This window comes from Phlebotomus papatasi, chromosome 3 (genome assembly GCF_024763615.1).
Source record: "Phlebotomus papatasi isolate M1 chromosome 3, Ppap_2.1, whole genome shotgun sequence".
Taxonomy (NCBI): domain Eukaryota; kingdom Metazoa; phylum Arthropoda; class Insecta; order Diptera; family Psychodidae; genus Phlebotomus; species Phlebotomus papatasi.
In genome coordinates, this window is record NC_077224.1 from 54701482 (window position 1) to 54845660 (window position 144179).

A 144179-nucleotide genomic window follows, 5' to 3' on the forward strand; every position below is an offset into this window, starting at 1 on the left:
TTCCTTCTTTTGGGGAGCATTGGGCATGGGAATGTAGAAGGTGACAGATTGTAAAAGCCAATATTGTATAAGCCTATGGTTTCCTTCCATTAGAGGTGTAATGCGGTGTACAAAGCTGGTAAAATGTCAACCTCCCTGTCGTTATAAATCCTATCAAAAGAGATCTCTCTCCTACACATTTTCATACTTTCACTATGGAAACATCCAGTCCCCAGAACCACTCCCTGGGTATATGTCTTCCAAACACCGTCGTATCTCCTAGGCCTGGCACATTGGAGTGTAGGCAAGTTCAAGGTTTCATTATTTACGCCCGCATGTGAAGTGATTGCGATTATTTTGGCGGAAAGATGGAAGTGAGAGGTAGCTGGTGACGGCGGAAGTGAAAAAGAGCCACAAACCATTAAAAACGTGAGACGGATGGGATGGAGTACGTGGAGCAAGTGATAGAAATACAAATGCTACCTACTTTATCATTTCACCTGATAACCCCCTTACCCTTAGCGTGTTAACCTGCCATCAGAAGAATATGAAGACAACACACTTGATTTATGGTTCCTTCACATTTTCCCATCTACCGGGTACCTTACTACTCGTGTGCCTGAAATTCCCACAGGATTCGCGATATTGATGCACCACAATTCACACATGGCTCTCTATGTATTTATTATAGTCTCGCTCCGAAAAGCCCTCCAATCTACCTTGTCAATATTTTTTCCATCTTGCCTGACAACATTTTCCAGGATGGATTAGGTGGGGTTGCCAAGTACTTCCTTTCACTTCCCTTCTGTTAATTATTAAAAATAGCAAATGGGGTTGCTGTAGACGGCTGCCAACTTGAGAATCAATGGTTCTATGGGTGTCGGTTCCTTGCATTTTCCCATTAATAATGTTGCAGGATTTTGAGACTGTATATTAACTTGTTCAGAAAATACGCCTGAAAATTTCTTTACTTTAGTGAGGAAAGCCCATATGGGACCAAGATGTAAACCAGTGTTTGGTTCTGTTACATTTATGGTTACTTTAGATTCTTTAAATGAAATTGAAATCGTAATCGATCAAATTCAAATTCAAATTTTCAAGCACACCAGAATTGTCTGAAAAGGGTCCCAACTACCGTTATTCTTTTTCTTTAATATTAAGATCACTTACGGATATCATAGAAGGTTTTAAAAAGCTTCACTTCTTTACAAACTCTTCATTTGATGGTCGCATTCTGATAGCAATAATTGGATATTTACATAGTTTAATCATGACTTAAGTTCAGAATGTTTACAAATTGGGATTGGTGGTTGCAAAAGCAATTTCTTTTTGTTTATCGAAGGGCCAGTGTCATGCAATAACAGCTGAAATATTGAAAAAACAAAATTTATTTAATCTTAAAATAGTAAAAGAAAGGATCTTGGCTTTAAGTATCTGATCGATAGGTTAGTTCATCTTGTAATGTATAACATTAAGAATCATCAGTATCCAATAAGCGAGTAGTTCAGACTCACCCTAATCGTTGCTTTTGATGCAACATTTACGAAATGAGCAATGTTTAGGTCCCTGATCTTATACTTTTGCCAAAAGCGGTAACAGATGAAAAAACGGTAAGGTCTATCGCCATTCAAATACAATTCAATATAGAGAGACAATGCTTCAAAGCACATGTACACAAAATTTCATTTTATTTTGACAAAAAGTATAAGAATTATAAGGGTGTCAACTCTTAAGGTGGCGAAAAGTACTTACTCTACCCTATGCATAGTTTAGGTACTTTTTTTTACAGTTCTATCTCTGATGCACAACTTTTTTTTTTTAAATTCCTAACGGTTTTCTTCTTTCTTTCAATAAATTAATTTTTTTTTTAATTTTTTAGAATTTGCCGTGTTACCAGAGATAAAGGCCAAGTTTTTAAAGATAGTTACGTAGGGTCTTTTGAGACCCGTCTCCGTAAAACCGACAGTAGTGTCATTACTACGATCTTTCTCTCACCCTTTATTAAATTTTTTTTACAAATTTCTCAAATTTATTTTACGAAATAATTCTTTCACTGTTAAATAAACTTTGATTTATTTATGAATTTTCAACCACTTGTCCCTAATCCTTACAATCAGTAATAACCTTGCCGATTTGAGAGCTCTCTCCAGTCAAGGTTTACTGTACCGATTCGAACACTGAGAAAAAAAGAGGGTGCGATTAACTTTTTTCCTCATAACTTTAACACTTTTTAGGTGTAAAAATATATCAACATTTTCTAATGTTAATTATACACCTTTTTAAGGGCAAAATTAACATGAAAAGGGCAACTTTAACCCCTAATACGCCAAAAAGGGTAATATTTACACCGATTTTGGATGAATATTGCAAGGTAAAATTAACATTTCCGTAATGTTGTTTTAACTTTTCCGGATTTCTCTCAGTGAAAGTATATCACAGAGAACTCTTACTCATAAACCTGTTAGAAATTCGGAAATTTAAACCGACGCGTTCGTACAAAATTAAATAAATTCGTGAAAAGGGACAATTATTTGAATGAAATTAAAATTCAAACGTTCTGTAATCCTCAAATTCTACAAAAATCACTTTCTGCAGCAATAGTTTGCAAAAAAAATGGACGAAAACACTAGATCTCTCTTAATTTTCCCAATTTTATTCTCTACGACGCGACGTTTGTACTTTAAAGTACGAGCTTTAAAGTACATCCTCGAAACATCATGAAGAATAAAATTGCAAAAATCAAGAGAGATTTAGTGTTTCTGGTCCATTTTCTGCTACACTCCATCGGACCGAAATTCTTCACAGCAATCCTTACACATTTTTCTCGCATTTATTGACGATTGAAGTATCAAAAATATCGAAAATTCAAATGGAATGGCTGCCAATGCTAATGCGGAGATTATATGAACTTGTACATTATGCCTTAGACACACTTACGACTTAAGCCGAGAGACGACTTTGTGGAAAATGATGGAAATGAAGTCTAACCATTTTATCGACTATAATTACGCAAAGCCGTCTCTCGACTAATCCTCATGTCTGTCAAGGCCCTTAGAGTTCCGTCCGATTTTCGAAAAAGCTTGGCATTAGAGTGGCTGTGTCTCTTCTAAAGGATTATTACTGAATTGAGTCAATAAGTTCACAGATACAGGACAAATAGGTTAACTTTTTGCACACCATTTTCATCTTTGCTACTTAAGGAGGGTATTCCAAGTCGCATCCGAGACGATCCTAAGCAAGATTATGAATCTAATCTACACCAAAAACAACGTCTGCTCTTGTTGAGATTTCTCCTTATCTTAGAACTAACCTTATCTTAAATAAACTCTCATTTTCTAAGTATTTTTTTTTAGCTTTTCTAAAATTGTTTTGTATTCTTTTTGATCTTTCAAAATTTTAAAAACTCTAAAAACGGATGATTTTATCTTACGGGGTTGACTTTGCTCCCTTCTTATTCGTGAGCTTTGCTTTAATTGTAGCACTTAAGCATGGTCTTCACTGATCCGATCTACCATATTCGATCGGGGAAGATCATTGTGGGGAATATTCCAGAAAAGACAACTCCAACAATACCTATCCACGGGAAAAAGACCAATTTCTTTCCAATCCTTGCTGTCCTGTCACCAACGGAGCCCCCCAGGTGCTGTTTCAAGAACAATTGAGGGCACAAAAGATTTAATTATTTAACAAAACTTCTTTAATTCATAAATGACGCTCTAAAGCTTTTCATTTTCACAGAGAGAGGAAGGTTACACAGTAAAACAAATTCACAAGGATAATCGTTGGTTTGCTTTCTTACCACGATTATTCTTGTAAAGTTACACAATTGATGTATTTCAACAAAACGTGTAATCTGAAAATGTGTAATTCAAATTTTATGTAATTGTAAACCGTGTAATCAACTGGGAATGATTACAGAGTTTTGTATATTTTTTTACATATTTTGTGTAAAATTACTCAGTTTTCAGACAAAATATGTACAAATTACACAAATCTGTATTAGTACACACGATTACATGTTTAATGTAAAATTTACAATGAAAATCATGGTAAAGCAGCCAAAATTTTTTTACTGTGTATATAATTCCGAAAGTGCAATTATATTCAAAATTTATTCCGTTGTTTTCCGAACAATCATCTTTAGGTGCTGCAGGAGGCAAAGTCACCTGCATCTACGGTACTTGTTTTGCAATAAACTTAAAGTTTCTGTAAAATATGTATATTTCAAAAAGTTTTTTTTTTAAATTTTAAATATTAAATATTTATTGTTTAATTCTATAAGCTCACTTTATCTTAGAATTGGGTAGAATGGAAGACAAGAGGAGATATTTTAAATTTTTAATATGTCAGGTTTAAAATTCTGCTTAGTTTGTCACACTATAAGCATTCTAGCATTGCATTGAATCATTAAGAATTTCCAGACGTTTTAGCAAGTTCGGTTAAATGTCTACTTAAATAACTTATGTGTTGTAATTGCTTCGAAACCTACAGACACTTCAAGGGGCGGGGAGGCTTAAGAGGAGAAGACTGAGTCTGGTATAATATCATGAAAGAACTTTAGTTTTCTGAGTTTTTTTTTGACGTGTAACTTTTATATTGAAAGCTTTTTTCATTGAAATTATTCTCCAAAATCTTTATTTTAATGGTAGATGGATAGAGTTAATTTCGAGAATGGCAGATTCGCAAGTTGAATATACTTTAAATAATTTTCTATGTATTAGAGGTGGAGTTTTTCGGTTACTTGGAAAATCCATGTTGTTCTGGATTTGTGCCAACAATTGAATTTTCTCACAGGGACTGACATAAAAGTGAAAATCCCCAATTTGGATGGTATTTTCGTGGGAAATGGTGTGCTTATTCGACCCAAAAGTACTCGGACGGACAAATGGGATGGTGAAAAATCGACTAATCCCTTTCCTTTCTTTTTTTTCTCTCATTTTTTTTCTAACGAATTCTTGTTACTGGGATAGCAAATAATAGTGGATAGATTTTGGCTTTTCGAATTTTGGGATTGGTGGTATTCGAAGTGGGTATAGTGAATCAGTTTATATGCTTTTGTGGGGGGAAATTATCCAGAATAACGATGAGAAAGTGTGCTTGAAGCTAATTTGCATTCTCGTAACGTCTTTTCTTCTCCTTTAGTCACTTGTGGTTGAGACGTATGGGCTGTGGTATGAAAGTTTTCGTTGATTGAATGTATGTATTTTGTGTTAAGTTAAATACTTGGATAGTTTCTCTTGTGTGATTTTGCAATTGGAGGAAGGGATAAAGAGAAACTTGTCACATATGGATGGTTAGAGAATTGTGGAAACCATCTCGCTGATCCAACAAACGATGTATGTGGAACCTATGCGCAGACTCGGTTCTACATCGTTAGATGTTCGCGAAGAGGATTCGACACCGCCGCTGCGTCGTCGTGGGCAGAAACATCACAAATTCATCGTCATCCGCACAAATAGCAGGGCTGCTGCAAATATCTATTGCAGACTACCACTCTCAGTCACATCAAATCGTCAGTGATCCACCCAGTTTTGTAGCGTGCGACTCCTTGTGTTGTGTCTATCAGTTGTGTGTAGTCCTCTATACAGTGTGTCTCTCACCCTTGTGTCAAGTGTCAGTGGGGAACAATTAATTGTCACCAGAGTAATTTCTAGCCACCTTCTACCCTTACCCGAAGCCTACCACCCCCACATAACTGCTCAATTGAGAAGCATAGAAAAAAAAGTTCGTTTAGAAGATACTAAGTTTAAGAGCTACAATAGGGCTGCAACTACCTTGAAGTGACCTGAGTGATATTCCTCGCCCAAAGTCATTGGGGACTTTTTCATGGCGTGACCATGAAAGCCTCAATACCGGGCCTGATTTTTCACCCCTCACGAATCCCTTATATCACCATCCTGGGGAAGATGGATTTTGCTGGGTAACTGAAGCCCTAACAATGTGCGTGTGTGTGTGTACATGGATTTTGATGGAAAATTTTCCTAAGAAGCAACTTCGGTAAACTTCCTTCCCTCTTAACTCAAACACGGAATGGGTTTTGATTTACACAACAAATCCCCGGAGGTGATTTGTTTTTTCATCTTTGAGCAAAATTTTCATTTGAACCTTGCCGTTTGTTCTGCCGACTTATCCCATCCAATCTCTCGTAGTGCGAACCCTTGGCAGAAATCCCAGTCAATTGCTAGTCTATTGATGTGAAAATTCACAGTGAAATTTTGGGCAGAAAATATGTGATGAGAATTGAAATTTTCTTCTATAGACCACACCCGCTCTCTGTGCTATATTCAGCCTTTGGATAGTATATGTATCTGTGTAGAGGTTGACTAATACAGGGGCAAAAACAACCCCTACGGAAGTCACACACAAGCGCATGATTCGACGTCACGGGCAGAAATAGCCAGGGATGTGCGGTGGAAAACGGCATAATCGCGATACTTGCCGGGATATTTCACACACTTTCACGCGCGGTGCCTACACACATCCTCAGCATGGCCACATTTTTGGCGTCTGTAGCACCAAAAAATTTTCACCCCTCTGGTAGTATTTGTGTCCTGAAAATTATATGGCACTCTCTTTTGCTGTTGTTATAGTTTGTGCGACAACGAAATGATGCAATAAAAGCCATTTCCACCGTTCTTTCTACCCTACCCTATCCCCGCCTAACCTCCAAAAAAAAGACACCGTAATCACTGGTGAATACTGCAGGAACTCCGTCTTGTAACTTGAGTGTGTGATAAGTTGTAGGATAATAGAAGACACTGAACCTATTCAATGTGAAACGGTGCCTTTGGTGTGTTATTTCGTGGTGAATTGAAGGACTCTTAAGAAAAAGTGTAAGATACTGTCGCGTGTGTATAACCAAGAAAAAGACGGAACGCAAGCATCACCATTCTCGATAGCACCTCCATAGACGGAGATGTCATATCAGCACAGGTACTACCTTAATACCTCTGTACCCCAAACGTACATTTAATGCGGATAAGTGAAACAATTGTCTCATGGGCTTTTAACGTACAAAAATAGGGCAATTACATAAACGGTTCATTTTATTACCAACCCTCTGATTATCATATTTCTACAAAAATTTAGTGATTTCGAAGTTTCAAATCCTGGAACCCTAACGGAATTCATAGATTTTTCGGCCTTATTATTTAAGGATTTATAGACAATAAAAGTTACGATTTATTGACTTGTGTTTTTTGGAGCCTTGATTCATATAAGTGCACTTCCTTCAGAAAAGGGTTATGTCTTCGTTAACTTGAAGGCTAATTTAAAGACGTTTTAGACGATTAACTTCTTAACCTCTATAATCCATATCAATTAATTGAAAGAAACAATCTGTAATGAATATGAAAAAGGGTTCGTGATAGGTTTCACGTAGAATTCTTTGCTGTTGTTTCAATTCCACAAAGTAGGGGAAAGTACTCTCCCTTTGAACGTTTATGCCTTCGAATAATGTGAATTTTCCTTTACTTTTCCTGAGAGACTTACATAAATTATCACACAATTAGCAATAATTGATAATAAAAGCTAACTAATATTTAATAAAAATGTGTAAGTCTCTCAGGAAAAATAAGAGAAATTTCACATTATTGGAAGGCATGAACGTTCGAAGGTAGAATACTTTCCCCTACGCGATATACACCCTTGATTTTGAGTTATATAGGGGAAAGTCCTCTCCCTGCGAACGTTCACGCCTTCGAATAATCTGAATTTCTTTTACTTTTACTGAGAGATTTCCCCAAGATTGTCACATAATTATCAATAATTGATAATAAGCTAGCTAATATTTAATAGAAATATGTAAGTCTCTTAGAAAAACTTAAAGAAAATTTACATTATTTGAAGGCATGAACGTACGAAGGGAGAGTACTTTTCCCTATGCGTATATTTCAATTCCTCAGCACTTAATGCCATGTCAAAGCGGTTTTCGGACTAAGGGTCTATCTTATTTGCAAAAGCTAGATTTCCTAAAAACCAGCAATAGCAGTGAGTTTTCAAGATAAATATTGAGGTAAAGTACCCTCGCTCGACCGGTTCCTCGACTCGATCGGTGGAATTATTTATTTATTTTATTTATATTTGCTATTAATATTTATATTGCTATAATATTTAGCGTATGATCTAACATTAATAGGTCAATTATTCCAAAAATAATACGAATCAGTGACAATTTCATAGAAATTAACCATCAAACACTCAAAATTTGACCCACCGATCGAGTCGAGGACACTAGTCGAGTGAGCGTACTTTACCTTATTTAATCTAATGCTATAAATATACAAAACTAAATAAAAATTTTCTAACACAAATATTTATTTTTGAAAAATTAGAGTAGTTAAGCCATATGGGTAAACCTCTTAGGTCTGCTAAAGCTCGTATAAAGGCTTAAGAGACGGAAAACTTGTAGAATTTTTGAAATTTTGAGTTTGTAGTTCAAGTTTCAAATAGGTTCCTCTATTCCCTGTGCATTTTTTTTGGATTTCTTATGGATTTTTCGAGTTTTTCGTGGATTTTCCGGCCATATTAGCTCAAGTACGGCCTCTACTGGACTTAGAGAAGATCTACTGTCCCTGAAGGAGATCCCATTCAGGATCGAAACGTTGGCAGAGGAAAATAAATTGAAAAACAGAAAAATATACCGAACTTCCACCCTGACTTGCCTTAAATATCCATACTGTCGATAACCAGAAGTGAATTTATCATATTAATTTCTCCTCGTTTTTATACTAGATTTATCTTAAAAGCGCTGTTGAACTTTTACTGATTACGGGGGGATATAGAAGATCCAGAAGAGCATAGTGTGGTCCGTAAAGGTCTGCTAGCATTATACTATAGTAGATTTTACTCAAGTTCCTTAAAATTTTTATTTTTTTCGTATTAGGTGAGATTCTTAACAATCTCACCTACTATAATCCTAACAAAATTTCATGTCGTCCGATCGACCTCAAACTTGGCCAAAATGTGTTTCAGCACTTCCTGATCACGAATATATATGTGGCTATTTTACGTTCCCGGCCGCTCTTTGGTGCTTAATAGCTCCTAAACTAAAAAAGATATCGACTTGCGGTTTTCGGTAAAGGTTATATATCGGGTGAAAATTGCAACATGGTGCATTGACCCCCCACCCCCCACCCCTCCTTCCGCCATTTTGAAGACCCTCCTTTTATTGTTTTCTCAATAGCTCCGCCCCTATGGCATCGAGCGGGCTCAAATTTTAGTATGTTATAGCTGGGCCTTAGAGCTTTCCATCAATACCAAACTTAAGGTCCCCCGACCCCCCTGACCCGAGCTATAAGGGTCCAAAAAAATTTTCTTAAAATGGCCATAACTCCGGTTCTAATTGTCAGAATTTAAAAAGTGAGGGCTTTTTGGAAAGCTCTCGTGAAATGCCACTTCCCCTTCTAACATCGCAAGTTCATAAAACCACCGCTAGGGGCGCTATTATTAAAAAGAAATTTTTTAAATCTTATAAGTTAAATAACTCAAAAATTCCATTGTGCATCGGGCTGAAATTTTAGTATGTTGTAGCCGTTGATTATACCTATCAAACAAAAAAAACCTTAAGTCGATCCATTACCCCTGACCCGAGCTATAAGGGGTCAAAGTTCGAACATTGACCGGCCTCTATCTCCGGTTCTAATTAACATAGCGACATAAATTTTACCTTTTTGGTTTCATCTCGATGAGCACTTTCAGATGGAAGTTCAAAAAGTCACCACAGGTGGCGCTGTGATAGCATCAAAATTCATCGAAATTCAAAGTCACTTTTCTCAAAAACGGCATTGTGCAAGTTAATGAAATTTTAGTATGTTGTAGTCCAGTCTAGGACGTTTCCAAAATGGTGCGTATGCGCGCTGTGGTTTCAATAGAACCGGAGATATGAGGGGTCAAAGTTCACGAAATTCAAAAAATCATATCTCCGGTTCTATGTGACCGATTTTGATGAATGAGGGCTTAAACGAAAGATCTCACCAAATACTACAACTTTCTAAAATATTTGAACTTCGTGGGACCAACACCAGGGGCGCCACAGTCGAAAAACCAATTTCAATATCACATAACCTCAATTATCTCGACTGTCGCTGAACCGATTTTGATGATTACTTGAACATAATTGTAGAGCACATTTGTCTCTACATTTCATCCATACATCATTTTCCACTCAGACTACGCTATCACTCCGATTTTGCCGTTTAAGTGTGAAAAAATTGATTTTTCCCATAATAACGCTTTGAAATCACTCAGATGCCAATTTGACTGCCTCTACTCCACCAAGACACTTAAAATAGGGTTTTAAATGGAAAGTCCCACAAAATACAACAATTCTTTGATTTAGTTGAAGTTCAACAAATGACTACTTGGGGCACTCTGGATGAAACAACGAGTTCAGAAACAAAAAACCTCGCTTATCTTGGCTTCTGAGTAATCGATGAGTTCAAGTTCTACGGCAAAATTATAGAGAACATTCTGGTCTACATTTCACCCATTTGTCACTTTTCTGTCAGTTCATCCAAATCCTTGATATTTTGGTTTAAATACAAAATTTGTATAATTTCACGAATTTGATTCAAGATAACTGAATGGCGTCTCCCAACTTCAGCATCAAATCGAATTTGCATGCACTCCGAGTTAGCTCACGTTAAGAATCTCACCTACATAAGCCGGTTAGGATTATCTGTCCCTTTTTTTTTTAAATTAAATTTTGCCGCTCACATAACTTTCATATATTGCTGTACGGGGTCCGGTTAAAATCCCGAAAGGGGTAAAATCCTAAAATCCAGAATATTCTTAAAAGGCTTAAAAGTATCATAACCAGGGTAAATTAAGCTAATTCAAAACCTGTTCTTAATGGAAATTTTTCGCTACTCCAAATGGAAACGTCATTGTTTGCACGATAAATACAGTACTAAATTATTATATTTATATATTTTCTATACCGCAGTTTCATTATTTAGTTAATTTTGCTCCAAATAAAGCGAAAATCCATTCATATTAATAAATTTTAATTTATTAATTTCTCAGAAAAATTAAAAGTGTACCTTTTCACCATCGAATTTTTCATCGACCATGTTTTCCAATGAAAAACACAATGAGGTGACTGTTGTTTATTCGTTTTGTTTAACATTCAAGTCAAATTTCTGACTAATTTTAGTTAAATTAAGTGCTATTCAATCATTATTGTTAACAGTATGTGAAGTTTTCAAATGAAATAATTACCTATTTACCTATAATTACTTGCAAATGCTTCAATAGGAAACCCCGGAAATATATTTTTTTTAGAAAGATTTTCCTATTGTTTTAGATGGGAAATGAGAAAAGACCAGGAGTAAGAACAAATCCTGTATTCAAGAGCAACTCAACAAGGTTTCAGAAGCCTTTCGTCGCGGTTTCACTTACACCGTTTGTCTCCAATTAGAAACTTTCCCTTGTCTCCATTTGAATTAATATGTTTTCAATAGAAGCACTTTACGCTCGCGTATTTTTCTTGTATTTAAGAAGTTTTCAAATTATATCTAAAGAATTTTCACTAATCAGTAACATTCTAGAAGAGTCAAGGAGCAAATTTATGTAATTCTCTTCAGAAGAAAAATATGAACCTAATTTGTTGAATATTCTGTCAAAGTTAAAGCGTCTGGAAATGGTTTTGAATTAGGACATTTACCCTAGTCCTACAATTGTACCGGCGCTTGTTGAAGGTAAAGGAAAATTTTCCATGTTTTGGAAAATTATTCCACAGATTATCCTCCGTATGATTTATTGCAAAGTTGTTTATTGAATAGTTATTATAGTTATATTTTCTAACCTGGCCATCAATCAATAAATTATTATTATTAATTTCGTCCCTTTGATGATTTTAACCATTCGGCATTTTGGATTTCAGGATTTTCGTTGCCATATGATCATATGTCATTAATTATTTTTATTTTGAGAGTGAAGAAGGTAGCCTAATTAGAAATTTATGAATTTTGTAAATTACGAACAAATGCTGGGTTGAAAGAAAAACTAGCGAGAATGTACTAATTCACCTTTACTAGTTCATTCAGAGTCAATGTTGTGAGTCAAAATTGAGTGAGATGGGTGGAAAATTGCATTTAGTGAACTTATAACACGTCTTTCTTCAGGATAAATTCCCGTTTCTTCTGAAACACTAATCCACTTTTTGTTTTCCTATACTTCAACCAAGTTAAGACGATCAGATAGGTTGAATGGAGAGTGGTATATAATGGCTGAATGGGCCAAGGGAAAATTTCATCGTTTCTAGCAAATGGAAGCTCCATAAGGAGATGTTATTGTGTATAGTATGGAAGACTAGCAAAATAGGGATAGAATGTAATTGTGACAGTGTGGTTTCTATATTGCCGAAATTATGCTTTATCGTGTGGAAAAATAAACTTAAACACGGTATGTAAAAGTTGAAGGTTCTCGAATATGTTTCATGTAAACAACGACTAATGCAAATAATTCCAACGATCCCTATGAGGTATATACCTCTTTTACCAATAACTTTTCCAAGAAATTTTGCCGAAGGCTTGCTTATGGTGTGATTTATATTTGTGGGTAGCAAAAGGGAGTTTGTGATGTTTTCGAAATTAATTTTAGGATTATTAATTTGTATCAATTTTGCTTTCAATCACAATTTATACCCTGTTCATTGCTAAAAATGTACAGCGATTAAAAGGCACAAATAAATGAATATATAGCTTTTATGAATTTGTTATTTTCCGGTCTTTAATGGCTTCTCTTAAAAATATATTAAGAGGAGGCGAGGTAGTTTCACGCATGCATTACTTTCGAAAATGAAAATTTTTAGAGGGACTTTCCGGTGTTCGCCAGTGAGAAACATCACCCTAAGATGAAAACACTTTTTTCGTCTTGCCCAGGGCTTTCGGTGCCGATGTGGACCTTCTTCAGTGATCGACTAAACTGAAGAAGGTCCACATCGGGACCGAAAGCTCTGGACAAGACGAAAAAAGTGTTTTCATCTTAGGGCGACCTTCTTCACTGGCGAACACCGGAAAGTCCCTCTCAAACTAATTGCGCCAGTTCATCATCATAGAAGATTTTTAGGAAGAAAAATAATTATTTAGAAATTGTACAGATAGTCAATACCCAAGATAATTTAACGCAATATAGTCAGTTTAAATATGGTTTATATATGTTTAACAAATGAGTCCTGAAAAAACTTCAGCTGAGTGAAACTGCCCTACTCTTCCCTATCTCGCGACGTTTTTCTATTATTTTTTGTACATCTTTACGTAATTTGTACTAATCTGAATCATTTTAATATAATCAATTCACCAGATTTCTTTTTATGAAATTTTTGTTAAATTAAATTTCTTACTGATATTGAATAAGATACCTTGGAAGATACTAATCTGTTCCTTTTCATCTCATTCTCTTTCAGTGTTGTAATTATAATAAATGGTATGTCCCATTGGTTTCAATTTACATTATCTCTCAAAGTACTACCATCGATATTGTTTAGTACTGCGAAATACAATCCCCAATTATTCATTGCATTTATTTTTAGTCTCTGGCGTCCAAGGATATTGTTATATTGTTGGTACTGTATTGTGGATTGCAAGACAATTTTGTTGTACTCTGTTTCACATTTTCCTGGGGAGAAAATAGTTTCTTCGATTTTCCGAAGCAGACTTAAATGCTTTCGATATGCTTGATATCTTTGGGTATTTTCCTCTCCGACATCCGCCCTTCTATCTTTCCATCGTAAAAACGGAAAGGATTTGCAACGCCATTTAAGAATCTTTCACTGGAATGGAAATTCTGGAGGTCTGGAGGATGGGATTTGGCTTTACATAATTTTCTCAAACACTACACCTTAGTTGTATATGGTATTCTGTACAAAGGTGTATCTCACTTTGATATTTGCATTGTCGCCATCGTTATATCTGTAAGTGGAAGGTAAACGGGAAGTTGGTCTTTATTCCGATTTGTCGGATTCTCCTTTGTTTTCCACCCACTGTACAGTGTGACAAAGACAGGAAAAGTGGAAATATCTCAACCCGTTGCAGTTGCTTGCGGAAGATAAAGGATGCCGTTTAATGCACTTTTGACACGCATATTCACTTTGAAAGCATTTCTGCAAATACCTTCCTTCCGCCCTTTTCTAGCATGGTGATGGTAAAGTTTGTGTTTTGCAACATTTTTCTACAAATCACTTTAAAATTCTATTGATTTGTCCCTAGCACTATGTTATGTAGTTTCAATAAATTAATTATTATGGAAGAATTTCTATCAAATTGTATTTTGTCATATAACTACCAACTACAGGGATGCTGAAAAGCTATAGCGCTGCGGCATTCAGTTAATTAAATTTTCCATCGCATGAAACAAATTTCAATTTGTACTAGGCATCTCTATTTCTCTTTTAGAACTTGCACAATCTTGCACAAAATAGCAAAAGTCTGAAAATTGTATTGAAATAGTAGAAATAGTTTCTTTCATGAGATATAATTCAATACTGTTCTTTTGATTCACTTCAATTAAAATATCTACAGTATTCTGTAGATAAAATTCTAAGAAATTCTTCTGTAGTAATTTAGTAAATTGAATTACATTCATTTTTTAAAAGAAAAGAAAATGTGGTTTCATGAAACGCTCAAAATCGTGACTTAGATACTACTAAACAAATAGTTTTGCAATGTTTTTAAATTTTAACGATACTAACTCATTCAGTCAATGTTCTAAAAATACTGAAGAAAGTATTTTAAAAGTATTAAGAAAAGAAGTCTAGTCAAAGGGTAAGTGCGGTAACGGTATACGGTATAGAACGAGCGTCATAATGGTTACTAAATTTAAATTCTTTACATTAAATTTCAAGCACAATTTTATTTACAGAGTGTAGGTGTTTTAATAAAGAATTCGTTACCTAGAATTCAAATCAAGTAAAAGAATAACGAAAAATATTACCAAAATCGACGCAATGCTACATTTTTCGTACTCACTTGTTGCAAAAAATCGTTAAACTTTCCGCAAAGCGAGAAAAGAGTAACAAAGTGTATTTTTCTATGTTCTTAAGATTGAATTCTCCACGTCATTGAAGAACTAAAAATCTAAATTGAATAGAAAATTTGTGAAACATATCCAAACACAAAAAGAGAAAAAAAACACACTACAAGTTTTCGAACATATCCCAAAATAAATATAGTTTTGGGAGAGGGAGGAAAGGGGTGGAAGAAATTGAAGAGGATGCTAATGACTCTTGAGTCGATTTAATGGAGGCGGGGAGTGGGTCCCTGAAGGTCTTGAGGTGCTATCTTCAACCGTTTGGTCTCTAGATCTGATGACGGTTGGATAGACAGATGAATCAAATGGGAAGTCGGACAAACAGTGTGATACGTCTTCTCAAAAATCGTTTGATTCATTTGATTCGTTTCGATTAAATATAGGTGGAAGTGGAGCACCTTTGAATTGGGGCAGCTTTGAAATTGGGATTTTTCTCCTATTTTTAAAAGAAATTAAGGCTTATCATAATGTAATTTAGCTGTACTCTTTTGGTTTATGAAGCTACATTATATGAGATGCTCAGAGCAGAAGTGGACTGTTTTAATAGAAAAATGCATACTAAGGATACCACTTCTGCTCTGAGGGTATCATATCACGGTAAGGTCTAGTTCTATTTCAAAATGGGAGAAGAAAGGTTACTCCATTTCAAAGGAGCCCCACATCCCCTTACTGCTTTCTTTTGGAAGTTCGAGTAGTAAAACGTGGAGCCTAGGTATGAAAGCTGAATATCTGGTGGGAGGTTGGGTCAAAAATGCGAGGGATAATATATACCGATAATCAAGTTATTTTATTGAAAATTACTTTGTTATTTGCGAAAAAGTTAAGTTACTATTTAAGTATTAAATAACATCAAAAAGTTAAATTATTTTCAAGTGTTCTGCAAATGGTTTATTCAGATTTCCGATTTTTTTCTACAATTTTTTTACACTGCTCTGTCATCGTAAAATCAGCTCGATAAATATGTTGTTATTTACAAGCCATTGTCGTGTGCACCATTATACTTTGTATTTTGGAGTATTTGTTAAGGATCATAAGAATTTTATTTACTACACTTCATTGATAAAAAAAGTCTTTTAAATGTGAAAAAACTAGGAACTAAAAGAATTTTTAAACTAAATTTACGGGATTTACGTTGATTAGTAAAAAGTGTCCTTCAAAATTCCCAAATTACTATTTCATACTTAGGGGAAACTGGGGCACCACCAAACACGGGGTATCACCAAACATTAATTTTTATTTTTAAACTACTTGGACTATCTCGACTATTTCTTCAGTAGACAAATGTCCCTATAGTGCCTATAAAATCCTATAAATCCTGTCCTCTGAATTTGAATATCTGATTGAAAATCGCAGTGTTTGGTACTACCCCGTGTTTGGTGGTGCCCCAGTTTCCCCTATTTAGCGTTAAATTCCATAACATTCCTTTTTTTAATTCTTCTTCCTCATATTTTTCAACCATGTTATTGTATGTTTTTTTTTTGGGTTAAAGCAATAAAGTTAATTTTATCTTTTATTATATTTTCATAGAAAAGTAATAAATTGAGAATTGTGAGTAATTTTAATTGCACTCTCTCGTAGCGTTGTTTATATTGATAAAAATTCACAAAGGGAAGCTTTTCAAAGAGTACCTGTCCCTTTTGTCGTCTTTATAAGAATGCCAGGCAATAAATGACTGAAATATTTCAAGTTTTTCAAGCATTTCCAATTTCTATTTTCTCTGTACATGGGAAAAGTCTATGATTGCGTACCTGTTGGATCTCTGGGCATATGAGTAAATATTAAATATTGCGCATTTTTCTATCCACATTGAATTTATTATAAATGAAAGAATAGTATGGAGTGATGAAAGAAGAAAACTTTTAACGATATGCTATTGAAAATCGTAAAAAAGGGCGATAGGGGGAGAATTTGAAAACTGTTTGATATTTTTGCTGAAAAGACAAATGCCATTTTGTAAATTTAAGAGACATGGAGCTTCTTGGAACTTTTCATCATATTGACATAGTACGGAGTGTATGGGTTGTGGATGGTATAGAATATATGGATTGAAGTGAGTTGCTCAAGTTAGAAAAATATCTTCAACACCCCTCTCTTGTGTCATTGTGAGGGGTATTGCAAGAAACGTAACGGATCATTGTTTATTTCCCAAAAGGATTGAGTAAACTTTCTTATACCAACTAACGTTATATGCTTATACCATCAGCGTCCAAATATTTTGATAAATATTTCAAACTCAATTTATCTCCATTGGATGGGTGTCTTGTTGGTTGGTGGGATGAAAGCAAAATGGATGCGCGAGAAAAAGACTTTTCCTGGGCACGATGAAAATTTATCTTATACAATGGGATGCCCTTCAAGATGATATCTTATTAGGTGGTTGGGGTTATGTTGAAAATTTCAGGAAGTTCATTGGATTATAGTGTAAAATTTTGGATAAAGGGAAAAGTTGTTAATTTTCTTTTGAAACTGGTACCATATTGAAAATCTTCGTTCATTGGTAAAATTCTGAATACATTCATCCTTCGCCTTTGCTCTGGACAATTTAGTAAATTACGTGGCAAGGGAAAGTTTAATAAAGACGTCCACTTCGACCGCTATATGTCATGTTGAATGGAACCGATGGGAAAATTTAAGTTTATTAAGTGTTCTTACATTGAAATCTACCATATATAGTAAGTTATTGCATCGTTTCTCTACGCTTCAGTTATCGTTTAGATAGATAACTGAATTATATTCCTCCCTCAAATTCTCTATCTTTCTTGATTTTCCCATTGGAAACAGAAAGAGTGAGACATTGGTGTTGAAGCTCCCAAGGCGTTGAAACTTCACTGGGAACTTTTTGTTCACCAATTTAACTTTTATTGGACATTTAATAAAGTTTTTCATGCGTGATTTGATTAACTTAATTCCAAAATGACTAAAGATTTGTGTCTTTTGTTTGGATTATTCTTGCAGGTGACGCCGCTGCAATGAGGACGATGCGTTAGCAGTGACTATGGGATCAGAGGCATGGGCGTGCGTGCAGACCCTGGGTCTTTCCGGTGGTGTCAGGCATTAAGCCGGTCGCGATCAATCGCCACTACTCGATCATCTCCCGAGTGGACACTCCTCTGCCTCATTATACTAGTTCTAGTCGGAGGAATTGCATCAAATACGAATTTAGGTAAGCCAATTTTAATTTTGATTGTGCTCTTGCTACACATTTTGACCAAGAAAATTTCACCAAATCAAAAATTCCATCCCTTTCCTAAGGGAATTTATTAATTTTTAAATTCTAATTCAACTTATCACAATAAGTTAAATTCAGTTAAATTCAGATTTAAGTGCGGAAGAGTGTGAGATCTCTACAATTCGCTCGAGAAAGAAGTGGATCGAAATTTAAATTTCAATTTTGATTTGGGAAAAAGAGAGAAATTTGATTTTATTTTGAATGAATAAGACGTACAATTTCGAACGATTAAATTTCACTAAATTGAAAGGATGTGCCAGCGTTACAAATTTACAAAATAGTCAGCAAAACTTAAAAACAAAATAAAAAAAAGAAAATTGATTTTTGATATGTATTTTCTTGATATTTAGATGTCGATCAGTCAAAATTATGACTAACCAAAAAAAATTATTAGAAGACGTTTAAATTTGAGTAATAGAATTTTTAAATTTCAGGCAGTTAGATTAAATCCAATTTAATAAGTCCAAATCTAAAATTATGTCATTGGAATAACGAATACGATTCCTATGAAATAGACTACAGTTAGTAAAATATAATTTTTTAGGGAAAAATTAATAGTGAACAGCAATAAAAAAAGAAATATTTTAGTAGTGAAAAGTTAGGAAATAAAATGTTGGTTTCTGAAAAATTGGATATGATTTTTGACTGCTCGAATTTAAATTTACGGCTCTGACACACATTTTAGATCAGTAAAATATCATATAATCGACATTCCGTCTTTCTTTCTCAAACCTTTTGCATATGTCTGTCTCACTTTTTCAGACTCTTCTTCTTTTAAACATCAGACCAAATTAAGTTTAGTTCAGTTCAATTTTGAGTCCAAAAAAGTGGGATAGGCTTAGGAACCTACCTAACAGGGACGCGAATTTTGATTTCATTAAATTTTACCGATCTAAAAGGTGTGGCGCGGGGGCTTACCAACAAATTTTTTTCACTTAGTCTAGAATTGCAATTTTCATTAATAGGCGGAAGTGGAGCAGCTTTGAATTGTGGTATTTTTGAAATTGAATGTTTTCTCCTATTTTTAAGTCGAATTGAACTTTACCATGATATCATTTTGCTTCACGAAACCGATTTTGAAATTTTGCACGTAAATTACATTACTATGAGATTTTTTTCCATATAAAAATAGGATAAAAAATTTCAAAAGTGCCTCAATTCAGAGACTCTCAACTTCTCCCTATCATTATTCTGAGCTAAATTCTTCGATTTTCGGATTTATATTCAATTTTTGGGGATGATTTGCATTCGCTGTATCTTTAATATTAAAATATTAAATTTCCTCAATCCATCACCTTATCCAATACAAAAAATTTCACAGAAATTGAGTTTACAGAAAATTTGAGAATTTTTAAGTTAAATTGTATTCTCAGTCTCTTTGGATAATTTATAGTAAAAAAAACACGGTATAGGCCTTTTATAAACTTCAATAAGTTTAAAAAAAAGTTTTTACCGTGCTTTTTGACTCTAAACTATTAAGTTTTTCTGAATTTTAAAACTAACCAAACGATCTCTTAAATCTTTAATACTGAAAATTTTATAAAGCATTTGGAATGTATAATGCATCAGCTTAACACACAATATGAATTGATTAATTTTAGCACTAAATTATTTGATTATAAATAGACTCTACACAGTAAAAAAAATTACAAAGATAATCATTGGTTCGCTTTTTTACCACGATTATTCTTGTAAAGGTACACAAATTATGTATTTCAAAAAAACGTGTAATCCGAAAATGTGTAATTTAAATTTTATGTAATTGTAAACCGTGTAATCAACTGGGATTGAATACACAGTATTGTATATTTTCTTACATATTTCGTGTACAATTACACAATTTTCAAGAAAAATTGTACAAATTACACAGTTTTCAGACAAAATGTGTACAAATTACACAAATGTGTATTAGTACACACGATTACATGTTTAATGTAAAACTTTCAATGAAAATCATGGTAAAGCAACCAAAATTTTTTTTACTGTGTATCACAGAATTATTGAGGGTCTAACTTGACTATTCACTGTCAAAATATAAATTTTGTGTTAATCAAAATTTATTTTTCTCCGACCATAAATTAAAGTTGTGTTGTTCAATCTGAATATTTAATAGCCAAAAGCGATGTTACTGTTAATATAGAAATATTTATTTCTTTCCACATTGCTATTGTGATGCATGGTAATTTTATTTGTTGATGTACGGTCCAATGGGGTATAACAAGTGGTGAACGGAAAAGAACTGTCTTGTCACTTACAATTTTTATTTTACACTACGTTTCGGGAATCTATGTTCCTTTCATCCTAGATTCCCGAAATGTCGTGTTAAATAAAAATTGCAAGAGACAAGATAGGTCTTTCCCGGTAATTTTATTTTTTCATCAAATTTTTTATTGGCCTTTTTTTACCTATTTACTGACTAATTTTGATTTTTATTTTACTGCTCAAACTCCACAACGAGAAGAGGATACACTATCCATCGATTTTTTTTCACCCTTAAAACTTTCGTTTTCCAGTCTTAGGGACCTCTTTTTTCAATATTTATGAGGGTTTCAGACAATGTTTTAGAAATGTTGTCACTAGAAATGCTGTCCGTCTAATCTGTTTGTCTGTTTCACTTTTCCAGCTCTTTAGATCAAACGGATAGAGATAGGGATACGGGATTTTCGAGGAACCCTTTAAAAGTCAATCTTTCATTTTGACAGCTCAAAATATAAAACAAGTCCCGATTGGCCAAATTTACAGGAGAGCGATTTCAAAATGAGATTTCACATGCTGAGTATATAGGATTTTTTAGTTTTGAAACCCGTATAATTTTGGGAATAATTAACTTTCCGGTATAATATTCACAGGGAAGGTAGGGGAATGGTAATGAACCGATAATTTATTTTTATCCAAAAATCAATTTTATAACTCCTAAGCTATTTTGGTCTATGCTATGAGTGAATTGTGAGTCAGATCAAATAGGTTGTGGACAGATAAACAATAAAAGATGCTACAGTACTCTTGAGGTACAGTATCCAAGTTACGAGTTTAAGCTTTACGCAAAGAAGTTTTGTCACTCCTCTTTACTGATAATTTTTTTTTACCCAAATATCTATTTTTTAAGCTCTGGCCATTTGAGCATTTTATTGAAAATTGCTTGCAAATATGCGTGTAAATAGCCTTAACCTTTCTGTGAACATTAAAAACTTTCTTCTCATTAATTGTTTTTATGACGATACTCAGATAAGTTCCATAAGTTTGCCAATGATTCTGCTAATTTTAGATAATGCTGTATACAATGTCTTTACCAGATAACATGACCTCTGGTACAATAAATAGAAAATAATGAAGTCAAAGCCCTAAGTGGTCATCATGATTACACATTCTAAGCTTGAAAAGTAGAAATCTAATGACTTACAACAATCTATTTTTGTAAAAACTTATCGCTGTGCTGGCAGCAAAAGAATGGGGGTTAACCTTTCCAGTTGTAGAAATGTCTTGTGAAATAAATAAAAGAAGTACGAGAGACAGTGATAATGATGTGAAAGAAGATTATTTATATGGAAAGCAATGAAAAAGATAGTAGGGTGGAATGCTGAGAAAGATTGTGAGCATCATAAAATTGTCACAATCAAACCATCCCCTACGGGTGGTTTGTTCACGACCCATCCAGTTACAATTGAAGTGTATGCACTTCCTCTAAGCGTGATCTCCACAAGCGACAAACACTCGTTGGAGAGTCATCCCATCATTCTCCTTCATCGCACTGTCTGGCATAGTCAATGACCAAATGTCATCCACCCACTTTTCCACTCTTCGTGTGGCATTTTGCTGTGGGGAACAGCCCCAGAGCTACAGCTAGTGAGAGGAATCCCATGGACCGGGAATAGTGGTGGATACTTGAATAAAATTCCTCCGGAGAATCAGTAGAAGAGTTGAGTGTGGTGTGATTCTGTGGGGTGTCACCAAAGTGCATTTTCAAAATCTACACCCCCGCCATTCAAGTACCACACACTGCATCCCGTATTAACTCTCTTTTGGCACTGCCACAACAGTAAAGTGTCACGTATGAATATATTTATAGAATTACGATTTTCCATAATGCACACAAAAGCACAAGTGAAATTTTCTATCTCTCTATGCCACTGTCTACCCCTGTCAATAATAATATTCTTCGTCGACCCCCATCCCGTCAAATACATATATTTAGCATGATGGAAAATGCACAAATGCATTGGCAACCGCAACCCTAAACCTGAAGATGAACGTTGAAGAATTACTCACAGAGGTATGGGTAACTTCAAGAGAGAGCGAATGAGAAAATATACAGCAAAGCGCATTACTAAACTTCTGCATAAGTTATCGAAATAATATTACATTAATTTATAAGGAAAGCTCTTAGCTTTTTGATGCAAAAAAATTCTCATTAAATACTTCACAAGATCTTTTTTATGCTGTTCAATCTTCTCTCGATAGTTCTTTAAAACACATTATTAAGGATTAACTAATTTGTCAGGATTTAGTGAACAAAGAAGATATTTAATTTAAAAGCTAACTTTTTCTTACCCCGTTCAAAAACTTATTTGGAAAGCATTTATCTTGCATTCAGAAAAAGAGATGGCAAAGCGTCCCATGCATGTTACGGAATCAAATAAAAAAGCGGATGCTCCTCGGACGACCCTGACCCGAGCTACAATGATTCCAAATTCAAAAAAAAAACATTTTCAATTTGATTTTTTTTACTAATTCTTTTCTCAACAACAAATAGGGTAAGGGCTCATAATTTTGGACAAGGTGCTTATAAGCGTCAAAATACTGAGTTTGAAGTGCAATATTTTCAATACTAATTGACTTTTTTTGTTACACTCTTTTCAGAAGAGTTGTTTAGAAACTAGGCAAAGGTTTATTGTCTTTGTTTTTACTAAAATTAGTCTTAATACTATATTAATATTTTTTTTTTAAAATAACTAAGAAAATCTTGCACATAATTATGTATATTTTTTCCGTTAAATATTTAGTGTACCCTCATTAGGAGTAGTGGAGATATTTTTAAGACAATTTTCAGAGACAATATCACAGTTTGAGTGAGTTTAAAACCAACAAAGAAATGTATTCATGACAGTCTCCAATAAAAATTACCCTACTTTTTATTCACTGGGGAAGGCGCACTGCAGCGTCGAAAGCTTTGGCAAAGAATCCTGTGTGTTTTTCGTGTTCCTGAAAAGAGAAACACCACAGACGCGCCCGGAAGGAGGTTATTCTTCCCGACTCTTTAAAATTCTACATAACGTCAGTTACCACTCGAATTAGTCTTAATACGTTTAAAAATGAATTGATATGTAGAGGTGAATTTGACTCGAATTTTGGACAACTTGGTTATAAATTTGGACACTTTGGCTCTATATTTGGACAGCTAATCCGCCTTAATAGGATGCCCATTGTTCTCTATGTCAAGAACCAATCTCACCAAGTCCTTTTCCTGTTCATGTAAGGGAACCGTATAATGTCACAAGAAGCCCGGAAAATTTCCATATCATTCATTAAAGTGAGTAGACTTTGGTACTCCAAGTACGCTGGGATTTGTGCATTCCCTGGCGTTTCCGGGAGCCTTTCAAGGCTTTTCTCACTACGTCTCGGTTGTAGACGTGATGCTCGTTTCTTTCTCCAGGCATTGATACAACTTAGTATTCTCAAAAGCGAAAACTTCACGAAATTTCTAAAGAAAAATACCTGTCCAAAATAAGGATTATCACCTCACTGGTGAATCTCACTGGTGGTTAGGGAAAAAATTACACTAAAACCGGTCGCATTTTTCAGAGCTAATGTCACCCCCCTGTATTCTATGGAAATTAATAAAAATTATTTTCTCCTTGAATGAGACATTACATCAGTTAAAAATTTTTATTTAAAGAAGGTGTGTCTCAAATGGAATTAATTCTAAATGACGTTATATAGATAAGTTTTGTAGTATCACAAAATATCATTGCAAATCGTATCTATTAACCACAAATCATTTCAAAATTACCTATAAAATTCATATCCCATAAGGAAAAGATCTCATAAAATTTTACCACCTATCTGCGGGAGATAGTGGTTGAAAACCATCAAAGAATGATTTTTGAAAATTGAGAATTTTCTCCAATTCAGCATTTCTATGTGATTTTTCCTCAATATGCTGGATAACTTTCAAGTCAGAAGAGGGATTACATGATGTTTTCCTCAGAGTCACACTCTTTTTTTATTGCTCATCTTTAGGGATTATTCAATTCACAAACAAGAGAATTGAACTGGATACCATTTTCTACATAAATTCCCATACGAGTGTTCGTCAAGTCACCTTAAGATTAAAGTTTATCAAAAGCTCTAGCTTTGGAACTTTAATATAATTCTAGTTTGAAAATCTTGAAAGTCAATTGAAGTAGTACGCTTATTGGCAACTTTAGGGACATTAAATTTTGTTATGGACTATGAGCAGGAAAACTTGCTATAATCGTTTTTATTTCAGGAAGATCATTATAGGATTTTTATAGCTCGAAGTCAGAGAAGAAAACCACATAAGCTATTTATTGATTAGTTCCATACGGTAAATTTCGTATTTTCCCAACTTTTAATTTTATAATATTACTATTTTAGTTGGCTGAACTTTTGAATACTTCGAATATGATTTCAAGCTTTAGCTAATCAGAAAACATAATGAAGTTGAAATACTTTATTTGTGTATCTGACAGAAGAATTGAAGATAAACGAAATGTAACCTGATAAAATTCTGTATAAAAAGAATTTGCAGATCCAATGTTATTGATTTTGAAGAATTGTCGGTATTTTAAAGACCTTTAATTGGTTCCTTATAATGAATTAATTCGGTTCTGTGGAATTTGTCCTAAGGTCAATAATCTCAAAGAAACAGAAAAAATCGTTTTGCCTAGATTACGGGGCTTAAATGCAAAATAAACTTAAATTTATTACAATAGTAACAGTATATTCCTTAGATATTTATAATAGGATTATTAACATTTCTTTTCAGCAGCCCAACAGGATGCCGTACATATTACTGCCATTCTTGGAGAAAGTGTTGTCTTCAATTGTCACGTCGAATTTCCTGGTGATCATCCCGTTCCCTACGTCCTCCAGTGGGAGAAGAAGGTGAGCGAAACGGTACGATATCAAAATCTTCTCTGCTCTCTTAATCAAATTTTATTATTAAAACAGCTGGCACTAGATTTTTGCACTTTGTATATGTAATTATTCGAAACAAACCAAAAAAACAAAGAAAAGAAACGAAAAATAACCCTCGAAAGCTAAATCAACCTAAGTAAATAAATGTCATGAACTCATTTCTGCGCAAAGAAATAAAAATTAAATGTTCTAACAAAATAAACACCATCAGACTTCTCAGACATAGACACATTCAATGAAAAGTGAAAAATTGGATAATAAATTAATTAACGGAAATGGTAAAAATAGTCAAAGACTGAAGTGATCTGCAATTTGAGGTGAATGAGGCTGAAGAGATGATATAGCGTGTTGAGATACATTTTCACACAATGTAACATTACAAATAGTAACTGACTGATATTGTAAATAATTGGAGATAATTTATTGGCCATTGCACACATGATAATCAAGTAAACTGCCATTTGCAATATAATTTGCTTTCATAAGACATGTAATACAGAGAGTTATGTGAGAAAATCGAGGGATGGGCCTAATTATCTATTTGATTTATTGATTTGCTTTTCTTGTCACCATGTAAATAATTTTCTTTGACTGTATCCACCCTATTTGTTTTATGATCTTGCAATATGTTACTATCCTTTCAGAAGTAAAAACTTATATCCTCTCACACTGCAAAATCTTTCAATTTAAAAATCAGTAAAAAAGATTTTAAACAAAGAGAGAGAGAAGAATTTCTACTTTAAGTAATTTTTCTTGTGAAAATATTCTTAGGATGCACCAATTTTGAGTAATATGACAAAAGAAGCAGAATAATTTTATCTTCACTGCAATTGCTAATTGTCTGTTGCCGTAAATTAAATGCTACAGATTTATCAATTGATTTATAAAGAGATTTGTATTCTTTGTTTTTCTTATGTTCCGGAGCACACAATCAACAAATTTTTGTTCGTTAGTTTGTTGTGTCTTTCAACAAGCTTTTTTCCCACACAGAAAGCTTTTTCGAACGTAGGACATTCATGATTGTTTGACGAGAAAATTAATAACAACAATCCCTGCCTGAATCTCATTTAATATTCATAAATTCTGCAATGCAACAGCAAAGAAGAAAAAAGCATCTGTTCCAAGGAGGAATTTTCTCTGTAACGAGAAAAGCTCAATTAATGTTTATAGCATTGTTGACGTATTCATGGTTGAAATTCACTCATCGTAAAATTTGACATTCATAAAATTTTCCCCTAGCAGATGCATTTTAAAACTATTCCAATATTTTCTCCATACTTTGTTTATTCATTTTCAACTTGGACTTTTTATTTGTTGATGGTACTTTTTCCATCCCACTCTACTTGTCACAAGAGTAGGGGTGCTTTTTTGTCACCGGGAAACGTAAATGAATAGCATTTTCTCATGGTTTTCCTCTCAAGGGGGCTTTTCATTGTTTCTGTTGGGAAATTTTGTAGCTCAGTTTAAAAACAAAATAACTATATAGACTTTTAGTATAAAAATTCTTACCGGGAGAGTAAACTTTGTCAATTACTCGTTTGTGCTTTTCTTCTAAATCACCTTATTCAAGATTTTGACAATACATTTGCCCTAATGCCGATAAGCTGGGATTTTTCTTAATAACCTTAACTTCTGTTTTAAAATTATTAGTACGAGGTGTACAACTTATTTAACAATTTTTAACTCAATTAACAGACGCTTGATCGTACAAAGATATATATTTATTTATTCACTTTTGATGTACCGGGCTTTTATTGCTATTTTGTACAATGTTTCAGAACCGGAAGCTCGAGCCATTCTAACTGATTATGAATGAACCCTGTGTCAAAGTTAAGCTTTAATTTAACTACAATTATTTTAATTTGAATAATAAACATTTACTCAATTTTAGTCTAAAAAAATTCGGCTACTCAAAATTGCTCTGTCAAATCCTTTCTATTGTAATGTCTATAGCCAAAAGATACAAATTAATAAAAAAATAAATAAAAAAAGAATATAAACAATCAGAATAAAATCAATGCACACAATTAATAAATAAACCTTAGAAAACTTTGCAGTCGAAAATACAATATGTATTTAAATTATGCAATATAAATATACATGATCAGTAGGGTGTTTCAAAAAGAAAAAAAATGCCAATATTCTCAGGGTGCTCTACAAGATGACACAAGAAAGTTTTTCTTCGGCGACCATATGATCGAACGTTGTTTAGAGGTAACTGAACGTCCCGTTACGAACATGAAAGAAAATATTTGAAAAATTATTGGGGCTTTCTTAGACTTACTTTTATAAACTTCATCCAAATCTAGAGCGTACGGCCTATTTCACGCATGTCAACCCTGTCGACGGCTGTATCCCACTAATCCAAAGCCTTTATTCCTTTCACGCTCAACCCCTACCATCCAAAGGCGAATGCTGAAGGATGTTATATGATGTTCTTGTTGCTTATGAACATTAAAATCAGTACTTCAGAGTGAGCATCAGTCGCCGTGGACAGTTCACTCTCAGGAACTTGATTAAAGGGTGACAACCTCAGTTCCCAATTTCCCTCTACAAGTTTGTAATTCTATTTAGGTGAGCCCCATCTGGGCTTACACAAAATACTTCTAAAATTCACGCCTCTTAGAAGACTTAGCGCAGGATTAGGAAATATTCTTGCATGTCATAGGCAATTCAGTTCTACATATCCAATAATCTAACTATATGAATTTCATAAAATTTTCATGTGCTATATTTTTTAGTGTTTAAATTTTAATTTTTTCCTCTTTTCTGAAAAATTTGTTGAGTACCCTACTGTAGTACCCTAATGTGTTGTGTACCCTACTGTGGTCCGTTATTTGATCGAGTGCGCTAGGAAAAACGACCAAAAACGGTCGGAGGGTTTAGTGTTAAACGCTACTATAATCTTTAAATATTTCATGAGAAAGTTTCGTCAAAATAGAGCATTTTGATACAAATTATTTGCACATCTGTACGTAACACGCGTCAAAATGCTTAATTTGGACGAAGATTTCTTACAATATCGTCCGTCGGTCGATTGGATCAGCAACTGTGCTAATTTTGATAATTGTACAGTATTTTTATTTTTTTGTCATTAGTTTTCATAAGGGGTGTGCTCAATTTTGAGATAGGCGGGACTTTTCCAGTTTTACCATTTGGTGTCAGTGAAAAGCTGAGAAAGTATTAAGGAGCATGGGACCTTGAAAGTTTAAGAACTTTAATTTTATTTTTCGGCAATACAAAATAAGGCGTGGTCTAAAATTATTTTTTGTGGACTTTAGACGACGGTGGTACAAACGTTTTACAAAATCTAATTTTACAGGCATTCTTACCCATTTGTCTATACTGAGAGAAATTCGAAAAAGTTAAAATAACATTCCGGAAATGTTTATTTTACCTTGCAGTATTGATCCGAAATCAGTGTAAATATTATGCTTTTTAGGTGTATTAGGGGTTAAAGTTACCCTTTTTCATGTTAATTTTACCCTTAGAAAGGTGTAAAAGTAACATTAAAAAATGTTGATATATTTTTACACCTAAAAATGTTAATGTTATGAGGAAAAAAGTTAATCGCATCCCCATTTTTTCTCAGTGTAGGTTACAAATTTTTGATTAATAGTTTTTTAATTAACAGCATAAGTTAACATTTGTGATTTTTATTAACCTATTCAAAACTTTAATGAAATTATTAAAAAAATAAATAAATTTTAGCCAACACTGAAAAAAGCAAGGACAACTTTAAACTCGAATTTGTAGTATATTCAAATTTATTTTTAAATTGGGTTGCTTGGGATATAGCTGGGTTTTTAATTTGCAAGGAATTCCATTAAATAAAGAGAAAGAGATTATTTTCAGAATTTTTTTTTTGGTGAGAAAAGAGAAGTTTGTTTTCGTCGTTTAGTAAAAATTTTGCCAAATTGGAATATTGTCTGTAGATGATTTTCTCCAAGGGTTGTGCAAGCAAAAGCTCTCTGCACAATCGCCTGATCTCTTCTCTGGTGAGGCACATTTTGAATCACAATGACGAAATTTACTTTTCCATGATAGTTCCGTGTCGAATTCAGGTGATATCCGGTGAGAACGGTAATCTTTTAGTTGTACATGGCTTTGAGTACGTGACTTCAAAAATTCAGGGAGAGGATGTGGTGCTATATGTGAAAGTTTTTACATGAATTTTATTTCTATGTGAAAGTCTCTGTAGATGCTCCCCTTCTGGGAATTTGCGTTGAAGCGAGAAAGGCTGATTTTTTTTTGAAGTCCAATGGGGAGGTGAAAAATCACAAGAAAAGTCTAAATGCTATGGATGAAGCTAGAATAGGGAAGCATTTGATGCAGGAAGCAAGGCTTGGTGTAAGGAGAGTAAGGTGAAAAGTATAGGGAAGAGAAGAAACACACCAATGGGAAGTTTTTAATGCAGTTTCATAGAAAATGGAAACTTTTGTCAGTCATAATGATGCTCTTTCCGTTTCAAATTTCCCAATAAAAAGTTTCCACATTCTGAAAGAGGATTCCTTGCCTTCGATTTTTAGTCATTTCTCACCTTAAAAAGATACTTTCGTCAAACAGAATTGGATATTAAACTTTTAGGATGTTTTTTCTAAGGTTTGAGTGATGCTGTGTACTTAAGAAAATTCCACGAAAATTTTTCCATGAAAATTGGGTTAAGAATATTTTCAAAAATATTCTATTAAGTTACTTTTAAAATAATTTACCTTTAATTTAATTATTGTTTATTATAATCTTTTGTTAATTATCGTTTGCTAAAGAAGAGATTTTAAGATTTTTATTCTATAGTCCATTTAAATCCATTTTGTAGGAAGGTATATGACTAAGGTCCTCCAAATTTTAGGTCACACTCTTTTCTGAAATATGTTTTTTCTTTCTGATATTTCTATGTTTAATAAAACAATAGATACTCTGGCACAATAATTATAAGCCGCTATCAAAAGAAGAGCTGCAAGTTAATTTTTGTATTAAAAATCAAATTTTATTGCATTTAATTTTAATATAAATTAAATGTAAGCCCAGATGGGGCTCACCTAAATAGAATTACAAACTTATAGAGGGAAATTGGGAACTGAGGTTGCCACCCTTTTTTCAACTTCCTGAAAGTGAACTGTCCACGGCGACTGATATTCACTCACTGAAGTACTGATGTTAATTGCCATAAGCAACAAGAGCACCATATAACATCTTTCAGCACCCGCCTTGGGATGGTGGAGGTTGGGCATGTGAAAGGAATAAAGGATCTGGATTGATGGGATACAACCGTCGACAGGGTTGACATGCGTCGAATAGGTCGTACACTCTATATAAATAAGAACATTCAGTAAATTAAGCATTAATTGCTACGGAAAATTTTGACACATGTAAAGACAAGTCACGCTACCTCATAAAGAATGTTTTTATCTAGTTTTTAGCTAGATTGGTGATATAATTTAGCATTGAGGGCGGGGTTTAATTTAGTTAGCAGAAGAGGAATAGGGGAAAGTACCCAGGCTCCGTACGATCCTAAAGTGGTCTTCAGACTAGAGGTTTAGCCCAATTCCCAAAGGTCTCAAAATGCTAGCAACCAATTTTACTGGTTTTTTGAAACTGGTAGAACATTTGCCTGTGATAATTCAATCCTGAATAAAAATTTTCCAAGTAATCTTGACTGATAAGAAATTATAACAGTTAAGCCATATGACTAAGACTTAGGTTTAAAACTCATATAAGCTTCGTAGTGACAACAGTTTTCCTAAGTTCCTTAATAAGTGTGACTGATAGCACCAAAATTTTGAAAATTAGGGAAACGTGCATAGTTTTTAAAATATAGGGGAAAGTGCTCTCCCTTCGAACGTTCATACTTTCGAATAATGTGAATTTCTTTTGTTTTTCGTAAGAGATTTACATTAAATTATCACGAAATTATCAACAATCGATCATAAGCCAAAATAGAAATGTGCAAGTTATTTATGAAAACTAAAAGAAAATTCACATTATTCGAAGGCATGAACGTTCGAAGGGAGATTACTTTCTCCTATTGCTGAGTTACATTTATTCAGAAACATAGGAAAAATTGTTGTCCTGAGCCTTGATATAACCAATTTATCCACTACTCAAGGCCCAGAACACAGAGCTACATGCTCCCGTTCGCTCGATCCAACCAAGACCGATTCCTCCTCTGTATACGAACAACTGGTTACGATTCCTTTCTCAAGAAGGAAAATGACTCACAAATTTAGTGATTACAACTAGACTACAAAATTTAGTCATTAAAAAGCTTAGGATCGTTCGAAGTATTGGTACTTTCTCCGACTTTTAGTCATTTAAATGAAAATTTTGAGAAAGTGTTAACTTCAAAATATGGTTTAAACTCCTCAAATGGAAGTGGACTAAAATTAATTTGAAGTTACACTTCTGTATTCCAACAAAATATGAAACTTTTGAACTTTTATTTTTATTAATTTTTTACATCTATACCCTCGATTTTTCTCCATTCTCTGAAAAGCAATATCAGCTAATTTTGGATTTTTTATGTAACAATTTTTGCCGGTTTTACTATGTAAGAATTTCATCAGTTTTGCCAAAATGAAATATATAAAACACGATATAACCGAGCAATTTTGTGTGTGTTATGGCGGAAGGAAAACGTGACTATTTGCCAAATTGATTGTACGCTAATGTAGATTATCTCAATGTTCTTAAGAAATATTTAAAACTGTATTGAACATTTGGTATGTGCTTCCATTTCTTGTATTCTTTTTAACTATTTTTTTGCTCCTTTCCACTGAAAATTTTATCATTTGAATGCACTTAAAACACTTTTTGAAGTATTTTCACATATTTAAAGAATGGATAAAAATACTATTAGTATTTTTGTGTGCTTGTTTTTTTTGTATTTTCTAAAACACAAATAATGCAATGTAATTTTGAAATTCATTGTTCTGATACAATATTTTCATTTTAGAATACAACTTCCGTAGTGTGAAAATTGAGTGAGAACGTTTAAATGGGGCGGGGTTTTGAGAAACTGGCTTCCAATGGAGCTCTGTAATTATAATTAGATTTGAGATTCTTATTAATGTGAGATTATGCTATGTATTATTAAATTACACCATGGCAAGGCAATTTTAATTTTAAATTGAATCATAACATGTGTGGGAGAGAGATAGTAAACGCATGTGTGCATTGTGACAGAGTTGACGGGGTTCTAGATTAACGATAAGAACCTGCAATATGAAATTTGTATAATTATTGCATTATTCTAATGTGAAATTGGTGTACATATTAATTATGATTGTAGTGCTGCAGAATTATTGAAGGAAAACCCATAAACTAATTAGAATTAAATCTTTATCATGTTCTACACAGATATATGGGAAGGCATTCAGGTTTCGTTCATACACTGGCTTCGAACACTTTGTATTTATCCCATATTAAGTTACACATTTCGTGAACAAGGCCAGGTTCATTAAAGGATTACAGAATTATAATGAAGTGTGCGAAGCCAGAGTGTGAGGAAAGCTTGAAAGTCTTCCTCTATGAACAGCTTTTAAGAGTATTTTTTAAAAATTATTAGTACTGCGTAGGAAATGTAAATTGGGAAAAACAACCCCACCTTTGTTTGTTTTTCAAAATTTATACTAAAATTTTGTAGTATTTTTCAAGTTGAACATTATTTATAAAAGGATTAGGATATTTTGAATACATTACAATCTACTGTTACGGATATAACTAAACTTTTTAATTTTTCCCAAAGATTTCGACTTACTTAATTGATGTTTCGAAAATCCAAACTCGATATTGTTAAACCTTTGGCTTATAATTTCTAGGGTTCCACATGAAGATATGCCAAATAGTGGTACCTTATTTTATAGTCCAAAAGCCAAGGCTGAAGCGTTTTACTTCTTAATAAGTTCCACAATCTGGTACTTAATAATTGGCCCTAGTATAAGTTTTAGGGTAAGGGATCACCTCAGTTCCCGAACGTCTCCAATTGCTAAACCATTCTACACGGTAACTAAAAATTTCGAATTTAAAAATTCTACATTAGAATAGTTTAATCGCAGTTTAAATTTCCTCAAGAAATTCGGCATTTTTTTTTTAATTATTTAGATTAAATTATGTAGCTAAACCAAAAGTTTGAGAACTTTACTACTCCATAGATTAAAATATGTAGCCAAACCTAAAGTTTGAAAACTTTACTGCTCCATACGTTAGTTTCGAAATATACTTTGAAACTACTTTACTCTTTTCAAACTTCAGCAGCTTCAGGAAGATACGCTTAATTTGAAGCACACATATGAATCTGGTTCAATATGTCTTTCAAGAGTAGCTCTTAAAGTCGATAATGTAAACATTATTGGACCTTAACGGATTTCTAGACGGTCTCTCAAGAAAGCGGTAAATCGGTCTTCAGACCAAAGGTTTAGCCCAGTTCTTTAATACGGGCTTCAGACCTAAGGCTTAGCTAACTGGCTTAAATTTTCTAATTCCTTATCGGGCACTATTTTTTAGGAAATTTTTGTTTGGGATTGGATATTAAGGGCAAATGATCCATTAGATTTTGAAAAATCAATAAAATTGTTTATTATTTAGATATTAGAGACTTTTGGGAATTGGGTTAAACCTCAAGTCTGAAGCCGACATAAGGGTCTCGAAATTTTAACAACCGATTTTATTGGTTTTAGCTGAGAATTTTCAGAATAGCTCATTTGCCTTGAATAATCCAGTTCTAAGTAGACATTTTCTAAAGAAAACTTGACTATCAAGAAATTAGAGAATTTAAGCCAAATGACTAAGCTTTAATTCCGAAGTCCGTATAACGTTCCACACTCCATTTATATAGCATAGGCAGATTTACGTCTTTAGCCGACAGACGGCTTAGTGGGAAACTGATCCGAATGTAGATGTAGTCTAATGAAAAAGAGTCTAATGAAAGTCTAATGAAATGCTAAATTTTAGCATAAGGCACAATCTATTACGAGTTATCCAAGTTCTCTCTAGAGAACCATTCAACTCTGATTAAGTGCAGCGTGAGATATGAGAAACTTGCGATACATTAACTAATGTTTGATGCTTTGTACATAGTAGCGAGATTTTGGGTGGGTTATATTGAGAGGTGGATGAATGATATTTAGGGTAGTTTGGGTTTCTGCAACAAGGTAATGGAAAATTCAAGAGCTGAGTGAACGAGAGATATTCATATGCAATGGTTGACCAATGGTAATGTATGGTGTATATTGCCATGGAATACCCATATTCGCTTAATTATGCATTGTCTTAATTCAGGTGTAATCCCATAAACGTAATTAAGGGCCTCTGAATTGGATGTGGCTGGAACGCAGTTGCGGTTTCGGAACTTCTCGAATTATCAACGGCAATTTTGTGTATGTGTGGGTGGCTTTTAGCAATTTTCAGCTGGGGTTGAAAATTGGCATTGAGAGATGCCATACGACGAAGAAGCGACAATATGCCATAATAAACAATGGAAATTAGCCAAATTGTATCATTTCCAACGTACCAGTATTGATTGCGTGAGTGTTTGCCATATTGTGCTCGTTGGGAACCACAATTGGATTAGTCGAAGGGTATACATACCGAGACGGGGGGCGGCAGGTGATAGATAACAATTAGCTATTTTGGGTGTTAACAAATCACAAGAGTGAGAAATTGCATCCAATTGCTATAGACAGTAACGTTGCGGGGGTGTTTCGTATCCTAACAAAATTCGAGATACCAAAGGATGGATCACCCCATGTATTTTCGTTCATGACTAACGAATGTGGTTTACCATTTTGTGTCACAAACATGCACCATACCCTTGGTTGTAATTGGGCGATACGCCGACACTAGGTCTCCCGTCAATTAGTGACATGCTACACTGTTGTAAGGTGTGTGCTATGCGTTCTAAATTACTATATCAACCACCTCCCCCCCTTGAAAATGGTGGAGAGCACACCAAAGAGAAAAAGAAGTGCGAGGACCCTAAACAACATGGTAGGATGTCCAAGCTTAAGTGCGATAAAAACTTTGACTCTATGTATGGGTGTGTCAGTCCCTTGCGAAAGTCCAATAATCCACTGAAATGGATCTCTTAATTAAGCTCAGACGTGGTAAATTGGAAAATTAATTGTTTAATTGACATTTAATGAATTTACCGTGGGAATCCATTACATACCAAAATGGACTTTGACGGTTAATTTGAATACATATATACAAACCTAAATATATCGTATTTCATGTTTCCCAAGTTAAACTAAAATTTATTTTGCAAATTAGTCTCAGATTCTATTTAAAATACAACTATCTTATCTTATTCAGATATCCATTGCACTTGGTTTTGGCTAAAATAGATATAACTTTGCAGTATCCTCGAAATTTAATAAAAAAAATCACTTGCATAATTTTTATGGAAAAATTGTTTAATGATTCTCAGTAAGTGAGATCCTAAATAATTTGGGGTTTACAACTGCACAACCGATTTTATCCGATCCATAAATCACACGGACACTTGCTCAAAATAGCATAGAAGTTTAACTAGTTCATGATATTTTGTGAATTTTTTGGGTTGCAAAGGTTTTTCGAAAGATTTTAAAATTATTTCATAGGGTTAATATGTTGAAAGGAACACCTATTGAAAATGATGATGGACTGGCGCAATGTACTTTGAGAGGACTGTCCGGTGTTTGCCAGTGAAAAAAGGTCACCCTAAAATGAAAACACTTTTTTTCGTCTTGCCCAGAGCTTTCGATCCCGATGTGGACCTTCTTCAGTGGTCGACTAAACTGAAGAAGGTCCACATAGGGACCGAAAGCTCTGGACAAGACGAAAAAAGTGTTTTCATCTTAGGGTGACCTTTTTCACTGGCGAACACCGGAAAGTCCCTCTCACCTATTGACACTTTAAGAACTCCTGTCTGGACTTATTGACACCTTACTCTGTAATACATATCCTTATCGAAAAACGTAGATTAATGACAAACGATATACTACTTATATTTTGTTAGATGCATAAATAAATTTCAACATCTTAACAAAAGTCTCAATAAAGGTTCCCTGTTGAAGAGGTGTTCCTTCGACCCTAATTACGTTTTATAAACCCATTATGGGGGGAATCTTTTTACGATACCCATTTAGAATCTTTGACCGATATCTAGCTCAGGACTCAGGACTTATTGATAGTCAAGCTTGTTATACACGATACTGTTCTCAAGCCCCATATGCGTAAATTAGTCGAAATCCTACTCACTCCGTCGGTACATTCGGTGTCATTCTGACACATAGAGCCTATCATTTACGACTTTGCAAGCTCATTCTCATACTTGTAAACGAGATGACCAGATCAGCCTACCGGAGCCTCCGAAGGTCATTCTTCTCATAGTTGTACAGAGTTCGAAATGGACCTCACTTGCATATGAAGCTAAACATTACCATTGGCCTCTCAAATGCAGAAAGAGTTCGTAATTTTGTTTATTAACAGCCTAGTTAAGGTCTTATTCTTCTTCCCTCCGAATCTTCGGACTGTTTACCAAAAAGATCTAGTTTACTATCTGGAATTAAGCTACAGCTTTTAATCAAACTTTTCCCACATCTAGCTTATTGTAGGTAGAACTTGCTCCAAGCAAGGCCTGTTACTAGAGCTATTGTTCAGTTGCCCGTCGTGTGGGGGATTGGCTGGCAGGACTCACTGTCAGTAAATCAGTTACATGGCCTGGAAGAGTTCAGATGGGGGCAAGAAGTTTTGTCGCTGCCGAGAAATTGGTCACGAATAAACCTTCTTCTCCCTAAGGAATCTTTCAGGACAGAAGCCTGGTTATATCTAGAGCGGCCTTTTTCACTCTCGGAGTGTTCTATTAACTTAACTTCTTAGTAACTTACTGTTACATCATTTGCTTTATTGCTACAGGCTTCCGTAGCCGAAGATAATATAATAAGATTCCATAATAACAAGGTGTTAACAATGGTTGAATTAAAACATCCACGTTTCCGATGGATACGAAAGTATTCGTATTCGTATTATCATAGTTTTGTACTGTTCTATGCTGTAGAAGCCTACCTCCTAGCAAAGTGTCTATTTTAGATGAAGCTATCTGAAACCAACTCTCAAATTGATCTTAAACTCAGCTTACGTTTCGCAGAACGAAGAACGAAGAACGCATTTAGACAGAAATATAGTATATTTATCTCTCTTTACAAGGACCAGACCCTTGTACACAAGGTACACCTCAATTTTGACATATATCGTGTGACGGTCACTAGTGCAGAAAAATTTCCATACGCATCTGTATGTGAAAGTAAGAAATTGACTTCAACTTTGAACGTCATTCGCCGGAGACTAGGTAGGAGCTTAGTCTTCATGCTTAATTTTCTGTACTGGAATACCGTTCTGAAACCTTTGTTGATTTTCAGCATTCTGGTGAAGACTTCTATTGAGAACTAGTTAACGGCTTTGTACGTTGAGATGGCTTACTGTACCATATATTGTCGATCGGATCGGTAAACCGTTTATCTGCATTTCCTTTGAATTTGCATTTAGACGGTCTGCTGATCCAACAAAAGATATTCTTAGTGGGATCAATGATTGGGCAAGTTGACGTTGCTCTTAATGATACCACGCGGATAGTAACAGGTTGCCTAAAGGGCACGCCAGTGGACAAACTCTATCCCTTAGCAGAAATTGCTCCACCACGGGTAAGGAGACAAATCATCTCTAGTAGAGAGATGTCCAAGGTTCTTTCTGAACTGAAGCATCTTCTCTATGGTCACAAAAAACCCAGAGCAAGACTGAAGTCTCTCAGGAGGTTTTGCCACTCTATAAAACCACTTGACCAATCTCCGGAGGAGGCCAGACTTAATCTGTGGAAGGAAGTCTTTCCACCAGATTTTGTCGAATTAAGGGAAGACCTTCCTCCTGGTGGTGACCAAGACTGGAAGACATGGAAGTCTCTCAATCGTTTGACGGCGATGTGGTATCTCCGAATATGACATCCTTTGTAACTGTGGGGTGATCCAAACTATCCCCCACTTCTGTGTTTGTCCGTTGTCCCCTGCTTCATGCGGAATGTCGCAAGTCGGCATTCGGTAAATAAATTCAGTCGGTTTTTGATGTCGGCAAGTCCGCTTGCCATTGACATGGCCCGTTTTTGGGCAAGGCAAACTTGATTTTAGACCTCGACACAATTAATAACAATAATAATTGGATGTTGCACTTTGCACTTAATTCTATACTTCGGTAGAGCAACCTTTATACCTTTCCGCCCTTTCCCTATAGAGTACCCGGTGTAGTGTTGGACCGGGAACAAAGGAAGAGAAGCTACATTTGTCTCTTTACTTCATTTTAACTATCTCGAATTAAGGAGATTTTAACTCTTGACATTTTGCCCCTTGATCCACTGTTGTTACATCCTTTTGAAGGATTTATTAAACATGGTTAGGAAATTGAAATAGGATCACAAAGAAGCCTTTATTCCCATGAGAACTAAATTCTTCATGCGAATAGAAAGCTCGTAAATAACAATTTAGACCAAAAGCAGTATGAAACAGCGATTTGATGACTTTGACGAAAAAAAAACAGGCTATACTTGCCACAAAAAAGTGGAAAATGTGTCCTGCATTCTCTGGCAGTCTTTCCGGTCATTTGGCAAGTGTGGGGCGTTTTTCACTATGTGAAAACTTTTTTTTTTAATTTTTCTGGCCCAGCACGCTACAGTCAAGTTCATCATTATTCATGCTGGGAGGCTGTACCAGACAAAAGGGTTAGAGCATGGCCGGTAAAATATGATGCGGGTGCCATAATTTCATTTCATTGTAGCACACACAGTGGGTGACATATAGAGAAAGTGCACAGGCTTTTTGCACACTCACCCACCCACTGACTTAATAAATCTGAGGCTTCTGCCTCATTATTCTAAAGTGGATTTATGTATGCAGCTCATTTCCATACATGCTGAATCGTCGTAGGTCCAGTTGATGCCTTTTCACCATGGCAAACATCACATTTTGGGGGCGATAGATGACGATGTACTTGTCGTAGTCGGATTAAGTGGTTTGCAAATAATCCAATGGGGTCTGCTTCAATAGAACATATAACCTATATATATGCTCATCTTCACGCCAGGCTTCCAAATACCACCAAAATTCTCTGGGATCCTTCAAACAAAAACTAATGCTTGGAGGGGATGAATGTTAACGTTATTGACTGGAGGAAATTCCAATTGAATTAAATGTGCACACATTTCGATAGATTGCAATTAGAGAAATTTTCATGCTGTGAATTTCACATATTTGAAATACTCAAAGTGCATTGATGACTTTTGAGCAATTGCTTCCTTATATCAATTTTGCCACTTTCATTTTCCAGAGTTTTTCATTTCTTTGAACTTTATCTAGTATATTATATACGATTGCAATAGGTTTTTTTTTTAATAAATTAAGTACTGAATGCAATCATATTAAAGCCATCTTTGATAACGAGTTAGAGGATATCGGGGCCAAATTAGTTAGGAGTACAATCAGACTGTGTAGTATTATACTCTTCCTTAGAAAGAATATTTAGGAAACCGTTCCATTTTTTCCATTCGGAGTAATTAGGGGAAGTGTGCCAAATTTCGGCCAGCTTCTAATTTCGGCCACTTTGAATGTAATTTCGGCCATGCAAATAAATTAATTAAAACAATGTATGTTATCTTCGAATAGTCAATGAATTCATTTTGCTTTTAAATATTTATTCATTTTAGGATGTATTAACACAAAGACAGTTAAATTTTAGGTACAATTTGAATTTAAATTTCGTTGTAAAAGCTCAGTGTAGAAAGAGTCTTACAAAAAATGTGACAGATCGATTGTGTTTCTAGCAGTCTTACAATTTGTGGTGAAGTGCAAGAGGTTTTCCTTCGGTGTTTTTCGTGAAAATTTATTAGTTTTCATTAGAGATTGTTTCTGTTTATGTTAATAGTGAATCAATCTCTAAATTTCGGATGAAATTTCCCAGCTGGATCCTGTATTTCGCGTAAAAAAGTATATACTTTGTGAGCGTCTCTTCGGTGAGGTAGTGTTGCCTATTCCGGTAACATCTTTTGCTTTCCTAAATTCCTTATTCATTTTGTGTTTTTTTTTCAATTTCTGAGTTCTATAATGTCCAGAGAGAAAAAAACATCGCTTCTATGAAAAAAAAGATGTGGAAAAGGCTTTGGAAGAGTTCAGGAAGGGCAAATTGCTACGGGAATCTGCGCGTAAATTGAGGTGCTACTCTTCAGGTCTTCAGGACAAATTATACGGAAGATCTTTGGGCTTTTGGGTCATATAAACGTATTAAACTAAATATTAAACTCGTTCCGATTGACGTTTTGAAATTTTCTATCCGTTGCGTCACAAAAGGTGGTCAGAAAAAGGTGTCCGGTATTTCACACAAAGTGGCCGGAATACTACCCAAAGCAATGCCCATATTATTATTAATTTTTCAATATTTTAGGAAGGGATTTAAAAACAACAAAGATGATAAACTAGTTTTCAAGTTTCCTCACAACCCTCCCGAAAAGGAAGTAACAAAAAATATCAATATCAATTATGAATATTGCATTTCAAACTTAGGACTTCGGTGTTTATATGCAACTATGCCGAAATTTGGCACACTTACCCTAACTATATATCTCCCTATTCGTTGAAATATCAGTCCAATTCAAACATGTTTTTTTCTCAAATTAAGCAAATAAAAATTTCATTTGGTAGCTAATAGTGCTATTCCAACGGAGCATGTTCTTATATGCTTCTACATATTATAATTTTCTTTGTGTTGGATCCTGTCACGACTGTTTGGTCGTTTTAGAACGTAGGGAAAAAATAAGGAAAACAATCGAAACAGGAATCAACACAAAGAAAAGTCGATAATGTAGAGGCATTTGAGAACCGAAAAGTGACAAGCGAAAATCTGCCTTCTGAACATTTTTCTTAGAACTTTACTGTTCTCAAGTGCTTCTAAATAATTGACTTGTCTTTATGTTGGTTCTTGTCACGACTGTTTGGTGGTTTTTTGAGCACAGTTAGGACTGGGGAAAACAGTTGAGACAGGAACCAACACAAAGGAAAGTCGATAATGCAGAAACACTTGAGAACAGTAAAATGATTGAAAATAATATTAAGAAGAAAGACTTTCCGTTTTATTTTTCATTGGAATAGTAGCATATTTCAGCTTCGTTCTTCCCAAGAATGGGTAGTATTGGTTTCCTTGAGTAAACTCCATCCTGAAAACTTTAGATCACGCTTCTGTTAGGTGTCAAGACTGATGAAGTTGATGTTTTTGATTTATTCTGCCTCCTCCTATATAATTCTTATGTCAAATTTCGCATGGACTGAGCTGAGAATCACCAGAAATTGTATTGAAATGCTCAGAAAACACTTTTATAGTCTGTTTAAATTTATTTGATGTACAAATTCGTCGCAGAATAATAACTTTAATTTACGTCTTTATACCAAGTTTTATCTGAAAGAAAAAAAAACCCTATTGTGTCAAAGCAAATGATTGTAAGTTACAAGAACTTTCCCAAGAGTGTGTTTTGCTTCATGAAAAATAAATTACAATTCAATAAATGTGATACAGAAGAAGCATTCGTCGTGTCTAATCCGAAATTACCTCCATAAATTGAAATTAATCTAAGGAAGAAGAAGCCCAAGTGAATATCATAAATATACATACAACAAATATTAAAACATTGTGCACCTTGCTCACAAAGTCACGAAAATAAATTATACATGGGACTTGGAGTTGCCCTCCATCTATGAACATCCCTAGCACTGGGCGATGGGCTGTGAGTTATATAGTGATATTGTTCATTTTATCAGAGCACAACAGGACGCCCAGGCCTGGCATATAGAGTCATGATGTGAATATTTGATGGAGCTCTGACGCGCGGGAATTTCTATAAAGCAACTTGAGCCATCCACTTGAATTCCCATGCCAAAAACCAATATATATATATACATATATATGTATGTATTTTCACTTCTCACACCTCCCCTTTGGATCATCTTAGTGGTGGATCAAACTTATACATATAGTGTGTCAAAGACGAGAAACCAAAGACGATATGCTCAAATTATTTATCCCTTGGAATTAAGGGAAGGGAAAGAAATGAATAGGAGCCTTTTGAGCCCTAAAATTGGTCGTTAGGCGCACGCATTAAGAGTTTAGTGCCATCAGGGATACTGGCAACAACATCTCAACTTGTTCGAGAAGGTTATAAAATTTTGCCAGTCCGGGAGTTGTTTTAGATTACCATGCACTCCTCCTGGAATTGCCGATGGGATTTTATTGTTGGTTAAATTTTAATAGGCGGCAACATGATAAATTAGAGCTTGATTTTTTTTTCAAAAGTTTTCTGACTTAAATTTGAATTATTTTTCTATTTTTAATTTAACAATGAATATAGAAAAAAATATTTTTTTATAATTTGTGGTAATACTTTTCAAAGTTTTATTCTTATCTCGGAAAGAGTAAAATTTATGTAGGGGAAAGTGCCCATGCTTCGTACGTTCCCAAGATTCATAATGACTAATTTTTTCCCATGTTTCTGAATAAATGCGATTCATCGCATCCATATTTTAAAAAGTGGGCATTTTTTATGATTTTTTTTAAATATGGGTGCGATGAGTCACATTTATTAAGAAACATAGGAAAAATTTAATCATTAAGAAGCTATGTGAACACAAAGAAACACAAAAGGCTGTGTTTCTGTGCGTTCGCGAGCCTATTGCCACTTGAAAAGACAAAATAATATACGGATGCCAGGATGATAGAAGTTAATTCAAATTCTCGAAGGTCTCAAAATCCAGGCTTTAGTATTTAATCTCTTAGTCAAAATTTTCCCTAAAATATTGCCTAATAAGGGATTAGAGAAGTTAAAACCTATAACCAATTCCTAGGTCTTATGACTCTATAAAGGATAGCAACTTAGTAAAACTTTTACAAGTAAAGGAAGTAACACTTTTACAAGGTTTTACTTCCTTACACTTCTTTAGAACGATAAATATTGATTTAAACTAGGTTTTTTTTTGTTACGAGCTATCAACGACAAAATTTTCTCGGAAATGAAATTTTTGGTACACAACCCAGCTGACACGAGTTTGAAAAATATTTGTTTCACCCACTTATTAAACCGATAAAAATATAATTTTTGGTTTTTCTGAAAGCAAAATAGTTATATTATATTATTGCAGTGATTAATTATGGAAATAAAAATATAAATTATATTTGAAATGGATTTATCGGAGTTGAATCGGTCGCGGCATCCGAGTTTTGTAATCGTCGCAGTTATATGGCCTGACTATAAGGAAAGGCTTACGAACAAGAGGAGGTCAAAGTCACCCGCATCTACGGTACCATTATAAAGCAGTCTGAAACGATATTCATGGACCTATATACGTCCTTCATCACCAATTGATTTATTTTAGAACAGAATGTCCTTTCGATGAGCGACCGTTTTTTAATTAAATCCAAAAATTAAACACACAATGCACCAGAGCTTTTTATACCTATCGTGCCTTCTAAGGATATTTATTTTAAATTTTAAACATAATATTTTGTTTGATTCAAATTTACAAGGTTGTGCTACTACTTTTTGGTTACTCTTTCTTTGGATTTAAATCAGGTTTTTATCCCTATCTTTGCACATCAGTTTGGAAATTCGTGATCCCAAAATTGCTTATAATAATGATTAATTAATAAAATTATCAGTAACAGTTCTTGTCTTTCTTCTGTTCAGCGATCATCATCAATAAATAGTTTGAATTCTAGATATTAAGGGGTTACGTTGATCGCGCATTCTAAGAAAAAACAGCATATTTCCTTGACATCTTTTTTCAACATAATAAACAAAAATTTAATTCGAGCTCTTAAGCATATAGAAATATAACATTTTAACAATATTTTCTGAAAATTTCATATAAAATTTTTAAAAATTCAACCGTTGCTACATGATTTTTGGACAAGATTTCTCAGAATGTATTCATCTGATATCAAAAAACTAGATATTACCTGTTGTCTGATGAGTTAAACTCGTATTTGAACGATAGAATTTTTTAATTTTGATCACAACTTATTCTACAAGGTAGAACGACGTGTAAAATACGCCGAAAAATGTATTTCTTTGTTTAAATCTCTGTCAAAAATCTAAATTTCATTAGAAAAAAATCTACTGTTTAAGTACGAGTTTAACTCATCAGCTAACAGGAAATATTTAGTTTTTTGATAGGAGATGAATACACTCTTAGAAATCTTGTTCACGGAAATGCATGTTTTTTTTTCAATAAGTCTCCGTAAATCGGGTCCCATTGGCAGAATTTTAAAGATTTTTAAACGAAAATTTCAGAAAATATAGTTTAAGTGTTGTTCTTTTATATGCTTAAGAAGTTACATTAAAACAAAAAAAATGTATGTCGAAAAAAATAGCGAAAATATGGTGTTTTTCAGTCTTTTTGACCCACGTAACACTTTAAGTGATTCGAAGACAAAAATCACATATTTGAACGCTCAGTAGCGCCAAATTAAATAAAATCTTATTAAAATTTTAATGTACGAGTGTAATAGCACCATTAAAGTATGAAACTTTATTTATTGATATAAATATTACGAAATCAATTTTAATGAAATATTGACTTTTATGATAGGAAAATGCTTTTTGGAGAGAAATATTTATATCGCGAGAGGTAGATCTCATTTAATAGCATGACAGTTTATTCTGTTAAATAAAGGCGTTAATATTTTAGTTTCACTGACTACACAGGGGTGTCTGAAATCAAATGACAAGTTTGATTTAGTCGCTATACAGTTTATTATTACAGATAAATTTACATTCGTATAAGCATCTAATCCGTATTCACTGTCACATTACGTATCAGTCTGCCAGAATTGTGATTATCCATGTGTAAATATTCTGTACTTGTGATGCGCTTGGTCAATCTTTGATGTCCTTTCGTGTGGGCGATATATTTTTGCAGAGCGATTTAAAATTCCAAGTGAAATGAAAATATTTTGTGACAGTTGCACTAAATTCAACTGGGCATATCAAAATAAAATGCACATTCACAATTTTCAGACATTGAACTACATCATGGGCTGATTTTGTGTCTGATGCCACCCCTGCAATTTCGGACGTTAGCATTATAAGCTCTTGGGGGCATAAGGCAGGGTGTCCATACAGTAGAGTTTTAATTACTGAAGCAGTTAAGCCTCTTGGAGTTTTTACAGGCGATTTTAAGTACAACCCTTTTCCGTATATAGGTGGCAAAATAATTGTAAGCACAAAATCGCCTACACGACAATGAAGTGCCCTAGGTTGCAGTTATATGAAAATCCCACCTTACCAGACCACATTTCTAAAGTCATATTGCCGGAAAATGGGTACTTTCTGTCTAACTCCCTCTCTGTCCTGAAACTTTCCTGTATGTGCATATTATAGTGATAACATTCTCCCCTGAATTCTTCCCTCTCTCAGGGTTGAAACATTTTCATATGCGAGAGGTTGAAGGTGCAATTTGTTCAATTCGTCTGACGTTGGGAGATGATGAAGGTGCAAAAATGGGCATGAAATCGCGACACTACGTGGTTTTGCCTCATTTTATACGTGAATATTGCATTAAATAGAGAAAATTATGATGATGTCACTGTCCGCTGAATATTATACCTAATTACGTTGTATAATTAACAAAAGTACGGCTGGTGCCTCCATTAAAGATGATGAGGAAGGGTGTCTTACACATTTCCATTTTGATGTAACTTTACAGCCATCCCTCCTCAAAATTGAGGGATTCTATGTGCCTATATTTCAGCAGAGTTAGTCTTTTATCATCAACACGTGAGCCTTTTCATAGAGTCCGTGTTGTGTCACCGAGGCGAAGGACAACGTCACTTTTATCATCCCCCCCAACTCTTTCTTGCCTCGTCACTGCCAATTTTAACCCCAGCATTGTCAAAAAATTACTCCTATACATATTTAATGTTCTTGTTATTTAAGTGAGCCTCACCTTAGATTACATTTCAGCGACATTTTAGCTTCACCGCGGTGTTTTCTTTGTCCAAAAAGCGAGATAGAGCTTTTACCCGGCGTCTCCACTGAGTACGTTGCTGTTAAATTTATTCGATGGAATATGTATAGTTTTCTAAATTAACTGCTGTTTTGATGATCAGGTCAAGATCACTTCATATATTTAACCCTTTAACGACGAGACAGTTTTCGCTGACCGAAAATCAGTAATATAAATGTAACCGATAAATAAAATCAGTAAAAGGTCTTACATTTAACCTTAGAAAATAGTACAACACAGTGTGATTTGGTGTATTTTTTGTCTCTATAAACGACAGGAACAAAAATAGCCCAAAAATTTACGTCACGGTTTTGCTTAAAAAAAATGGAAGTAATAAAAAATAATTAAAATAATTTTTCAATATGAGAATTTAAAAATTCGTCATTTTTACGTTTAAATATTTACTATATAGTAAATAGCTGGAGACTTGCAAAACGTATCCTAGATTCGTTCAACCTTCTACTTTGTAATTACGTACAAACATTACAAACAAATAACTTTAGGTAGTCAGGAAAAATTATTTTCTTTATGGGACATCGGTGTTCCAATCGTCCATAAAGGGTTAAAGCATTTCCGGTCCTATGGTCTATTATTTTGTGAACTGAATCTATACATAATTGTTAAGTTTTTTTTTAATTCGTTCTGTACGTTTTTACTGAGAAATTGGGAATTTCAAGACAGATGGTGAGCAAGTATGGTCAACGGGTGAACCATGAGTGGCAGATTGACTGATAGGCACTCTGATTGTTTAATAGATGCTGAGAAGTCCCCGTTAACGGGTAATCGGCAGCGTTGATGCACAGAAAAAAAAATTTTATAAAATTTTTCGTAAATGTTTGTGAATTCCTGTTAGGATCTACTGAAATGCTCAATGCTCATAAATCGTACCACCCATTAAAAATTTCGTTAAAAATTATACTTTTTCATAAAAATTCTTGACGAATTTTCTTTGTTTATAAATGTTAGCCGACATACAGAAAAATGTTCGTAAACGGTTGTCATTTGTTGTAAAAGATTTACATGTTGTTTGTAAAAGAAAAAAATGGTTGTGAAGTGAATATGTTACGAAAAAAAGGTTTGTGGTAAATGTACAAACTTTTACGAACTTTTTAGTGAGTCATACGATTTATGAGCATTTTGTTCATTCGCAAACATTTACAAATAGTTTTACGATTTTTTTCTGTGTGAACCCTGAGTGGCAAACCTGATTACTCCCTGTTCCAAGATATTTCTAACGTATCAAAACTTTCTTCAATCGAAAGTGGAATATATACTTTCAAGATCTGTTTAACTTTTGAGCTTAAAAAATTGTTATGGCCTCATTAGATCTAAGACTTAAGCTGAGAGATGATAGCTGAAAACTGATGGATATATCATTGACCTAGACGTACTTTAACCTGGATTTTTTCCCTTATATATTACTGAAACAATGCGTCAATATCAATGATGATGGACTGGCGCAATGTACTTTGAGAGGGACTTTCCGGTGTTCGTCAGTGAAGAAGGTCACCCTAAGATGAAAACACTTCTTTCGTCTTACCCAGAGCTTTCGGTACCGATGTGGACCTTCTTTAGTGGTCGACTAAACAATGTTCTCTTAGGGATCGTGAAGTTCAAGGGGTACATATCACTCATCACTATCAGGATGTCAATATGGGGTTTGGTTTTTTCCTTAGGAGAACTTTTTCCCTATTTTTTTGACTAATTTTCACCTAAGAGTAATTACGAGAGTATTATTTAGTCAACCACTGAAGAAGGTCCACATCTTGACCGAAAGCTCTGGGCAAGACGAAAAAGTGTTTTCATCTTAGGGTGACCTTTTTCACTGGCGAACACCGGAAAGTCCCTCTCAAAATGCGTCAATAATACGCAATTTGCCCTCTAGACACCCTTACGACTTAAACCAAGAGACAGCTTAACGTAATTATAATCAAAATAACGATCGTAGCCGAATTTTACAATATCAAATATGAGAATGAGATTTTCAAATGTGAGGATTCTATTCTCAAACTCACACTACTCACATTGATTTGGGAACGTTTTGTTCGAGAAATCACATGCAACTCACTCGCACAATAAGATGCTAATTCATATTGCAATATTCATAAAAAAAACAATAATAAATAGTATAATTTTAGATGTTTTTAAACATGTTTGTTTTTAGTAAATGTGAAAGATGAAAATGTTGAGTTTACTTAATTATCAAACTCAAACTTTTTTGCCCAAAACTCACACAATTTTACTCACATTGAGTTGAAACTCAACTCACATTGGAGACTCTCAGAACAAGAGTGGTCTCCATTGTATGCATTTCCCTATTAAAATGGTCCACTTTTGTTCTGAGCATCTCATTGTGCAAGTGCATGCGATTTTTCGAACAAAACATTCTCAAATCAATGTGAGTTTGAGAATAGGATTCTCACGTTTGAAAATCTCATTCTCATATTTGATATTGTAAAATTCGGCTACTGGCTACAGTTTATATTTTCATCAGTTTATGATTAATCTGTCTTTCGGCTTAAGCCGACGAACGTCTTAAGCCGAGAGACCGATGAGTCCAATAAGACCGATAACAGTAAGTCGGCTTCAGCTGCATTTTAAATTTAGAGAGAATTAAAAATGTTGGAAAAAAATTTAATTTAAAAGACCTTTTTTCAATTTTCTTAATTTTTTCTAGAATGCATTTTGATTGCTGAATTCAATTTTTTGGAGCGTGAAAATTGAAGGTTGATATCCTATACCTGGTTCATATCCGAGACAATAATCTACCTTCATTTTCGAGCACTAATTGTAACCTCTGTGATATTGAATTTCCCCATTATTATCTAGTCTAATTTATGATATCCAAATCGTATTGTAATCTGAATATTTCAATACAATGCCCTGTTGACAATGGAATCATAACACCTTCCATAAGTTCGAAAATGTTTAAATCTAATTTAATTATCAATTTGAAATTTATAACAACTAGTTTCAAGAAACATAAATGTTTATAATTTTATGCCATTAATTCATTGCAGTCAGGCTTCTTGCCCCTAATTCAATTTTCAAATTTTTAATACGAAAAAAAGTGACTTTTCCATCAGGATGAGTGGTGGAAAATTTCATGACTCCCTCATTGCACAAGAGAAGTGCTATAGACAAGACGAGCCATAATGTACATAAAACGTGGTGGCACTTTTGATGGAATTATAATGTTGGCAAAGCCACACCTAGAACTTTTTCACCAAAAAGTTGTAAACTTTATCGTCGCGATACGAGGAACATAGAGGCGCACACCATGTACACTTCCACCATCTCGTACATAAGGAACCATGATATCTGCGAGGGTGGTCTATGACCTCTGGCCCCAAGCTGGGGGAACAAAAAAAAATTAAGGGAGAGATAAATCCAATTGCTAGAATTGGAGAAAAGTTTCAAAAAAAGAGCTATGTAGAAGTTCGAGGGACTCATTTCCATTAAAGTGCACTTTAATAATCAGAATTAATTAGCATTTTAATGTGTAAAGTTTATTTTTTTTTTCATTTGCAAAAACGCTCTTGAGTTTTTTTTCAAACTTAGAATCTGTCATTGACTCTTAGACCATCAGTCACATTTCAAAGCCATACTATTGTGGTATTATTATCTGTGATATTACTGCCGTCTCATCGTGAATTGTCATCAAATAAATTGTACTTTTGTTGATCTGGGGGATGGACAAATGGGGGATGGTGGTGAGGACGACCAGGAAAAAAAAGCTTTAGAAGGGCAAATTAGGGTCAATCTGAGAGACTTTTCTCCCTGAGGATGTTCTGTGGTTCTTGAAATGCCTCTTTTTGCTGCTTCTTTGTCATTACATTCATTTAATAATTAAAATGATGGTAGAAGAAATGAATTCAAATGGCTAAAGATGATGGGTAGAAGAGAAAGAAAAAAAACAGAGAAACGCGCAATTCTTTTTAAGTGCCACAATAATACCTTCCTACTTGACGGTATTGCACAATATATTTCTTAGGACAATTTTATCATCCCTCCGGTTTAATATTTCTCAATCAAGTAAATGAGTCACTTGGAACCAAGCATATTTCTCAGTCCAAGCTGGTGGAAATGTCAATGTAATTGAGCATTGCTTTCTCAATAGGGGAGAGCTATCCAATAAGAGTGTTCCCTGAATCACTTTATAAAATATTCAATCCTGTCGGACTGTGTCTAATGAGTTTCCGCCACAGTGTCTCCTCATTGTTCCTTGGTAGGACGACACTCGGGCTCATTGTATGCATCTGTTGGATCCCCTTTTGCTACGTGTGCACAACTCATCAGTCCATCAATCAAACTCGTTGCTGACCAAGAGGGATGAGCACAAATGACAAGGGTTGACTGTGGATTCTTCTTCAAATCCACCCCCAATCAATGTGTTCGGCATTGTACCTTTTCTAGCATCGAAAAGGGGCTTATCACTTCCGATCTTATAATTATTTTACCGGTTTTGGGAAGTTTCCATATTGTATTATGGCTCTATTCATCTATTGCCAAATCACTTTTTGAACAAGGCATCAATAAGAGAGTGGAATTTGTTTCTTGTGTCTAAAAGGGAACGGATAAATTCCTGGAAGTACATACCTCTTCCAGAAAACAATACCTAAGTGTATTTTACATGGATTGATCAAATGTCCGAAGACCTATTGTACGAAAGTCTAGGAACCTGGAAGACGATAAGACTTAATGCGAAATGTTCATTATAAAAATTAAAGACAGACTGCTAAAGACAAAATACTGAAGATAGAATACAGTCAAGTGTGCTAATCCGGGTGCTTCGCTATCTGGATCGTTTATGACTAATCCACTTAAAATAATAATTTTATTTTTATTTCCGTAATATAGTCACTAGAGCCACTAGAGTGACATAATATAACTATTCAAGTTTGAGAAAAAGCAAAAATAATATTTTTATCCATTAAATAAATGAGTGTAATCGACTCATTTCAATCTTGTGCCAGCTAGGTTCTTCACTAAAAATTTTCTAGCAGTGATTTTTTCGCTAATGACAGCTGGTTGATTGAAAACATTTATTGTTTTTTCCTTGTGAAAAAGTATTTTAAATCCAAAGGTTTAATTAAAAGTGAATTAGCGAAAAGGCGACCCAGTTAGTGCATGCTGACTTATTTCAGAATTATCATTATTTTATAAATTTTATTTAATATTTTTGATATTTTTTATATTATGTTTCTGAATGAAACAGTGAAAAAATCTATGGATTTATAAGAAGTATAAAAGAATTCCATCAGTCCAAAACCAAGCGTTTAAGTAGCGCTCTTCGGAAAACGATCCAATTACCCGACCTTACTATATTGCAGACGAAATGTTGAAGATGAAACACTGGACACGAAACCTTGAAGATTGTAGATTAAACAGGGTACAGTACGGTAATTTTGAATCGGAATTTACTTTGGAATTTTGTGATTTTCTTTTTGTTTTAAATGAGTGAAAGAAATAAAATCACAAGTAAAATCTCTTTCTTGAGTGTAATGCCCTGAGCAGACTTACGGCTTAAATTGAGCGATAGCTTAGTGGGAAAATGATAGGAATGCAGTCTAAAAAATATTTTGATTATGGTTACGTTAAGCCACATCTCAGCTTAAGCCGTAGGTCCGTCCAGTATATAAGTACCCAAATAGATTCAAGTTAATACTCCTTAGCTTGTTAAATTCGGCAGTAAAGGATTAGGTAAAGGAAATATATGCAAATAACAACCTAAAATCCTGAGCCCTGCGTGTTACTGTTTAGGATAATTTTTTATTAAAAAATTTTACAGGTTCTCAATATTCTCTAATTATTCTCAAGGATCAGTATGACTATTTTGGCTCTGAGGCTTGTGCTTCTTCATACTTTTCTTATACTCTTTGTAATGCATGCAATTATAAAAGAATTTAACTCAATTGTGAAGACAAAATGGATGCTATAAATGAAATATTCTAAAGGAAATATTGCAGATAAAATATTGAAATATTGTTCATACTTAAGGAAATTTACAATTATGAAATCCTAGCCCAGATATCGAAAGTCTCAAAATTCTAAATTGCAAACAATTTTTGTTATTTTTCAAAATCTAGGCGGAACTGGGGCAGTAGTAATCTGGGGTAGTTGTAAACACTGTGATTTTTTTCATTAATTTTAAGACTCCAGAGGATAAAACCCATAAGCATTCATAGATACCATGGGGACGTATGTCCACAGATAAATTGGTCAATAAAATCCTAATATACTTTAAAAATAAAAATCATTTTCCTGAAAATGTTGATATTTCGATTATTTTGATCATTTGGATTTCCACCTGGAAATTAAAAATTGTGTAAAATAATCGAAATGTAGCAATACCAGTTCTTTCCTACATCTTTTAGGATTATATTAATGCATTTACTAGAGAAATTGAGATACTCATTACTTTAAAAGAATTAATAATTGGTCAGAAAACAGCATTTGGGGTAGATGTAACAGGCAATTTCAATTTCACAAAATGAGTAGGTAAAAGAGCGGGAAATTGACCTTCATGCGAAATATCTATAATTCATAGATTACGAAAAAAATTGGTGGCGCTATGTTCAATAAAAAGTCACATGATGTCAAAATATGGGGAAAATCTATTGAAAAATGTCTTTGATATGCATGCTTTTAGTTTTTTTGCTATTTTAATTATTCTTTGTAAAAAGTGTCGTGATTTTTTGAAAAATATACAGTCTTTATATATCTCTTAAGTAATTAAAATAATCGAGAGTGGTGCAAAGTTAATTTCAAGGGTGGGAAAAAAGGTGTTTACATCCTCCCCAGAAAGTGGTTACTTCTACCCCAGGTATTTTGTGAAAAGAGAAAAATGCACAGGGACACAAATTTTATTTTTATGGAAAACTCAATTGCTTTCCAGCATCCGCATTACCCTCGACGAATTGCCTATACCCAAGGGTAAAACATGAGCTAAAAAATATTTTCCAAAAAATCACGGTGTCCTTGGAAAATCACCTCAAATTCGCATGTATCGAAAATGGTTACATGTGCCCCAGTCTCCCCTAATGCATCATTTGCTCTTCTTAAAAATCCAATCTTATGTCGAATTTTTCCGAAAAGTCTTGATTGATAAAAAATTGAAATTATTCTTATTGCCGGGACCTTAAACTCTTAGATTTAGGGGTTCCCGGGACTTCTAAATTCACGAATAGCGAAATATTTAAATCTCGGAATCCCAATTTTTGATAAATCTCGGGATTTTGGTAAACGTAAAAAAGCCATATGGCTAAGCCCTATGCTCTAGACATACTTTTGGCTTAATCCGAGAAACAGCTTAGTGAGAAACTGATAAAAATGTAGTCTAATCAATATTTTGATTATAATTATGATAAGCAGTCTCTCGGCTTAAACTATAGCTCTGGGCGGTACATAAGAGCATTATCGTATAAAGATTTCCCAATTAAAATAGTCCATACTCACTCTTTAGGATTTTTTCAAGAACCAAAAATTATCTGGTGGTACAATAGTCCTATAAATCAAAATGTATAAACATGCATTATTTTTTACAAAGATGGTATTGTCAGTCCTATGGTCCTTTTAATTGAGTAAAATTGTCTAAACTTAATTTGTACTCGGGATATTTGCATCGGAAAGCAGATGTTACTACTACTGTTACTACTTAGTTCATTGCATCTCTAAACTATCAATAAAAAAGGTTTTAGTCACAATGTTCAATTCTCTATGTCAATTTGTATATCGTCTACTATATCGAAGTTTTCTATCGGTAAAAAAAAGTCTATTGACATAAATTTTGCAATAATTCCGAAAGCTTTCGGGCTTTTGCCTATTGAATTTGATGAAATAATAACAGCAGTTCAGGATTTTTAAACCTTGAACAAAAAGCTCGATGAATGGGACAATATTATTTGAAAAATGATCAACCCTCGCGAATTTTTTTCATGCCCACAGCTCTTGAACAATTTTCAATCTCACTTGTGAGATGGGGTTGAATACCATAATTCATTCCAATGTGCGTATTCATTTGACCAAACAGGTCTGCAATGTCGAATAGCAAAAACAAGTGGATCCAACGAAAAAAAACAAGATTGTGCCACATGGAACTTATTGGAAATACTTTCGTCAAAATTTATCATGACTTTTTAGTATTTTTTTTCCTCCATTCGCATGGTTCACGCTTATTCATTTGATGCGGAATATGTAGCATTTTTTCATACTAATATAGGAATATGTACAGACAAATTTTGTTGAGCTTGGAAAGAGTAATTGGATAGATTTGTGTCTATCTGTCTGGATATTTTTTCCAGCTGAAAAATTTTTACGCAGCATGAACGGAGATTATGAGTCTTTCTGAGTCCTATTCTAATGAAAGTTTTTTTTTCATATTAACCATTCAATGATAAATTACGCAATGTCGTTTTATTAACATCAGAAAACTTGTGAAAAGTTTGATTTCTCATAGAAGTAGAATTTTTCCAGTATTTTATGGGCATGGCTTAATTTCTGGGATCATTTTTTCTTTATAATTTCTACACTAAGAAAAAACTGTAGAGTTGAAACAACTCTATCGCCGAGTTGAATTAACTCGAGGAATATCGATGTAATTGTTACTCTTTTTCGTTATAAATTTTAGGAAAGAAAGCTAAAACAACTTTACGTGCGAGTTGAATTAACTTTACGGATATCGATATAATTATTACTCTTTTTCGATGTAAAATTTTATCTCGACTGAAGTATATGCTTAAATGTTTTCATTTTAATAATATACTTCTGTCAAGAAGATTTTCGTGTGACAAAGTCCATAAACAACATGAATCAGAAATATAACAGAAAAACATAAAATTGCAGAATATATCCATTTTGCGATTTGAAAAACAAAAGAGTTATTTTAACTATAAAAGCAATTATTTTAACTCTTAATACGAGTTTTTTCAACTCTTTAAAGAGTTATTACTCTTAAAATTAGTTATTTGCACTCTTTTGTCATGTAAATTTTAAGACAAAAAAGTTGAAAAAGATCTTCTGAAAATTACACCTAAACAGAAGTTAAATTAAGGGCAGAGTCACATTGACAGTCAAATGCTCACCGTCGCCGTCAAAACCTCACCGTATTTCGTTAATTTACGCATTTTCATTGCAATTCTTAGGTAAATTCTCAATAACCGTGTTACCTTATCGCATACTCGGTGGCACTAGGTGAAAATAATATACGAAAACTGAAATAAAACGAAAATGCGATAAACGGTGAGCAAGACTGTACGAAAAACTGTTGCAAAAAATCCTTTTGCTAACCGTTTATCGCATTTTCGTTTTATTTATTCAATTTTTTATACTATTTTCAGTTAGTGCCACTGAGTATGAGATAAGGTAATTCGGTAATTGAAAGTTTTTGTAAGAATTGCAATGAAAATGCATAAATCAACGAAATACGGTGAGCGTTTTACTGTCAATGTGATTCTGCCCGAACTCTAAAATATAGTTAATCGCAAGTCACAACGAAAAAGAGTTAATTTAACATCGATTCGAGTAAGTTTTGCTCGTTTATTTTTCTGAGTTTTAATAATAAAAAAATACTAAAAACAGTGAGTTTATTTTTTTAATTTTGGTTTAAAAGAAAGAAGTGCAACTTTCACTGGAAGATCAAATTTACCTCAATTAAAATGAAGTGGTAGATCTTATAGGGGGCGTGATTTATTTTTTATAGATTGGATTCGATATTAGAAGTAATCACGAAATCTTCTTTTTAAACACAATTATTGAGTACTAATACTAATGCTAGTTGACTAAACTAATTTCTGCAATTAGGTCTTATATCAAGAATATATAAAACAAAACTTATATTTTTGTGCGTATTAGCTCAATTCGAGATGGTTATAATGATTCTCTGTTTTGCAGTAGTTCATGAATAATTTCTAATCAACAAAAAACGCGCATAGGGGGAAGTGGGGCAACTTTAATATAGAGATTTTTTCTATTATTTTAAATTAAATTGGATCTTTGAACGATATTTAACTCTACAATTCGTTTATGAAGCTAAAATACATCACGATAAGGCTCAATTTAATTTAAAATAGTAGGAAAAAACCCAATTTCAAATCTGCTCCATTTTAAAGGTGCCCCACTTCCCTCAAAGCACATTTTTCTTAAAATGTGTTTCAGAATAAAGTTCTCCATGGAGTCGCTTGGTATTTGATCCACCTTCGGAGCCATTAAAAAGAAATTCAGAATTGCCTACAAGAGACAGAAAATGTCAAAGTTTAACCAATTAAAACATTTTTCCTGACAATGCTGCAACCACATGTAGAAAAGCAATCGATGGGGCTTGTTAAATAATTTCAGTAAATGGCAACATTTAATAAAATGGCATTTCTAAATTGACTCAGGGGGTGATTCTTTTTCTCCCGCTTGTTAATAGGCATAAAAGGGAAAATACAGACGTGATTTGGAAATAAGGCGATATGGCTAGAGATGGGAAGATTGTGGAATGAGATGAGTAGGGTGGAATACAGTTGGAATTGCAATTAAAGGAATCAACGAGGTAGCAACGGTGATATTCCCAATGAAAGCTCCTTTTCTCTATGCGGATTTTCCCTCGATGAATATGACCTTTCCTCCCCAAAGGAACTCCTTCTCCATCCTGCACCCACTGTCAATTTCGTATTGAAAACCATAATGGGGTGTGTCTCTATGGGGTGTCTCCTAGTGTAATTATTGTTTATCCAGCACACAACCCTTCGTCATGAGAAACGGCAGTTTTGCACAAAGTGTCTTCACCCAAACGCTAATTTACGCCACTGACTGTGTCGAATTTTACTGGTTTGAGGATGACTGCGAGAAACAATGGAAGAAATGCCATGATATTAAATTAATTTAAATTAAAACTGGAACACAAAGTCCGTTGATTGATATTTTGGAGGTCTTTTTTGGCAACTTCTAGGACCATCCCTTTCATTTCTGAACAATTTGAATGAGCTTGCAAGACTGATCCAGTCAAACAGTGGAAATACGCCAAAGTTTTTGCTGGAAAATATCACTAAATTAATTCTTTAGAAATTGTTACGTTAAATTGTTACGTTACGTTAGTGGAATATGGTAACATGAAATTTGGTTCTTTCCTTATTGAGATTGAAGGATCATAATCCTCAAGTACGTAATATTGTTCTACTAAAATAAGTAGCATCTATAAAACATTACACACTATAAAAACCTACATTCTATTCGTGTTTTCGAATGTTTTTAATTTTAACAATTTTTTCAATATTTCGTAATAAATTATTTTAATTAAAAAAGACTACCGTAAATGCGGGTGACTTTGCCCTTCTCCTGCTTGTATGCTTTTCTTTACTTCTAGAACTTAAGGATGGTCTTTACCGATCCGATCTATATGTCTGATCAGTGAGCATGAGCATTCTTAAATATTAGAATTAATGAACGGTTTACGAACAGTAGGGGGCCAAACTCACTCGCATCAACGGAACGTTCCATTTGTGCGAAGTACGGAAACATGAAGAATTTCGCAGTATTTAATAAAAATCGTGTTTTTTTTCAAAAGTTGCACATAAGTTGCACACAAGTTAATGACTTTGTATGATAAGATTTTTTTTTAGTTTCGTTGAATAAGATACTCTTTTGCAAATTTTGTTTTTGGGAGTCTTATAAAAGGTTTGGTTAATTTATTAAGGGTAAATATTCTTAAGCCCTGCCCATAAATAAATTTGATATTGCACTAAAGATTAAAAAAAAAAACAGGAGCCAATCGAGCCTAATAAAATATGAAGCCATTTTTCACTTTTCCTTGTAAAAATTCGTAGTTCTTGTATTATTTCGGTGAACATTATGAAATACGTATTTTTAGATAGCTTTTAATATATATATCAAACTGATAAGTCAATTCTGTTTTGGAAAACTTGCCATTAGTCTTCAGTGCCTTTATGCAAAATCATATGGAAAAATGAATGTTGAGAGGCCCCTGCAAAAACTGTATATAGATTTACAAATAAAATAAAATAAAGTTTAAAATTAATTTAGAATACCTAACATTACTGCAAGATATTTTTAAAGTAAAATAAAGTCTTAGATAGGAATCCTAAATTAATTTTCATCATATTCTGATGTTACATTCGAATGAAAAGAATCACTTTTACGATTTTAGTTAATTAACCTCAAACATAGTCATGTTTTAAATACTTTTTGTAAAAAACTAATGTGCAATCAAAAACTAAATTTGGTAAACTAAAAAAATATTAAATTTTGGCAGGATAAAGTTTAGATCTTTCTTTTTAACCTTTTCTGTTACGACACTTGCAAACGTGAAGAAATGTTTGACATTTTGATATGAAAATATTAGATCTTCTTGTGTTACATCCATCAAGGAATCTGTAAGGGCGAAGCTCTTAAAACACTCGCGTGGATGAGTGCCTTGGCCGTCAGAGGTTTCTCCAGAACCCTCTGCGTTCCTCCTAACGATCTATTCCCTACAACGATCCGAAATGAACAAACTCTCTCAATATTAATCCTCTCTACGATACTCCTTCCGAAGTGGTAACTTATAGGCTAACACTAGGAACGCTCTTGGAAGAAATCGGTGCCGCTCCGAGACAAATCTATTACGTCAATTCGAATACCAATGGGGGGTTTAACCGTTGAGGAAAAGTTAGTGCTGACACTTGATTGTTTTCTAAAACCAGTATGCCAGTTTCTTTATTAAATTTTGTTTCGGATACAAATAGGAATAATCATTTTAAATAATAAAAATCCCAATAAAATACTTCAATCTGCTCAAAATATACTCGTTTTTTGTGAATAAATAGCGCAAGATTGATCAGAAATAACTTTAACTAAATAAATAATGATGTCTACACTCTAAAAGCAATTTTCGTCAAAAGTTGCCCTTTAAAAGAAAATTTGATAGGGTAAAGTGGTACAAGTTGGACAGCGTTTTTTTTCTTGATAAATTTAGTACTTCATTTTTAGTTGCATATTTTTAATGCTTTAGTTTTATAATTTGGTTCCTTGTGCTTAAATACAAATTTTCTACTGTATTTATCAAGAAAAAAGCCATGTCCAACTTGTACCGGCGAATTGGCCAACTTGTAACACTATGTCCAACTTGTATTACTTTACCCTATTTCGTCCTACAATGACAGAGGAAATTTTCTTTAAAAAAGTGTTTTATTTTAAATTGCTCAGTGTTCAGACGCCTTAAGTTTTCAACATGGTTTTTACTGTCTTAATTTTCCTTCTCTCAGGAACATTTTACTATTTGAAACCATTAAAAATTTACGATTTTCCGACTATTTTTTCTTAAATTTCTGCCTAGTGTGCTGCAGCTAAGTAACACCAAAATTTGTTAAAGAAATGGAGGTTTATTCCAATCAGTTTGGTTAGATTCTTGCGGTTACATAGGGGTTAAACTCAAGGAAAGGAAGCACTCCCCAAAATAACGGAGCCAATCGAATGTGTGAGACAGTTAAAAAAAATCTGTTGATTTACCCATACGTTGTACTAAATCCATTTTAACAATTAATCTGAATTAGATTTGGTCATGCAAAAAGGGCGTAAATTTATAGTTTAGTAGGGGCTATTTTTTACCATAAACTTGTTGAGTGGTTTTATATAATGGGTATTACTGAATGATACTTTGTGGCTAAAGTGCGTGTCTCTATTGATAAATTAATTCTGCTTATACTAATTGAGTAATTGGGAAAATTGAATTTTGACATCGAATGATCATCAATAACCTCAAAATTGAGGATAACACTGGGAAGAAGGGGGGAAGTTTGGGGGTGGAAAATCAGCTTGATAGAGATCCTCCATATATTTTTGGATTAACACTGAGGGTGATGGTGATATTTTCAAATGGTGAAAAGTAGAAAAAAATTAAAGAGGAGAATTGGAGCAAAAGAAGGTACCCATCTTTAGGGTAATAAATCTCTTTTACGAAATTTATATCAGACAGAGAATATTGCGCCAAGTTGGCTTTCTTTTTGCCTTTTCTATCATAATGTTTTGCTGTCTTGCTCAAATGCACGAAATGAAATTGAATATCGTGTGGATTTTTTTTCACAGGGAGAATGGTGATGGGGAATTTTCTTTAAATCGTTTGCCTTTGAATTTTCATATCTCAGAAAATAATAAATATGGCATTGGTGAAAACGAAAAGAAAAAGGAATATTTTATTTGCATTCAACAACATGGTACAATTTAAAGAGGTGATTCATACAAAAGATTAAGTTCCAATTGTAAGGAAAATATGTTTTTTTTTTTCTAAATCCGAAAATTGTTTCGAAACTCTAAGAAAACTGGAAAATCCTCAGAGAAACTTAATGAACCCAACGAGATTTTATAAGAATCTCAAGCAACATTCAGAAGATTTTCGAGTAAAATCTGAATATATAGACGTCCGATAATGACTCAAATAGAAATACTCGAAAGCTCGAGAAACTTTCAGCTCGAGTCCAAGGAAGCCTCAAAAAAAATTTCAAAATCTAGAAAACATAAGACTTTATAAGTTTAACTTAGATAAAATGCTACAAACCTAATGCCCTAAACAGACTTACGGCTTAATCTTAGAGACGGCATAGCCGGACATTGATAGAAATGTAGTCTAATAATTATTTTGATTATAATTACGTTAGGCCGTCTCTCAGCTTGAACCGTAAGCAGTGGCCCATCAAGCCTAATAAAAAGTGAAGCCATTTTTCACTTTTCCTTGTTAAAATTTTGCATCTATTGCACCGCAACTTAAATAAATTTGCTCGTAGTTCTTGTATAATTTTGGCGAACATTATGAAATATGTATTTTTAGATAGCGTTTAATGTACGATTTCGAAATATATCAGACTGATAAGTCAATTCTCTTTAGGAAAAAACTTGCCAATAGTCTTCATTGCCTCTATGAAAAACGTATGGAAAAATGAAGTGTCGAGAGGCCCCTGGCCGTAAGTCTTAGGGCATATGCCTTGTTTAATGAAACCCAAGTGATATAAGCATAGTTTGACTTCTGGCTGTTTTATAAAACATCTCAGATTAGTTTTAAGAAAAATCCAAGGAATTTTTCAATGAACTTAAGAAAAAAGTTCTTTAAATTTGATGAAACTTTATAAATTCTTGTCAGTGAAGTATTGTATTGAGTCACTCTTTGGGACAAATGAGGAGCCCTTTTCCTTTACATGTACAAAAATTATACCTACTTGAGACTTATTTGATATGTGCTGTTATTTGTGCAAAAGTGGGTGAATTCTTGTGAATTGATACAAGCTAGATAATACACACCCCCCTGGAATGTTCGTTATTTTGGCCAAATTTCTATAGAGAATTCAAATGTCCACCATGAAGGCATGACGCGAGCGACACGCCGCGGACAGATCCGTAACCCCTTGACAATCGCCGCATTGTTGTGTTTTTTTTATTCTGGTGGTCCAGAGTTTTGTGGATAAAACAAGTGAGAAAATCAGCAAATTGTAGAAAAAAATATAGTTTCCAGTAATTACTGAGTGTGAGTGAAGATATCTGTGCAGTGAAACGTGTGAAAAATGAAGTGCGCGGTCATAAATTGCTTCAACTGTAAGCACCGAAATCCCAATGGGGTGACCTTCCACAGGTAAGTTACAATTTTCTTCTTTCTTTTGACGCAGCAATTTTAGTGAAAAATAGTGAGTGATAGCTTATTTAATTGTGAATGCGTGGGGGTGTAATTTGTTCTAAGCGGCGATTAATATGAACAGAAAAAAAATTCTGAAAAATGTGGATACGGTGAAAATCTTCCCGGCCAACATATTCGACAGGATTGTATTTAGGGGTAATTTTGTCTTGCGAAAAAAAAACTTCAATTGCTTTTTTTAAATCAGTGAAAAAATTGTTTGAGCTTATAGAAAATGAGTTTTCGAATAAAAACCAACTCAATATTCGTGTATTTAGGTTTGGTGAATTGACGAAGAGGCTATATTGCACATTTCTTTTTTTTTTAATAAAACTAAAGAAAATAATTTAAACTAAAGATTAGAAACAAGTGGAAAGTGGGATAAAAGAAAATATACTAAAGAAAATCTCTGACATGTATTTTTGCAATTTTGTTTTGGAATTATTATTTTTTTTAGATTTCCAAGTAACTTGCAAGTTCGGGAAATTTGGGCTACACGTGTAGAGCTCCCTCAACGACAGGAGTCGTTGGCTCTCTATGTCCCTTGTAGGGAAGGATAAGTATGTGTGCAGCATGCACTTCAGGCCAGAGGATATCAAACAGAAAAATACTTCTAAAACGCAGCGCTTCAAATATGTGCATTTTTTTGGATCCAACTGCTCTTCCGATTGTAAGTAACATTTTTTTCTTATTGCGCAAAATGAGCAGAAATTTTATTGAATAAGATAAATGTAAAGAGATATATAAAGATTTATAACTAATTTAATATAGGAGTTTATATAATATTTGTTGCTGATCTTTTTGTTGAAAAACATGTCATTAAGAAAAACAGAAATCTTACTAATTACCACGTACCTATCAAATTTTGAGAATTTTCTCAGTAATTTTATTCTATGGTTAAATTTATGCATATTTCTCTTCATGATGGAAGAAAGTGGTCTCTTAGACGTGGACGTAGAACAGTATTGCAAATGTCCTATAGGATTGTTCTGATTAGAAATCTCTTAGTTCTTTTAGAAGATCATGGACAAAATAAATAAACATTTATTTCTCGTATTAAATAAATATTATTTTATATTCAAAATAATAAGAAAATGTAGAGTAAATTGCTACTTTTCTTGAATTTCCTTGAAATCGAAGTCAAAAATTGCTAGTATAATTCGCATGGTTTTGATTTTTTTTGCTTTTTTTCTAACAAGAAATGATTGCAAAGATTACACTAATGTTCATCCATAAATCTAACTTATTTATACGATATTTTGTTGTGTTCGAGATCTACGAGCGTACTTATATACAGTCCACTTTTTTTATAAATTGACAGCACTGTAGTTTTTAAACAGCAAGAGATATCAACTTTAGGTTATCGATGACCCCCCCCCCCAGAAATCAATGTATTCTAGAGAATTCACTTACCCAATTCACACCCCCCAACCCCTCCATCGCCTCCATCCCTTTCAAAAAATTACGTTTTTACTTTATATTTGACCCTACGGATTCGATAATTTTCGGTGTGTTTCAGAGCAAGTCCGGGCGAATATTTCGACCAGACACCCAAGACCAGAAAAAATCGTAATCTTGAATTTATTAATGTCAATGATTCTGGAGGGCTTATTTCTCAAACAAATTGGTCGATTTTTGATTTAATTGAAAGGTATCGAAATCCTAAACCCGGCTGCATCGGTCTCAACTGCTAATGAATTGGTAATGTACCGGATTTTGATATATTTCAAAAATATAAATTATCGCAAATTTTTGGTTTTTTTTTTAAATTTCAAATTAAACTTTGATAAATTCGCTTTAAAAAATATCTATGTTTATTTTTCTATAGACTAGAATAAGTCTAGAAAAGTAAAAGTTGCAATTAACAAACTTATCTTACCAGTAAATTATTTAATTAAAAGATTAAACTTAGGAAAATCAAAATATATTGCATTTTAATTTGAAAACACTTTGTTGTTCGTCGTAATATCCTATAGAATCTTAAAGGTTTATATTCATAAGAGCAATTTTATCGCAAAAGTTTCATTCTGTTACCTAAAAAACATCTTATTTATCTTCTAAATTACGATATAGGCATAAAATAGAGTCTGTACAACCTCACATGAATTCATAGTAATATTGTTGGTTCAATGATAACCATTTATATATCGCTCATTGGATTTTAAAGGAGTTCATCTCAATCTGAGTCATTTTTCAGGAAACAGTATTAAATATTCAATTCGTTATAAATAAATATCTTACGCAAATTTTTGTTCAATAACTGTTTGATTCTATTCTATTTGTCTGAGCACAATTATAAACATTGAAATTTTCACGTTTTTAACTTATAAAATATGTTCTCTTCTTGTATGTAGTGAAGATGGTCCCTTGTTCTTCCAAAGCTCTATTAAATTTTTTTGAAATAAGAAGAATAGGGGACCAACTAGTGACAGTTGGTGCCCTACCTCACAAAAATGGCGCAAGAAATTCATATTTGTTTCCCTTTACTTCTAATTAATTGTGCATGTATGTAAGAGATTAGAATTGTGAAAAATAGTTCTAACAAAGTAAGTTAGTTCTATATGTTATCTGAAAATTTATTAAATTATCTTTCTGAGTACATCAAAATCTCAAAATTACAAAAACTCGGGATGACCCCCCTGACCCACTTTAAAATCCAATGATATTAAGTCCAGATTTACACAATAGGAACCGTATAGTATTCATTTAAAAATAAACGCCATATATATTATTCTTACTTCTCCTCTTAGAATTTTTGCCATTCTAAGTTTGAAGATTAATTGTATGGAATAGAACAGTCGGTAACTTATCATAAGGAAACAAATTTTGCGATTTTTTTATAATTAGAATTTTTCTCAATTACTTTACATTGTTTTGTTTTTGACTTGAAATGTTACCGACCTCGAAGTACAAAGATTAGAGATATCAATAGAATGACTAGAATGTAGTGCAATTGCATCATAAATTGAGAAATATATCATTCCATTCATTGCCTACCAATTACACAAGATATTCTCCTGAGAAATTCCTGAAATATATTTCCTGATCATAGGACTTAAGGCAGACACAAGCAGATTCTGGTGTTCTTCTTGATGACAATACACAGCTTGGGAGTCATAGTTCGAAAATCTACGCTACAATGTTAGAACTCCAAAAGTCATCCGTCAGCGACTACAGTGCCATGGACGATGATTGCGACGAAGTCGAGTGGCTTGAATTCGAAGATGACATATCGGAGCCATGCAATACGGCCAGTGATTCGATAATTATACAACCTCAGAAGGAGCATTTCCACCGTTTAGCTCTGGAGGTTGGTCAGCAACGCTAAGACGGCGGTGGCCGCAAATATTGCTTTCTGATTAACTTTTCTTTATGTCTGCTTTCAAGAGCACTTGCTCAAAACATGTATTGATATTCAAAATTTAAAAAAAAAAACTTGAATCATACAAGAAAATGCAGCAAGATTTTGGTAAAAAAAGAATTGAATATGCCAGTCTTATTGAAAAATCTGATCTGTAACAAATGAACATGATCATAAATATAATCTTAGTTAAAAAAGCTATATATTTTGTTTTCTTTCTCATCCTAAACGAACTTAAGATAAAAAATGTGAAATATTTTAAAATATCTTTCTAAAGCCTGTGTTACAAATAGGCCGAACAAAGCTTTGAAGCATTGAAATTATTTATTTTTAGCTAAATTGAAAAAAGTAAAACGGTGGCAAAACGAGTTGACCCTTTTATATATTTTATAACTATAGGGTAAATGTCCTAATTCAAAACCATTTCCTGACGCTTTAACTATGACAGAAGATTCAACACATTAAGTTCATATTTTTTCTGAAGAGAATTACATAAATTTGCTCCTTGACTCTTCTAGAATGTTATTGTTTAGTCAAAATTCTTTAGATATAATTTGAAAACTTCTTAAATACAAGAAAAATACGCAAACGTATAATGCTTCTATTGGTAACATATTAATAAAAATGGAGACAAGGAAAATTTCTTAATTGGAGACAAACAGTGTAATGCCCTAAACACACTTACGACTTATGCCGAGAGACGACTTAGTGGAAAATTATGGAAATGTAGTTTAATCATTATTTCGAATATAATTACGTTAAGCCATCTCTCGGCTAATCCTCAGGTCTGTCGAGGCCCTAAGTGAAACCGCGACGAAATGCTTCCAAAACCTTGTTGAGTTGCTCCTGTGTTCAGGATTTGTTATTATTCCTAGTCTTTGCTCTTTTCCCATTTAAAACAATATTAAAATTTCTCAAAACAAATCATATTTCCGAGGTTTCCTATTGAAACATTTGCAGACACTTCAGAAAACCCTTTTTGTTCACGAAATAGGTAATTCTTTCTTTTGAAAACTTCATGTACCGTTAACAATAAAGATTAGCACTTAATTTAACTAAAATGACCCAGAAATATGAGATAAATGTTAAACAAAACGAATAAAGAACAGTCACCTCATTGTGTTTTTAATTGGAAAACTTGGTCGATCAATAAAAAATTCGATGGTGAAAAGGTACACTTTTAATTTTTCTGAGAAATTAACAAATTAAAATTTGTGAATATGCATGGATTTTCGCTTTATTTGGAGAAAAATTAACTAAATAATGAAACTGTGGTATAGAAAATATATAAATGTAATAATTTAGTACTGTATTTATCGTGAAAACAATGACGTTTCCATTTGGAGTAGCGAAAAATTTCCATTTAGAGCAGGTTTTGAAATAGCTTAATTTACCCTATTATAATCTAAAAGAGATAAAAACAAGAGAAAAAATATATTTATAATAAAATTAAATTTGCAAAAATGTGTTACCCCTAATTACAACCCTGAAATGTGACATCTCTTATTGAGAACTGGTACTTTATTGGTATTTGAAAACTAACAGAAATTTTTAAATAGCGAGTAAAAAATCTTTCATGGTGTAACTGTGAAATCCGAGGGGGGTGATAATACAGTTTGAATGTTTAGAGGACTTTTCAGTGTGAATATGAATTTTGAGAGAAAGTTGCGTATTGGAAAGCGCGCTACCTTCGGACGACTCAAGCTTCGGAGAATTCAATTTTTTCTCTGTGTTCTTTATGGATGTCACCCATGTTTTCTTAAAATTTGAGGAATTGGACTGGCTATTAAAATATAATATTATAATTGGCCACATTAATTTATAACACATTGAAAAAAGTGATTTGTGCGAAGCATAAGTCGTCCGAAGCGAGCTTTCCTCTATATTGAAATTGTTATAAAATTATACTATGACGATATGCATTCAGTTTGTGCAATTGCGTTATGTTAAAAAGCAGCAGTAGGATATCATTTGAAAAAAACCTATAATAAATTGATTACGCTTCATGGAAGGTGAAATGGAGGGAAGTTGTATAAATGGAATAATAGGACCATTGTTAGATATCATGTAGATTTTCTTCCACATATTTGTATCATTGCAAAATGTATGATTTTCCTCTTTTATATTGTGAATTTATTGAAAATGTGAGCTTTTTCTATATTTTATGTAGTATCGTATGTATTTATTTTTATAAATAATTCTCTGCAATAAAATGTGCTTACAAAGTAATTTCAGCGTCATGTGAATTTTCTTACTAATATGAATTTTTCTCTTTTTCCAAACCTACATTCCACCCCTCAACATTAAAAAAAAAACAAATAACAAAACCAACAAATAGGGCCAAGAGATACCAATATACATTTGGTACGAAAACTACCCAACACACAGCGGTGAAGGATACGAAGGACGAGTATCTCGTGTATCACCTGATTCATCTTTTGGCGCAGCATCCCTCAACTTGACAAATATTCGTGAATCGGATCAGGGGTGGTATGAGTGCAAAGTCGTATTCCTCAATCGATCGCCCAACAACAACAAGAACGGCACTTGGTTCCATTTAGATGTTCACGCACCGCCGAGATTTAGTGTCACCCCAGAAGATATAATCTACGTTAATTTAGGTAAGTTCCTCAAATTCAAACTGATCTTCAAACGAGATTTTTTATATCACTGTACTAGAAAAAAATTAGAAGAGAAGGCTTTCAGGTTTCGTACACACTCTGGCTTCGAACACTTCATATTTTTTTCCACATTTCTTAGGGGAAAAATACCCTTTGTACCTGAAAGCATTCCCTTAATAATTTTAACGATATGATTGTTATATAAATGCAATGAGGTGTAATTATGAAAACTTCACACCTAATTCTGCTGGTATAATATCCCATAGAGCAATTAGGTCTTCGCGCAGGCGATTTTTTAAAAATTAAAAATTACTTTTTCTAAGAAAAAGATACGCTGTGGAATTAAGTCCAGTGTAGCTCACTGGATGCGATTTTAAACCGTAAGTGTTGGAAAATTTACAGGGTAAACCTATTTCAGATGAATTGTATACGTTTGCAAAAATCCTGGAGTAAGGTAAAGTACCCTTACTCGATCGGGTTCCTCTATTCGACCGGTGGGTCAATTTTTGAATATTTGATAGTGAATTTCATCAATTTCTATGAATTTGTCACTTATTCGTATTATTTAAAGAATAATTGACCTATTAATGTTAGATCATACACAAAATATTATAGCAAATATAAATAAATTGAATAAATATATCTACCGGTCGAATAGAGGAACCGGTCGGATAAAGAGTACTTTACCTTATAAGATTTTTTTAAAATTCTTTACATCTTATTAATGTGTGACATGATCGTAAGACAAATAAAGAAGATCTTAGATTTCCGAAAAATCAAAAACCAAAAATTTATTCTTTATTTTCGTTCACGTCGAATGTTTCTAATCGTGGTGTAACATGATAACTTGTTTTCAATTGTATCGATTATCGATTCTGTAAAAATTAAATGATTTCTGCATTGTTTTAGATGATATAAATATCTATCACAAGTCAATTTCATTTACGAACGGTACAGTTAATGATCCAATCTAAATCTAGATGCAGTTTTATCGATACTATCGAATCAATACTATCGAAAAGTTATCAATCGTTCAAGCTTATGGTTTTCGATTTTAGATGAACAACTATGTGAATACAAATTTCCGTTCTTTTCGTTGTAGTTGCGATTGTAAAGCCAATCTAATGTTCCTTTTATTATTTTTCTAAAAATAATAAAAGTTGAAATACTAAGAGTATAAAGTTTAAAAATAGTAGTATAAAATAAATATAGGAAAGCAAAATCACCACAGTTCAAAGTTTTCTAAATTCCCAGAAATTCTACAATAAGTTTTAAACTGGTGAAACTACCCTAAATAAATTCAAAAGAAGCAAAATTAAATCTTCAAACTGTGCATTATTAAGTAAGTCAAGCTTATAACAAACACTCAATAGAAATTTGCATAAAGTCATTCATTTAAAGCACTATTATAGCTACTTAAAAAAATATAAGCTCATAAACCAACAATGAAGGGCTATATTGAAAAAAAAATGTAATAGTAAAATATTCCTGGAAGCAATTTATTTTTCCCTTCCAGATAGAATTGATTTATTAATTAATTTTTTTTCTCCCCTTCACACACGCTCGAAATTAACTTTTAATCACTTTTCTCATTTTCCGCCACCCACGAGTTCAATTTTTTTTTTAACTACAGACCACTGTTGTTGAATGTATTTCTTGCATGGCATATTTAATAATGCGAAGGGAGAGGGTGGCAACCCTTCGCACTTCCAAACTGACTGAGAAAGCGTAAAAGTTTTTCCAGAAAACTATATACAACAGAATTTTGCAGATGGAGCAGAGTCAAGTGGAGACGCCGGGTGGTTTGTGATGTGGTTAAAACTCAAAATCGGGTTTGAGTGATATGTGGCTTCCAACCCCACAGTCCACAGTGACAAATACTAATGAAGCCTCGGGTTCATCCATTTTGGCACAATAAATTCTGTAGATTATGTTCATATTTTAGCCCAATTTGCTCTATAAATATTCATAATTTAAAACCGTACTTCTGAAGCTTTTCATAAAATTTTAAATTATAGCATTAAATCGAATTTTGCAAACTGAAAATTACCAATAGCACCCTCTGCAAGAGCATTTCTAGAGGTTATTGAAAGGATGGATTTATTTTTCAAATGAAAATTTAAAAGAAAAATTAAGAAATTTAGATTTAAATATTTATTCAATTATTTAGAAACATTAGCAATATACTTCCTTGGTAAAGAAATGAGATGTGATTATATTAATAAGTCTCTGTATAGTTAAAACTGGTATATTCAATGAGAAAAACATAGGGGGCGATTAACTTTTTTTCCTTTAGATGCGATTAACTTTTTTAACACTTTTTAGGTGTAAAAATATATCAACATTTTTTAATGTTAATTGTACACCTTTTTTAGTTCAAAATTAACATGAAAAAGGGTGACTTTAACCTATAATACACCTAAAAAGCATAATATTTACACCGATTTTGGATCAATACTGCAGGGTATAATTAACATTTCCGGAATGTTAGTTTAACTTTTTCGGATTTCTCTCAGTGTTTATAGGATGCTCTAATTAACTAAAGAGCATTTCTAATTACAATGATTTCCCAGTTCTAGTTTTTGCTATATTTCTGCTTTGCCTAATTTTATTCAGAACAGCATGTACCAGAGAAAATCAATGAATTCACTTTACTGCTCGAACTCCACTTTAGACGAATTCTCAGAAGCGACGTCCCCTGCTTGTCCGTTCGTACCGTTTGTCTGTACGTCTGTTAACACGTTTAGGTGCTGAACGGTTACAGATAGAGACGGGACCTTCAGCGGATCCCTTCCCTCCATAAGACGATCTTGATACCTTTAACTTGCCTCACATTTTTTCTCATCCCTTCCATAGCAAAATTCCATGAAAATTCCAGTGGAAAACTAGCGTCCAAATTGCAATAATCCGCGGACTTTGACGCTAAAATTCCAGGAAGTTTTCCCTGGAATTTGGAATACGATCCACTGAAATTCCAGCGTTAAATTCCGCGGAACTCCGCGGTACATTTATATGGAAAATCAAACGCGAATCGTCCGCGGGATAAGTTGGAGAAATCATATGGAAATTTCCACTATCTTTCCATAGGGTTTTCCGCGGTTTTTCCACTATTTTTCTCGAATGTCTAGAAAATAAAATGGAGTTGTAACAACATGGATAATTTGTTTCCAAACCTTCCGCAAATATTTTTAGTGATTTCTAAAAATATTTATTTTATCAAAATCTTTTTTATTATATAAAATGTTAACTCGTTATTGCTGGTTCAATAAAACTTATTAAAATCCCCATGATCTTTTTGATTTCTTTAAAATTCGGAAGTAAAAGCATGAAGTGCATGCGACAACTTCATTTTTAACTCCCTATTATTTATGTGGAAAAATCTACATAAATTCCACGAACATTTCCATGGATGTATTTCACAGAAAAGAATTCTGCGTAAATCCATGGGATTTTCCTTGTAATCTATTACGGAAAATTTCTATGGATTTCTTCAAGGAAAAATACTGGAAAATTCCTAGGAATTTTTCGATTGTTATTCTTATTCCGCTTTCTTTTGCTATGGGGCCTCCTCTTCTGGCGCTAAAAATTCACAGATCAGAATGATTTGGCCAGAAATCGGCTGATCGGCATGATATCTGGCAGATTTAAATGTCAGTTCGCAATCATGAAATACAGAAGGCAAATTATTGAGACTTTGACATTTTTTGAAAATAATGGCATACGTTTGTTTAGGAGACATGTTTCAAAAATTGTTTCACAAATTACCTCCTATTTGTAGATAAAATTATCGTAATGGTAAATCCAGAAACTGTCAATTCTGAAATGCCTTGTATCAAGGTCAAATTCAAACGAATTTATACGGTTTTGACTAAATTATTTTGTTAATTTTCTGTATAAATGGCTACTTATGCCTTCTGAATTGTAAAGCCGAAAAGACCTAGTTCTTATGGGATATTCATTTCTCTTCATTCTCTTTATTTATTTATTAGTCTTAATTATAGAAATCTCTCTTTAAATTTACGTTCGACATGGGTAGGGGGAAGTGGTTCAAATTTTAATTTTGTGTTCTTGAAATAGGACCTTTTTCTCCTTTTTAAAATGGAACTGGACTTTACCATGATATGCTTTAGCTTCATAAACTTAATTTTAAAGCTAAAATACTTGAACAAATTTAAAGTTTCCTAACTTCCCCCTAGTTCTAAGTAGTTGTGTTCTGTTAGAATACTCTTCATTTCCGCCATAAACCTTTAAGCTGAAGAAAACCAGAACCTTTAAGCTGGTTTTAATTATTTTATCCCTTTCTATTGCAGGTGATTCAATAATTCTAAATTGCCAGGCCGATGGCACACCTACACCAGAAATACTGTGGTACAAAGATGCCAACCCGGTGGAACCTTCTTCTACTGTGGGCATCTTTAATGATGGCACCGAGTTGCGCATCTCAACCATCCGCCACGAGGACATCGGAGATTACACGTGTATCGCGCGCAATGGTGAGGGCCAAGTCTCCCATACGGCCCGTGTTATAATAGCGGGCGGCGCTGTTATCATGGTAAAAAAATTGAATGTGTTGAGAACTATCCCACCCCCTTCAAAAAATACTCTTTATTTTCATTTTACTGTATATAACCTCTGTTGCTTTTTGGTTCTCAATTATTCCGCGTTTTTGTCCCTAGATAAAAACACAATTTTTTTTATTAATTTAATTTTTGTACTTAACACTTTTATTTCATTAATTAGTTCGGATGCAATATTTGAGGCAATTCCTATAGAATTTACCCAGATAGTGTTCACTATTTTTTATTATATCTAATGCTGGGTATAAATAACCAATATATTGCAATTAATGAAAATTTCAATAGCACGAGATTTTAATTACAATTTTATTTTACACTTTTTTATTATCTTAATTCCACGTATTATTATTTTTTCCCGTTTATTGGCTATCTACTCATCCGATACACATTGAAGTATCCTTGTCCTGAAAACAGTGACAAAAAAAATCGAGACTATAAATGGAAATGATGTACAATAAGTTGAGGATTATTTGGGTATCAAAAATGTTTGATTAATATCTCGTGTGCAACAAAAATAACTTGTATATGTCTGATAGAGCACGCATGTTCAATAACACGAGATTGCATAAAAAACCAATATATGTGTGCCTACAAATTAATTTTTTTACCCATGTCAAACAGAGAAAAGAGATGAGAAAAATGATGTGAGATGAAAAATATTATTTGCTTAAAAAACAACAAAAAAAAATAACAAAAATTGGAAAACAGAAACAAAAAAATTGTGAATCGTGCTGTCCTGCTAATTCATTTCAATCATGTTCCATTAAAATTCTACATGATTTGCATAAAAACCGTTTTCCCATTTCTGGAATACTCTTTTTTCTCATTTTTAAATTCGGATCTGTTATTGCTAGTGCTATCAATTTTCCTTCACAATCAACTCTTTTGGCCTTTTTTTCTGCATTTTCACATGCAAAAACGAGGTTAAATTTTGGGCACTACCAAATATTTATGCATTTGCATGAATAGCTTCACATTTTCAAATTATTTTGGGTATGTTTAGAACAATATGCGACTTATATTTATAGGAATACATAAATTAAACTCACAACAAATTTAAAAACTTTAAAATAGGGGGAAAAAGCTTTTAAAACACATTGATTTATGAGAGGAGTCACTGAAGATCATAGGTCGATATCATTTACCGTTTGTACTTTATGTCAATTAAAAAACGAATAGATAAAAAAAGAACTATTCTTGACCAAATTTGTTGAGAAACATTCCTAATTGAGTTGTTTATCGTTTAGTTTAACAAATCAATAATCACCAATAATCAATTTAAAAAGGAAGTATGTATAAAGTAAATAATATTTTTAAGTTCTTTTATTATTTCGTTTGTATAAGGGGTCTCGGACAAAATCCCGAGAAGGCCAAAATCATGAAAAAGCAAATATCCCGAGTGGGCCAAGATTCAGAACCAAAGCTAAAGTCCTGAATGGGCCTAAATCACGAAAAAGCAAAATCATGAATGGGCCAAAATCCCGAATGGGCCAAAATCCCACGATCAAAGATCTCGAACGCCGAAATTTTGAAAAAATCAAAATCACGAAAAAGCAAAAATCCTGAATGAGCCAAAATCTCACACGCCAGAATACCCCAAAAGCTAAAATCCCGAAAGCCAAAATTCCTAAGGTCAAAATCCTGAAAAAACCAAAATCCCGAAAGCCAAAATATCGGAAGCTAAGATCATGAACGCCAAAAATTAGGAAAAAACAAAAATCCTGAATGCCAAAATTCGGAAAACCAAGATCCAGATCACTGAAATCACGAAAAAAAAATCCTTTTCGTGATTTATTCTTTTCGGGATTATGAAAGAGACAAAATCTCGAAAAGCCAAAATCCTGAACGGGTCAAAATTCCAAACGCTAAAATACCCCAAAAGCCAAAATCCCGAAAGCCAAAATTCCCAATCTCAAAATCTTAAAAAGACCAATATGCCGAATGCCAAAATATCGGAAGCTAAGATCCCGAACGCCAAAAAATCACTAAAAAGCAAAAATCATAAATGGCAAAAAAAGGAGAACCAAGATCCCGAACACTGAAATCCCGAAAACACTAAAATCACGAAAAAGAAAAAAAATATGAAAGAGACAAAATCACGAAAACTAAAATCCCGAACGGGTCAAAATTCCAAACGCTAAAATACCCCAAAAGCCAAAATCCCGAAAACCAAAATTTCGAAGGCCAAAATACAGAAAAGATTAAAATCCCGAAAACTAAAATCCCGAAAAAGCCAAAATCACGAAAAAACCAAAATCACGAAAAAGCAAAAATCCTGATTAACTCAAAATACTAAACGCCAGAGTTCCTCAAGTGCCAAAATCCCGGAAGCCAAAATTCCGAACGCCAATATCCTGGAATTCATAATCCTGCATTCCTAAAAGTGTCATAGCTATTCCCATGATTGCATGAGAGCTTGCTGAAGACAAAGCAAAATTTTCTTCTATTTTGGGAAATTATTCTATACATTATACTTTGACCATTCTGGATTTTGACTTTCTGGATTTTGGTTTTTGGAATTTTAGTGTTCGAATTATGATTTTCGTTATTTTGGTTTTGAGTTTTTAATTTTAATTTTTAGCTTTCGGGACTTTAGCCGGCACCATTCCATGAGCATTAGAACCATTATATTTGTATACAGCGAAATTATAAACTTAAATGATTCCTAATCAATTTTGAATTTCAGTGCAACTTTGGTAGTGTAAATTTTTATATTTTATTATTCTTTAAATTAGTTTAAAATTCTCGGGTACACGTCAAGCTTTTTAACTGTCTTTTGTAACTAGAAATAAGAGACAACTTTATTCGAACTAATAAAAAACTGCAGAACCGACAGAAGCTAATGACTTGAAAAAATCAAATTACAAGACCATAAATCTCAAACGCGTTTGCATTATTAAAGTTACTATGTATTTATTAACGAAAAATAGAGTTATATTAATCATTATTGATATTAAGTTGAGCAGAAAACTTTGACACAGATTGTCATTCTATTTAAATGCAATTAATATTAATCCAATAAAACTCCTAAACCTTTTTATAATAGATCCGTTTACACTATTAAAGTTGCACTATATTAATTGACAAATAAAATGTATTTTCACTGATCGCATCTTATAGTGAATACTCTAGGAAGATTTTTATTTTAACTTAATAGAACTAATAACCTTATAGTCATCTTATAGAAAGTTGCATAATACAAGCAGATATTAAGACTATAGTACCTAACTTCGATATCTCTACAAGACGATCGACGTGACGTAGAGAAAAAATTATTTTCAATAAAAAGAAAATTCTTTGAAGCTAAAGTTAAAGTTCAAAATATTTGTTCAAAGGTTGATATAGTCGCATCTAGTTCTGAACAGACTGTTCTTACTCATGGTTTTGTTGGAGTGGCCAAATTTATTCATCAGTTCAATTTGATTTAATCAAATTTGTCAGAGGGTGTACATATTTGATTTTTTAGCCACAATGCATTATTAATCCACCTAACATGAGAGAGAAAGAGAGAAGCAAATTCAACCGCATTGATTTTTCTTCATCTGTTTTGGCATCTCACAAATTTCGACTCTCGAGAACCATTTATTAATAAGTCATACTTTTTTTTCCAAATTCTTTTTCATGCACTTTCATCTGCATGGTGCAGATTGAGAGTGTTGTACTGTTTATTTATTCATTCAATTTTTTTTCCTGATTTTTTTTAAGCACGTTGTTTTATTTTTCGTATCACTTCAATTCTTGTTTTGCCAATCAAATCACAAAAAAACTCATTCTGTGCATTTTTCCTCAAAATCCATTATCAATCACATTGAAACATAAATAAACAATCAATTAATTGGCATTTTGACCGCATGGTGAGCTTTCCTATTTGCCCATATGACCTCATCAAAGGGCTTTTTGTGGGAGGACTTTGAGTGGATTGGAGAGCTCACCACAGTGGATTACATTGCACAGCAGAAAAAAAAGTTAAAACAGAAAATACACGCACAATTTGGCGTTGGATGTTAAAGGGAGAACGTAGAGCCATAATGATGACTGTTCTTGCAGGTGCCGCCCACAAATCAAACAAAGTTGGAGGGCGAAAAAGCTCAGTTCACTTGCGAGGCAAAGGCTATGCCCGGCAATGTGACTGTGCGATGGTTCCGCGAGGGTATTTCAGTGCAGGAGGTGGCCGCCCTCGAGACACGTGTCACCATCCGCAAGGATGGCTCCTTGATCATTAATCCAGTCAGTGCTGATGATTCGGGATTGTACTTGTGTGAGGTGTCCAATGGAATTGGCGATCCGCAGAGTGCTTCGGCCTATTTGAATGTTGAATGTAAGTCCTTTTTTTCTTTTTATTTATAAAAAAAGGAAATTGTCAAAACTATATGAACCTTGGTCCTGGAATCACCAGAAACAAGAGTAGGTGTCTTTTGCAGGCACTGATATAAAATAAGAACATTTCCAGGATCCAAGACGATAAACTTTGGAAATTTTTGCTTAAAAACTTTTATCATTCAGAAAAATCGCTGTTTTGACAAAGAATTACGCAACAACTATTGAAGCGATCCTTATGAAATTCCGTATATGATCACTTTATGATTTAAGCTGTTTAACCATGTATACTACCCCCTACCTCTATGACCATGTCTAGTAGCCCCCATACAAAATGAGACCATTTTACCTTACAACTTCTTTCACAGGGTTTATCGTTCCGGGTTCCGGTATTTTTTAAGTCATATCCCGTCAAATAATTTTGTCAGATATCTTGCAGATTTCCGCAGAAAATATCTACATCTCTACCGAAAATCTGCCGAGAAATCTGTAGATATTTCTACGAATTTTATTTGGGCTTGGGACAAAATTCGTCAGAATTTTTTGCAGATTTTCTGACGAATCCTGGTGCATACTCTGACGAATTTCTGTAGATATTTTGCCGATTTTCTGTAGATTTTCATCTACATTCCAGACTTTCCAGACAGCTGTGTTTGAAAAGATGGAATATTTTTCACTTAAGTTTGCAAAATTCAATAGAGTGTTTCTTAGTGATATCACAGTGTTTATATAAAATGAAGTATTCTGCGACGCCGTGTTCTAAGTAGAGAATAGTGAAGTGAAAACTTTAAACAGAGTGTCGACCTAAATTTCGTGTTTTTGTATCATTCCATGGGCGATTTTTAAGAAATTAGTATTTTTGTCTTGAATTTTTTTACTCAACTAAAATATTTAATAGGTAATGCTTGTTAAGCAGAGCATACCATTTTCTTTGTAACTTCTATAGTTTCTTGATAAATCAACAATATTTTTGTTGAGACAGTGGAGACTATGCAGATTTCTTTTGCAGAAATTCTGCCGAAAATCTACAGATTTTCAGGCAGAAATTCTGCCGAAAATCTAGACAATTTCTCTAAATGTACTAGAATATACCGTTACAATTCAAAAAACCTCTGAGTAAAATCGGCAGGTAGAGCAATGATTTGACGGGATAAGATAAAAAATGATTCTCCTCTCATTCTCTAAAAAAATGTGCTCTAGACCTTTTCCCCATGGTTTAGAATATTGGTCCCAGAACATAAGTTTTTACCTTATATTAATGTCTATTTATTGGCATAGGTCTCGTTCTTGGAGATTCCGAGACCGGATCCAACCATACTTCTTTATAGGGAAACTTTGGGAGAGTTATTTTGCTGTTGGGCAGACAGATTGACCCAATTCTGCAGGGAAAATCGAGTGCATATGCAACATATATTTAATGGGGATTCCAAGATGTCAACCACCCCAGAATATGCTTAGGATAAGTTAAGGGTAGGGCTTAACCTATGGGGAGATTATTAAAATGTTGTTCAATTAATCTACATGAACTTTGAATGGAAATCCAAAGATTAAAATGTGGCTACATCTAGATTATATTCAGAAGTTTTACCAAGGGATGATGTATACCGAGAAACACACTGCAATTGTCTGAAAAATATTTCAGGAAATGATGTAAGTAAAATTTGGAATTTCGGTTTAAAACTGTCTTGCTCTTCTGCATGTTTTTACGCGAAGAACATCCCAACCACGTATTGAAATGTCGGTCAATAAAAACCTAAGAAAAGCAAGAACGTTTTAGACCGAAACTCCAAATTTGGTACACATTGCATTCGATCGATTCTCAACATTAAATTGTTTTAGGAAACCTACGACACCTTGGAAAAATTTCAAATGATGCGGTTAATCTTCAAAAATAAAAAAAAATAAAAATAAAAAAACGGTTCAGCTTAATAAAATTTATGGTGAATATACAATGGGTTATGTATCGATATATCCAATAAATAATTCTTGAAACTTAAAAAGCTCTTGAGAAGGTTTAACGAAATTATATTAACCCCTCAAATGAAAAGCTGTAATTTTAAATGGTCGAACTCCTCAAGAAAGCAGTTTCTAAAAATCCAATTTGTTTTTCAACTTTTCACCTTTCTGACTTCCAAACCGTAAGAGATATTGACGTTCAGTCTTCGGGACCCTTTTCCCTCACAAGTCTACATTCTACAACGAAATAACTTACACAAAACACTCTTGCTTCTTCCAATTCCTCTAAAAACAATATCGATATGTTAGTTTTCGGATATGTTTTGAAGGCAGTTCAGCTGAACATTTCGTCCTCAGATACTGGTCACCGGAAAAATCGTCATATTGAATTATTGAAGACTAAATTTAAACCACCCTGGAGGGCCTATTTTTCAACCGATTTTGTCAAATTTGAATTTATTTGAAAGGTCTTGAAATTCCAAACCTGACTACATCGATTCCAATTGGTAAATGTATCGGCAAAGTATACAATTTTCCAAAATGAATATAAATGTTAAAGATTTTTTAAAATACCCTCTCCTTGATCAATTTTCAACTTGGACATGGATTTATGTTGATCTATAGACAAATTTAAATCAATATTAAATTGATATGCACCCAAGAATGTTGCAAAAAAAATATACATGATGTTCGCTCTTGGGAGTTTGAGCAGCTTGCAAAGCTTGGACGCTTTGCTTAACTTTTGCTTAAAGTCAGTTCTACGAACTATTGAATATCTAGAAAAGTACATTTTCATGTAATAAAACGTAATCAAAATGCATCATCTCCTGCCCAAAAACTCCAAATGCCCGGAAGCGGTATTTCACACTGCGAGGAAGCCGATCCTGGGCGAATGACTAAGGACTAAAAGGACAAAGGATTAGGCTGATTATTCCAACGGGATATACGACATTGTAATATGATTACATTGCGACAAATATGTATATCCCGATACAATTAATAATAATAAGGTCAGTTGCATAGTCAATCAAAGTGGGGTTCCTCATAGCTTAATTATACATAAGTCGAGTACTCTTATAATCCCATAGCATGGCATGTGATCGGAGTTGAAGCCACATTCTAACATTCATACTTAAATTCATATAGGATTTTTTAGCATTTGCATTTGCTACCGTTACGCGAAATATCTTAAAAGTTAGGAGTGATCTCATTTTATAATGCCCTAGATCCACTTACGACTCAAGCCAAGAGACGGCTCAACTTAATTATAATCAAAATAATGATTAGATTACATTTTCATGAATTTCCGACTAATCAATCTCTCGGCTTAAGCAGGGAATCGGCTCAGTTAGTGGAAAACTGATGCGAATTCAGTCAAATCATATTTTGATCAGAATTACGTCAAGCCGTGTCTCGATTTTGAGTGGAAAGTTTGTCTAGAACATAAGATCCTGTTCCCTGGGGGAGAATAAAAAAGTCAAATTGCCGTAAGGCTGCCTCTTATTATAGATACGAAACATCTCTAGTTCAATCTTGAGTTCGGCTGGAATGTTATCCTGTGTAAACTTTGGTACGGTTTGGGGACTGTATAGTACCTGTCTTAGTCAACTAACGAATAACGAAAACTAAAACCGCTAAATCCAAAATCCCGAATAGGTCAAAATCTTGAATGAGTCGAAATCCGAAGAGCCAAGATCCAATTTGAGATTTTGGGTTTTCGTGGTTTCAATCCATTTGGGATTTTGGCTCTTTGGATTTTCGAATCATTTGAGATTTTAGCTCATACAGATTTCGAAGCATTTAGGGTTTTGCCTCTTTGGAATTTCGAATCATTAAGCATTTTGGTTCCTCAGAATTTCGAAATATTCGGCATTTCAACTGATTTGTGGATTTTGACTTCGGTATTTCGACCCATTTAAAGATTTTGTCTCTTTGAGATTTCGGTCCATTTGGGATTTTAGATCGTTAACATGTGAACTTTTGGGGATTTTTGCTTTTTGCAATTTTGAACTGTTTAGGATTTTGCCTCTTTGGTATTTCGAACTTTAGGGAGTTTTGGATTTCGAAATATTTCGAATACTGTCTCTTTGGGATTTCGAACATATGGGGATTTAGGCTCTTTGGGATTTCGAACATATGGGGATTTAGTCTCTTTGGGATTTCGAACTATTTCGGATTTTCACTTTTTGGGATTTCGAACCATTTGGTGACTTTGGTTCTTCGAGTTTTCGAACCATTCGGAGTTTTGACTCTCTGGGATTTTGAACTTTCAGGGATTTTGATTTTGCAGAATATCAAACCATTCATAATATTGACCCATTCTGCAGTTCTACCTATTGGAGAGTTTTGGTTTTCTGAAGTATCGAACGATTCGGGATTTCGACCTATTCGCGATTTTGTCTTTTCGGAATTTTTGCCCCTACCTACCCATTCGAGATTTTGTCTGGCCACGACGACTTAGTTGTTTTTCGAAGTTATTAGCGGAATCCGATTATTTGTACTCAAAATTCATCAAATTGATTTCATTTTACAAAAAAACCCACACTTATTTAATTATATCGACAGACACATTAAAGGTATCATAAACATCGATAAATCTTTAAGAAGTTCTGCGAAACCAGAAAACTTCAAGAAGATTTTTGTAAAACCCTAATTTCCTGCAGAGTTTTGCGGAACTCAATAAAAAGCTACGCAGTATAAAACCCTTAGTTATATACAAGAATTCAGAGACGAATTCAGCATGCAAACAGGAGAATCAATACATAGGTTGCCCTAGAACTAAATGTTCATAAAACGGTTGTTGTTGAAATAACCACTAATTGGAAACGTATATTTAGGTTCACGACTATGAATAATCTAATAAAAATTCATAACTTTTACGAATATATTAAGAGTTTTTATGTATGGAAAGAACTTTAACTTACATCATTCATGATTAAGGACCTCTTAAGGTCGACATTTTTATCAACTCCGGAATAAGTGTCTCTTATTCATTTAAGTCACTTTCGCGTTTGCTTTGACCTCATCCCATTCCAGATCCTGCCAAAGTGACCTTCACTCCAACTATACAATATCTACCCTTTCGACTAGCGGGCGTTGTGCAGTGCTATATAAAAGCTAATCCTCCCCTACAATATGTAACATGGACCAAAGACAAGAGGCTGCTGGAACCTTATCAAACACGAGACATTGTGGTGATGAACAATGGCTCCCTCTTATTTACACGTGTCAATCAAAATCATCAGGGAAGATATACATGTACACCGTACAATGCTCAGGGTACACAGGGCTCATCGGGGCCCATGGAGGTGTTGGTGCGAAAGCCTCCAGTGTTCACGGTGGAGCCCGAGCCGATGTACCAACGCAAAGTGGGTGAAACGGTTGAGATGCACTGTGACGCTTTAGAGGCTGAGGGAACACAGAAGCCCAATATTCAGTGGCAGAGAAGAGATGGGACACCCCTGCAGAGGAACAGGGTTAAGGCTACAGGTGGCAATATAACTATTGAGAACCTACGAAGGTCCGATTTTGGGTACTATCAATGCGTGGCATCCAATGAAGTGGCCACCATTGTATCTCCAACTCAGTTAGTAATTGAAGGTACCCAGCCCCATGCCCCCTATAATATTACGGGAACAGCTACGGAATTCTCAGTGACCATCTCCTGGATGCCCGGGTACAGTGGGGGTCCTGACTACAAGCAAGACTACACGATTTGGTATCGCGAAGGTGGGGTATCGGATTGGCAGACTATCCCTGTTACCCCATCCGGAAGTACCCAAGTCACCGTTAATCGTCTATCCCCCGGAACAATGTATGAATTTCAGGTGGCGGGGAAAAATGTCCTGGGAGATGGATTGATGAGCAAAATCATGACAATTCGCACTCTCGGTAAGTTCAATATCTTTGATTATCTTTTACAAAAATATTATCGAAAGAGTTTCTTCGAGAGAACGCCCTTATTACTAAATATCCTACTGACACCCCAAAATTCTACTAACCCATTGATACTAACAAATGCCATCTGTAGACGTGAATGCGGCGAAAAAAGTGATTCAGACAACATCTCCGGCTCCAGTGAATGAGAATGAGTTCGTTCACGCACCCGATGATCTCGGTAAGATCCCGTAGATGGGATTTCCTCGCATTTTTTCGGCTATTAGAGCCACTTAGTGTCTTTATTTTTATCCCACCCATTTTGTTTACCTATGTTTACATATCACGCAAGAGTGCTTCACGTATTATCACATTTCGCTCAAACACTATATGGATTTATTTCACTAATTTTCATCATTCCCCTTTCTATTCACTTTCATAATTTAAGCTCAATTTGAACACTGAGACATTTGACACGCACTTTCTACCTATTATTAATTTTCCGTTATAGAAAAATTATGGTTTTTGAAAAGATTTTCAATGCTGAAAATTATATTTTTCTTATGAGCTTGTTTAGATATTTTTTTAAGGGCACGAAGTCTACTAAAATCCTCTAAACATTCTTACATTTACCAAAAAACTTGACAATAATTTCAATTTTTGTTTGCTTTTCGTATTAACTTTAGATCTGTGCAGTTTAAATCGGAGTTACAGGATAGAGCAATGTGTAAAAAAAATATTTTGTTGTCTTTCTTCCTTTTCGAGGAGCGACAATTCGGTGAAAAGAATCTTGGTTAAAATTAAAGTTTTTATTTTAAAACTTTCGAAAATAAGGATTTTATGTGTAGTGATTTTTGAACTACAAAATAGAAATGTATGTCTCTTTCCCTGATATATCGAAGACTGTCACAAAATAATTGGGAATTGGTAAAACGAAATCCTTGGAATTGATTCAACATACACGGTAAAAACTTTTGGAGACTGTCCAAAATATTGGAACAAGTTTTCATTGCAACAATTTCTTTTGGAATCAATTTGTACCTAAGTATACTGAGAAAAAAACGGGGATGCTATTAACCTTTTTTCCTCATAACTTTAATACTTTTCAGGTGTAAAAATATTTTAATGATTTTTTTAATATTTTTAATTTTTTTTATACATTTTTTAATGTTAATTTTACACCTTTTCAAGGGAAAAATTAACATGGAAAAGTGTAACTTTAACCCCCAATACACCTTAAAAGCATAATATATTCACCGATTTCGGATCAATATTTCCGGAAAGTTATTTTAACTTTTTCGGATTTTTCTCAGTGTAGAGAAGATATTTGTTTCTTCCAAAAAGTTTTCTTCGCAGTTTTGTTACGAAATATAGTTACAATTTTGCTAGAGTTTTCTTTTCAAACCGTTTTGATACGGTGGAATGTCTACAAATTTGAGTTGATTTCGTTATTGCACAAATTTATTCCTGAAAGTTGGAACAGAATTTGTTGCACTCGGCTGTTTTCTTCCCACTGACAGAAACAAATTGGTACATTTTTTTATAACAATATTATTCCTACATCTGTAACATATTTGTTCCAAAAATTTTCGATGTCCGTGGATGGGGTAAGTTTTGGAACGAAATTGTAACTCATATGGGGAATCTTTTAGTTCCCATTGTTGGGAATGAATTCGTGTAAAAGATTTCGTCTTACAGTTAAGGCCTATACTTCACTCGAGATGGATTTAGCTGGATTTAACATCAAATAAGAATCAACTTAAGAGTGTTCAGATGCGCGCATGACGAAATCGCGTATTTTTTTCGCGGATCGTTTTACCAGTTTCTAATGGTATCACTTTATTTCCGTGATATTACAGCTCTTGTCTCTGTAAATGTTTTATTGATTTTATTGAAAACCACCCTGACTTCTGATAGTTTCTAATTGATATACCCCAGATACTAATACCCGAGAATTATATTTATATTTGTCTAAAAGTATTGCGACTGTAAGAACTTCTGTAAGTCTCATGAAAGTTTCTTCCATTTTACCATCATATCTTCAGCCAAAGTGTATGTTTTTAAATTGCATCTTTTTCAAAAGTGCACTTTAAAAATATTTTTCCCATTCGTGACGCTTTCCCAAATGCTCTAACAATTTTCCATGAGATTCTTTTTCCGGTGCATTTTCTCTATGTTGTTTTCCTTTAGTTCTTATTTTATGTCCTGCGGTATGGCATGTCTTTCCTAGGGGAGTGAGAATAATCGTTCTCGGTGCAAAATTCTTGTATATTGGAATTTAAAATGTTTTTAAAGGAAATTTTCTCTACAACATTTTCGTTCAATGAAATATTTCACTTTGTAAACTACCTTTCTTCATTCACGTTCCGCTTCACAGAGAAAATTTGATAGTGCTATTGTTTAAGGGGTTACATCATGCGTTAACGCGGAGGGTGAAATATTTCATATTTTGGGGGGATTTTGTGGCGTGTGCAATCACTGGTCATTGGGGAATAGGTTAGATGGTCGGAAGTATGTGAGAAAGCACGAAAGTTACGCACTGCTTAGTATTATCGATAAATGACTGTCATTAATTCGAGTCAGGGGGGTGGGTGACTGGTGTGGATGTAGGAAAGAAAGTTTCTCACACCCAAATTACATCCACTGCTAATGAGTTTTCCACTTCATTTGCTCGCGACGACTTGGCAAGTTAATTTCCTTGTCGACGAGATGCTCACTCCTTCGGTTACTGACACTTTGTCCAGTAATATGTGGATAATGAACAAAGGGCGGATAACTTTCGAACATCTGACTACGAAAAAGATCACAATTATGCCTGAAATTTCGAAACTCAAATTTAAAATTCTATCTATGTTCAAATACCGTTATTAATTTTCGAAAATAATCGTTTACAAACAAGAACATTAAGCACGTATCGTATCTAGTTAAACTTTGAAAAAAGGGGCATTTGCAGAGGAGGATCAGAAGTTTAATATTACGTTTACATCAAAGCATTATTGGTGGGAGTTGTTCGAAAATTTTACAGTTTCGACTAAGGTCGGAATATTCGATTTCAAGAAGTTATTTCTAGTATAACGCATGTACAGCTTCAGTAGATCAGTTGGTGACTGTGAGGTGTCGGGTTCGAAACTCGACAGCTGCAGAAAATTTGCAGCAGCCGTATCGAATTAATTCAGTGAATAGATGAAAAAGTAATGCCTAATGCATTGACAACGAACCGCGAAACAAGAGAGGTTGATACAGAAACGTGTTCAGCATAAAAAGATCTGTCGACACAAATGCACATTCATTGCAACTGATCCAAAGTCAAGCTGATCTTCCGCAATATCGAAACGGCACTGTGTGTGTACCTCAGGCATACAGAAGCCGATATATACAGCTGGATTACCGGTTTAAGAGTTAAGATAGAATGGAGTAATGGGGAGTGGGGAGTGCATAATGGGCCCAAAATAAATAACATGGAAGCAGCGGAACCGATAAAGGTTTAAGCCAACCCAAAGACAAATCTTAATCTTAATAACGCATGTAATTTCTTCGATATTTTCATGACTTAATTTCCGATTAATTTACATATATAGGGTGGAGTCATTACTTATTGACATTATACACTTACGAACAGCTTGAAAAAATCTTAATTTCTTACCTAAAACAGATTTCGAAAAATCATAAAATTGTTATTTATATCATAAACTGATAATTCTATGAATTTTTGAAAACTGTCTTAGGTAAAAACTTGATATTTTTGCACGCTGTCCAGAAGTGTATAACGTCCATAACTAATGACTGCATTCTACACACAGGTTAAACTTTCACTCCTCGTAAATTTTTCGAAATTCGAATTTCTATTTTATTGCAATTTCTTAATTGTTTTGACTTTTTAACTGTTTAATTGCATTGTTTTTTTTTATAGATTGGAGATTTCCTTATAAAATCTACTATTAACATTCAGCTTAAACTTTCTTTACTCTTTCTATATTTTATGCATTTCAAATTTTCGAACATATAACGACTTCAAGCTTAATTTTTATCGAGTTTTTGATAAATCAGTGGAAGAGAAACTCAACTGATTCTGTCTAATATTAGATAATTATAATGCTTACACTGAGAGAAATCCGAAATAGTTAAAATAACATTCCGGAAATGTTTATTTTACCCTGCAGTATTGATCCAAAATCGATGTAAATATTACCCTTTTTAGGTGTATTGGGGGTTAAAGTTACCCTTTTTCATGTTAATCTTACCCTTAAGAAGGTGTAAAATTAACATTGAAAAATGTTGATATATTTTTACACCTAAAAAGTGTTAAAATTATGAGGAAAGAAAGTTAATCGCACCCTTTTTCCTCAGTGTATGAACTAATTCAGAGTCCAATCACCAAAGAATGGGATACATTTTCGAAAAGTCTTATTCTAAAATAACAGGAGTTTTAAGTTCCAATAGTGCAATCCTTATTTTCGAAATGAGATTTGTATTTGAATAGTTATTCAGAAAGAATGAGGAATTGTCATTACTTTTTTCGAATTCTAATTATTTTAATTCGAAAGCTCGTTGCTCAATTTTAGCAATGATTTGCCTCTGAAGCTGAATTTCACAATTTTAACGGATCATCCCGTATGGTTCAAGTGAAATCCATCGTGTTTCTTGCAAAGGAAACTGTCACATTCACTGTTTGTAACTTTTAAGACTTCTTGGACAATCCCGCAGATCTCTCATGTAATGCTTCCACTTGTGTAAATGTCAACTTCCCCGTTTTTACCTGTTTGTTTTAATTTTCTCTCGACAGATCTCAAATGCATTTTCTCGTGCTTAAGGCCATTTTTTTCTTCTATGTTTTTTTCTCCATTTTATTTTCTGTTGCAGATGTATTAAGTTATAGAAATATTCTATTTCCGACCGATTCCACCGGATCCACATACTTTCCTCCGGTATTTCGACCCAAAGGTACACAAAAACACAATCAAAAAAAAAAAGAGAGTGGAGTGGGAAAATTGAGAGCCCCAAAAAAAGACACAAATGTTCACAAATGTGCACAAAAGTCCCCATTGTTGGCTCTTTTATTTACTGACTACTCTCTTTTTTAAACATTGGCTATATCTTGTGTTGTCTGCTAGTGAATTTGCTCAGTGTTGCATCTTGTTCAATATTTCGCCCTTTTTTTTTGCATTTTTCTACCATTCTAGACCATTTTTACCTTCATTGACTGCATAAATTTTCCTCACATATAGTTTTTTTTCTCCTGCCCAACTATTCCCCTATGTGTAGTTTTTCACAATTTTACAAGCAACAGAACAACAAGGAATATTTTATTATTTTGGGTGTATTGCTCGGGAATGCAGTGAAAAGTGTCTCATTTGTTTTACTCGTTTTTGTTAACAACTCTTCTGGCTGATTTTTTACGTGGCCTAAGGTGAGATAGTTGTTTAAAATTGATAAAAAAAATGTGCAGTGCTCAAAAATTTAAAGAAAAGTTCAGACGTTATGAGAATTCAAATTTTGTGCTATTTGGATGCTTAGGAGTGAAAATGATAAGTAAATATCTATTTGTAGAGGGTATTTTGAATTTCTCGAGTGTTTGACAGCTGTAATGTGGATATCGGAGTACCGAATAAAATTCATTCTTTTTGTCGATCAAACAACCAATCATACGACTTTTTGAAAGATTGTTTGTCGACATGTCACACAGAAAACAATACATAGATTAGATCTAGCATCTTTTTCGGATATGTTTTCGAAATACTCGCAACAATATCGTACGACGAGATTTTGCTATCAACTGATCGATTGATTGAAAGCTAAATTGTCTGCTTTGAATAAGGAAAACTATTTTTTTCTAAATAGTTTTTAATAGTGAAAGAATTTCAAGTAATTACTAGGGAGAAGTAGGACCCTTTTGAATTTGGGTGCCTTTAAAAATGAACTTTTATCTTTTATTTTCAAAAGGATTTAAGGGTTATCATAATGTAATTTATTTACTCAATGCGTTTGTGGAGTTTAATTATATCACGGTAAGGTCCAGTTCCGCTTGCAAATAGGAGAAAAAAGGTAATTTTTGAAGCTGCTCCAATTCAAAGGTACCCCACTTCCCCCTTGCTCACATCAGAACTAGTGTGATTGGCCAGAAATACAAGTACAGTTTTGAAAATACATTCAAGTTTTAGTAGTAGGTATTGAACTGATGTGGTGATTTGGTTTGGAAGATTCCGGTGATGAGCAGTGAGATATTGATTAACCTTAAGACTAAAATATTTTTGTTTTGCCCAAAGCTTTCGGTCTGGATAGGGACGTTTTTCAGTGGTCAACTAAAACTATAATGCCCAACGCACAATAACTTTTGTTTTGTAAACATGTTTTTGACATTTTAATGAGAGTGAGTAAGATCTCGATCAAGTCATCTCGCTCATTCTCATAGTAAATTTTAAGAACATGTTTACAAACAAAATTTATTGTGCGTTGGTCATAAGAAACTAAAAAAAAACATAACTTTATCGGCTACTTAAGTAGGCTAAAAAGCTGTTTTAGTCTTAAGTTGGATCAAAGTCTGATTGGTGATAAACCGAATCTTCCAAACCTATTCTTGTTTTAAAACTAAATAAGTGTTCCATGGATCATCCCAGTTAGGAATATTGACGCATTTTTTGCCGAATCTCAAATGCAATCTATCTATTACAGAATCCTTAGAATCGAATAGAATTACGTAGATGGATTTCCTTTACGCATCTGTAGATAGCGCTAAATTGTCTACGACTGATCAGTTATCGGTTGATAACGGTATCTTATAATAATTTGTGAAATTTGCAAATGAAAATAAAGATAATCACAAGTGGAATAATAGTAATCACACATTTGTTATCGATTGGAAACCCATGATAATCCCCCTGAATTTATCTCAAATCCAAATTGGGTTTTCCGGTATTCAAAAATATATTCCACTACTTTAGGCACAGTTTAAAGACATTAAAAATGTTTAATTGAGATTTCTTTACTGTAAAAGTAGGGATTTTTATAGAGTTGAATCAAATTTTGTTTATCGGTTTTGAATGTTGTGTTAAAATACAGACGTGTGCTTCTCTGTCGTTTTTCCTAGGGATTGATTATAAACATTGAGACGGCGGTGGACGCTGGGAAATAATTTTTGTCTTTTCTTTTATTCTATAACACTTAAGGACGGTGTGCACCGATCAGACATGGTAGGTCAGATCGATGAGGACCGTTCCTAAATGTTAGAATTAAGGAAAAGTTTACGAACAGCAGAGGGCAGTTATCGGAATCCACGGTATCAAAAAAAACATAATTAAAAGAATAACAAAATTTGAATATCTATTTTAAAAATAAACCGTTAAGATGCCATTTGTGCCACTGTGTATGAAATGAGCCACGTTAAAAAATCAGCAAGAAAACAGTTTTTCCGAGTGTTTATTTTGTAAAAACAATATATTTTTTTGATTTGAAATAAACTTTTTGTTTTGTCTTTTAACTTGTTTCATCTTTCATGGAATCTAGGTCCAAAACCTGGTGTACCTCGGAATTTGACGGTGACGGAAGTCGCCAATGGGTTTCTCATAACTTGGCAAACACCATTGGAACGTGCCCATTTGATCCAGTTCTACACGATAAAATATCGCACCGATGCACAGTGGAAGACACTGAACCGTGGCCAAATCCGACCGGAGGATACATCGTACCTGGTGAAGAATCTCGTTGGCGGCCGCACATACTATTTCCGGGTACTGGCCAACTCGCTCAAGAGTTACGAATCCAGCGAGGAGGTCAAATTCCCGGTGCCAGCTCGGGTCAAGCACAAAGCAATTACGGCTGGCGTCGTTGGCGGAATATTGTTCTTTATAGTCGCTATCATTCTATCTATTTGTGCTGTAAAAATATGTAACAAGCGAAAACGACGAAAACAGGAAAAAGGTGAGAGTGATATTTTCTAAATTGGTCACAATGGCGCCCGAAAATCGAAGGTGTAGAGAAGACAAACAGTTTTTGACACTGCGTGTGGTTTTAACACCTAATTTCTTTTCACCCTTATTTTTTTTTGTTGTACATCTACTCCCTTTCACCCTCTAAATAACATTTCTTTTCAATTACACCTAATTTCACAATTTTTTTTTACTTGTATCGTGTGTAAATTGGGCCATTTTCTCTCTCTCGCATTTCTTCAGGTTATCTCGGGGCATTAATCAAAATTCACGCCTCCATAATTGACCTCACTAGAGAAGAATAATATTATTACCCAAATTATCCCTCCTAAAATATTAATTGATGTATAAATTTGTTTCTCTGGGTCGTTTATTGAAATTTTCATGCAAATTGATTTTTGATCATGTTCCAGTGATTATCATACATTTGTTTTTATTGAGGGGTACGGGAGGAGGTATTTAATTTTTTACATCATTAATGTATTTCCATAATATTTTACCTGTGTTTTTGTTCAGTTTAAAATTTCACACTAACTGATTTATAGTATATACACTTCCTCACCAAAATATCTAATTTATTTTGACAGAATATCACAATAATCATTAATTGTATAACATTTGCAATCCAAATTGCCGAACACGGTAATAATTTACACAATATTTTGACGGAAACTAATTATGACAAAATTTCCGTAATTTTTTTTTACACAATTTATTATTTATTTTTTAAAATATATCTATGTGTGCATAATTTGCAATAATTAATTTTTAATCTTGAGTGTGCGTCAGCAAAATCACAAGTTTATTGATTTTGTGCCAGCAGGAAAGAATAAAAAAAAGTTAATTCGTTTTTACGGTGATTCTGCATTGGAGTTCAATTTCTCTCAATTTCACACAAATTAATTTGCACAGCGTCAAAAACTACTGTAAGAAATAGCACATTGAGAAAACGAATAAGTTGTCTGGGATTGATTTCTTCTTATATTTTGCAAGGATTATTCGATTAAAGCATACTTAACGTTCTTTTGATACGATGCATCAAAGTGGTAAAACTTGACCGAAATTTAATAAGAATTCATGGAAAAATATTATAGAAAATTTTCGAAAAATCAGAAATAATCAATACAGAAAGGCATATAAAGTAGATATGTATTAAAGATTTAATTAATGAATTAAAGATATTAAAGATGCCGAATACATTAAGGGCAAGTCTGAGGTTTGATGAAAACAGTTCTCATTTAAAGCTAAACTTCAGGCTCAATGCTTTTTATTAATTTAACATTCATAAGACAGTAGTGGCTTTTTGTAAAAATTATACTCTACACATATGAAACTTCTTAAAAGTTCTCCTAATATTTGATGAAGATTTAAAAACACGGATTATGACCTATGTTTGGATTTATTCACTTTTTACTTCATACGACGTTTCGGAGATGTTTGTCTCCGTCTACGAAACGTCGTATGAAGTAAAAAGTGAATAAATCCAAACATAGGTCATAATCAGTGTTTTCAAATCTTCATCAAATATAATTAACTGACCGTATCATCCCAAAAGTTCTCCTAATATTTTAATCAAAAGTCTATCAATCTGTTGTCTAACATATTGAAGATTTTTTACTAAAATTCTTTTCGTAAATTAAATAATCCTTATATCGTTCTAGCGGATCTGAACTTATTAAAACCATTGTGGTTTGTCAAGTAAAAAAGTATATTGAATGTTTATAGCATATGTGGACAACGTATATTTCCTAGACAGAGTTTTGTTGAATAAATGTCTTCTCTTGGATTAGCAATTATCTTAGATCTCTCATTACCTGAACTACAGTTCTTGTGACAATATAATAATGAAAACATTCAAAGGGATAGTTACAGTAGTCATCAGGTGGGAGAAGTTTTCTCCCGGAGTAAAAAACCTTTACTTCTGAGAGCTTTCGCTGCTCTGTATATCTTTTTCTTATTATTTATTTACTTAACCGATGCTACAACAAATTTCTGATTTTGGCCTGATTCAGAACTCGTCGCCACTCGAGCTTGTTACGTGACACTCTGCTCCAATTCTGCACCTCTATTGAGTTGGTGTCCTGGACCATGTCGTCGGTCTATCGAAGGCTGGGTCATCCTTGTTTCCTTGAAGCATAGAGTCCGTCCCTAAAGACTTTTCAGATTAGATCGTTCTCATCTTTGCGAACCAGATGACCAGTGCCCTGGAGCCTATTGAGGCGTATTTACTTAACGACCGTTTACTTCTCGGTAGCGCGTTCATACACCTCATGGTTATATAGACTCCGGAATAGTCCTTCCTCACATACTAGGCCAAAAAACCGTGGTAGGATCTTTCTCTCAAACGCGGCTAAGAGTTCGCAATTCTGTTTCCTAAGGACCCACGTTTCAGACTGGTAGAATCATAGTACTCATAGTACTATACAGTAGTAGCTTAGTTTTCTATGCCTAACGTTCTGGACCGGAAAATTCTTGATGGACTGAAATAGGCCCTGTTAGTTTTCATACTGCTTGCTTAATCTAAATGAAGGACTCTTGTCCCCAGAAAAGGAAGAAGATTAACCCAAAAAAGCTATGCAAGCTATCGAGCTCGGGGCAGACCTAGGACAAGGTGGCTGAATCAAATTCAGAATCTCGCCTGGGAACGCCTCGACTGTGAACATCTTTCTGAAGTGGCTGAGGATCGACAGGCGTAGGCTGCTAAACTAGATGTTCTAAGCCCGCGGCCCCAATAGAAATAAATCACGCCGGAGTCACAGATCGCTTTCTTCAATAGTGCCAGGTTCAAGAGAATGCACGATAGTTCCCTGTCTGAGCCCGAGCCCATTATTCACACGGAATTGCCGTGATAACGATCAGTCCGTCTTGACTTTCCTCCTCAGATCGGGCATGGTCATCTTGATCAGTCTTATCAATTTATTCAGGATACTGAATTCGCTGAATTCACTCATAGCTTCGTATAGTTTTGTCTTCACTGTGAAATCGTAGGCTGCATTAAAATCGATGAAGAGATGGTGAAGTGCTTGATAAAGCTTTCTTATCTTTTCCATAGACGGCTAAAGGGACCAGGAGGGGAATTCTGTAACGATCTGGCAATGCCACATGACAAATTGGGTTCGAATCTTAAGAGAGCGTTTTTCGAAAATGCGATTCTGTAGCCGTGACATTGCCATTTCAGCTCACGTGGTATTGTCAGAAGTCACATATTTGAGATTTCTGGCAATTCAAATGGCAATGGATTTTGTTAAACAAATCAACAAAAACGTACTGTATTTTCATGACATCATCAAGTAAACGAATTTCATTAAAAAATCAATGAATTGCATATTCGAACTCATATGACATGACAAAAAAAGCTCGATTGGCATTATCAGGTTTCGAACTCACGCGTGACAATGCCACGAAAAATACAGAATTCCCCTACAGATCTAGACTGTCATCTATTTGCCTGAAATGAAACCACATTGGCATTGTGCAACCGTCTATACTGGTCATAAAAGTCAGGCTTTTTCTCGAACTTCATCTTATTTGAAGACAGGAATGATGTTTTTTTTCTTTGGGTACATGGGAGTTACATACTTTCTGAAATTAAACAACGATACTTTAACACTTATTGGACATATTTCCAATTTTCTTGAAATTTAAATTTTCATAAATCCATTAAAGCAATTTTTCTGCAAAGGGGTTAAATATTTTTTACAAAATTATACTCGATTTCTGCAAATTCATTTGACAGCCTTTCATAATGACTTATGTCATACTGACTTAACGTCAGATGGCGCTGCGTTGGGCCGGTTATGCTGAAATTATTCAAAATTGAATTTCGGTCAAGAAGAGCATTTGTCTCTTGAGAAAATTTATTTTAAAACTTTTCCTTTTTGGGATATGTTAGGTATAGTTTTTCGGTTAATAAAAAAGTAAAATTGACTCAGACTTATGATTTTCTCTGAGTGTAATGGTGAATAGAGTGCTGAATGATTTTTCATTCTTTGCCCCAATTGGGCGTAATTTAATTGATATTTTACATGAGATTTGGTCTAGTCATTCAATTACAACTGATTTTTCCACAACATTTGCCTTTCAATTAATTCATCAGATACAGTGACGTCGTACGCGATAAAAATTACAATCTATTGACTTTTGATTCTGCAAAATTTTGTGTATTCACAGGGAAAATTTATTTAATGTTTTTTTTTCAGCAAATACCTTCAATTCCTGTTTTTTTTTTAATTAAATTTACCAACGTGAATGAAAGGCCACTGTTGCGTGATGGAAAAAATAGTAAAAATAGGGTTCTGTTTTAAATTTCGGTGTAATTGAATATTTCAGCCCTTAATTACTTTAAAAAAATTTTTCGTATAGTAGAAAAATTGTATAAGGGGTTGGGGAATTATTTCCAATTGAATTGCTTGGGATTTTTTGTGGAATATTCATGGAATTTTTGTCATGCAGATTTATGCAATTTTGACGAACAAATTCAATTTGTTGGGTTTTATTTTGAGCAAATTTCATGAACTCCAATCAGAATCACCACACAAACAAATAGTATCACAGCGAAATAAGAACAATCTTCCAGTGCTTGATAAGCACAAGAATTTGGCAAGAAAAAAGGCAAATGACCCTTCTTGTCCAATATCGAGCTGAAGACAATTAATGGATGTGTTGTCGCTAATGTTAAAAAAAAACAGCTGATTACAAGATATGGATTACAATTTTAATAATGTGCCATGCACAGTTTCTTTTTTAATTTCTTCACAAATATTGCTATAGTTATGTAAGAGGCATCAGGTAAAAAACTGTAGCTTTGACTTTTAAAATAGTAATTTTCTAGCATTTTTTCCTTTTTGCCATTTTCTTAGATTAAAACCCCCATTTTTTAACAATAATTGCATGAGTTCTCTAGTGCTTTAATAGATGTCTTCTCTTTTAAGAAATCCTAATTTTTATTTCTATTTATTAATTAATTTTTATTTTAAAATAAATATATTCTGTAGATTGTTTTAATTAAAAGTAGTTTGAAAGATATTCTTTCAAATTTCCTTTTACTAGAAAATAAATCAAAAAACAATTTAAGAAAGAGGAGACAATCATATTTTATTTCACTTCATTCTCTCTCATTGTTTTTTATCAATATTATATTTAATTTCGCGACAAATTTATTTCATTCAAGAGTTATCTTCCTCATTTTTGTCCCATAATTAATTTATTTCGCTCTCTCATTGTGTTGTACTTATATCCAAACATTGCATTGTCGTTGAGTTTAATTTTTCCTATAAAGTTTTTTGCATTTTTTATGGAAGAAAAACCACCATCATACACCTTGGTGAGTGGGACGCTAATTTACTGCCAACTTCTAATCAAGCAGCCGCTATCCTTTATATATACGGAAAAAAAAGAACAACAATTGTACCTTACTTTCCCGTCGATTTCCAACTGAAGCAAAAATTGCATTCAGACTTTTGGATGGATTTTATAAGATGAGAGAGGTTTAAAATATGATTGTGAGTGATAAAATATCCTTCAGCACTTCCATTTGCTGGCTACTTTCTCTATATATAAAGGGAGGATGGGCTCACTACAACGCCAATTAATTGTAGAAATTATTCGATTGCAGCATACAACATGGTAGCTTGTAGGGTGACGGATGCCCAATACGGAAAACGAAGATCAGGCTCCAGTGGCCCTAGTCAAGTGCCTTTGAGAAAGTGAGTATCTTTGAAAAATAAAACATTTTTTTATGCAACAATAAATATCTAACACACAAATTTTTAACAATTTATGTCTCATTGACTTTAATTTGGTGAAGGAAAATCAAATTTTTGTACGAGAGCTTTTCAGAAGAATTTAATTATAGAGATTTTGATGGGAGAACATCCGGCTCGAAGGACCAAAAATATTATTTAACTTTCAAATTGACGTGTGCTTCTTGTGATAATTGTATAAGTACTGACGTGAGAAATGGTATTGGTATTTCAGTGAAAGAGCATGGTATATAAACTATAAAATGCACACGATATTTTATATCTCAAAGACTATCCAGAATGGAATTGTTTCATCAAATTGAAGAAAAAAATAGTCAGACAATATCGAAGCGTAGTTCACTTAGGTGGCACTATCGTCCCTTGAAGAGAGAAGGCCTCCGCTACCAGATCTCTCCATTGTCGGCTCTCCGCAGCCATCTCCCGACAGAATCGAAGCACGCCCAGTACTTTAAGGACATTATCCACTACGTCTTTCCACTTTTTTTTTTATATTTTCCCCTCCGGTTCGAAATTACACAGCTTTCTGGGTAGTCTCCCGTAATGAATCTGGTACACTTGACCGAGTCCGTTCATTCGTCTCGCCTGGATAAGGACCACACAGTTTGGTTCCCCGTACAGTTGCTCCAGTTGCAGTATCGGTTACTATTTACTTAACCGGCGCTACAACCAATTGTTGTTGTAGCCTAGCTCAGGACCCGTCACCACTCGAACCTGTTACGCATCAGTGTTCAATTCCGCATCCCTAATAAGTTGGCGTCCTGTTCCACATCGTAGGTCCATCAGAGGCTAGGTCGGCCTCGTTTCCTTGAAGCACATTAGAGTTCGCCCCTTAAGAATTTTCAGGCTGGATCGTTCTCATCATTGTGAACCGATGACCAGCCTCTGGGAAGCGCTCATACACCTCAAATTGTACAGTCTCCGGAATAGTTCCTCCTCACATATGGGGTCAAAAATCCATCGAAGAATTCTTCTGGAAATACTGTTTGCTAAGGACCCACGTTTCAAGCGAATATGTGAGGACTGGTAAGATCATAGTCCTTTGCAGTAGTAGTTTAGTTTGGAGCTTCTTTTACAGGCCAAAAATCTTATATAGGACCCTGTCTCGAAAACCAGTAATGACATTTATTCTCTGCTGGTCAACAGTGTCGCTTCAAGACTTCAAGACAGATTTTATGGAATAATCCAGGTTCGATCTCAAGGCACTCCGAAGCAAGATCTTGAAACTGATTGAGACATCTTGTCCTAGGTCTGCCCCGAGGTCAAGGTTCCCTCACAATGGTTTGTGTAGCTTTTCTGGTGAACCTTTCTTCATTTACCGTCGAAGTGGTGATCTCTCAACTCGAAGAATCAACTCTTCGACTATTGGCTCCACATGAACGGCTGTGTTCCTTATTTGATCTCGACGAGTGATTCCCTTAACCAGCCGGAGGTACTTCATCTCAGCAGCTTGTACTTGCAATCTTATACTTTTTTCGATCATTGCCCAAATCTCATGACCATAGGTGAGAATAAGAATGAATACCGTTTTCAAATTCGATAACTTAGCAGAATTACTGAGCTCAGCCTTCCTCACCACGCTTCTGCCAAGATCCCTCATTACTGCAGAAGCTTGACCGATCCACGACGAGAGTTCTCTATCCATCGTACCATCACTCGTAAATAACACCCTGAGATACTTGAACTTCTCCACCTGAGTCAATGAAACTCCAGTAACATTTAGAGCGCATTGTACGCTGTTGGGTGATTACCATTACCTCCGACTTGACCACGTTCACCTTCATACTTACATCGGTCAGAATTGTGTTGAAGCTCCTCTTCAGAAGATCTAAAAAGAACCAAATAATCTGCAAAGAAGAGATAGCTCACTTTGAAAACCCCGATAAGAATCGAATTTTGCCCCAGATTGCGCTCTCTCAAATTGTCCATATATTGTGAACATCAGAGATGATAGAACACATCCCTGGCGCAGTCCAACACCTATGTGAAAACCTTCTGATTTCGGATCCGTTTAAACAAACACAGCTACTAGAGTCTCTGTAAAATGACTGAATGGCTCCCCCAATTCCTCATCCAGTCCGTACTCGTGCACCACATCCCAAAGTTGTTCTTTCGGCACTTGGTCATATGCTTTTTTTCCAACTCTATGAAATTTTATCATGAGATTTCATGATAGATGTTCAGATAGCAGATTTTTCTGCAATGGCTTATACAACCTATGAAGGAGGATTTCCACCGTTTGCCTCTGGAGGTTGGTCACCAACGCTAAGACGGCGGTGGGCGCAATGGTATGAAAAGACATAGAAATCACTATTTTTAAGCATTTGTATAGGAATGAACATCTTTTTAATTTATTTAAAACAAACAGCTGTACATTGTAAATATTCTTTGGAGAGCGAATAAATAATAATAATAATAATAAATAATAATAAGCATAAAGTGGAATTGCATATTTCCAAGCCTTTACCACAATCATCTTCAGGGCGAAAAGCTGATCCGTTGACTCTCAAGGATTTTGGCTTACACAAAATTGGACAAATTCAGAAGGTGAATTCCCGTACAATTGGAGCATTTTCTCTTGCTTCCCTTCTTGAATATGGGTACGATGGTGCCCACCTGTCAGTCTTTTGGTGCTCTCCTACCAAATTGGCCTGAGGACTAGGAGTTCTGTGAAGAAGGAGCCCAGTTCTGTGAAGTCCTAAAATCCTAAATAGCAACAAATTGGATTGGTTTTTTTTTCAGAACCTGATAAGTAATTTATATAATAATCCAATTTCAAAACAAAATTTTCGAACAAAAATCTTGACTGATTAGAAATTAGAGCCATATGGCTGAGCTTAAAGTCTGAAGTCCGTATAAGCAAACTGAACCCCGCTATACACATGAGTTTCAGCATTTCGGGACGTATTTCGTCAATTCCTTCAGCCTTTCCATCCTTCAATTTACTAACCGCATGCAGGACTTCACTGCCTCAAGGAGTACTTTCTCCGCTGCCTTTACTCGTGATTACATCTCCATCAGTAGGGGGAGGCTTTGAACTTTCGCATACAAAAATGATGTTCAAGTTCAGTGATTTTTTCTGACTACCATGCAAACTGTATGGATTCTCCAACTATGCCAAAAAAATGTCTTACTTATAAGGTTTATAATCCCACCAAACAAAATTCCAGGAAATCCTTAGATTTTCCTCCAGAGGAAAATGAAAATTTAATGGCGATTTATCCGATAGATGAATCAAGTTTCTATTATCGCACACGATTCACGCCATCATTGAACACCCCATTTTCACCGTAAATTTTGCACCGGACACTAAAAGTTGCACATCATTGTTTAAAGGGAACTCTAATCTACTTGATTAAACCATTTTTATATAGAATAAAACATTTTAATATCACTTTTTTGGAACTTTTCTGAGAGATGTTTTATTGACATTAAAAACCATTTTTTTGATTGGTTCTACGAGAATTTCACTCCGGAAACGGTTAAATCTGATGAATACTTTCTTAAAAAGTCCAAATATCACCAAATTTACACGAATTAATAAGTTTTTAAAGCTAAAAATTGACTAAAACTCTGCAAGCGAGAAGACCACACAAGATTCCACCATTCCTCCACGGAGCCGGATATGCACAAAAACGTTTGAATGCGCATCATTGAAGATTTCTCTGTTCCTGCAGCTGCAGGAATCGGGATTTAGCACAGATATTGAGCTTCAGCAGGTGAACAAGCTAAAATTTTCACAAAACAGCTTCTCACGGACAATTTCTTTTCTTTGTCATGCAAAACAACACAATAGTGAGGTTATGTCAAAGATTGTCAAAAAACCAGTTGTAAACTGTATGAGCTTATTGCAGATGTGATTCTTTCATTGCACATTCAGTTTGTGCAAGCTTGAAAAATATTTTTATATCAAAGAAATGCAAAATTGCTTAATAATTACTCAACTGCAGCCTATTTGAGTCAAATTACTTCTTGTTTATCAACTTTACGATTTTTAAGTTTTCCTTTTTAGTGGTGGATCAAATCGGTAGATTACAATAGATGTGAATATGAGGGATCGTATCTAAAATGAAGTTTCCTGGAAAATATCTGAAAGAAGCAGTCTTCTATGTATGCGATCGATGAATCTGAGTCAAGTTTGTGAATTTTGTTCCACCCACAAAAAGTGCCTGTTCAGCCTAAAAGATTTTTACATAAATCTGATTCCTAATAACCCTTCTACCCTTTGTGATAGTAGTTTTTCAGAAAAGTGATATTAATTCTGCACAATCGTATGAAATATTGCACAGCAAAATTACAGTTTTGGACCTGTTTTTATTTTTTGTTTCCTGAAACTAGGAAAAAAGGATTAGACTCTCAATTTTTTCAGGAAAGATGGGATTTAAGGTTAGCTATTACAATATATAGCCATATGTGAGATTCATAAAGGAATATGGGAGAAATATGAAGTGTCTGAAGGTAGCGTATGTGCGAACGATCAAAGCCTCCCCCTACCTTGTTAAGGATTGATCAGTTCTGAAAAATGCTCTTTCCAGCGACTTTTAATAACAATTTATTATAAATAATAAATCCTTTTAATATTAATTTAAAATCCATTGTATTCAGATTAAATGCCTGTAATGTAATTGATGTAATATATAATGCGTTTTATCCGATGGATTTTTCCTATCGAACATTGCTTGTTTCTCTCATATAAATGCCCAATTTCGACATTCTTTGAGCTACAAAAAAAATTGAATTGTCATTGGCATTTGTAAAATGCTCTTTTCTTCGCAATGACATGGGGACAAATTGATTATGGCTAGATTATTCACATGATGAGTATTTCTATCATCAATGTTTCTGGCATTTCTTCAATTAGGCCATCACTGTGACAATCAATATAATCCTCTGTATTAATTTTCGTATAGGGATAGTGCACATTTAACGACCATTTCAATTAACTTTCCTGTTACATGACGCGATGTTGCGTTGCAAATAACCAAATGGGTGTTTTTTTTGAAGGTTTTTCTGGATAATGACCCATCAAAGTCAATGCATCGTTGAATTTGCAAAAAGCTTAGTGGTACAATTTGACAAAATATCCTTTTTTTAACTGCGAATTATTGTATACATGTGATAGGAAGCTCTAAAAAATGATGGATATTTGTGCATGAATGAGATGTCCATCGAATTATGATGATCAGGATAACAAATGATGATGATGTTGCTGATGCAATTACTGTACAACATTTATTATTTATTCCCAAAGTGAATTATTAAAAGTACCATGCATGACCAAATATGGGAGAGCTCGTGGTATGGTAGAATTTTCGGGCAATCCGTGCGGAAAACAAATAAATTGGTAGTAAATTAAATTTTAATACATTAAATTTCTGATAACGCATCTCGTTAAAATGTTTAACATGACGCAATATTTTTTATTGTATTTTAGGAGGGGCCTTCAAAACTATTTGTGCGTCAAGAGCACGTGTTTGAATAAGGGATAGTCTTTTTTTTTGCATAGAAGAGGATTCCAATCAAAAAGCTCACTCTTCTGAAAAGCTCTCTCTCTCTCTCAATATTGTGGGGTTAAATGAAAAAAATGTTTGGCACAATTTGTAGCATTTGTTCTCTTTTTTCAGAAAAAAAAATTCCACACTGATTTTTCTGTATTTTTTCTCTTTTTTCGTGCTTACGCTATCGACATATTATTTTTAACGGATGGATCTTTCGGTACTTTTTTTCCATAACAATAACCATTCATCTCTCATGATTCAAAATAATATTGTTCACAACATACAAATATCTATCTATGTATTTGCGAAAAAAAAACACTGATTCCATAAAACAAGGATAAAAGGTGAATAATTTGTTTCCGTAGAAGCTCAAATATATTTTGTTGTGTAGGTGCATGGAATGTGCTTCATGTTTTATTGTTTCTTTGCCTCGACGTGCTTTTTCCCCATACGTTTCGAAAACCACCCCCAACTGCGAAACTTTTACTTGGCGCCTCCAACATGTGGTCATACAAAATCACGGAAGGGATAAAAACGATAGATTAGAGGGGCAATTGTTGGGAGTTGTGGGCTGATTTTTTTTTGCCAAGTGGCGACACCAAATGAATGGCACGTGAGGGCAAAAGATGTGGCTGGAAATTTTCTCCATCAGCAGAAGCTCCATGAATCATATTCACCCCCTGGATAGGCAATTGTTGGGTCTGATTGTGCGAATAAGTGTTTGCGCGTGAAATGACCAATGTGGAGGGATGAATTGTACCCCCAGACGGTGGCTACAGAGGGCAGGGAAATGAGAGTACAGTCTGTCTTTTGTACTGCCTCAGAATACCAAAGTAATTTACTCCATTTTTATACGCATTTCTAATTAGAAGTTAAGATGAGGTTTCCGAAAGGCAGGAAATTTAAGAGGCTTTTGATGAAATATTTCATGAAATTTTCCAAAATGGTTTTGGAAAGAAAGATATCGAAGAAAATCGAAATCGTACATCTTTGTGCAGGGATTGTTGACCTACCTCAGTTAGCAGACCTTGCACTAAAGATTATTGAGAAATATTAATTTTTTGCAACTTCGGTAGCAATTTTAAGAAAAAAAGCGTTTTTTTGTATAAAAAATTGACTTTGATTATTATTTATAATAAATGTAATTCTTTAATAATAATAATAATGCTTGGCACAATATTCCATGAATGAACTAGGCTGTCCCGTTAGGGGATTTCTAGATATGCATTATTTTTTTCTTATACGAGATGAGGTTGTCATTCCCATGCCCGTGGAATCAAGTGCAATGAAGCTTACTGGATACAATCCGAACACTTTTCACCCTTTAAGGACGATTGGAACACCGGTGTCCCATAAAGAAATAATTTTTCCTGACTACCTTAAGTTATTTTTTTTCTAATGTTTGTACGTAATTGCAAAGTAGAAGGTTAAAGGAATTTAGGATATTTTTTAAAAGTTCCCAGCTGTTTCCTATATAGTAAATTTTAAAGCTAAAAAATGGCGAATTTTCCAATTTTTTTTAAAACAAAACCGCTTAGAAAAAAGAAACTACAATACTCAAACATAATATTTTTCTTTGGACAAAGAGAACACGGATTTTGACCTAGGACTTCTCCTCCTTTATTACTACGCAACAGTAAAAAAATTTGTTGCGTAGTAATAAAGGAGGAGAAGTCCTAGGTCAAAATCCGTGTTCTCTTTGTCCAAAGTTCAACTCTTGACCGATTTCTAAGCATAATATTTTTCATTAGAGTGAAAATTATCAGTCATTGGTGTCGTCAGGAAAATTACGTAAATTTTTAGGCTGTTTTTGTCCCTGTCGTTTATAGAGATATAAAATACCTTGTAAAATACACAAAATCTGGCTTTTGTTGGCTTTTCGAAGATTAGATATAATACGTTTTTCAAGTTTTGTTTATCGGTTTCATTTTTATTGCTGATTTTCGGTCAGCGAAAGCTGTCTCGTCGTTAAAGGGCTAATGCCAGAAAAATTCCTGGTGACCTAAAGGGGATCCGAACCCGGGACACTTGCATCTTAGAGCAAATGCTCTACCACTTGACCCATTGAGTGTCCATTTCAATTGTTTACTAATCTTAATAAATCCTATGTACTTCTCTAGAGAATTTATCTAAGTAGCTACTCTGAAAATTTCGAGTTAATCGGATGAAAATTACTCTATTTCTATAGCTCGCGGTGATTGAAGAAGTACTTTCGAGAAAAAAAACGCCTTTAAAACTTGGTAATGTGTTGGAGGATGTAGGGCACCTTTGAAAGTGGGCCACCTCTGAAATTGGCATTTTTCGTCTAATTTTAAATAAAATTGAGCCTTACCGTGATTTGATTTAGCTGCACAAACAAATTAAGAAGCTAAATTACATTATGATATGGCTCAGCTGATGGTGCTCAAATGTGCCTCATGCGTTTTCATTGAGACTGCTTCAAATATTCGTCATTTTTTGGTGCTTAAAAAATCTTTTCTACAATACATTATATCCTACATCATTCTCAATATTTTTTATGTCATTTAAGCACAAAGAGGTGGCAAAGTATCCCAGCTTTGCGGAATGCTCGAACTAATGAGATAGAGCTTTCTGTGAATTAGTTTTTCGCATGATCTTTTAGTGTTTAATGATCTACTAGAGAGATCGAATTGATTCATAAATCATAAAATCATTTGAAAATAAAAAAAATCGGTACTTAACCGATTCATTACCGATGAAGACCGATGCAGCCGAATTCAGAATTTCAATAGCTGTTCAAAAAATCCAAATTTAATCAAATCGGTTAAAAATGAGCCCTCCAAAGTAGTTGAACTTTGACCTTCAATAATTCAAAATGGTGAATTTTCCGGTCATATGTATATTTGGACGAAATGTTCGCCTGAACTACCTCTAAAATCTATCCGAAAATCAGTGAAAAAGCTTGGGCTAAATTTGAGAAAAACCAACAAAAAATATGTTTCTGGATGGGATTGAGGGGGGTATAGAAAAAAAAATCAGTTGTCCAAAGCTAGAGTCGTCCGAAGGTAGTGCGTTTTCCCCTATAACTTCTTGGAAACCAACTTACTATTCACGAATTACTTAACTATTTTTCGTGTTTAAATCAAGGGGTTATTCATAAGCAATTAGAGTGGCTCGAGTTCTCGGTTTCCCTGAAAAATATATGAGTTCTCCGGGTCTTCTGAAAATATACAGTGGCGGCCAAAATAATAGAATCACTTTGCAAAGCTTATATATTTTTTAACTCTTGTATTTTTCCCAATTTGTTGATATAATTCTGAAGTAGAAATATTCAAATTATGAAAATCGTAGAATAAGGGTTGTTTTGGTCGCTAGAGGTATCTATTTAACACAGAATACGTCAATAGTGAAACTCAGTTCGGCCAAAAAAATTGGAAAACTGTCATTTATGGTTTTTAAATATGGCTTTATTTACACTTATTCGATTTATAAACCACATTTTTCAATTTAAATGAAAGTGGTCCTATCATGTTGTTCAAACCAAATTTCACTACTGACCTATTCTGGGAAAAAATAGAGACCTCTAGCGGTCATAACAATACTTATGTGAGGTAAGGTAATTATTTGAATATTTCTATATCAAAATTATTTCAACGAATTCGAATAAACAAAAATGCTAAAGGGTAAATAGTGGCCTTTGCGGAGCTGATTCTATTATTTTGGCCGCCACTGTATGTACGGGTTCTCTAAAAATTGAATGCGTTCCCTAAGTTCCCTGATAAATGAATGGGTTTCCCGGGTTTCCCATGAGTTCCCTGAAAAAATATATGGGTTTCCAGTTTCCAGTGAGTTCTCTGCAAATTGTATGGATTCTCCGACCCCGGGATCTCTGAAAATTTTCTGAAAAATGAATGAGTTTCCCGTGAGTTCCCCGTTAATTCGCCATGTGTTCCCTGGCCGCATTGGCCCGAATTCTCCGAAATGAGTTACCCCTTGGTTTAAATAGATGAGATTGTTAAAAATTTCACCTAATTTTAAGATTTTTTTAAATTTTTTTTTGTAAATAATATTTAAAACATATTAAACTTGAAATGAAAAATAAAATGTAAAACTTTGAAATTTTCACTGATATTTTGAATTTAAATCTAGCCTAAACTGTCCTCACGTTGTCGTAAAAATTCATTGAGGTGACACAAAGGGAAGATGATGAAAAAAGAGATCCACCCTCGAGGGTGACATGAACCACTGGTGGATGCTCCATTTGAAGGCGACCCATTTACCCCAACTTTTCCCCCTAACAATTTTTTTTACATATTGTACGCTCCGTGATTAATTTGCTATTTTTGCTGAATTTACGCTGCTCTGTTCTTTATTATTTTAATGACTTTATCATCCCTTGAGTTGGGTGTTTTTGTGCCATTTTCCTCTGACATTTTTTCACGCTTTTGTTAAATGTATGAATTGGAGAACCTATAATTTCTCCATCTTTCTTCAGGATCCTTTTTTTTTGTGAAAATGTTTGTCTGCATGTGTGTGTTTAATTAAATTAATTTTAGTTAAAGGTATTTCGTTGGTGAAAGAAAAATTGCATGATATTTTTATTATAAAAAAATAATATTATAAAGGTACCTTATGGCTTCTAGCTGAGGCGACAGAATGCGTTCTGGGGATATTTCTGCAGAGGAAGATGAAAGCGTCAGTTTGAGCTTTTTCTGCTAGAAATTTCCATTTACACAGTTTCTCTGTCCACTACTCCAAATCACCTGTCCACCCACCTTTGTAAATCTGAATTGCTTTCTATTCTGAAGATTTCGCATCTCTCATTTTACTTTGTCCCTCCAGCTCCTCTATTTTTTTTTTGTCAAAAGGGAGATAAGAGGAACTCTTGAGGATGGGATTTTGTGGGGAGGTACACCGAAAAAAAAATGAAAGTGAGACAATGTTTTGTAAGGCGCTTTTTTTTGAAAGGGGGAGGATGGTTTGGTTTTGTGTGCAACAAAGTTTTTTAATTAAAAAAGTTCTTGGTGAATTGTTCGTCTGCTTTTCACACGACACGGTAGCGCGTTAATTTTATAAGTATAGGAATGAGAAAATGATTCAGTCTCGGACTCACGGTTATGGCAATTTAATTGGAAAAATTGCTAAAGTGCCGTAAAAAAAAGTATGAAAACACTGGGGAGCTGCTGCATTTGCTCAAGACGTAGAAACATCCCATCCATCCCTTGATATTGCCTTTTGCATCCTACAATAGTGAGATGAATTAACTGGATTGTCAATCTCCATTTACTGCACTCTGTCGCCTCAAGCAGCAATTGACGTATAAGCGAAAAGTTTGTGACATCAATTAGAAATCGATCATATTTATTGAGCTATTAAATTGCGGAGGAAAGTTTGCAACAATAGCCAATTAGAAACTTAAATGGAGTATCGTTGAAAGAATGCTTTTTATAAACTTTTTTAAATGAAATTTTATAATAGGAAATTAGTGACAAATAATTAGTAAGTAGGATGGGCTGTTTGAAGAACATTTCGCTTGAAAAACAAAAGTTTTGTAATCAATCAATTAATATACTAATTATGTACGAACAAAAAAATGGAACCAAGGCTTTATACTAAGGCGCAGGTTAATTAGGGTGGAGTCATCACTTTTAGACGTTGTGCACTTATGAACAACTTGCAAAAATCTTAAATTTTAACTTAAAGCAGGTTTTTAAAAATCACGAACTTAGTAGTTCAGAGTGTCATTAACAATTTTATGAGTTTTTAATTAAGAATTTAAATTTTTTACTAGATATCAATTAATGTATAACGTCTATAAGTGATGACTCTACCCTACTCTTTAAGTATTACGGGCAACTCAAGAATTCTACTAAGGAAAGTGTAGCCCTAGCCATAGGGCCATGACAATTTTTTTCCAATCCCGGTCTTCAGACTAGAGGTTTAAAAAAGTTCCTGAAGATTTCAAAATCCCAAATAGCAACTAATTTTATTGCTTTTTCGAAATCTAATAGGTCTCTTATACTCAATAATCTAATTCTAAGTTATTTTTTTTTCAAAAAAATCTTTATTGATTAGAATTTAGAGCAGTTAAGCCATATGGTTAAGTCTTAGATCTGAAGCTCTTATAACACTCGTTAGAACGCTTGATTGTCTAACGACTACAAAAGTGTCCATGCTTCGCACGACCCTATGCTTCTTAATGACTAAATTTTTCCTCTGTTTCTGAATAAATGTGACTCTGCAATTTACTTTGAGAACTGGGCACTTTCTCCTAATTTTTAAAATATGGTTGCATTTAGGTCCATATAAAAAAGTCAACTTACCAGGGGCTTGGCTGCGATGATTCCACATTTACTGGAAACATAGGAAAAACTTAGTCATTACGAAGCTTGGGATCGTACGAAGCATAGGCACACTCCCCTATATAATATTTGAAAGTAAACACCAATGAGAGAGAAATATGATTTAATTCTTAATTAAAAGCTCGTAATATTGTTAATAACACTATGAAGTACTAATTTCATTATTTTTGAAAACCTGTTTAAAATATTCTTCAAACAGCTTGTGTACGGAAAAATGGGGCAGTTACAGTCATGAATGACTTTCGAAAATATACAATATGAAGAAAAAAAATTAAAATAATAAAATGTTTTGCGAGCAAGATTCTATACTTAGCTTATATACTTCATAAACCTGCAGTAAATGAATCTTTCAATAAAAAAGAAGATCAGATGTCTGAAGGTGCCTCATTCTTCCCTATGGTTTATATTTAGGAGGGGGTTTCATACTTCGCACACACTAGCTCCGAACACTTCATATGTTTTTCAGATCCCTTTAATCATTGAGAGAAATCCGAAAAAGTTAAAATAACATTCCGGAAATGTTAATTTTACCCTGCAGTATTGATATGGAATAGGTGTAAATATTATGCTTTTTAGGTGTATTAGGGGTTAAAGTTACCCTTTTTCATGTTATTTTTACCCTTGAAAAGGTGTAAAATTAACATTAAAAAATGTTGATACATGTTTACACCTAAAAAGTGTTAAAGTTATGAGGAAAAAAGTTAATCGCACCCTCTTTTTTTCTCAGTGATGAATCTGACTTATTTTTTCAGGAAATGTGCGACGACTATTTATTAAAATATATTGCCATAGGGTCGGATTCATTAAAAGAATATGGGAAAAATATTAAATGTTCGAAGCCAGAGTATATACGAAGTCTGAAAGCCATTCCCTATAAGGCAAAAGAGTCAGAAAAAAGTTGAGTTGGATGTTCCCATCCTTCTCCATTTTATTGAATCAAAAAAAACTCAAACATTAATTCCAATCGTTTGCATAATCCTCTATAAGTGGTGCGTATTCATGAATATAAATGAATAAACTCATTCTTGCCAGAAAATTAATTTCAATTGACATTAAAAATACATACATAAAACCGTGAAAACTATTTTACTGCAAATAAGCTGGAAAAAATCACAAAAATAGTAATGAGAAAATGGTATAAAATTGACTAATTAAAACTTTCAATAGGGTTTATTGCGGTAAAATTATCTATCTCGTTAAAATTTTCAACTGCTCTTCAAAAATTACAATTAATTAAAATTTTAATTCCGATTTGTAATTTCTTCAATTGTTTTTTTTTTCTGTAATAACAAAATGGGATTACCTCAATTATATATATTTTTTTAATCTTTTCCAGCAGATAAATATATTGTAGACACAGATGATTATATTATATAACATTGCAAAATGTGTGAATTAAAATTTTATCAGTATTTATCATCTTTTTCGGAAATTATCCCTAATTTGTGACAAAGTTAAAATATATTGTGTAATTGATTTATTTACTGTGAATTTATAAGTTGACGAGTATAATATTTATGCAAATTAAATAACGCTCAATTAAACTGGTACATTCAACTTTTAAAAGAGACAATTTTTTATTATATTTTTCCTAAATAACTTTATTGCAACATTTTGACAGAACTTGACAGAAGACGTTTATCGGTTAGATAAGGACCTCATACATAATTTTTGGCCACGCCTCCTTTAGACTCTATAACAATATGTGCCGAATATACTCTGAATTATTATAGAAAATTACAATCATTCTTCCACAGAAAACTCTTTCTGCTACTTCTGTTTGAGGATGAATACAATGAAACCGCTACCCAAAAAAGACCACGCCCCTTTTTAATGTCCTTTTTTAGTAATAAAAAATAAATAAATTTATTACTTAGAATAAATCTCGCGGTATTTACGGAAAAACTGAGGAAAAATACAAAAAATATTTTGTATAAAACTCATGCAATATTTTATTTTTATAACCAAAAGAATTTGAAGGGGCGTGGCCTATTCTCTCATGGAAGAAACCTTAAGGGTTCATAATTCTCATTTCCGAATTGAGGGAGTGACTTTAATCTAAAAAGGTTCAGTATGGAAAATGCAAAAATCTAAATTTCATGCCGTCTTCAAAGGGGGCTTGTTCTAAATTGTCTTATAGCCGGTGCTTACTCTGAAGTAAAAAAGAGATGGCAAAGCGTCCCAGCTTTGCTGAATGCTCGAACTCACGAGATAGAGCTCACCGTGAATTAGTTTTTCTGCATGTTTTTTTGGTATTACTGATCTACTAGAGATCAAATTGATTCATAAATCATAAAAGCATTTGAAAATCAAAAAATCGGTACTTGACCGACTCATTACCGATGAAGACTGATACAGCCGGGTTCGAAATTTCAATACCTCTCCAAAAAATCCAAATTTAACTAAATGGGGTGAAAAATTACCCTTCCAAAGTGGTTGACCTTTGACCTTCAATAATTCAAAATGGCGAATTTTCCGGTCACAGGTATATATGGGCAAAATGTTCGCCTGGACTAGCTCGTCTCACATATCAATGGAAAATTTGTGAAAGTCCTAAGTTTAATGTAAATATAAATCCTAAAAATTAATGGCTCCTGATTCCTCAGCAATGATTCACAGCTTTTCGCTTATACGGCTACCTTTATTCAAGCAATATTAATAACAGTACTTGACACAAATATTAATCTCAATTTCTCTATTCAAAAAAAAAAATCGCAATAAATCCAGATTTAGAGAAGGCAGAATACCAGGCTTAAAGACCCTGGCCGCTGTTTTAAATTGGATCTGGCCACGTGATCGCTGCACCAACTGCAATTCAATCTACACACTTTCACTGTCTGACATCGAAGAGCGCAATAGCCTACGCCAAATTCACCGGGCACCCGATGGTCGCTTTGTGTTGGCTGACGATGCTCTGGAAGCCGAGGAGAGCCTGGATGTGGTGGATTCTGGTCAGCAAAGCGACGGTGGGGCCTCTCAGTACAGTAGCAGCGATGATGGAGGCTTCTTACCGCGAAGAAGTCGCGGAAGAGCTTCCTGGCGTCGACCCCTTGTGATTTCACCCAGTCAGCTCAGTTCCGATGGATCGGGGCACAGTCGCTATGGCTCCTTGTTGGGCAGGACGGCTCCTCTTCTAATGCCAGCCACTCGAGCGCCTTTGCATCAAAATCTCCACATAAGCACAATCAGTGGACCCGGAACTTTGCCCTACACGCCAGCATCGCGACTCTCACGCTTCCATGCAAGTTCTCCGGCGACCTCAAGTACAGCTGGTATCATGTCACCCTGGTCGCCTCTCTACTTCAGTGACCTCAGTTCTGTTCGGCAATCGAGTGCTGAGAGATCTCTGCCAGCTCCTATGGGATCACTGAGGTACCTGCAGGATCGTCACTTTCATGAACTACCAGCTCTAAGGACAATTCACGAGGAGACCCAGCGTATGGCCAGAGGATTTGTTCCCGTTGGACCACCATCTCCTCACTGGCGTGGCTATCAATATCTTCCACAGACGCATCACGGATACCGTCCGTCGAGAGGGCGTTTCTTGCCACGGCAATGGCGTGCTAGAAGCGCTCCAGATCTCGCGTCTCCGCTCAGCTATCGCACAATGGGCGTCGAGGCATCACCAGAGAGTCGCAGTAGCTCCAGTGGCTTCGGCAGCAAGAATACCTCAACCCAACAAAACCAGAGCTCCCAGTCTGGTGGTAGTGGTGGTGACTGGCGATTCCTGCCTCCCTACCGACCTCCACCTCCGCCCCCAGCCGCCTTGGGCTACACTCGGCCCCTCCGTCGACCTCCCACTCCCCCAACCTACTCTATGAGTCACTGGTTAGATCTCGTAGCCAGGCTCAACAGTGCCTCCGAGCAAGCCAACCTCAGCAAATCCGTGGATGTGGGCAGTGTTGACGGCCACTACGAGTTTGATCCCTCAACTCCCACACCCACAGCTTCGACGCCAACGGGACCTCCAGCACCTCATCTACTCCAAATGGAACCCTTTTCCCTGGCCAGTGCTCTGCCACCGGCCGCTCCCGGACCCAGTGGTCGGAAGAGAGTCTCACGCTACGACAACATCGAGGCACGCGTGCAGGCCATGAAGGAAGAGTTCTACGCCTACAGACAGCGACAGGCCATGCGGAGGGCCGGTGTTGAGCTAGAAAGCGCCTGCTGATCGATCTCTCTCCCATTTCTCATTTCATACGATCTCAAGGAGTTTGTTATAAGGTAAAATCTTCTAACTTCCTTTCGGTTTTCCTTTATTTCAAAAATACTTGTACTTTAAACTTTTTGGTATTTTCCCAAATTTAAATTACAGCGCATCTCTGAAATTGATTGTTTGACAAGATGTCAATGATGTTTATTGCAAGAGTGTCAACACTTGTCAACTCGACAAGTTGACAAATGTGACATCCGCTGTCATATTTTGACCAGAATGATCATGAGAATGTTAAAGAATTTTAGAATTCATCGGGGAAAAATAATTTTAGGTCACGCTTTTCTTCAGGATTTAATACTTCGGTGAAATGGAAAAGTCTCATTCACCAATAAATCAGGCCACGCCCAAATATAATTTATGCAGATTTTAAAAATTCAAATGTTTCAACTTTCAATTTAAAAATTTGAAATTTTCAAGGGATTTTGACATGATCTACTCCTTCAAAATATTTTACAAGTGACAGATAAATTCAGAAATATGGAGAACACAACGTATACAAGTGGGCGTGGCTTTTAAAATAAAATCTATGGACATTTTTTTCTTTTGCCCTTCACATTCAATAATTTATGGATTGGTTATAAAAAAGTGATGCGTTGCCTACCAGTCCTTCTAATAAATTTGAAAACCGTGAATAGAAAATAAAAAAAAATTGTGGTAATACTGTGTATATAAGTGGGCGTGGCCTATAGGCAAATGTGTCGTCAAATACGCAATTTAACTTACAATTTCCATCGAAGAAACAAAGGAATGAATAAGGAGCATTGATTTACATACAGTCCCTTCAGTTTGCAGATATACGTATCAGATGGGCGTGGCTTTTAAGACGATCAAAGAAAGACCATATGTTTTTTCTTCACTTGCCACATGTAAACATTATGAGACAGAGGACAAATAAAATTTACATTCTTTTGCAGAAATTTTCTATCAGCGGATTCAAATTTTAGAATTTTGTAGATACGGTAAATCTAATGGGAGTCGCTTATTAAACAGAAGAGTATTATTCATTTCTTTGTTAAATCCTTTACTTGCAACGATCATGGGATTCGGAATAACAATTAGAATCGTTGTCATTCATTCTATCCGAGAAATTTCCAGTCAGAGGATAGAAATTTGGGAATTGGATGAATGCTATATATCAAATGGGCGTGGCCTTTTGGCCCACAAGATTCTTTATCTTTGCCTAGCACTTGCAATAACTTCAGGGGTTGGTAATGGAAGATAGAAGCATAATCAAGCAGAATTTCCAAATGGTTTATGCGATAGTGGGGAGGGATTTTGGAATAAGGAAGACACGATGTATCAAATGGGCGTGGCTTCTTAAAGGGAAGTTCTCAAACTATTTTTGCTTTGAAATCAACATTTTAGTAAGCCTTCCTTTGGTCTAGAATGAAGTTATTTTTTTAAATAGGGTCGAAGGAACACCACTTCGACAGAGAATCCCTATATTGACACTTTTGTCAAAATCTTGAAATTTATTTAAAGCATCTAATAAAATGTAAATGACGTTATTTCCTTAATCTACGTTTTCTGATAAGGATAGGTGTTCATTAGTATTCCAAATCGCACAGAGTAGGGCGTCAATAAGTCCTGACACGACTTCTTAAAGTGTCAATAGGCATTCCTGTCACCCTAAACAATTCACTCTATTTAATCCCTAATGTTAAAGAGGGCGTGGCTTGAAATCAATTTTGGGCGGAGCTTTTCTAGGAGTTGAATTGCAAATGTGTTGCAATTTCTCTTTCAGTTCTAGAGATTTATATAAATTTTCTCTAAATCATTCTGCAAGAAGACATATCATTTAAAAATTGTTTTCTGGTTTTTTATTTGCACGAAAAATACATGAGTGTATTTTTTTGACCCTCAACTGTAATCTTCTGTTTCAAAAACCACCATTTTGTGTTCGATATTCTGACAAATTCTCACTTTTCGAACACTAAATCACTTTGTTCTTTTTATTAGTAATTTTTCTCCAAAAAATAACTTATCAATTAATTGTGTTCAAATGAAAAAAAAACTGCCAATGAAATGGGAAAGAGATTCGATCGGCCAAAATGTCAGATAAGAAAAATAGCGAAAGATGGAACATCACGAAAAATTGAACTAAATATTAGAACATTCTAGGCATCTACAGACTGAATAATAAAGTAATAGTGTGTTGCATTTAAATAATTTATTTTTCTTCCTAAAATATTTGTAGCGATTTGTGACTGATTTTTTCTGACCTTAATTTTAGTGGTTTAAAATCTTACGCTCACATTGGATTTCTTTGCCTTTTGTGTTTATTCCCAGAAGAACATAAAGGCATAAAGAGCTGTAAATTAATTTTTCAAAATAATATAGCAACAGCACGATACTGAAATCTCTAAATTTTCAATGATAAAGACTCTCCAGCCCCATCCCTGTAATATAGTTATTGTCCAGATAATTTATTAATGAAATGGTGTAATATTTGAGTTTTGAGGATGGAGAAGACTAACACGCATAAAAATTCATTATTATAAGCATGGAAATGGTAAAAAATTTAAATGTAATTTACGGAAGTAATATTTACAATTACATTTTAGGACTTATTAAAAAACAGAGCAAACAAATTCTAATTGATATAAAAGAACAAAAAAAAATGTGCGCGTGGATCAACGATTTATTGAATTAAAGAAAAAAATGAAGTAATACTATATATAAATAACTGAAATAACTTATATAACTTAGTCATAGCACATTGTATAAGGTAATAAAATTAACATTAATGTTTTATTTGTAATAAGGTGAACATACAGCCACAACAGCGCGAATCGAGTGAAAGAGAGAAAGACATAACGATTTCACAGAAGAAATATTTAATTACTAAATAAATATAAATTAACTAGTGTGATAAAATATTAACGCGAGGAAATGGCTGATGAAAATGGACATTGAAAGCCTCTCAGCAGAGTGGTAGAAAATCGATATAAGGTCTCTCGCATCCTGGTGCGAGGGGAAATGTGCGTGGAAGGTATATAAAAAAAAACGAAGAAAATTTAGCGTTAGAATTTTTTGCATTTAAACAGAAAAACAAAAAAAAAACAATTCCTCACATTAGCATTAAACGTATAGCGTAATTTTTAGCTAAAAAAACAAACCGGAGAAAGTGGTGAAAAATCCAAACATATTTCAAATAAAAAATCGTTAAGCAAAAAATGTTCTAAATCTCACACAAAAGATTAAGAGAACCAAAATTCTGTGAAAAACTGTCATCTCTTCGCATTTCAATATTCCTTTCATAAAACCAAAACAAAATCCATATTGCGTGGTTCTGTTCTTTAGCACATTCCTTCAGAATTTCCAATTTAAACAAAAAAAAGAAGCATCAAGTCTCTAAATTTTTCATCTCTCTTTGACAAAGGTTTCTCATTGAAAGTGTATAAAAGAAAATTTACTTAAAAAAAAATAAAACATTATTTATAATCAAGGAATTAAATGAAAGGAAAGAATCGTAGTTAATGTTTAAAAATTGACGAAAGTAAAGGTCCATATTAGAGTGGATGGAAAAATCACGAAATAATATTGTAAAGGTCAAAATACTAAGAATTGTATATGTCTAAATAAAAGAATATCTAAACAGGAATTCATCATAGTTATCTAATCAATGCTATGCAGCACAGATTTCTTAGTTTGGATTCTAATACTATTTTTCATGTTGCTTTAGTCTAGTTATTCACAAATTCATTTGAAATTTTGTCAATATTGCTCCTGTGGTGTAGGCAAAATTATTTTAAATGCTTTTTGATACAAAAGTGATCATAACTTTAATTACACGGAACCGAAATGATTGCTCTAAAGTGTAAATAAAAGGCCTGTGAATTCTCATCAATTTCCTGAAACAAATTAGGTTGATAAAATTAACACCAGGGGCTCTGTGGGTTCCAGAAGACTTTGTACTTCAGGCAAGACCATTTTATTAATTTTCGATCGAGTTTTGCAAAAGTGATCATAACTTCAATTACACGGAACCGAAATGAATGCTCTAAAGCGGCAATGAAAGGTCTTTGAATTCTCATCAATTCCCTAAAACAAATCAAGTTGATAAAATTAACACCAGAGGCGCTGTAGGTTACAGAAGACTTTGTACTTCAGGCGAGACCATTTTATCAATTTTCGATCGCGTTTTGCAAAAGTAATGATAACTCCGAAAATCAGGAATAGGAATTAATCTCTAAAAATGCAAATAAAAGGCCTTTGGGCTTCCCTCAATTCTGTGAAACAAGTCAAGTTGGTAAAATAAATAAGAGAAGCCCTCAGTACATTATATTGTCCGGACTAAACCATAAGCTTCTTGACGCCAAAAATAAACTCAAATGAAAAACGTGCGAGAGGTCCTCAATTTTCTAAAACACTGTAGATGCAGGTGACTTTGCCCCCCTACTATTCACGAATTCTAATGTTTAAAAACGGGCATCAGCGATTATACATGGTAGATCGGATCGATAAAGACCATCTTTAAGTGTTAGAATTAAAGAAAAGCTTACGAACATGATGGGGTCAAAGGCACCCACGAAGGACAAAATCATTCGCATCTACGGTACATAAAGTTAATAAAATTAACACCAGAGGTGCTTTAGGTTTTTCAAGCCTTTTTATTCCGGACAAAACCATTTCTGATTAAAACCGCAAGAATATGGGAATCATAAAATAATGTACGTAAGAAGCGCAAATGAAATGCCTTTGAATTGCCTTCAACTTTGTAAAGCGAACCAAGATGGTAATAGTCTTTGCTTGATCCTCAATTCTCTGAAACAAATCAAGTTGATGAAATTAACGCCAGAGGCGCTGTCGCGATCAATTCGTTAAGATCGATTTTTGAAGCAAAAATGATCGTAATGTCGAGTATAATAAACCGAAATTAATATTTTTAAGGTCAAATGAAAGGTCTTTGAAGTGTCTTCAACTTTGTAAAACAAGTCAAGCTGGTAAAATCAACGATACTTTAAGCAGATACCTTAAGAGCCGGAGATTAAGCCTTGTAGTTCTGAACAAATCATTTGTATCGCTTCTTAGATTATTAAAAATTTCTGTGAACATCGTAAATTATTCTTTAAAAGCATAAATGAAAGGTCTTCAAATTTCCCTACATTCTCTATAATTAAAGTTTATAAAATTAAAACCAGGGGCGCTGCATATACTAGAAAAGTCTGTGTAACCAAAGCAAAATCACTCTCTTCAAGTTTTATAAATAAAATGATCATAACTGAATTTCTACTTCACTGAAGTGAATTTTCCGAAACGAAGATGAATGGATTTGGAATCTCTTACTTCTTTCCACAACAAATAAAATGTAATATTTTAGTTCTCGAACTCAAAGAGAGAGAGCAATTTTATAATCCACTTTAACCCCACCAAAATCACGTCTTTTGTTTTATTTCGAAAACCGCTCCTATGATTTCTTGCATTTTCGAATATGACTTAGAGGTAGTTCAGGCGTTTATTTCGTCGTTGGACACATAGTTCGAAAACCATTTCGATATCGAATTTTCGAAGATCGAAGTCTAGCCACTTAGAAGGGCCTATTTTTCAACCGATTTGCTTAAATTTGAATTTTTCTGAAAGATCTTGAAATTTTCAACCAGAGTACATCGGATTTAATAGATCATGAATCGGTATACTACCAAGATTTATCTTTCTCGTATTTAGTTTTTTGTTTGTTCGAAAGCTTTTTACTCATGCTAAAATAATTCTGAAACCTACTTTTCTTAAGCTATTTGTCATTTCGGGATGATTTTTCAAACCGTTTAATCGGTAGTAAATATTTATCGTAATAGCTCTCTTTCGTTAGTTTAAGTACTTCGCAAAGCTAGAACGCTTTGTCATCTCTTTTTAACACAGAAGTACTGTTGGGACACGAATTGTTGGAAAATGCGTTTACTATTATACATAATTTTTTAAGCTTTCTTGGTACTTCTTGGTTCTTAACATAAATCGAGTATTAACGGAAAATCCTGCAAGTACTCTACTGTTTTTTGTAAGAAATGATTAAAATTTATGTGGAGAATTTTTGAAAATAAGAAAAACCATCAAAGACGAAGAGTCCGTTCTGAGACGTTTCGTTTGAAATTTAGAAAATTTAATTCGGTTCAATTGAAATAGAAGTATGCTCGTTTTAGTATCAAAATGCGAAAAAAACTACCTAGATTACCAGTGCAAAACAAAATAATTGGTGAAATATTTTTATTTCTTAATTACTAGATACAAGCAACATGAAGAAAAGCAGGAGAATTCAGAAGCATTAAAAAAATGTTGCATGGCGTAATTTTCCTATTTTCTCCTACGAAACATTTGATATGATCGCACCATAAATGAATCACTCTTGATTTTTCATCATTCTAAACGTCACTAACATTTTAGGAATTCCGAAAGTAGGCGTCAAAAGTAAATTCGTCGTATTACTGCAGCTATTCGGATTGTAAAAGTTCTTTATTGAATTCTTTATAAATATTTTAATAATGCAACTTTTTGCTAAAGCATTATTCACATACAATTAAAAATTTAATTCCGTAAAATATTTTAGTCATATTGCATTATCTGATTGGCTAGAGGTGGAAATCATTGAGAGCTCTAACCAATCAGGAAACGCATTAGGAATAAAATGTTTTAAGGCGGTGATTTTTCGAATCCGAATTCTGACCAATCAAAAAAAAATTCAGTAATATTTAATAGAAGTAAATTTAATTGAATTTTTCCAATCCGAATGTTTCCGTAATAGCAGACTTGCTCAAAAAAAAGTCATAACGTTTAAAAGAAATTTAGATAAAAATTTGTACAGTGATTAATAAACAAAATTAAGGAATTCAGAAAAAAACAATTTGGCAAAATCTAAAAAAAAAATTGAGACATCATCATATCTCATATTCCTCTTTTTCACTCACTAAAAGAAAAAGATAAAATAATACAAAAAAAAACAAATTATTAAAAAAAGAAAGATTGAATATAAAAGAAAATTAGAAGTAAAACTTAACGTAGAGAGTGTCAAATTGAGTTAATTGACGAATGACGGTGAAAAAATGACTTTTAAAACTATTTAATAAAAAAAAATGAATGAGAAAAGTAATAATTCTAACGCTTTATCGATCGCTCACCGTGACGATCGACAGTTCTATACAATTTCACAACCAACAAGAAATGAAGCACACATTAACAAACGAATATATAAAAAAGAAAGATATGATGAAAAAACACTTGAAAAAAAAACTAATTAAAAAAATAGACATTAACAATTATGAATATTTAACAAGATGAAAAAATATGCGAAACATTTTTAGATAATCTAGAGAAAGAGATGAATGACAGAATGCTACACTCATAAGTAAAATATAAAAAAAAAAACTTAGAAAAACTGTTGCTAATTCGTCAATTTTATTTTTAAAACTTTTTATCTATTAAGTATACTTTTTATTTTGCAAACCTGAGATTATTGGAATCATTTCGTTTTGAGTACAAATTTATTAATTTAGATAAGTCATTTATTTATTTTTCTACTTCCGAAGTACAAGATATTTAATTTCTTTATCGTTATCATTCTCAGACGTCGGAAAAAGGTGAGAAAAAAAAACTAATATCAAGATTATTTGAGTGTGAATGTAAATAAATACTACGTGAGTAATTCTTCAAATAAAACAAATGAAAAAAAACAAGAAAATATTTAATAGAAAAGAGTCTTTTAATATATACAATTATAAAAGATGATAAAAAATGAGAAAATAAGAAAAAAAACACAACAAATCGTTTCAATAAGTTTTTCAAAAAAAAATACAAAAACAAAAAAGACAACATTCTTTCGCACAAGCACGTCACTTAAAACAAATGAAAAAAAGATAATTATTCAATGAAATCAAATAAAGAATTACATTAAGTATTTATTATATAGTTTAAAGAAAAAGTGAAATGTAATGATGATCGGATGAAGAGTTATAATCTCAAGAAATTAACTGAACGTTTTTTGGGATCTTTTGGGTGAAAAGAAAAACAAATTGATAAGAAAACAAACATATGCAATGAAATCACCGTAGATCATCTCTGATGCGTTTAGAATGCGAAGATATACAACAAAATATTGAGAAACAAAGCGAAAATTCTAAAGATAGACAAACAAACTTAATCCCTATGCAACCTCCTAAACCCCCCATCAGAAAGAGAAATCCCCATTTTAAGCCTTTAATTATTTTCTTTTGAAAATATTTTTCAGAAAAAAAAAATTATGATTTCATTCACAAAAAAACATAATTCACAGAAAAACAAATCACTATAAACCTTCTGCATATTCGAAAATTTAAAATTGAGCGATATTAGAGAACGACAGAGACAAGATATAAAATATTTAGTAAGATTTTTATTAAGAAAGATAAACCAGTAAAAGCATTTGAAAAAGAACTATTAAAACAAAAATAAACATTCACAATTGATCTTAAGTTTTTTGTCTTCTGATTTTTCAAAATTCATTTGCAATTCATTAACAGGAAAGAAAACCAATTGATAAAAAAAATAGAAGAAAACCAATAAGGAATAGAGAGAAAGATCTTAAAGAGAAGCACGATGAGGAAGCAAATGATAAAGAATTAGATGAATTAGTTTTTTAGTTAATAAGTGTTGAAAAATATAGATGACAGTTGTTACTGTGTAACTGCGCTGTATAAAGCATCAAATCCGAGATAAAAAGAAAAATGAATTCCAGAAAAAAAAGGTGAAGAAAAAAAAATACAATAATGTTGCCAGAATAATTGGAGTGTTGTGTACAGTCTTTTTTCCCTTCCATTGACTATCCCCAAATTTATTCATTGTTTGTGCGAAACCCTTTCGACACATCCAGCTCATCAATCATTCAATCGGTTGAAAAATTGTCGATTTTGCTCGGGGTAACCAAAGCGGACAAGCACCTGGAGAAGGATACCCATTTTCTCGTGGAGGTGGAATGGGTAGAAGCTTTCTACATCGACGTCCGAAGATGACCCTGGGCGATGATGGTTTGAACTTCTAAATTGACGACCATAAATAGTCGAATGAGAACGTCAGTCCAATTAATTTGGATACCCCGAAGATTTATTTCCCTCTGCAGAATTTCCACTTCTGGACACACTTTTACATTTGGTACCCTTGTGCTGTGGTCATGGCCCTAAGCTAGAGATCTGCATCATCAATCAGACAGAAAGGGTGAGCTTCAGGTAAAGTGGAGCTTTCAATTGATTTTCCGAATATTTTACTTTCATCTGGATGCTTTATTGCTTTTGAATAAATGAAATTTCAATATACAACATCAATTTCTAGCAAAAATATTAAGTGAGATTCTTAATAAATTCATCTGCACGGACTTGGGGTATGGTTTAGGGTAATTTTGCAGAAATCTGCAATCAAATGAAGGATAACACAAATTTCCTTGTAATAAATTTGTGTTTAAAAGAGAATATTTCCTAACTGGAACTAGGGTCGGAGGAACGTCTGTTCGACAGGGAACCCCTATTGACACTTTTGCCAAAATCTTGAAAATTATTTAATGTGTCTAGTAAAATATAAGTGATATAACGTTTTTTCTGTAATATACCTTTTACTATAAACAGAGATGTTCAAATTTCATATCTCAAATGGTAACGAGTAGGGTGTCAATAGGTGCTGACACGAGTTCTTAAAGTGTCAATAGACGTTCCTTTCACCCTATTACAAATTATTTAAATTGGCTCTTTAGACACTATAAGCCAAACTCAATATTTTTAGGATTCAACAGTTTAAAAAAAAAAGTCCTCCAATAAGCTTCAAAACTGGGATAACTAGGGACTACTTTGAATAGGGGTAGTTACTTTGCAATATTTCATTAGTCTTAATACTTCAGGGGCCGTATTGAATTGAATTGAATTGTTTTATTTTTTCATGCCCATATACACAAGGTACATCGTAGGACTATACATAAACGTATCCTTCAGATGTGAGAGTTTGATTTTGTGGGAAAAGCCAATTCTCCATGTGGAACTCGCCTATTTAGTATCCACGAAATTTTCTATTGGAAATTTTCTTATGAAAAATCGGAGAGAATTCTCGAGTGGTATTCCCGGTGAGAGTTTGATTAATTTACATAGAAAATAAGCAAATAAATTAAAATATCGCGTTTTTTAAAGTTTTAAATGGTTTTTAAATGATTATTTCAATTAATAAATACAATTTCCGTATATTTATAATAAATTTCAATTAAGTTTTTTTCTTATTAAACTGTGCAGGAATTTCGAACTTCTTTTTATTATCTGTTTTTATTTGTTTAATTTTTTTGAGTTTGATACCAATCATTTTCCAAATTGTTTATTATTTTAGTTTTATTTTGTTTCAGCTCTCGTGAATAAGAAAACGGTTGTGGACATTTAATGATTAGATCTTTGATTAACCTATTTATATTCTTAATAAATAAGAAATTGTATAGATTTTTAGCAGTTTACTTGGCGGTGAACTCTTTAAAACTCTTAATTTTTGTTTTAACTAAAATCGGAGAAAAAAGATCGCATAATTTATAGGGATTTTATTAGGAAAAAGGTCTTTTTTAGTAAGTTGAAATTGTTAGATCTCAAGAGTCAGCAAAACAAATATTTTAAACAAATATTTTTTTTTTTTAATTTTTTATACGTGTTCCTCCATAAATTAGGAAAAAAATATATTGAGTGAGATTCCTGAAATTTGCATCTATATTATCCTTTTTTGTTCTACATTACAATCTAAGAAAAATTGTTACTTCTCTATTGAAAAACTAATTACAATATTTGAAACTCTTTTCTTTAGGTTAATAAAGTTTTTATTCGAGAAAATTCCTTCAAATAATCCATGTAAAATAGAAAATAAAACGGATAATGTTTAGAATTTTCTGAGAAAAACATATATCAATTTTGAATTTTACTCTTGAGTGATTGTATGTATATCAGTATCTTATAAATTTCGAATTTTCAACGATCTTTCTATTTTCCTCCAATTGACTATAGTTCTTATATGTGTTCTTAATGATAAATGTGCATTCAGAATTGGAAATTTGATCCATCCTTTGCAAAAGGATCAAATTTGGATCAATTTGATCCTTTTATTTTTACCAGTGTAGTAATTATGTTGTGAAAGTTTTTAATAAAGTTAAAGTTTTTAATAGCTTGTTCGAATCAGTTCATAAATATGAATTTCTTACTAGATTTAATAAAAAAAAAACTGTTTAATTTTTTGACTTAGGGTAAGTGTACTAAATTCCGGCCAACTTGCAATTCCGGCCACATTTTTTGCTTTTCAAATTTCCATGAATTTTTAGTTTTTGCAAACTCTAGAAGAGATTATACAATGCAAAAAAATAAAAAAATATCGCTTCGACGATCAAGATGATCTGAAAAAGGCATTGAAAGTATTCCGGAAGGGCAAGGAATTATGAGAATGATGGTGGCCGGAATAGGCCACCAATGCTATGTCTACATTTTTATTTATTTTAAAAATGTATTAAGAATGATGAATGATTTCAAGAATGATTTTAGATAATAAACTGTCTACAATGTTCACAAAAAAATTTAAATTTAAATTTAAGTAACGAAAATAATCAATTGGTATTAAAAAGGGACAGATAATCCTAACCGGCTTATGTAGGTGAGATTCTTAACGTGAGCTAACTCGGAGTGCATGCAAATTCGATTTAGAGCTGAAGTTGGGAGACGCCATTCAGTTATCTTGAATCAAATTCGTGAAATTATACAAATTTTGTATTTAAACCAAAATATCAAGGATTTGGATGAACTGATAGAAAAGTGATATATGGATGAAATGTAGACCAGAATGTTCTCTATAATTTTCCCATAGAACATGATCTCATCGATTACTCAGAAGCCAAGATAAGCGAGGTTTTTTGTTTCTTAACTCGTTTTTTCATCCAGAGTGCCCCAAGTAGTCATTTGTTGAGCTTCAACTATTTCAAAGAATTGTTGTATTTTGTGGGACTTTGCATTTAAAACCCTATTTTAAGTGTCTTGGTGGAGTAGAGGCAGTCAAATTGGCATCTGAGTGATTTCAAAGCGTTTTTATGGGAAAAATCATTTTTTTCACACTTAAACGGCAAAATCGGAGTGATAGCGTAGTCTGAGCGGAAAATGATGTATGGACGAAATGTAGAGACAAATGTGTTCTACAATTGTGTCGAACTAATCATCAAAATCGGTTTAGCGACAGTCGAGATAATTGAGGTTATGTGATATTGAAATTGGTTTTTCGACTGTGGCGCCCCTGGTGTTGGTCCCACGAAGTTCAAATATTCTAGAAAGTTGTAGCATTTGGTGAGATCTTTCGTTTAAGCCCTCATTCATCAAAATCGGTCACATAGAACCGGAGATATGATTTTTTGAATTTTGTGAACTTTGACCCCTCATATCTCCGGTTCTGTTTTAACCACAGCGCGCATACGCACTATTTTGGAAACGTCCTAGACTGGACTACAACATACTAAAATTTCATTAACTTGCACAATGCCGTTTTTGAGAAAAGTGACTTTGAATTTCGATGAATTTTGACGCTATCACAGCGCCACCTGTGGTGACTTTTTGAACTTCCATCTGAAAGTGCTCATCGAGACGAAACCAAAAAGGTAAAATTTAGGTCGCTATGTTAATTAGAACCGGAGATAGAGGCCGGTCAATGTTCGAACTTTGACCCCTTATAGCTCGGGTCAGGGGTTATGGATCGACTTAAGGTTTTTTTTGTTTGATAGGTATAATCAACGGCTACAACATACTAAATTTTCAGCCCGATGCACAATGGAATTTTTGAGTTATTTAACTTTTAAGATTTAAAAATTTTCTTTTTAAAAAAAGCGCCCCTAGCGGTGGTTTTATGAACTTGCGATGTTAGAAGGGGAAGTGGCATTTCACGAGAGCTTTCCAAAAAGCCCTCACTTTTTAAATTCTGACAATTAGAACCGGAGTTATGGCCATTTTAAGAAATTTTTTTTGGACCCTTATAGCTCGGGTCAGGGGGGTCGGGGGACCTTAAGTTTGGTATTGATGGAAAGCTCTAAGGCCCAGCTATAACATACTAAAATTTGAGTCCGCTCGATGCCATAGGGGCGGAGCTATTGAGAAAACAAAAAAAAGGGGGGTCTTCAAAATGGCGGAAGGAGGGATGGGGGGTGGGGGGTCTATGCACCAAGTTGCAATTTTCACCCGATATATAACCTTTGCCGAAAACCGCAAGTCGATATCTTTTTTAGTTTAGGAGCTATTAAGCTCCAAAGAGCGGCCGGCCGGCCGGCCGGCCGGCCGGGAACGTAACTTAGCCACATATATATTCGGAATCAGGAAGTGGCGAAACACATTTTGGCCAAATTTGAGGTCGATCGGACGACATGAAATTTTGTTAGGATTATAGTAGGTGAGATTTTGTTAAGAATCTCACCTAATATTACATTTCAAACTTGAGAATTTGGCGCTTGCATGCAACTATGCCGAAATTACCCTAATTGTTACAAACTTTTTTTAATTTGTTACCGCGTATTGAAGTCGATATTTTGCCCAAAACACTTTGCTACAGCCCTGAGATAAAGTTCAGATTTCGCAATTGCTCCGGATTGATTTTAAACTATATGAAGTATAAGTACTTATGAAAATTGTTTCTTTTTTAATTTCTTTTGTCAGACATAAATTACGAGTTGCACTTTTCCCGCCAATTAGGGACTGCTTTGATGAGACGCTCTAGTGAACTCTTCATTAGTTCGCTATTTTGTGATTACTTCTAAAAAAAAGAATATTTAAGTAGGTACTTTAAATATGTATAAACATTTACCAAAAAAATCATGAAGTTTGGTCGTTTTCTTTTCCCCGAAAAATCGAAAAATCAGCTAATAATTCTTAAACAATTATTTATGTTTTTTCATCTTCTACTTATAAGTTTGATAATAGGGTAAGGCTTTCAGTTTTCGCACACACTCTGTCTGCAAGCTCTTCATATTTTTCCTATTTCCTTAAATAAATCTACCTTTTTTTCAGGAAATGTGTTACTTAAGGCCGGCTGTTAAAACTTATGACCATATGTTAGATTCATTAAGGGAATAGGAAAAGAAATTTAGTGTGTTTGAAGCCTGAAAGCTTTCTCTTAATAAAATTGTTAGCACAACCACCCATAGCACGGGGTTGTAAATCTCATGCCCCGTGGAATCAACTCCAGTGAAGCTCATTGGATTCAATTCGAATACCTTTAACGCCAGCAAAATTCCTAGTGACTTATAGGGGATTATAACCCAAGACACTTACAGCATAGAGCGAGAATTCTACTATTAACTTGACCCATTGAGTGCTCTAACTAAAGTTTGATATAATTTTTAAAAAATTATAGTAATTTATGAATAGGGTAAAGGCTCATAATTTTGTACAGTCTGCTTATAAGCATCGATGTTCCAAGTTTTAAGTGCGATATTTTCAATACCAATTGACTTTTTTTTTTACTCCCTTTCCAGAAGGGTTGTTTATAAACTTGGCAAGAGTTTATTGTCTTTGTTTTTACTAAAATTAGTCTTAATACGTTTAAAAATGAATTGATATGTAGAGGTGAATTTGACTCTAATTTTGGACAACTTGGTTATAAATTTGGACAACTTGGCTGTAAATTTGGACAGCTAATCCGCCTAAGAACGCTGAAATAAATACAAAGTTCTGTCATATTTCTCGTAAGCAATTGCTCACACTGAATTTTCAACAAAGCAATTTCAACTCAAATCATATTCAAAATTTAACGTATGTAGTGTTAAAATCTACCAAAGAACAAATATTTAGATAGATATCATCATTCATCAAATATTGGAATAAAAATCCATAATTTTAATCAATTTATTTTTAGTGTCCAATTTTATACTCAAAGCGTATCCAGAATAAGCAACTGGGCAAAATTATGAGCCTTTATTTAGTTTTCTAGAATTTATATAAAACACCACTGTAATGTTTTTTCTCGAGAGACAAAGATGTGCCACCCTCTTATTCAATTTGCTGAAAATATCCGCTTGCAGCATTTTTCTCAATCGACTGGATCATTTCTGATTGAATGGAGTGTTCTCATCACCGACAAATCGAGTGTGGGTGAGTATCTCCATTGAGAAAATTGAAGAGTGAATGCAGAAACGGCCTGATAATGCCTCACCCACTTTTTCTTTCACCTCACACTCCAAATATCCAATACTCAATGGTCATCCAATTTGCAATTCACTCACTTGTCACATAATTAATCTCCCCTTTGCTCTTGCATTGGATGAATAAATTAATGACGGGGCTTTTTCATGGGCTGGGTCTGTTAGTGATAGCTAGTATGGAGACGTCTGGGCTGTATACATCTTGCAAATACTCCCTCAATATTCATTTCAATCTCATTATTCAGTGAGTTGTGTCTATTCATGAGTTCTCGTCTCAAGTGCACTCAATTGCTGTACTAATTGATCTTGGTCGTCTGTTAATGAGTGATTCACCGTTTGGCATAATTTTGTCCTAATCTACTTCATAAAAATTGTGGGAAAATTGGGTGAAAAGTGCCGCGTTGAGTTCCGCAAAGCTGATGGGTCTCTTAAGATGTGTTAAGAGTCTGTGTCTTCGCTAAAGGGTTAATCAATTTATTCCAAATTTTGTACTGTCAGTTACTGATTTATATGGATATTTTATGAATTAGCAAATTGATATTAATCTGCAAATGCGAGGAAAACTTGAAGGAAAATGCATTCTCATAACCTGGGAATTATTTTCTATAAATTTATGCATCAGAGCGAATTGTGAGAGAATTTATGAGAGAACTTCTCAACTAGAAATTCCTCACCCGCCACTGCTCGATTATGCCAACAATTTAATCAAGCAATAATTGCGATCATCTCGCGAGAGTGCCTCAAAACATCCATTCATTCTCATTCATCGTCCAGTTGTGAATTGTGTTCTCTCACGAGTGGATTAAAATTAAGAGTGTCTGTCGTTCTATCACCTTGTTCTTCGTTCTCTCGTATCTCACGTATAAAACACCTGACCACCATCAAATTGTGCTAATGAGAAGCTGCGTGTGTGAAGAAAACGAGTTCGCAAGTCAATAGTTATTGAGACAGCAGAGTGATTAAGTGCCTAGAATTTGTGAATTCGTTCAATTTAAATTATGAATTGAAGTGTCTATTGGATAGAAAAAAAAACCACATAGGATTAATGCAATGTCCATCCCAGTGCTTCTTCCAGTCCTCTTGGGGATTTTTGTGACCCTCTGCCAAGCCTACGATCAAGATTATATACTCCACAGACCCCCAATCTACCTGGAATCTGAAGTTGGATCCTACGTTGTCTTCAACTGTCGCCTGGACTTCCCCCTGGACACTCCAATTCCCTACGTTCTTCACTGGTACAAAGACGTAAGCGACCTTTCTCCGACCTCTTTCACTGGCATCACATTCCCTCTAGACCAAATTCCCCGTCATTGGAGAATTGAATAATGAGAGCGAAGGTGGACAATTGGTTCCACTTGATTGTATAATATGTGCACATTTTGCGTCCACGAAAGTCCATTTCTCGCCTCTCTATTTGCTAAAGCACGCAAATTGTGCTACTCGATGCATGGTATATTGCATTTTGCTAATTCAATGCTGTGTTTGGCCAGAATCCATAACCGACAAAGAGGCAAATGACACCAAACTCGTGCCACTCTTTAACACCTTTTGGTGCACCAGGCGCCTCCATTGGCAGCGGAGGCGCCTGGTGTTGACATTTTGCCGCAGAGGAAAATTCAATAAATTGCATCAAATTACTGATAACGAAATAAATCTGCATGGGAAATAATCGAAATAATAAAGAATACATTGACGTTTATTAAACCAATAAAAACTCGAGCAAATTTGGCAGCAATTTTTTCTCATATTTCTAGAGAAAATTTTTTTAACATTATGTAATTTGGATAGACAAAATAATTGTGGATCTAAACAAAATAATTGTAAGGACCAGCTTCATTTAGAAATAGGCGAAAAAATCAGATTTCAAAGTAGCCCCACAACTCAAAATAGCCCCACCTCCGCCTATTTCTAATTCAAACGGTTAGCGAAATCAAATTTGTTAGTATACAAATAAAGCAGGAATTTTATATTAATTGCACATACAGTGGCGGCCAATAAAATAGAATCACCCCTTAAAACATGACTTTTTTTTTTAACTTTTGTTAACTTTTATCAAGTATATTTAAAAAAAATAATTTAGAAATATTAAAGTAATTGCCTTACGTCGAAAAAGTACAGTACTGGCCGCAAAAGGTCTGTATTTTTACTCGGAATGCGTCAAAAGTGTTGTTCTGCTGGGACAAAAAATAGAATCACTATCATTTATAGTCATAAACTGAAATTCATTTGAAGTATTTCTAAAATAACAAAATTTTAGTGTAATGTCAGTAATTATTTAGTGTCTTGACAATTAATTTTCCAAGTTTATAAATGAAAGTATAAGAAATTGGAGAAAATGTAGAACTTTCTTGTTAGAGGCTCTATTAGATTTTTGAGAGTACGAAAGCATGGAATGATCGTAAAAGTCTTAGCTGACCACAGTAAATTACGAAAATCAATAATCCATAACACAATATAGTGTTTAATTGAACATAAGAGTCGATATGTATTTTTTTACAAAAAAAGAAAATAAAGAAGTTTATGAAATATATTTGAAATGTCGGCTTGAGTGACGAAATGTTTAATACAATTTTAGTTATTCACTGTTCAAAAATGAATTTACTAAAAATTTTGATTTTCATTTATTTCCTCTTTGTTTATTCGGTACTGCAAAAACTAATATTTTAATAAAAAAAGAACTACAAAAAACAAAGAAGTGTCGCCTTTACTAACGAGATGATGAGGAAAAAACCTTAGAAGAGTTCCAAAAGTGTCATGTGTTGGACAGGCCTAAGACTTATGCCGAGGGACGGCTTACTGGAAATATGATCAAAATAATGATTATTTATTATTAATCGTGTCGGAATATGTTTTTTATAATGTAATAATGTTGCAAAGTTGTATATTGCGTGTTGAAAGAATGTGCTAAGTCCATTGTACACCTCCCAGGAGCGCCTTTCCCGCAATGTGGATGCTTCTTCCGTGCCCCCGGTGTTTTTGGACAGAGGTGGTACATTTTATTAAGAAAATGTATGTCAAAGTAATATCAAAATTCATGGACAACATGTGCTGCCGGCTCAATTGTACGCATTATACCGTTTCCAAATCTCGCAACCCCGAGAGTAAGCGATTGAAGTGCACAATGCAATTGATTATGGTCATGTAGCAAGTCAAGCAGAGCATGTGGCTTCTAATAGCTCACTTGGTAGAGCACTCGTTTAGTTGACGAGAGGTTTCTACTTCAATTTTGGGCAGAAACCGGAATTTTTCCTATACCCACTGAGAAAAAACTTGATGATTTGAGTGTTACTTGCCCTGATTAACGATTCTTTATACATAAATACATTTAACATTGAACAGAAAGTTCGCAAAATTCTTATAATGTCAATATATTTAAAATTCCGGAATTAAGAATAATTTTAGAGAAAATAAAGACGATAAACTAAGTAAAAAATTCCAAGCAATACCCCTGAAAAAGAAGTAACAGAAAAGTTCAATTTGTTTTAACAGTGATGACAAAGCATTCCAAAGGTTTGCGGAATACTCGAATTTACGAGATAGAGCTCTCGGTGAATTATATTTTTGCAAGTCTTTCCTACTTGTTTGTTTAGTGGAAATTAAATTGATTCAGATCATAAAAACTTTTCAAAACCGAAAATCGATAAAGAAATGTGCATTTTAGAATGTTTTGGTATCAGTCACAAGTCACAAGTAGACAAACAGAAAATGTAAACACGAGAAAGATAAATTATTCTTGGATATTTAACCGATTCATTACTGAATTCAAGACCTTCCAAAAAAATCCAAATTTAGTCAAATTGGGTGAAAACAGGCCTTATGGGGTGGTTAAACTTTTCTCTTGAAAAATTTGAGAATGCAATTTTTTTTTTTATATCATAGGTGTGTTTGGACGAAATGCTCACCTGGACTACCTCCATAAGGTCCATAAGATATCAAAAAAGTAAATAAATCTTAGGAGTTGGTTTCGGAATAAATCAATACAAAAAAACTTGAATTTTTAGTGGGGCTGGAGTGAGCGGGGTGAATGTAAAAGTCATAGTAATGATCCTTGGGTCGCCTTATGGGGGTTTGCGGACACAAACAATTTTGCGGAAACAAAAAAGGAATATTTAAAAAAAAAAGATAGGTCATTCACGGGTACTTTAGTACTTCATTACTGATTATTGTCGATGCAGCCGGATTGGAAATTTCAAGACCTTTCCAAAAATTCTACACTTAATCAAATCGCTTAAAAAATAGGCCTTCTGGAGTAGTTGTACTTTAACTTACAAAAATTCAAGATGGCGAGTTTTTTATGTCGTAGGTATGTTTGGACGTAATGTTCACCTAGATCACCTTTTCAAAACATATCCAAAAATAAATAAAATAGTAGAATCCGTTTTCGAAGTAATTTGAAAAACCTAGTTTTGGTGGGGTGGAGTTGGGATGCGAGGAAAGGAAAAACAACGTTTAGGGGAGACCGGGGCACCATTAGTCACGCATGGTATTAGACAGTGGGGTGTTATAGCCTGTCATAGAAGAAATATTCAAGAAACCACTACTTATTTGAGGAAAACACATCCCTTCCTATTCATTGAAATATTTATCAGCCTTATTACAAACCATTTTCGTACAAATTCACAGGAAACAGACTAGGCTTTTGCTGCTCTTTTCATCGATTTTTAAAGAAGCAATGGAAAAGTCAATATTTTCTTCATTTCTTTCGATTAGATCACTCAATGAGAACAGCGCCCAATGTTTTTTGTTCAAGGTATTTACATTTGGCCAATTTGACTAAAATATCATTTTCTTATTAAATAATATTGTCTCAGAGAACGGAAAAACATCAAATTAATGCAAAAATTGGTTTGGTACCGCAATTTTTAAAATATTTTTTCTACGTGTAAAAAAGAAATGAAGGCATAAAAAAGCACTGACCATGTAGAAAAGCCCATGTCTGTTCGCTGTGATTATACGCAATGAAAAATTTCATTTGCTGGCTAATTCTTCCCCGGTCTCCCTTAAATATGTTTTTTTTTTATTGGGGATCATCGAAGATTGGAAATTGATATCTTTTAACCGCTTGAGTTCCTTAAATTAAACATTGTATTAAGCTAGTTTAGACCGGTTTAGACAATATTTTGAGTGATTTATAATTCGTTTGTGAAGCGAATAAATGATGCGAAAGTTCTTTCATGGGACGATTTACCACCCCTTATGTGAATGAATTTCGATCATTCAATATGATCCTTTCTCTCACATTCTAATAATTTTAATTTAGACTGTGAGAGGAAGGATAATAAAGATAACTTCATAAAAGAGAAATTGGTTTAAAGCCTACATGTTGCTTTTGAATTAATAATAACAATTATTTTAAGACATTATTCTCAGTGTAGTAATAATTAATGCAAAAACTGCATCATTGATCAATTAAACCAACTTCCCGTTCTTGTGTTGATTCATTCTTTCTCACGACCTTTTAACATTACTAAGATAACGTGTAAATAGAAAGAAATTCAAAAATTCATTTTTCCTGAATTTAACACGTTTTTAAAATACGAAGACTACGGAGAATCTTGTTTAACCCTTTAAGGACGATTGGGTCACCAGTGACCCAAAAATTAAATTTTTCCTACGGCCATCTCAAGTCATATTTCGCTCTAAAAAGGCGGAAGAAATTATTTTTTCTGACTCCCAATTTTAAACCTTCTCGTCCTTAAAGGGTTAATTAAGAGCTACAATTTTGGTTTTGCAATAAAATGCGGCTTTTGAGATAAGTTCAAAGTAACTATTGACCTTTTAACCCAATCTCTTTTCGGAGATTACTGAAAAATGGAGAAAAAGTGGAAACTATTGCAATTTCAACCAAAGATAGAACTTCTAAATTGGTACTTGAGGTCACCACTCAATTGCCACTAATGGGCAATATCTCATCTTTCCAGTCTTAATTTAATCTGTCACACACACAAACGTGCGACACTAATTAAGCTCCAGCAAAATGGTCATACGCAGCATATTCTGCACTTCCGTGGAAATTCAATCGATTTTGCACCGGAAGTCAACTGCACCCAATGGACCCATTGCGTTGGTTGGCAAGAGTTTCGGCCAATTGCTCTCATTTTGATGGCTCTTTGTGATGCTCCCAGAAAGTGAATTACGAGGAATTTGTGTCACTCAAGCTCGAATAATTCAATTGACGAACAACTATAATGATGTCTCTGGACGAGGAGTCAACAATCGCGTTTTGTTTATCTTCTATAAAAGATAAACACGAGTCAGAGTGGAGCTGAATGTGCATCTTCCCGCCCAATTTCTAGAAATTTTTCGTATTTTTGCATTGATTCAAGGCTGAGCTTTGAAAATAAAATAAAAAGCAGATATTGTGTAAAAAGTTCTCATTGTTTGTACAATGAATGAAAAGCGACAATAGAAAGCTTTTATGAGTAGCTTTAAGGTTTTTCTTGTTCAATTACGGGGAAAATGCAAATTTTACAATTTTCCGCTAAATTAAAGATGAATAATAAGCGAGTGGTTATTAATATCTTAGGATTAGGATATCTAAAGACAATTAATGTCTTATAGATTTGAATATATACGAAATTATGCATCAAAATGTCATTTGGGATTGCAATAGAGGCATCTGTTTAAATTAGCATTAGATTGAATTATGCATACAATAGGACAATGGGGATATGGGGATAAACAATCCAATGATTGCAATATTCATGCCCACACTAAATCTATAGCGCAAATTAGAGATTAAAGTCTAAGACTATTTGTAATACATTGAGTGAATTGCTCCTTTTCAGGGAAAGAACGTGTTTTCATGGTACGATGGCGTCCTCACAGCTGCCGATAACTTTATAGGGCGCATCAATCTCCTGGACAATGAATACGGCCTTGGAAAGGCTTCTGTGAATCTCACAGCTCTCAGAGAATCCGATGGAGGTTGGTATCAGTGTAGAGTGATCTTCCCAAATCGAACTCCCAGCACAAGAGGTAACGGAACATGGTTCCACTTGACTGTCGACGGACGGCACAATCTCCTCAAAGTCCCTCCCATCAACCTAACAGTGATGGAAGGTGAAGATGCTTTCTTCCACTGTACCATGAAGCATCCCGATACCTCGAAAGTAATTTGGCGTCAAAGTGGAATCCTTCTGAGTGATTTGCCTCACGTCAATAGTCGCTCGAAAGTCATGCCGGATGGTAACTTACTTATCAGCCCAACAACCATGACTGACATTGGGGAGTACTTTTGTGAGATCACAGATGAACTCAGGAATGAGAAACAGATCGCTAGGGCTTATCTCAACGTTCAGTGTAAGTTTAAAATTGTTTTTAAATCTTTTAATAGGTTAAGGAACAAGGGTCTTTAATAAATTCTCGTCAACCTTTACCTTTAAAGGATAAATGAGACATCGGTGTTCCAAAAACGAAAAAATTTTTTTAACAGAAAGTTATTTTGAGGGTATTTATAATCCATAAAAAAAATTTTTGCGGTTTTGGCACACTGCGGTATCCTACTCATCCTTAAAATGTCAAGTGGTTACAAGAGTTTTTCAATTTTGAAAAATTTATTTTCTTTATGTCAGTAAAATTGAAAATTGTCATTAAAATGTTTTTGATCAATAAAAACAAAACCGAAATACCAAGACGGTTCACATCAGATCTCCTTCATATCCTTTTTAACAAATTTTTTTCACAAGTTTTGGGAATTTACAATTCATGATTTTCGTAGATCAAATCTAATTTTACTGACCGATTTTCTTAAAATTCCATTTTTTATTCATCTGTATACACATATAGAGGTTACATACTAATATTTATGGTAAACTTCGTCAAAACCCCTTAATAATGCAAAATCACATCATAACTAAGACTTTAAATTTAAATTTTTATTTGATAATCCTTGTCAGACTTGAAAAATGACAATCAAACTTTTTTTTTTTAATTGTAACTGCTGCCCGAATTAAAAAAGTAGCCCGATCTTAAAAGAGCTGAATTAGCGAGAGTTCACTGTAGTTTTTTGATTGGTCATGAAATTATCATAAGCGTTACGTCAACATCAAAAATCGATTTTTCAATTGATCTTCAAAAATTTGGTCCCACCTCAATAGCTGAATTTTGGAAATCGTAAATGAAATTTCAGAAAATATTTTTTATAATATTTGGTTGTCCATAAATGTTGAATAAAATAAATCTATTGTTGTATAATATCGTTCGAATTTTATCAATATTACATTTATTATTTAAATCTAATATTTTTTAAATTTAATATCTTATCTATTTCTTACTTGCAAAAAAATATTAATAATAATTTTATAACTTTACAAATTTAGAAAAAATACTCCTGTGTTGGTTCTATTACCTATACCTCTCAAACCAAAGTTCGTGGCTTGTAACTATATTTATACTATCTAAAAAGTCGCAGGATTGCACTTAAAGTTTTTTTTTGGAAATTAGATCAATATTGACCAGAAATCCAAATATCATTCAAACATCATCAGAAATATCAAAATATCAAAAGAATATTATCAGACCATAAAAGTTATTATGTTGTACCCTTTCTCTTTCTTTAAAAAAGTTTATAGTGTTACGTAAGAATAATTCTGAAAAAAAAATAATGACAAACAAACATTCTAGATATCAATTGTTTTATTATAATTTAATTTAAAAATATTTCTAAGATACTTAATCATAAGTTAAACAACAATATAAATATTATAAAAAACAATATAATATGAAATGTTTGATTTGAAATTATTATTTTCTAATTTATTCGTTAACAATTGTTACTGATCTAAATCAAAGAGAGAGCAATTTATACGTACAAACTGCTTTTGAAACTTGTCACAGTTTCGTAGCTTAAACGGAAAGAGATATTGACTTCCGATCTTCGGTGACCCCAATAAAAGGCATTATCTCCAGGAGTCTTTTTCCTATCTCCCCCAATTCTCCTCCATACCCCTTCACTCTATGATTTTCGGATAAGTTTTGGAGGTAGTCCAGGTGAACATTTCGTTTTTCGACATCTTTTACCAGAAAAATCGCCATCTTGAATTTTTAAAGGTTTAAGTAAAACTAGTCTAGAGGATCTATTTTTCAACGAATTTGGTTAAATTTGGATTTTTTTTAAAGGTCTTGACATTCTAAATCCGACTGGATTTTAAAAATAAATTTCGTCTAGACAAGCCAAGACTGGTGAATTAGAATTTTTGAGGTTTTGAACGTGCAAGTTTAAACACAAAGGTTGATTTTTCAACCGATTTATTTGAATTTTTTAAAGGTTTTGAAACTCCCAATCCGGCTGTATTGATCTGAATGCGTCATGAATCAGTTAAGTGCCGGAATTTCATTAATTTATCTAAGAAATATTTTTTTAACCTTATCGATCTAGAGGTCAAATGGTAAAAGATATCCATTTTCAATCTTCGGTTACCCTCCTATAAATGAACATTATCTCGGATAGTCTTTTTCATTTTTCGATTCCTTAATCTCTCCAAAACCATGTTTATTTATTTTCAAATGCAAACTCAATTTTGCAATAAAAATCACGTTCTTGATCACGTTAGTCTAATTTTATTTGGTAAGGAACCGACGTAATATTTTTTGACAATAATCCGGTGATCCGGTGACGATCACCGGATTATTGTCTAATTTTATTCGTTTCTAATTTTAATATAATTTTTTTAATATGATTTTTGGCCATAAAATTCAATGCAAAGTTGAATTTTTACGCATACAAACTAGTTTATTTATATAAAACCTTTTATGAATTATACAATTTGGATTTATAAGATTTGATTTTCTGCAGATAAAGCGAAGGTGATCTATGCTCCTCCAGAAGTATACTTACCATTTGGGCAGCAGGCCATACTGGATTGCCATTTTCGTGCCAATCCCCCGTTAACAAATCTGCGTTGGGAGAAAGATGGTTTCCTATTTGATCCCTACAATGTTCAAGTAAGTTTCACTGTAATACCAAAGATAATTGTACCAAAGATACTGTAATACAAGATACTTTTAATTTATTATATTTTTCAGGGTGTCTTTTACAAAAGAAACGGCAGCTTGTTCTTTAGCAAAGTGGATGATTCTCATGCTGGAGTTTATCAATGCCAACCCTTCAATGATTTAGGCACTGATGGGAAGAGTCCTTTGATTAAAGTGGTAGTTCAGCATCCCCCAATTTTGACAATGAAACCTAAGCCGGTCTATATTCACAAGCTAGGGGACAATGTGGAGATGTCTTGCGATGCTAGGGACATGAAAGGCCTTCACCGGCCTGTAATCCAGTGGACAAGAGTGAGTATTTATCAATAGAGAATTAAAATAGTCTTTAAAAATTGTTGGTTTTATTGCAGAAAGACGGTTTACCCCTGCCTTACGATCGCTATTCGACCCATGGAGGAAATTTGACCCTTGAGAAGATTGTTGAGAGCGACAGGGGAATCTATCAGTGTTCTGTTACAAACGAGGCAGCAACGGTGACGGCAGATACGGAACTTTTGGTGATTTCTAAATTTTCAATTACCCTGTTTCAACCTAAACTTACGACTGACCTTTCAGATCGAGAGCGTCGCTCCTCGACCCCCCTTCAACTTAACCGCAAACAGCACAGATACCAGAATTACTCTCAAATGGATTCCGGGAAGTAAGACTTTCATTGAGCTTTTCTCGCCACTTTCTTTTCCTAAGAAGTTTATCATACTTTCAGGCGTAGCCAGACCGAGTATAACTTATATAATATGGTATCGACTTGCTGAGGTATGTTGAAGTGTTTCATTTGGCGGGAAGTTTAAACATCTCTCTGTTTGATAATACTCTTATAGGCTCCAGAATGGAGAACGCTGAAAGTGCCTTCGAGAAGCTCAATGGAAGCTACGGTGAGCAATTTAGAGCCTGGAAAGGAGTACGAATTTATGGTGCTGGGCCAGGATAGCTATGGAGATGGAATCTTCAGCAAAGCCTTTCGGTATTTTACAAAACGTAAGTCTTACTTTGCAAGTTTTCACAGATTTTAGTGTAGAACTTTCAATAAATTCTATTTTTGAATTAACATTTTGTTAAAGTATTTCCTTGAAAATTTATGATCGTGAATAAATACAGCGGGACCTCGATAGAGTCAACTAATTATTTCTAAGCCTGTTCCTCTATTGGATTCATTGACTCTATCGGATCCGAAAAAAATCTATAAAAATATGAAATTTTGATAGAAAAGGGTATTATTTTATGTTTCGAAAAAATATGTCGAATATTATTTAATTAACCCATAAATTATACAACCTCTGGCAAAAAAAATCGTATGTTTTGGGCAAAAATTGGAGATTAAGGAATGATTTACGGAATGTTTTTGTTATTAGTAAATATCTTAAGTATAAATTGTGTCTTAAAGTTTTTTTTTAATTTTTTTTAGAAGAGCTCCGGTAGATATTTAATTATTGAAAATTCTGATGCAATTAACGTTATTAACTGGAATTTCTTTTAAACTTTTAGTGTATAAAAAAAAGAGATTGATAGTTGTTCTTTTATTTATGTCATAACTATGGCTCTAAACTTCGCAAAAGAGCAATAAAACCATTTTTTCTCATTTTCTACTTGTTCTACAATATGGGCGCTAAATAGTTAGAGATATCCGCTTGGATTCTTCAGATGACCCCCTAATAAGTCAACCTGAAGATTATTAGTATGATCCTCGTTTCCTCCGTACCCCTTTCCTTCATCACCAAAATCGTATTCTTCATGATTACAAGAAAACACGTTGTATGGGTTTTTTTGGAAAATGAATGGGAGGGGTGGGACCCAATCCGCAAAAAAATTCTCTGACTCAAAAATGACTGGTTAATAAATGGTCAAAAAAATTACTCCTAATTGGAATCTTAAGAATTAGTCATATTCGCGTCGAATTTTGGTCACAGCATTACTTAAGATTGAATTAGTAATATAACAGTTATTTTACGGTTCTAAAATTTACTCTACCATGCAGTAACAAAAGCGACTCCAAATGACGGTATTTTTCCGTACAAAAAACGACGTGCCAAAAATAATGCATTTGGCGTCCTTCTCTAGCGCATAGGTACGAAATCGACGTACACACTTTGAATGAAAACGTTAAGTGCACTTCACAACTTTGTATTGCACTACCACCGTAGACACTATTTTCTCAACAATTCTTCACATTTTCTATCGTTTTCTACCACGTTCTATGTAAATTTCTCTAATTTTTCCCTAAGTCACTACACACATTTGCGAAGATTTTTTCCGTTCGCCTATTGCTGAATGAGCCATCCTACATGTCGAAAATTTTCCCATTGGATGGCAACAACACAAAAAAAATCTTTTAAAATTTTCACTAAATAGGTCTTTTCGACACAAAATTTTAATCACAGGATACTCCAGAGACTGGAGCAAACTCCTAAATCACAAAATTTCAGTTTGCAAAAAAAATGTTTGTGTGTTTATCATGCAAAAAATTGCCTAATTTTCACTTAACTTCTGTCGGCACTGTACTTTTTCGAATCACAACACACATCTCTACTGAAGGAGCTTTTCCTCCCAATGTACACTATTATATTGTTGAGAAAACACGCGAAACTATCAATTACTTTGCGAATTCACAGCTCTGAATAGTTCTATTTGACTTTTGACAAGTGAAATTTCCCCTCAAATATATCCAATGAGGAGAAGAATTTTTATTGGTACACTGGAAGTCGGCGTTATATTTTAGTCGTAGGCGGGTAATCTCAGAGTTATTATGACGCTAAATGACTTCCGTAATTACCGTCATATTATTCCCCACTTTCCGTCATTCGACTCTCTGACGACCGTCATAGGACCCGTTTTTGGAATCCAGAATACATACATCCAACGGTAATCTTACTCCAAATTGCTATTTGGGGATGGAAATGAGAATTGTATTAACAATCTTCAAGTTGACATATGAGGGGTAATCCGAAGACTCCAAATCAATATCTTTAACCGTTCGGCACTTAAATCTTGAATGTACAGAAGAAGGAATTTATAACCGTTTTTTGCTGATCAATTTTAATTTTCTGTTGCCTATTTGTTTTTAATCCAAATTTTCTTTTGAGATAATAATCTTTTAAATTAGAAATGTAACTTAAACTTAAAATAAATTTAAACGTTTTCTTTAGAAGGGTAATTTTTAAGTAAGTTCTTTAAGCAATTTAAAAAAAATTAGAAAAAGTTTCTACAGTATACTCAAAGAATCTAGCATCCTGTACGTTTTTCTTTTTGTAATCGAGTTCATATTTTTTTTTTGGTTTGAGCCATAATATTATTCATTTACAAATTAATGATGGCTCAAAATTCCTTACATTGAGATCAGGCATAATCAAAATAAATCTTAAGACAATAAGGAATAGGCAGGAAAACTTTCAATCGGTCAAAACGCTTAAAATCACTAAAAGAAAATATTTTGTTGAAAAACGACTACACCATTAATATAGGAATTTTATCATAATATTACTATGTACTTACATAAATGTTTTTCTTGTGTTAAAAACTTTACATTGATATACCAAAGCATTGATTTTGATTTCGAAAAATTCACAATAAAATCATATAATATTATTAGTTCAATAATAAAGAAAAAGTTGACTCAATCGGAATCAACAATTTGGGTCCAAGTTGACTATATCGGAGTACGTAGAGTAAAAAATATAGCTGTTCACTCTATTGGAGATTGCGTCTATCGGTGGTTGACTCTATCGAGGTCCCACTGTATATGTAATGGCTAAAATGATTTTCCGGGAAACAGGCACTGGAAAAAATAATTGATCCAAATTTGATCCTTTTGCAAAGTATGGAACAAATTTCATACTTTGAATGGAAATTTACCATAATAGAACATGTTAATTTTATCCATCAATTGCAAAATTACCAGTGGGCTTTCAGGCCTAAAGTTTAGCCATATGGTTGTTTTCTAATTCCGTATCAGTCAAGACTTTTAGTAAAATTTTTCCCTAGAATTGGATATTAAGGGAAATTTATTCATTACATTCTAAAAAACAATAACAATAAAAATTGTTGCTATGAAAAAGATTGTGAGGTCTTTAGATACAGAGCAGAAGAACTAGTGTAACGATAGCTTTACACTCAATTTTAATAGCGCGAAAATTGCATTTCCTTTTTAAGCTTTAATAATGCACGTATATATATTTAAAATATTTTATTTATTTTTCAATTACATAATGTTTGTCCTTTACTTTTATTTTGAAGCCCGAGATTTCAAGGATGCTCAGCAATATCGTGATCCCATTCAACAATTCGCTCAAATTGGTCCTCCTCGCAACTTAAGTGTTGACCAGACTCCCGATGGCAATTACTTGGTCACATGGGACCCTCCGGAGTACGGCAAAGAATTGCTGAGGATCTATCTTGTTCGTTGGTGGCTTGAGCCAAAACATACCCTCCATGGAACGGCAGAGACGCGGCAGACGCAGTATCTGGTGAGTCAGTTGGATGAGGATGAACTATACATCTTCCAGGTATTCTCACTCTCAACTACGGACTACGAGGCTGGCAGCAATGAATACGAAATTTATGTGCCACCCTACAGAAGGATGCGAGCCATTGCAATTGGAACAGCATCGGGGCTAATGTTCCTGCTGGTGGCTCTCCTGGTCTTTGTCTACATGCGCCGGAAGTGGTTCCGCAGCATCCATGGCAGCACGGAAAAGATTGGTCACTGAAAATTTTCCAAATCTCTGGTGAAAGCACTTCTTCATATTTTGCAACCATTTCAGCACAAAAAAATTCGAGCAAAAGAATAAATTGCTCTAACGAACCCTGGAAATTTAAACAATAAAAAAAGTCGTACAATGAACTAGCAATTTGTGGTTAGTGCTAGAGGTACAGAGCAAAATCATTTTTCCAACTTCTCTCATTCTCTTTCACAACACGTCGACTAAAGTCTCACTTTTTTTCTTCATGTTTCAAATCATTGAATTACCATGGAGTTCTTTTTTTTGTACCAATGTAATTTGTAAGATGGTGAATTAATTTTAAGACGAGCGATGAATTTGCAAATTTTAATAAAGTTCAAAGTCTAAAGATAACTTTTCATATATCTTCTCTCTACATTGTTGTTCTGTGTTAAAACTTTCTGGATAAATTCAATTTAACACCAATCATCATCTTGAGATGTTAATCAAGTGAGACAAGAAATTATGCTTTTTTTCCAGGAATCACTCAGTTGATGGAGTAACCATTAGATACTAGATGGAAAAATAATATGTTTTAGCGATTGTATGACAATTTTCCATCTAATAAACTAGACTAAACCACTAAAGCACGCAACGTTTTCTCTTAAATGATTCTCGAGATAGAAGGTTTTTTTTATGCTAACTTTTTTATCTCCGCATGCAATTTACATGATTACGGAAGCATTTCAAGAAATGGAAAGAAATTTCTTAGCTACTCAAATGTACAATATTGAACTTTTCAAAAGTGTTTGTCTTACTACTAAAGTTCTAAGTGAGATTTGAAATAAAAGAATCAGTAATGGATTATTATTACTTCTATATTTTTTTCGTTTTTGAACATTTTGATAGCTTTAAGCTTGAATAATTAAGAACTATTCAAAAGATATGTCTTTGAATATTCGTTGGGGATTTAAATTTTTTAAAAGAGTTATATCTTTCGTCCTATTTAACCTAAATTAACCATGTTGTTTCTCAAAAAACAGTTTTGCTAGAAAATACAACTTTTTCTTTATAAAATATATGAAATTCATCAGGATAATATTGCAATGGCATTGTCATAGTGGTCATACCAATACAATCTTTTTCATAACATTGCTAATGGACCGTTTTCAGTTCTGATAAACGTTTTAATAATTTTAATAAAAAAGCTGTAATAGTTTCTCTTTCTAATTTTACAAATTTAAAATAAGACCCAATTAGAAATTTGTTTATTTCAAATAGGAAAAGACCTGGTAAAGCCTTTCAGCTTTGTAGAATGCTCGAATTCACGAGAAAGTCCTCTCCGGTAGTATTATATGTTTTTTTTTTGAATGCACAAAGGGTTAGTTTTCCTAAACATTTTTTTATTTACCCTTAAGTTTGTTCCCAAGCTAGAGGTCAAACAGTAAGAGATATCGACTTCCGGTCTTCGATGACCCCACCCCCATAAGTGGCATTATCTCGGACGGTCTTTTTCCTTTTTCTCCTGTCCTCTGAAAACCATGCTTTTCGCTTTTTCTCAAAATTGGCCTAAGCTTTATCAATGATTTTCGGATATGTTTTACAGGTAATCCAGGTGAACATTTCGTCCAAACATACCTACGACCTGAGAATTTTCTATTTTGAATTATTTAAATTCAAAGGTGCACCACTTAGAGGCCCCATTTTGCAACCGATTTTGTTAAATTTAGATTGTTTGGAAAGATATTGAAATTCTGAGCTTAGCTGTATCGGTCGTTATCAGTAATAAACCGATTTTTGAATAATTCTTTTCGGAGTTTTTTTTTTACTTGATATTAAGTTTATTATTATTAATCGTATCGGAAAAATTTATTACA

General features: G+C 33.9%; 3 protein-coding genes across 3 annotated transcripts; all 3 read left to right on the forward strand.

The window, feature by feature from the left end:
- Positions 1-4688: 4688 nt before the first annotated feature.
- On the forward strand, positions 4689-120340 carry LOC129807673 (protein turtle). The gene is made up of 11 exons (XM_055857103.1): positions 4689-6912; positions 17965-18172; positions 25245-25363; positions 67795-68077; positions 72388-72629; positions 76702-76972; positions 81964-82818; positions 82958-83044; positions 90304-90717; positions 96340-96430; positions 111033-120340. The coding sequence occupies exons 2-11, from the start codon at positions 18019-18021 to the stop codon at positions 112474-112476; spliced, it is 3960 nt and encodes a 1319-aa protein (XP_055713078.1). The 5' UTR covers positions 4689-6912; positions 17965-18018; the 3' UTR covers positions 112477-120340.
- Positions 62702-65550, forward strand: LOC129807680 (uncharacterized). Its single transcript, XM_055857115.1, has 2 exons — positions 62702-62765; positions 65148-65550. Exons 1-2 carry the CDS (start codon positions 62730-62732, stop codon positions 65421-65423), a joined length of 312 nt encoding a protein of 103 aa, XP_055713090.1. The 5' UTR covers positions 62702-62729; the 3' UTR covers positions 65424-65550.
- A 7487-nt stretch (positions 120341-127827) lies between the features above and the next one.
- On the forward strand, positions 127828-142949 carry LOC129807677 (protein borderless). Its single transcript, XM_055857112.1, has 9 exons — positions 127828-128899; positions 134443-134956; positions 137451-137599; positions 137681-137941; positions 138001-138147; positions 138206-138290; positions 138354-138403; positions 138469-138625; positions 141878-142949. Exons 1-9 carry the CDS (start codon positions 128705-128707, stop codon positions 142348-142350), a joined length of 2031 nt encoding a protein of 676 aa, XP_055713087.1. The 5' UTR covers positions 127828-128704; the 3' UTR covers positions 142351-142949.
- The last annotated feature ends 1230 nt before the right edge of the window (positions 142950-144179 follow it).

Bases quoted from the DNA above. Each gene is read 5' to 3' on its own strand.
- LOC129807680 (XM_055857115.1), top strand. From the start codon at position 62,730: ATGTGCATTTTTTTGGATCCAACTGCTCTTCCGATT. The intron at 62,766-65,147 runs GTAAGTAACATT...TCCTGATCATAG, and splicing joins ATCCAACTGCTCTTCCGATT to GACTTAAGGCAGACACAAGC.
- LOC129807677 (XM_055857112.1), top strand. From the start codon at position 128,705: ATGTCCATCCCAGTGCTTCTTCCAGTCCTCTTGGGGATTTTTGTGACC. The intron at 128,900-134,442 runs GTAAGCGACCTT...GCTCCTTTTCAG, and splicing joins TTCTTCACTGGTACAAAGAC to GGAAAGAACGTGTTTTCATG. The intron at 137,600-137,680 runs GTAAGTTTCACT...TATATTTTTCAG, and splicing joins TTGATCCCTACAATGTTCAA to GGTGTCTTTTACAAAAGAAA.
- LOC129807673 (XM_055857103.1), top strand. From the start codon at position 18,019: ATGGGCGTGCGTGCAGACCCTGGGTCTTTCCGGTGGTGTCAGGCATTA. The intron at 18,173-25,244 runs GTAAGCCAATTT...ATTTCTTTTCAG, and splicing joins TGCATCAAATACGAATTTAG to CAGCCCAACAGGATGCCGTA. The intron at 96,431-111,032 runs GTGAGTATCTTT...CAATAAATCCAG, and splicing joins AGTCAAGTGCCTTTGAGAAA to ATTTAGAGAAGGCAGAATAC.